The sequence below is a fragment of the Tympanuchus pallidicinctus genome, unplaced genomic scaffold, assembly GCF_026119805.1.
Source record: "Tympanuchus pallidicinctus isolate F22 unplaced genomic scaffold, pur_lepc_1.0 scaffold1, whole genome shotgun sequence".
In the NCBI taxonomy this organism is placed as follows: domain Eukaryota; kingdom Metazoa; phylum Chordata; class Aves; order Galliformes; family Phasianidae; genus Tympanuchus; species Tympanuchus pallidicinctus.
The window spans coordinates 103,087,285-103,231,463 of record NW_026294618.1 but is presented as its reverse complement, the minus strand read 5'-3'; the positions used below and the strand labels follow the sequence as shown (position 1 = coordinate 103,231,463).

General features: G+C 40.8%; 1 protein-coding gene across 1 annotated transcript; it reads left to right on the top strand.

Annotated features, from left to right (window-relative positions):
* Positions 1–50,156: 50,156 nt before the first annotated feature.
* On the top strand, positions 50,157–143,898 carry PCSK2 (proprotein convertase subtilisin/kexin type 2). The gene is made up of 12 exons (XM_052677479.1): positions 50,157–50,648; positions 66,734–66,838; positions 93,218–93,331; positions 94,952–95,060; positions 97,219–97,256; positions 115,994–116,070; positions 122,138–122,226; positions 124,534–124,709; positions 134,560–134,775; positions 136,061–136,161; positions 138,616–138,843; positions 141,623–143,898. Exons 1-12 carry the CDS (start codon positions 50,454–50,456, stop codon positions 142,107–142,109), a joined length of 1,935 nt encoding a protein of 644 aa, XP_052533439.1. The 5' UTR covers positions 50,157–50,453; the 3' UTR covers positions 142,110–143,898.
* The last annotated feature ends 281 nt before the right edge of the window (positions 143,899–144,179 follow it).

Here is a 144,179-nt window from a genome sequence, read left to right as displayed (position 1 = left end):
GGTAAGGAAATTAAGCCACCAAATATTTCCTAATCCAACCAAAGGGAATGATGGTCTGTTTACTTAAAATCTTTCTGATTAAAATCTCATGCCATAAAATGCTTGTTTGTAATGTTCATTGCAACTTGATGGTATGACAATGGTAAAAATTTTTCATGTGTTTCCAGTGTCTTCATATTCAGTTTGGCTAAATTAGCTAAGGTATCTTTTTATCCATCTTAATGATGTTTACATTAGGGACAACCACTAGCATGCACTGGGGGAATTTTGCTCAAAGAGAGCAACCTGCTGTCCAGTGACAGCGCTAGCCGCTTTCTTATTATCTCTTACCCTTTCATATATAATAAAACAGTACTGCATAGATGGAATGAGTCCCCTCACACTGGATTACTTATGTATGCTCCAACTTCGTAGCATCTCTCCTCATTGCCTTGTTGAGGCAAGTTACAGAATATAACTGTCTTGCTTGCATTAAAAAGCCAGTATGGTTAATGCATCTTAATGCAAAGATGTAGAGAATTTATCTGTTACATTAAAATAATGTATAATAATTCAAAATTATTTATGTGAAGTAAAGGAACACAAAGTTCACATATGGCATTGTCCGGAGTGAAAGGAGAGGGTGGTTTGTTTTTGTTGGTTTGCTTTTTCTCCCATCGTTCATATCTGACATTTTTTTGTGAACTCAGAAGCGTTATGGAGCATTTTCTCACTGTTTAACTGGATACAGTTAATCTATGTCATCAGAGCTGAGTTCTTCCATTCCAATTTATGATCTGACCCTCTGCTTCAATTTTAAAGCCTTAAAGGAGTCAGAGCATGTCCCAGTAGCCTATGCATAAACATTAAGGTTGTGTATAGGATACAAACAGAATGATCAGATAAACACCTTACAGATTTAGTTTGGAACAATACAGGATCTCATGGTAATTGATATCTAAAGCTTACATTGTCAAATTATAAAGGCAACAATGGTTAACATTTTGAGATGTACTGAATGCACATGCTCTCATAAAGCTTTGGGGTCATGCAGTCATATAAGCAATGACAGTGCTCTCTACTTCTAAGCAGCAATAGCAGTTGATTTTTAAGTGAAATTTGGAAGTGAAATTCAGGCAGCATGGTATTCCTCAGCTGAAACCAGTTAACTTATTCCAGTGGCGTATAGCAGGGATCTGTCTCCAAGGCTTTGTAATTGCTTTCCATTTCTTGTTAGCCTTTGTTTAATATTCATCTAGGCCACTATTATTAAGAAGCCTGTATTCCTAGCATAACATTTAATTTTCTTATCACTGGACAGGATATAGATTCTGATAGTGGAATAAGATGATCATCTTTTAGGAGATTATGGAATATTGCTTTGCCCCCATATCACCAGGTAGCAGCAGCAGTCTCATGAAATAAGCACTATCTCTCATGACTGAGGTTAATTGAGGAAGACATTTAATTACTTTTTTTCATAGACCAATAGGATAGCTGTGTCTTTTTTTTTTTAAAGCCCATGGTCTGTTTGTTGAATACTTTGGTTCTTTGGTACCAAAGCTGATGAAAACAATTCTTTTCTTTAAATAAAAACATCTATTTTATATATATAAACCAAACTTTTCTGCATCTATTCTACTTGATAAAAGGGGGTGAGCTACAAAATAAATGGAAATGTTTTGATGTTTATATCTTTTTAGAAGAAGTGATTTTGGAGTTCCAGCACAGAGTTGACTTTTACATCCCATATCTTTGTATTTTGTTCCTAGTGCTGGAGAGGTGTTGGGTCTTCTGGGTGTCATTGTTCTAAGTCCTTACAGGTGCCACTTGGTAAAACAACTCTGTAGCTGGTACCTAATGAACTACTGTGACAAAGCTGCTCCTTTCCTGCCACAAACTGAAGAGGGAATTAAGGAAAACACGAGTTTCCAGGCTTAGTAAATCAAGTTGAGAAACCACAGGCTTACTTAGTGGTCCAGGCAGTGATGATTCTAAAGAAAGCTGTCACAATTACCATTAGCAAGTATGAACTCCCAGCACAGCACAAACTGCTGTTAGCATCTTCTATCTGTTCTAATTGCTTGCGTTGCTAAAAGGTCAGACACCTCCTAGGCGGGCTGACTTAAACCAATGTCTGAATTTGATCTACTGGATCTCATGTTGCGTGTCAAATGAGAGCTACAAGAGGTTGTTTGCAAAACTCTGGAGTAACATACACTTTAACTTATGCAGATTTTGCCTTTGAGGATTATTTATAGAGAAGAGTTTAGCAATACAGAGCATAAATAAATAACATAATGATACTAATGATGGAGTTGCTCAGACATTGATTAGAGCTTCATTAAGCAAGATTACTCACTGTGATCTCTGCACTACAAATTAGGTTTTGACAACTTGACCTGTTCTCTATTTTAATGTAGTGAATTAGAAAAATAAATTGCTAAAGCAGAACACACACCAAAAAAAATGTCTAACACTTTCTAAAGTATTTATTTAAAATTATAACAAAAAATCATCCTCATGTCTCTGGTTTATTCAAGATAGGCAAGCTCATGTAAAATATTTTTGAAGGCGAATATTTTAATATGAAAAACTCAAGGAGTCTTTATTTTTCTTCTTTCCCTTTTAATTCCCAAGTCATAAGAAATCTTAGAAACACAGAATCACCAAGGTTGGAGATGACCTCCAAGATCATCCTGTCCAACTGCCCACCTACCATCAAGGTCCCACTTGTCTGTCTCATCCCATGGCCCACTTAGTGGGGTGGGCATGTCCCGTGTCCCTCAGTACAACATCTAAAGGTTTCTTGAACACCTCCAGGGATGGTGACCCCACCACCTCCGTGGGCAGCCTGTGCCACTGCTTCGCTGCTCTTCCTGAAAAGAATTTTTTCCTAATATCCAGACTGAATATCCAGCCTGAAATCTCTCCAAATCACAGTTCTTTTTTACAAAGTCTAGTAGTCAATTCTGGAATTATTTCTAAGGAACTCTGCTTTATAGAGAATTATTTACGAACAGAAACAGAGATGCAGATCTTCTGTAACAGCAAATGCTGTTTCAAAGTGGGATTTGCCAGCATGTGTGATAAATTAACCTCAGAATGAATGCTTTAAACAGAAACCAACACTTGAGCAATGTAGTCCCAGTTTCTAAAACTTATGGTCTGCAATATAATCCAGAAGTACAACCAAAAAGCTGGCATGTGTTAAACAGTGCAGAATCCCAGCAATAACTTCTGTGCTTCTACTAAAACGGATGGAATGTTGGTTGTGTCCGTCTTACATGAGATTCTCTCCATAGGTGGTGTGGAGGAATGAGTTATAAACATCAGGATATGTTACTGTAACTGGACAAGCTTTTTACAGGACTCAGCTTTAAAACATATATATGCCTTTTTGCAAATGATGGGGCTGGTTTTCATATTGAGAAAAATATATCAGATGATGTGTTTTTTTTCACATGATCCAAGTGTCAGCTTCCCTTATAGAGGTCAGTTCCTTAAGGCCTTCATTTTCATGTTAGTCTAAAAAGTTTACTCGAATCATCTTACAAGTAATTAAAAGCTGTTGGATGATATGATTACCATTAACTCCAAAGAGGAGTGCTTAAAATGAATCTTTATTCATTGTATCATTCAGAACTTAATGTTATTCTCTCAAGTTGGAGTCCTAATTTTAACCTACTTTATCTCTCTTATTTATCTCTCTTACTTACCTCTTACTTCCCTATGCTCCCTTTCTCATAAAAAGAAAACCTTTTGGGTTATGCTAACAAAAATTTATACAAGATTCTTCTCCTTCCAAGTAGGATAGATGTTTCTTAACATTTAAACATGAGCTAGATTCCTAGTCTGTTACTGCATAGAAAAAACTATCAATCTTCAATCACATAATTGAATAAATTGTTTGTATGAAATTTGAGAATGATAAGGAAAAAATATGGCATAAGGTAAGAACAGGATCATGAATCTGGATTTTTTTCCACTCCTTTCAATCCTACTTATTAAATTCCTGGCCTTGAATTACTGGTAGAAATTTAACATGATTTTGGTATGTTTAGTTAAATTTGTTTTACAGTAACAGTCTACTGTTAATTGTTTTTCCAGAAAGTAGCCAGAAAAGCCATACTGTGTCTCAGTGACAGTAGATTCACAGAGTCAGTCAAGTGCTGTCACTCTGTGCTGCTCTTTATTTGTAATATTATTTCTGCTTTTCCACTGTACCAGCCCTCAGTATGTCACCTGGGTATCAAATTGTTGCATTAGTAGAAAAACTGCAGTAAGAAATACCAGCACAGATGTGATAAACACCTCTACACAAATTACCCTCAGCATTGATCACTCAGGCTTTGTGAGAAACAGCACACTGCAATGTTTCTGAAATAATCATACTCTGCCTTCAGCTTTTTAAAAATAGCCCCCAAACATGCATAAGCATCAGATGTTGTGAAACAGACCTCCCCTGCTAACTGTTTGCAGTTCTAATTAACAGAGATTTACACAGTCAAGTCACTGGAATGCCTCCTAGCACTATGTGTATTGTTTATAAATGTGTGTTGTCAGATGTATGGATAAACCTTTTTCTCACGTTACCAGCATTTCCTCTTTTTCATCTGCTATGACAGAAGTGGAAGTTTTCATTATTATTGTTATATTCCTTACAACAGACTGAGCCAGAAAGTTCCAGGGCAAATACATCACTTAAGAATAACAGGTGGTCTGCCTGCTTTACAAACACCAGTGGAGAATTTTCAGTCTCAGGATGATGGGCAAACCTTCAGCAAGTTCTTCTTATTACTCTGTCAGTGCTGGAATCCACTGAACACGTAGAGTGGCCTTTTTATCATTCAGCTTCCCTCTTGCAGAAGCATATTTTACAATAATTCAGAGCAACTGTTTTGGTATGTCTGAAGCATACATTTTGGGGTCTGTGCATAGTGTCTAAAGGATGAATAAAAGATACTTGAGTATTTCTTCATTGGGCCTGGCATTGCGACCAGGCAAAATTGCAGAACTGGCAAAATATCTGAACCAGAAACAAGAACAATGGCTGCATCTCAATGCTGGTGGGTTTTCATCATACTTATATTTATTTTACTTTTTATCTACTCTGCATGTTTATGGGAGGATCTTTTTTTTTTTTAGACCCATGGGCTACTTTGGAGTTTGCCCAAGTTTTGAGCTTTTCTTTGCAAGAAACAAATTGAATTTCTTACTCCTCTCTCCAAGAGCTTCATCTTGAAATCAGCGCTGAAGTATTGTGAGATATAAAGTGAAAACCCCAAAGTATGCAGCGACAAGTATTTTATCTAAGTCCTTCCATATTTAAATTAGATTTGTTAACTTTGACCACCTCAGCTTCCCAGAATCCCTAATTTACTTCTGTACTTTTTTGTTCCTCCCTTCCAACCCAAATTCATACTTATTCTATACCACTTCCCCATTCTGTGTTTTCCAGCCTTATGGTTAGATGTACATTCATACATTTCAGTATGTAGGAGGACTCTTCAACTTAACCTGTGTTCCATGAGAAATCTGTCCCTTGTGCTCAGTCTCTGCAATATTGCTAAATTCAAATCTGATCAACTAATGGGTTTTCTGATGCACACAGTGGTGTGAAAGATTTTGGTTAGGGAAGACAAAGCTAGCACAGAAAGCATAATTAACAGCTGTTGAGAGTTTCTCACATCGGTTTATAATGGGCTGCATGAAGTCACCCTGTTCTCTCAAAAGACAGATCATAACATCATGGAATCATAAAATGCTCAAGTTGGGAGCTACTTTATCTATTGCCAACCTCTCTGCACGATTGCCAACAACTAGATTGGGTTACACAGTGCCCCATCCAACTTAATCTTGAATGACTTTAGAGATGGGGCATCCACAGCTTCTTGAGGCAGCCTTTGCCAGTGTCTCACCGCCCTCTGAACAAAGAATGTCTTCCTAATATCTAACCTAAATCTCTCCACTTTTAGTTTAAAGCCATACCCCCTTGTCTTATCATTATCAGACTATGTAAAAAGTTAGTTTCTATCTTATTCATAAGCTCCATTTAAATACTGAAAGGCTTCAATCAGGTCTTCTTTTCCGCTTCTCTTCTGTCTCAGCCTTTCTTCATAGGAGCAGTGCTCCCTCTGATCAGCTTTGTGGCCTTCTGTGGACCTGCTCCAACAGTTCCATATTTTTCCTGTGCTGACTCAGATTTGAACACAGTACTGCATATGGAGCCTCATGAGGACAGAGTAGAAGGAAACAATCCCCTCCTTTGCTCTGCGGCCACCCCTCATTTGAGTGCAGCCCATGGTTTATGTGAGTATGCTTTTCAAGCTTGTCCAGGTCCCTCTGGATGGCATCCCTTCCTTCTGTCAGATCAACTGCACCACTCATCTTGGTGTCATCAGCAAACTTACTGAAGGTGAACTGAGTCCCTCAGTCTATGTCAGATAAAGATGTTGAAGAGCATTGGTCCCAAAAAAGGCATTTGTGGAGCACCACTTGTGTCCAGCCTCCACCTGAATTTAGAACTGGTGACCACAACATTTTGGCTGTGATCATCCAACCGATTCCTTACCCACCATACTGTCCAACCACTGAATCTGTTTCTTTTCAGCTTGGAGATAAAAATGTTGTATAGGGCCATGTTAAAGGCCAAGATGAGCCAAGATCTTTTTATTTTATTCTCTGGCTGTGGAACTGACTGAACATTACAAACGTAGCGCAAGCATACTGTTCTTAGAATAGCACTGCAGAAGCTGTGGATTTGAGGTACCCAAAACTTACATAAAGTGTATGTTTGTTACTCATTCCTTAGCTGTCAGGTGGAAGCTGTCAGTCTCTCTTGTGACGCTGACATACACCTCCTAGAAGGTAGAGTCACACTGCTCAAACTTTCCCTCATGCCTTGTCACTGAACAGCCATCCTGATAAAGGCTTTCAATCACTGTCAGTCAGGCTTGGATTTAGAGGTGAAAATCTCTGCTGTCTATCAATTTATTTTTATAACAATAGCAGCAGGGATGAAATAAGGACCAGCTCTTCTATTTGCCTTTCCCACAGCTTCTTGCACCTCAGCAGCAGTTGATAGAATGTGGACTAACTATTCTCATCCCAGCTCCTCCCTGAAGTGGTGCTGCCCAAGGATGCTCTTCTCACGCTGTTGCTGCTACAGTCAGCCTTAATAGCTATGAATCCCTGACATACCCAGCAAGAGAGACCTTTAATCGTTGAAAGAGTCATCAAGAGGGAAACACTTCACAGCATTCTCTTATTTGAGTCTGAATGTTACTGGTCCAGCAATATTATAGGACTCAGTCTTTGAAAGCCACCTGTAGTTGTTTACCAGCTTGCTTCTACACAGGTCCCCCAGAATTTTATCAAGGGCAAGAAACATCTCCGTCAACAACTAAAGCAGACAGAAGTAGCATTGTACTCCTCCAGCACCTGAAAAACACATATAGGGAGAATAAGCTATTGTTAACCCAGAATTCTTTCAAGTAATAGATTGCATGAATCCTTTCACATCATTCCAGTATTGTATATTTTGTTAAGCTTTTGAGTTTTTTAAGTTGAGATATTATTGTCAGTAAAATGTGGATTTTTTTTTTAAACTCACTTTCTACCTGTGGCTGCATTTTAAAAAGCCTGTAAGCCTAAAACTTGGCCATCACATAACAGGACTTACCTCTAAGAACTGAAATGATACTCATGTTTTGCTTAAAAGCTAATCAAAATTGGAGCAGACAGTGTTTAAAAATGACATTTATTATGACGTTTTGCTAAACAGCAGATGTGTTTTTGCTCAAGCATGTAAATGTCAAGGAGCTGAGCACCTAGCAACCGGTTTGCAAGATATTTTCAGCATGTAGAGAAGGTTCACGAAGCCTTTTGGCAGATGTACATTCCTTCGTGCTCAGTAAGTGTCCCAGTGGCAGCCGTGGGCAGCTGAACTGTCTTCCTCACCTTTTGCTTAATTAATGATCCACCTAGGAAACAACATTGCAGCACTACAGAAGAGGTGTTCTCCAACCAGATGTTTTCTAGCTAGCTGAGGTCTCTGAAACCACTCTAGAGAACTTATGGAGGGAAGGTGGTGAGTTAACAAACTTTTGATACTGAAACCCTATATCATATTATGAGTGAAGAGCTAATGGTCCTTCAGTCCATTCTTCTCTCCAAAGGCAGGGTCTGTGTTCCTCTTGACAAGAGTTTCTTTCTTTAATAAAAATAAACAACAAAAAAAAAACCCACAAAAATTATTTTTTCCTTTGTGTAGATTTAATCCTGATCATTTTGTCTGTATTCTCTGTGGGCATGGAGATCACTGACGGCTGCAAGAGCTGCTGTTGTGATCCAAAGCAAAGGTCTTTTTAACGCAGCAATCTGTTTCCAACAGCAGTCAAAGCCATGCATACATGGTACTGCTATCAGAAAAAAAGCATGGCCAGATGCATTATAGCTCACAGGATTTTCTGAGCCATTTGTGGTTTCTCTAGTCACCAAATTGCAATGGATTGTTCTTCCATTGGTTTGATTTTTCTCTAACTGCAAGTGTTTGTTATCTATTTGAATGCTTTTACATATCATGTCCTTTTCCAGGTGACTGCTCTGTAGGCTGAACATTAATTTAATCTTTTTTCAGAGGTCAAATCTTCTAGAATTCTGGTCATTTTCTAAATGGTCCATGCCTTTTTGATGACATAGTTTCTGTCACTGGTCATATTATATCAATCAAGCATTCACCCATGTTGAATATTAACTTCTTTATGTTCCACTTGCATTTTATTGATCTCATTATTAACACGATGCATTTCTGGGAAGCATCAGAATTTTTCATCAGAAATTTTTGGCTATGGTCTAAACAGGATCTGCAAATTGCTTTTGAAGATACTTCCATTCTTGTTATACTAAATGGCATACAAGGGCAGTCACTCCTCAGATGGCTGTGTTTGAAATCTGTAACCATGGAGAATGCTTATACATCTCCCTCTGCATCTGAGACCCATTCTCATTGAGGTTATTGTTAGCAAGCCCTGACAATACTGGCAGTGGCCTTAACTTATGCTGAAAATGACCTTTTCTTTTGGGTGAAATGTCCCTGAATGTCTGAAATTGATGCTATTCCTTCTAATGTAGAAGGAAGAGCTTGTGCTTTTCCAACCCTCCTGTCAAGTCAGTGGTGGTTTTCTACAGGCGATGTGTCCAACCCAGAAGCATCACTATATGAGCATATTGCAGTGCTGTGGCTATAATAGTAAGGAGGTACTGTACAATAACCTGTCTCCTCCACATTTTCACACTTCTGTATTTCTTTGTGAGAGATGCTTTGTGGGGGGAGACCTCATGACAGCCTACAGCTCCTCACAGGGACCGGAGGAGCAGCGCTGATCTCTGCTCTCTAGTGACAGTGACAGGAGCTGAGGGAATGGCATGGAGTTGTGTCAGAGGAAGATAGTAGAGAAAAGTTCTTCAGCAGCAGGTGCTGGGCATAGAACAGGCTCCCCAGGGCAATGGTCACAGCCCCAAGCTTCCAGAATTCAAGGAGCATTTGGACGATACTCTCAGATATAGGGTTTGAACTTTGGGTTGTCCTTTGTGGAGCTAGGAGTTTGATTTGATGATCTTTGTGGATCTCTTCCAACTCCAGATATTTGATGAATAGATACGCTGGAATTATACGAGGGCTACAGTTGCAAATCATCCTTGCTCATGTATAATGGCCAAGTACATATGAAGGGGAAATTCAAACGACTGCATTTGAAGAAAGGTAGGTCTAGTTAATTCCAAGTGAGCACAAAAATACCTTGGATTTTTTCTCCTTTTGCTAAAAGAACTCTGTTGTTCTTTGCAAGAGAGAAGCACAAAAGGTGATGGCTCTTAGTGGTACTAGGATGGAAGGATGGCATGACCATGGGCTCTGTCCTGGATATTGTTGAGTGTTCTGTCTTTGTCCTTGAGAGTATCTGAAATGTGAATTTGTCGATAAAATTACTCTGATCTGTGAGTGTTTTTTGCTATTAGGACACAGTGTTCAGTATCTCAAAGGGCAGGGACCTCTCTGAATATCTGTGTGACAGAGAAAGCCTTGCATGTGAGCGGAATGCAGTGATGTGAAAACAGGAGGATCCAGATATCCTTCTTCTCAGTGGATGCATAATGTAGTGGTTTGTGGACTGCTGCTTTTTCACAGCTGGCTGGCTTAATACCACATTTTTGCTTAGAGCTGTGAGTAGATTGTCCAGTCACATCTGTCTGAGAGGGATTTTTTAAAAACAAAGCTTGCAACTGTGGAAATTAAGAAAAGTGTTGCTTCCTTTTCAACTCCCTTTATAGCCCTGCCCAAATGAAATCAACAGTTGGAAAACTCAAACTTGATCCCACTTACAACACATTGGCATTGTTCTGATTACTGACAAAATTTTGCTCCTCAGCAAGCTGTAGCATTTTCCTTTCATGCTGCAAATGAATTGGTAGAATGGAGGGTGATAAATACAGCAATTTTGTGGGTCCTACCAGCAAGCATTCTATACTGGCTCTTACAGCCATGCCAGCAGCTGAAAGTCTTTCCTGGAGGACAGAAACTCCTTATCGCTATTCCTTTCAATCCAAATCTTATTAGCTTTCATTTGCAGAGAGGTTGCCCTGACATGGCAAAGATTGTGTGCTGTATTTTTCAGATACTGTTAGTGCACAGCAGCTGAGTTAGCCAATGTATCTTTAATTTCCTTTTGGCATCCAGCCTGAGGGAACATGAAATAAGCAATTTCCTCAGACATAGTATCAGTAGAAAATTCATCTTGTCCCCAGCCTGCTACGTGATCTAAACAGAGGACAGTATGATTCTCAGCTTTGATACTCTGCAACAGAAATTGGAATATCAAATCAGCCTCAGTACTTGGATGGCTGTACTTCCCCATGGGGCATTTCCAGTCATACAATTTATTCCTTATCCTGACCTTTGCTTAGAATTTCCTTATAATGTAGCTATGTTGTTTACAGAGTACTATGTAGTCTACCAAAATTGATCAGATGCTTTATTTCATGTTAAAGAGAGAGAGTCTAGAAAACAAAGCAAAACCAGGGAACATGGTGTTATATATGGGAGTTTTTAGGGTCAGGTCCACCATTATTAATTAAGCTTCTTAGTTTCTAGTCTATATCTTTCTGAAATCACACATTTTCTCTCAACATTTGCTTTATTTACCTTGACTATCAATGAATTTTAGTGGGTTTTTAATCTGATTCCTCAGATTACAATTTCTCTATTCCCAGCTCCTAGCTTGTTCAAAGATCAGTTTTTAAAAACCACCCCTCACCCTCAATTCTTCCTACTATTCTTGTGATGGAATGCTGAGTTTACACCGTGATGCCTGGGGTAGATTGCTGATGATACAAAGCTGGAAGGAGTGGCTGACACACCGGAAGGCTGTGCTGCTGTACAACAAGACCTGGACAGACTAGAGAGTTGGGCACACAGGAGCCTGATGAAGTTCAACAAGAGCAAGTGTGGAGTCTTGCATCTGGTAAGGAATAACTGCATGCACCAACACAGGTTAGGGACTGGAGTGCAGCTGAGGGCCACAAAGCTGATAAAGGGCCTGGAGCATCTCCCTCAGGAGGAAAGGCTGAGAGACCTGGGGCTGTTCAGGCTGGCAAAGAGGTTAAGAGGGGCTTTCACAGCTGTTTAGAAATATATGAAGTAAGGAGTCAAGTTGATGAGGGTGGACTCTTCCAGGTGGCGAGCAGCAATAGAAAAGGGGCAATGGGCAGAAACTGGATCACAGAAAGTTCTGTACTAACACAAGGAAGAACTTCTTTATTGTCAGAGTGACAGAGCACTGGAACAGGCTGCCCAGAGAGGTTGTAGAGTCTCCTTATCTGGAGATATTCAAGATCTGTCTGGATGCCTATCTGTGCAACATGCTGTAGGGAACTGCTTTAGCACAGGGTTTGACTATGATCTCTTGTGATCCCTTCCAGCCCTACAAATCTATGATTCTGTAACATGAACTAGCTGCTATATTGATATATATCCATGGGACAGGCTTAGCTAACCAGAATTTTTGGATAAAATATTGAAGGGGATCTATAAGAATACTAGGGGCCTCTTGCAGGACATTGCTGAACCAGAGCCTCCTCCAGTGAGGTTTGGTGCTCTTCACTTAACCAGATTCAACACAATTATCTGCATTACTTGGAATAATTTGTATCTAGTTCCTACTGCAGGGGAACTGTTGAGTCATGGCCTGAGCCACTGATTGAGCACCTGGGGAAAGAACCCAGCCAGCCTTGGGAGCACAGGTGAAAGCAATTCAGTCTTTTAAGAGAGAGGCTGCACCTCTCTTAGACCTCATTTAAGGGCTGACTGCCATTGGGAAGGATCTCTTTCTGGAGATTTCTCGTTGGTGAAGCTTTCCCCTGTGAACCTGTACTCTTCTGATATGGGTGAGCAATCTTCTTTGCTTTCTTTATAGCACCTTTCTATGGCATTGGTCCTTGTGCCATCACACCTTTGTTGTAACACCTTTCCCACTGTATTGATCTGTACAATTGCTACAGCATGTAAGCTGCAACTGCTTTAAAAAACAAAGAAAAAAACATCGGCACCAACAAGAAAAAAGAAACCCAACCCTTATTGTCTCACATCTTAAAAATGACTGCGTATTTGAAAAATCTTGCTGATGTGGAAGAAGGTGTTACTATTTTATTTGAAGCGTTACTGCATGTTAGACAAGAAGCAGAAGGCTGGAAATGTGTGAAGTGGGACAGCTTTCTCATTTGCAAAGGAAGAAGGTGGCTACAAGACTAGACAGAGCAGTTGGGCAAAATGTCCCATTGTAACTTGGTGTGGAAACTGAAAGGAGAAAAGGACAATCTTTCTGAATTAAATTAAACTATGTTCAGAGCAAGGGTCGTTTCAGGGTTTAGCTAAACAGGGTTAGTGCTTGCTAAGTATTTGTAAGACACTGTAGTTCTTACCTGCCCACTTCTTAGCTGAGCAAACTGTTCTTAGGAGATGTGGGCGTAGCTTAAGCACAAATTTAGACCTTAGATTCAATTAAAGTTGCCATAAAATAAATAGAGACAGGTGGGCAGAAGAATAGCTGAAGAAAAACAAATGCAGTAGTAAATTTTTCACTGCCACTGGGGAACTCAGTGTGTCCTACTGAGGAAATGCTGACCTGACAAGCTTACAGTGTTTAGTGGTGTAGCTGCTGAAGTTTGGGATGCTATCTTCTTATTTAAAGAAAGAAAAAATAAAAATGAATTGTAGGTGCCGGAGCTTTGTGAGACTCGGAGATGTGCTGTATTTGTTGGATAAATGAACAGTACTTTGTTGTCAGGTCTTTAGTAGCCATAATAACACTTACTGTACCAGATAGAGAAGAAGAAAACATTATTCTGCAGTTAGCATTCAGTGGGGTTAGTAGTAATCTGGATCTCAACCATTTTTACTGTGCATATTTATTCATTCTAAGGTAAGACGTTTACTGGATTAAATAAGAATAATTATATTTTTATAATCATTTATTACTTATATCTCTTCACAAAGGAAAGCAAACTATTTCTCCACCCTCTCTGCTCTTTGTTCCTTTGCTTTCTTTATCCTCAAGGTCTTCCATTTTTAACTGATGCTGTTCAGCAGTGTTACGGTTGACCATATATGAAACGTTGTTTTAAAATCCTTTTTCAAGAACTGCTATCTAAAAGTAATCTGATCTAATGTCTGCAGAAGTAAATGGGCCTTGAATAGTTGGCACTTGGTCTGTAGATATTCAAACCATTATTTAAGAGTAATAGCTTAAGATGTCATTAAGAGATATCAGCACTTGATCAAAGCTAATACTGGAGAGCATAAATAGGTGATATATGATTAACATTTCACAATCAAGATGTGGTAGATCTGTTTGTTCAGCAGAGTGCACATGGAAAACAACTATTCCTATTATGAAGGACAAATGTGTATTTTTCAAGGCCTCTGCTGCCCTTCTTCTCTCAGTAGGTCCAACAATAAATGCTTTTGATAGCTAAGAAGAACAGTTAACTGAATATAGTCCAGATCTTTCTGAATGTTACATCTTTTCATCTGTCTGTATCTTAATCTCTACGTAGCCACTGTTCAGTCTAATCTTGCAAACAGTATATGTCTTATAATAACCTATTGGCTATGGAGCTTATTGATTGTTCCAAAATCATAACCAGGTAAGATTTTTACTCCCTTATCCCAAGATACTAATGATAAAATAATCAGTCATATTCCTGAATCCTTCCATGCTGAGGCTTCCGCTGTCCCAGCAGAATGCTAATTGCACGGAGAGGGAAAAGGAGAGAGAAGATAAACTTCAGCTCTTAAAATGAAAAGGGAAAAAAAATGATTTAAAATCTCCAGTGCAATAGTATTTAGGCATATCTCTTCAACTCCACAGGTTTTGACTGAAACATTTCCTTTATCATTTTGTTGAGTTCTAGGAAAATACATGGAGGCTATCAACTTCTCTAGCAGGTTTTTGCATAGTATAGAGATTTCACTGACGAGGCAGCTCTGTCCAGTGCTGTGGTCATTGCAAGACTGTCATAGTGACAGCATCTGTCACCAGCTGTCTACAATTACTGTGCTTTTACATTCTAGCTTAAGCTCATGACTATCTCTTGGAGCCCACTGCAGTGTATCAGAGCAAGTGGATGGATGCACCAAAAAGGCAGAATGATAAGGTAATTAAAATTCAGTTGTCATGTAGTACTTCTGATCCCTAACCTATAAAGCATTTTACAGAGGAGTGTAAGTTTTATTCAGACTGTTTCGCAGTCAAAAGATAGCGATAGAACCCGATCCAACTGCATCCAGGAAGCCAGTGCAAAGCCCTGGTGTAGTGGTAGCTCTTTTGAGACCTTTGTCCTGCTATCCAGGAAAAGCTAATAGAGAAGAACAAGCCTGATGTTATTAAACAGAGCTACAATTCAGCCTTAGCTGCAACTGGCACTTGTGTAAATACTGTAAAGTCTCTTGCTTGAATGAAAGAGGGATAAAAGAAGCATTGCTTCTGATGATCCAGAAGAAAGTCAGTGTGTACACTCTTCTGATCCTAGCCCTTACTGGGACTGTTAGGTGCATGCAGGGTTTAGGCTGAACCTTCTCTACTCCTTTTTCCACCCAGTGATGTATTGCTACAGTTGGTGGCCAATGCCAATAATGTGTGAAGTTCACTGAAAAACAGTCTCCGTGTGTGTGTGTGTGTGTATACACTGTGGCATCCAACACCTAAGGAACTGCAGCAAAAGAACAATGGTTTATGTAGGACCAAGGAGAAGATCCATGCCTTCTTTCCCCATAAAGAATGGGGGTGGAGGGGTGCAGAAAGGAGAGTGGAAAAGAAATTAAAAAGGCTTTGCAAACTTCAGTGATGAACTGGGTAAAGGGAGCCTGGAGAGCAAGAGTATCACGTAGAAGTCCTGAGGAAAAGTTTGTCAGAAGAATAAATGGAGTAGTGTATCTGGAAGGACCTTGGGAAGTTGAGAAAAACAGGCAGATGCTTTAAGTGGTGTCTGTATGCGGAAGCTAAGCCTGCGACGAGGGATTTGACCATGGAGATATTCCCTCATGGTGTTAACAACTTTGGTCCAAGCCAATGAAAAATTGATAGAAAGGATCGAGGAAAAGAGATGATTTGCAAAATTGCAGTATCTCTCATGAAGTGTTAAGAGTGGGTCGGTATGTACAATGGCAGCATCTGTTTTAAGCTAAACAATGAGTAATCTCTTTATAATCAAATGCAGACATATGTATGTTTAAAGCATATTCTAATTTTGTCTATCACTTTATTGAATACAAGCTATATACTCTGTTGTGCACAAGTTTGACAGCTGTAGTAAAACTTGGTTTTATCACTGTCTTGGTTTGTACTGCTTAATGTGGTGAAGAAAGGTTTGGTTTTTTTATTCTGTACGTGAGTTTTCTGAGCAGAACTGACAAGATGTATTGAGCTTAAGCATTAGTACAACAAATATTCTGTGCAAAACATACACAGGAGGGGGGGTGGCTGTTTACAGGGGTGGATAGAGACAGGACAAGGGGGAAATGGTCTTAAACTGAGACGGGGAGGTTTAGGTTAGATATGAGGAGGAAGTTTTTCACACACAGGGTGGTGCTGCACTGGAACAGGCTGCCCAAGGAGGCTGTGGATGCCCCATCCCTGCAGGCATTCAAGGCCAGGCTGGATGTGGCTCTGGGCAGCCTGGTCTGCTGGTTGGCAACCTGCACGTAGCAGGGGGTTGGAACTGGATGAGCATTGTGATCAGTTTCTTTCTAACAACAACAAAAAAATCTGTGATTCTAAGTCATCAATCTAAAAGAAGTTGAAATTTGAGAGTGATGATACAAAAGGGTCGTATCCACGGTATGCTTGCATTAATGCACTTTTATCATCTGTATGGTGGAAAGACTGTAAATAAGACAGTGGACCTACATCATCTCTACCTACACGGGTTAGTTCAGTTCACCACTGCCTGTTCAGAAATGTACACCATCATCTGTTCTGGAATATAGTAATACTCACTGTGGGAATAAGTGATATTTCTTACAAATCTTGTGTGACTTCCATTCAGCTCTTTTCCCTGCAAGATTTTCCCCATGCCACTGGTGTACAATTTTCTTAACAATGCTGATTTTTTTTTTTTTTTTCCACAGCACTGTAATTTTGCTCTGTAAACTCTATAGTTCTCCAGTGTCTTCATGAAAAAAGCCATTTGGCTTTTTAGCAAGGCCTCGCATTGTCGTCTGGTGAATTTACTTTTATTTACTAGGTTATATTTGGCAGACTTGCCATTAACAAGAGCTTCATCTCTGAGGGCTTGTTCTCCTTCTTCTCCCTGGAGTACAGCCATGGGAAGGTCTCCATACACTCTTCAGAATATTTACCTTATTCATTCAGTTTGCAGTAATTCCAGCTAGTATTTGCCTGGAGTGTTTTTAGTTGTATTACTGCTTTTATATTATTTGCTTTCTTTGTCTTTTGTATTTGCCCATGCAGGTTCTCTGATAAAGTTTTTCATTGTCCAGGCTTTCTCTGCTGTTCCCTTATGGCTGTTTCTTCTTTCCTTGTTTGCTGAATCAGAACAGGCCTGCCCAACTGTGGAATAGGAGAAAGTCTGGGCTATCTGCAGTTGCAGAAGAGACAAGTAACATCAGTCTGCTGTTACTGTACTACTAGTAAAAAGTCAGTCTTGAGAAAAAAGAAATGCTTCTCTTGGAGTCTCAGTTCTGTTTGAAAAGTCACATCAAATTCCAGAAAAAAAAAATCAAAGACAGTTGTTTTAACAGTGTGTCACTGTGTCAGGAGATTTTCTTTTTTGAGACATATTTTCCATGTAGGTTTGCTGCAGGGCTTGGTTCCTCATCCTGTGGAACACTGCCTTGAGGTGAATGGTCAATACAATTCATACCTTCAAGGAAGGTAAGAAATTTGGGGTAGTCTGTTTACCTGGATGTTAAGGACTGTGTTTCATGATGTGAGACAGACTCTTAACAGCCAGAGGCCCTTTGTTGGTACGCAATTCTGGATGTACCCATTTAGTATCATAGAATCACCGAGGTTGGAAAAGACCTCCAAGATGATTCAGTCCAACTGCTGCCTGCCACCAATATAAGCAGTCTCTAAGAAGGATGATCCAAATCAAGCTCCCATTCGAGTCCACAGGTCAGATCTTGAGCTGGAGAAATGGATATGTGTCAATGGAGACATCTCTACTTGTCTCAGGGATCTGGATTCAGGTCTTTCTGTCAGTGAGCGTTGAACGGTGTTATAAAATGCATTAAACAACAGTCTCTCATCGGACACTGGAGATGAGTAATACTGCAATATGCAGCCTAACTCAAAGGCAGTTTGAATGAGGCTTTCCCCCTCTGTGACTCGATAATGTTTTCAGAAATGCAGCACAAGAAATGCAGTACGCAAGGAAATGCTGTTCTTACAGCTGTTTTTTAATTGCCATTACAGTAGCTGGCAAAAGGCAAATCTTCAAGAACTGCTGAAGCATGTTTGCAGCTGTAAAGGGAGATAAATAGAAAGGAACTCATTTCATGATTATAGTTTTGGTTTTGCTTCTTTCATACAAATCTTATAGCAGTTCTACAATGCGTATGAACTTGAACACCTGTCTTCATATTTAGTTTAGCTTCTTGTTAGACTGGGAAAGTCTTTTATTAAGGATGGGTTAACTGGAAAGACTGAGATCTTCTGTTTGTTGAGGTTCCACTGTAAAATATCAAAACAATTTTGATGCAAATATCAAAAAGGTTGGTACATTTTATTGAATTCCAGATCACATTCTGTGCTTAAACTTTGGAAAGCAGACAAATGAAATGGAAGCCATTGTAGTTTGCAGCTCTTCTGTGTTAGAGGCTTATATTTTCTTTTCTGGACCTATCCAGAAGTACATCCAGCCTAGTAGTCTCAACCAGTAGCTACATTGGGGGAAAAGTGCTGTATAGAACAGGATGTCCCTACAGTACCTTTCCATATATAATGCTTTCTATCCTTTGGCAACCTCATGAATACTGTTTTCCAGACTGGGAGACTGTGGCTGAACCATCCTGATTAATTCCACCAATGATGAATGAGTCTAATTTCTTCAACCTATTTATAATTTGGCTTCTGCAACGTTCTGTTGTGGAGAGCTCTGGAATTAAACCGTGTATTGAAAGGGGAGGAAAAAAATCTTGTTTGTTTTTCAGCCTGCTGCCAAGTAATTTTGAATCCGAGCACCAGAAATGAGAGCCCTTCAAATCTCTCAAGATTTATTTCATTCTTAGGCTGAATCTGCCACCTTCCCAATGATAAAATTTCACGTATGATTATGAAGAGCAATAAAGGGTTGTGTTTAGTAGTACCAGAAACTAAGTGTAATCTAAAGCTAGGGCCTGCATCCATGCTTTAAACACTGCAACTTTGACACTGCAAGTATTTCTGGTACTGGGAAGAGGGGACCTTGGCTCTGTCATGGAGTTCTTGAGGGAGATGTTTAGAAGGCTGTGTATATGAAAATACTTATGCCAAATGTTAAAAAGCAATTAAAGATTTCTAACCAGTCACACCATTCATTATGCAAGCATCACTGTTTAATTTTACATTATCTTTTCCTATTCCAGTTTTACTTTTCTCCCTCAGAAATACTTGTGGTTTTTTTTTATTTTTAAATCAGGTCTCCCTGTCAGAGAGCTGGTACAGATTCTGTGTGTTTGCCTCTAGGGAACAGTGGCTGATGGTGAAAGAACAAGAGCGTATCTCAGGAAAAATTGCATGCAGGGGGTCAGTAATGTATTTTTTTTGTACACAACCATTTGATTACAGTTGCTTCTGTAATGAGTATAATAAGGCAGAGAACCCAATTAACAATCCAGCAGGAGCAGTGATGGTGGTCATTGTGCACTGCTGGGGTGAACTAATGTTAGGATTTAGTTAGGCTGGAGGCTACTGCACTTACTGAATATTTTTCCCTTGGTGGTGAGCAATGCTGGCTTTATTCCTTTAAATAGAGAAATCAACGTGAAAACTGAAAGAATGACTGAAGGTTGCTAACAGCAGCAGAGGATAGATAGGCTCAATTGAATTTAGTTTTGCTCTGTAGCTACATATCTTTTTTTTTTTTTAACCTAGACTTCAAAAGTCTTTCAGGGATTATTGTAGGAGTAGATGAAAAATGCTACTAATTAAAAATAATAATAATAATCACAGTAACATGAGATGACTTGGTGCTGTTGTTTCTAGATGTCCTTGAAATCAGAAAACTCTGCTAGGGAACAATGTGTTTTGTGAGAATATGTTTTCATATGTATCTGAATTGAGGTCTCAATACAGTCAGTTCACAGAGATGAAGATATCTATAATGTTTCAAAACTGTCAAGAAGAAAACTGATAATCAAGATTGTATGTACTGAACAAGAACTGATTCTTAAGATGCTTTATCTTATTTCAAGAGAGGTGGGCAGGTTTCCATGTGTCTGGAGTGCTTTTCAGCATAAAATAGAGCTGTGTGTTTGGAAGCACTTGTGTTGGTGATCATTTGGAAAGCCCTGCAACACTTTGAAGAAGTATGTAAGTATAGGGCAGCAAGGCGTGCAGGTTTTGAGCTGTCTGTTACTCAGCCAAGATACTTGTTTTACGTCTGCCATACCTGCAGAGTGTACCAACAATCAGCCCAGGGACTTGGGCTGACTTTGGTAGCAGCCCTCTCCCTTTTCTGGCTGGATCCGAGACTCCCAAGTCTGCTCATCCTTTCTGAGTGTTGTGCACATGTTGCTCTTCTGAATTTGCTGACTTTCATGCTGCCAATGTAACCACCCTTCAAGTCTCGGTGCTGCCTGCAGCCACCTTTGGATGCTTTCTGTAGCACTCTGTCTGCTGCTAGCACTGCTGAGATGTGCTCCTTCCAGCTAGCTTCTGGAAAATGGGAGCGCAGCTGTCTCACCCCTTTGGACCATTTCTCCAGCCTCCCTTGCCCTGTGTGTTGGGTTGAAGTGTTCTCTGCCCCTCATCCTCCACCTTTCCCATTAGGTGGCTTGTGCTGTCATCTGGTACCAACATGGCATAACTGTTATCCTTTTCTGTAACATGGCTGGCAGATATCAGTGAGTTTTACAACTTTCTTGCTGGTCGCAGCATTGCCAAGACTATAAATCACAGTTTCAGATTTACAGCACAAAACTGATTATTTCATTGTGTTGAGCTGGATCTTGGTGTTTGTCACAGAGGCAAATCTATGGCTGAGATGATGTTTCCCAAACGACTTTTTGTTTCACCCTCTGTGGGCTATAGGGATTCACATGTTCACAAAGGGAGAAACAAGAAATGTTTGTTTGGACGTACACAGATAATGGCTGGTAGAGAAGGAAAAACTATTTCCCCCATTTCACCATGAGAAAGCAGGCAAGTCCAATCCTTTCCCCCATGCAGAACTGCACAGAAGCCTTGCTGTAGAATCAGGACTAAAACTTCACATAAACAAGGCATTCATCCGTCCTGTGCATCTTCGAGCTTGCTGATTGTGCAGTGGATGTGCCATTATGTTCTCAGACAAAGCCAGAACCTTCTCTGACAAAACTCAGCCCAGTTTTTTCTTAGAAAATGAAGTATTGATGTTCTAAGTGCAAAATATGCGTTTGAAAATACCAGAATAAGGCTGCATGCTCAATTTTGACAATTTGACAAAGTTGTGAACAACTGAAATCAACTATTTATAATGGGAAATGTTAGTGAATTCTAGTTGAAGTAATTGTAAACTAGTATATGGTCCCTTGTAAGAACAATAATAACGGGATTAAACAACTAATTTACAATGGCTTTTTATTATAATAATAGAAAATCCTGGTGGTTTCACAGATTAAATTTGACCTGTGTAGTTTATGCAGGGACTAAACAACCAGACATGGAGATCTCACCTGTTTTTCACATTCATGATTTCTGTTACCTGTAGCAGTGTCTGATGCAACTGCCTTCCATCTCCCTCCACAGGGGCTCTTTCTCTTTGCTGTACCCTGGACATTTCAGTGATGTGAACTTGAGCTTTCTTTAGATAAGTTTTTTTTTTTTTTTTTTTTAGCAGTCACTTTTCCCTTGTCAAGTCCCAAGCACTCTGGCATTCAATCACTTTAGTGTAATTTATTCATGTTTGCCTCAGTTCTCCACAGACAGTTCAAAGATGCCCTCACTAAAGTTCCCATTGCCCTCTGGAATTGTGTCCAGGAAACCTCTGCTCCCATGAGACCTCAGGTATAGCCACGTGCAGCTAAGACACAGATGCTTCTTGCAGTTTCATTGCTAATTGGGAAGCTGCTCTGCTCTGGCTGGCAGTGCTCTCACTCAAGCTGCAGAAATGTTTGTGCTGTCTGTTTTGCTAAATGGCTTTGAAGGCATGGTGTTTAGCAGAGATTTCTCTTCTTCTCTACCAATAAGCAAGCTGCTATTTTCACATAGTGCAGCTCTTCCTTTAGACTGTCACCTTCATCCAGTCAGGTTGTTACAGGACTTTGGAAGAGCTTAAACCCATGTTGGATCCAATCCTTTGTATGTGAGCCCAAAAGAATGAGCTGTGGGTGTCGTTCCTGCAGGGGATTCTGCAGGTTCCCCCAAAGTATATAACTTCATATACACATCAAGGAGTTGCCTTGGAAACAAAACCTCTGAACCTTCAATTAATTTCAGGGGAGCAGAAGGTCGTCTGCCCAGTCAGCAGAGCTGTGTGTCAGGTACTAAAAGTGTGGAGGAGGAGTTGGTAAGGCCAAAGGTGCTTTCGTTTGTAAATATCAAGGAAATAGAAAAGAACGTGGAAAAAGCAAATGATAAGCTTATGCATTGAAGATAATAGCTGAAGTGCTTTGCTTTCATGAGGGAAAAAGTCAGTTTGACCAGGAAGCTACAATGCCTGTACCTGTGTAATCATGCTGTTATCACAGGTGACATTGTTATCAGTGTGGCCATAGGGCCATGCCCTCATGTTCCCGACAGCAAATGTAAGGGAGACATCCTCAGATGCCATCAGCTCAGGGTAGCTCTGAGGAATTAAACTGAAACCAACGATCAGAAAAACTGGACCAGACCTTTGGCTGGTCTAAACAGTGCTGTTCCACAAAATGAGCTAAATCTGCCCCTTGGTTCAGCATGGGAAGAGAAACCCCATTTCTACAAATTGTTTTCCTGCCTTCTAGTGATTGATTTAGTGTATCTGACAGCAAGTGAGATTTAGAGATCAGTCTCTAATTAAACACAGCTGCTTAGAAGCTGAGCATATTGTTACTGCATACAGCAAATACACAGTACAGCCCTGATGGATGGCCTAGGTGCAGGTGGTAGCTCTGCACTGATGAGGCAATGAAGTGGGCATTTCTTCCTTCTTACAACATGGGCTCCTGCTTGAAGACTGCATCTGTATGCAGAGAAGCAGTGATCAAAAGTGGCAATGGCAAGCACGAGTGGGCACTGTGACTGTGTAGTTTGTCCACTGAGATTGAGAGCACTCTGCCACAGTGTGCAGAGCATGAAAAAGCTGTACTCTCTACCATCCTTTTGTAGGTGTTTTTCTGCTTTAGCTTGTACTGCTCTTTAGAGGAGAATCTGTGAGAGTCATTGGGAAGCCATAACTAAGCTGCAATATGTGAACAGGTAAAGTGGTAAACATAGGGGAGAATGGATGTAAGGAGGAGAGTGCTCTGAATGTCTTTTCTAAGCTTGCTGGTGATACCTACCCGACCAGCTGAACTACGTGGGCTAGCATGTTGGTATCACAGTTCAATTACTGGTCTACAAAAGCCAGGTAGCTGATGTGGGCCTCCCTGCCTGGATCAGAGAAATCAGAAAAAATAAGAAGAAAAGAAAGGACAGGCTGACTTGGAAGCATCTGTGCATCATCACACGTATCCTCTTCACGGTCACCAACTTGATATCAAAACACCCCTCTGCTCTTTGGCTCTGGTTCTTGTCTCACTTAACGCACAAAAGTGAGTGTAGTTACCATTTTACCTGGTGCTGTTAATCTGACACCATTTCTCTCCCAAAGGCATTTCCTTCACCATAGTTTCCTGGCTCTCTATATGAACTGCCCAGTATGAAGAGGTTTTGGAAGAGGCCAGCAAAGTGGAACCACCCTAAGAGCATCCACTTCTTAAAAAAGAGTCAACAAATAGGATGTTATTCCCCACCTACTTACTCTGTCACAACTGCATCCTGCGGTTGGTTGGATTTGTTGCATCTGGGCAGAGTATTTTCATTCAAAAATATTTTGCTATGAAACTGACATTTTTGTAGATTGCATTATCCCTGAGGGCTAAATGGGGAGATGAGAAATGATTCTGGTGAAAGAACGGGCAGGGAAGATCTGTCAGTGCTAACTCTTCTACAGGTGACTGCACATTCATTCTCCTGACTGTGTCTCTTGAGTTGACTGTGACATTTAAAATAAAGAACCAGAAAATCCTGACCAAGAATGCTAGGCGTAACTGTAACTTTAGATGCAGTATGAAGCAGATTGGAAGAAGTCAACATGTTAACGTGTTATTCTTGTTTTAGAGCTAATTAAAAGAGAAGAAGATGCACTGCTAGCTCAAAGTCCTGATTTACTGCCCTATCATGCTGTTCTACTTCCCTGCTTTTCGACATAGCCATGATGGGATTAGTACTTTCCCCTTACAGGGAATGTTTTCTAAGGGTATCCTGTGGCCATGAGGATCAGGGAAAGCTCTGCTGGCCTTCAATTCTTCTGAAAGGGAAATGATAAGAGAATCGTAAGATGGAGTTATTTCTCCCACACTGACTTACAGCTGTTTTGTGTAAATCTGTTCAGTTCTTGACTGTTTCTGCATCTCAGAACTATTCTGTCTGTCAGAGTAGGGCATGCATCTTGCTCTACAGCCATGGTGTGATAACTGTCAGATACTGTACACCAAACCCTTCCTGGCATGAGTGAACTGTAGCTTTGAGTAAACTGAAGCTTTGCTTCATTTTAACAGGTCCGGGGCTTTCAGTAGCAGTATGAAAACTGGCATCACAGCTCCAAGAGTCTGTGTAACTTTACTCTGCCAGCTGAGGAGTGAAAAGGAGCCTCAGAATAATTGTGCGCCAGGCTCGCTTAACTGGGGAAAGCAAACCTCTTTGTACAGAGCAGTGCTTCAGATCACCAAGGTTTGTTTGCAATACCACTGCACATCCTCATAATCCAGTTAAGGTTAAGTGGGAGGCATGTAAGAAACATCTTCCTGGACATGATGATTATTTCTAAACCCTTAGCTGCTCTTGTCAGAACAATTGCATTAAGCACCTATTGTACAGAAGAAGGGTCGCTTTCTGCCACTTTGAACTACAGCCAGTGTTGCTGCATTTGGGAGCATGAGGTTTTTGTGCAAGGCCAGCTTGATGTCTCATTATTTCTTTAAGGTTCTGCTTCTGATTTTCCAGATAAATGTACTGAATCCTGATTACAACTTTCTTTCATTTGTAAAAACAAGGAGTGTGAGAGTACAAACATACTGCTTGATTCTCACAAAGCATTATCAGAGTTACTTTATTTCATTGTCAGAAGGCTGTTCCCCCCCTCTTCTCCCAATTTTTAATGAGACAAGCTTATATGGAACAAAATTATACTTAGCTTTTAATTCAACTTGATTGGGGTATCATGAAGATCTTAAGCTTATATATGCAGACAGAACTGGAAGCAAGAATTATCCAGTAGCATTATCTTTTAATGGATGTTTCTATTTTTGTTCTGAATTCATTTGCTTAGAATAATAGCTAAAATCTTATGCAATATCTGGAGAAAGCATCACGGATGGTTCAGTTAGCAGACAAAGGGATAAATAGGTTTAATTTCATGGAAGCTTTGTTAAATGAATTTTGTTTAATGCCAAATCAACATTTGGTTTGTTTTTAGCTAGAAATAATTAAGCAGGATTGATGGCTAGGATGTTACCAGCAGGCTAAAATGAACCCTTGGCAGAATAGATGAGTTCAGGATGAACAAAGAACCAAGGTCACAGTTAAATATCTTGATTATCTCAAGATATCTTGAGATAAGTAGTTACTCATCTTCTAAAGTATCCTGCTTTTCAGAGCTTAATTTTTTTTTAGAGATGGCAGCAAATTAGGCTGAATATTCATGGCTGTAAGGGCAAGTAACTGAAACTCTTTTTTTTTTTTTTTTTTTAATACAGGATGCATCAAAGATTTGTGGTGGTTGTTAAATATGTATACGGTTGGGAACATTGCATTTTTATTGGGTTTCAGTATATTTATGGTCATCTATTTTCTTTTTTTTGCTGCAGATATTCTATAATGTATGAAATTTGGGCATACTTTTATTAGGCTTTGGGCTAAATACTAAGTCTGGGAGCTGTGAGGTAAGATCCTTCCTCTAGTGCTTATGGGTGTGTTTACCTCATCTCATAAAAATAGGTGCTTGATTTCAAGTGCTTTAAGATCTTCAGTTTGGATTTTCATTGGTCAGTTATATTACTTGATGTTCCAAAGATGAGCTTCAAAGATTAATTTCTTTCCATCTCCACACTGAGATCCATTTTTATTGTTTTCTTCAGCTCAGTCTTCAGGTTATTTGATAATGCAGCTGCTGGTATTCTCTCCATGAAACTGTCTTATGAAGCTCAGTGCTACGAGGCCCTGTGCTGGCTGGTTTTATAATAGCAGTTTTCCTCTGAAAATAGCAGCACTCTTATTCTCAGGTTCATAAATGCATGCTATTCAGAGCTTTATACCGTATAGTCATTGGCAAAGGAAAAAACAAAACCAGCGCAGGCAGAGCTCTCCATAGGCAGCAGGTAGAGCTCATTCATAGCATTATATCACTTGGAAATGGAGGCTACTGAAAAATGTTGTATAAGTAGCTGCCATTTCCAAATGTCAGAGAATTCTATGCCCTTAGAGGGACAGAGTGATGCCTAGATCAGGTTAGCTTTAAATTTAATATGGCTTGTTCTCATGGCAGATCCAGGCTTAGAGCTGAGGGAGGAGGAATGGATATTGATTCTGTAAGTTGGTGTGCTATCGATCTTGTTGTATTGTTATTGGTCTGGATAAATTGTTTAATACACACTTGCAAAGTTTTCAGCCTGCGTCTTTTAATGGGTCCTGTTTTTCTTAACAGGCTGATGAATAGCTAGTGAACCAACTGCAATAATTTGGGCATTTGGACCTAAAATGTATCGGCTTGTGTCATGTAACGAAATGAACCAGATTTGAAAGAGAAGTCAGCTTTGTGCAAAGATGTAGAAGAAAGATAAAAAGCTGACATAGGGAGGGGGTTTGAAATGTATGAATAAAAACATGAGATCAGAGGAGGAGATGGAAATTAAATTTCTAAAGTACCCTTCTTAGGTAATCTTTACATGGGTCCTTGCCTGGATGGGGAGCTACGAGATATGGTTTAGTGCTTGTGGTACTAATAGGAATGGGAGGGTGGTTGGACTAGACGATCTTGCAGGTCGTTTCCAACCTTGTGATTCTGTGAGTCCATTGAAAAATTAATTCCTTCCTTCATTAAAACACAGAATCTAAGACCCTTTACTGTGTTGAATAGAAAAACTATTCATATATATTCATATAATCAGCTGGGCGGATTTGAACCTTCCTACCATTTTCTATAGTGCATCATCAAATGTGTCCTATAGGCTTTTTTACCTTTGAAGTACAGTTGTTTTGATGGTGCACGTAACACAGATATGCTTCCAAAAATAACATATTAAATATGTGCCAATTTCTGCCTGCATTAGCAGTCTCAACAAACAGAGAAAATATCAGTGGTGTATATTTCTAGATAGATATAAAGATGTATCTGCATTTCATACACGCTTCTTTCTTGGCCTCAGCATAACAGAGTCCCTTTCTTTAATAATTTACCTCCTTACAAAAGGTTTCCAAGGGATATTAAAGGCAAACTGAGCATAATATTCACCTTCAGTTATCAGTACCAGCAATCAATATTATGTGATATAAAAGCTTGGACAGTGTACTGTTTCCTGAATAGATGTTTTTATTCAGTAAAGAGCTTGGCTGAGCTCTGATTCTCCTTGGAGAATTTCAGAAAAGAGGATTTTAGAATCAGGTTTCTACATTTATTTTGTGCTCACCTGGGGGACTGGAGTTTGCTAGGTGGCCACAATGGGTTACCTCAACAGACGTAAGGAGTTGGTCCACAGCTCCTCTTCATTCCTTCACCTTGCCAACTAATTTCAATTTTAATTACAAATTAAGAAGAAATGAAAAATCCTGCTTTTCAGGATTTGCTGAAATTTGACAGCTGCTCTGAAAGTAATGCCTCCTATTTAATTATTTTTGGTCCATGAAGTCAGAGGCAGATGTTGGTGGGATGGCAGTAGAGGCTGAACCTTCCCACCAATATTCCATTATGTTTCATTGCTGTGTGACAGATGGCAGCAGGGTTATTTCACAGGTGAGCAACTCTTGTGTTTTAAATAAAAGTCCAAATCCCTACTGCTCATTTTGTCAGGTGTGCTTGGCTAACAGAGAATGAAGGGAGCCTACCTGTGGAAAGGCTGTTATCCTGAAGTGTGTTCAGAATGATGCCTCTGACACGAGAGGAGAAGTGACCTGTCAAACAAATGTCACTTTCATAACAAAATATTTATTTATAATATGCTGCTCTTCTCAGTCTTGCTCTGGATCATTGTGCCAAGTACACAAAACATTTCAATATAAAATGACAGGATGGACAAAAGGATAGGAAATCAGAAATAAAATGTCTTTTTGTCTACATGAACAGAGACAGCAGTAAAATCCCATTGTCCTGGATCCTAGTTCCAAGTGCTGCCTTCAGACCAGCTTTCCTGGAATCTGCTTTCTTGAGATAGCCCAGAGGTCATAAATTTCAGATCTTGACTGACTTTTTGCACATCCCCTCTCCTTCCTTGGGACGATCAAGTCCATAAATTAATTGCATCACCTTCCACTGTGGAAAATTGCACGATTTTTCCATGTGCTAACAGTTTCTGCAGCTCCCCAGTTGCCCATTCCTGCCTAATACATATGTCACTGACCCTGGGGCTATTCTGCCCATTCTTACATTCCCTTTAATCATATGTGATTGTGGTGAAGCACACGGCTTTTTGTTCTGTTTTAACTTGGTTATCCTTTGATGCTTGATTCTGATGTTTTGAAGTTACACAGAGACGTCAAATGTTCTGGTGAGTTGGGAAGAGGGCGAGACACAAAATGAAGTGTAACAAACACATTCCTTAGACAGTGGACCTTTTGGTTTCCCTAGCTGAATCTGTAATTCAAGCAGCAAAACAAATTAGTATTTCACTGAGGGCTTCTCTGGTCTGGGGACATATTAACTGTGCACGTCAAAGGAAAACAAGTGTGTTTTCATTGAATGGTAGGTTGCTTGCAGAGCTGACGTTGGAAGCAGGTAATCGAAAGATAAGCACTGAAAAACAGTCATCCTACTCCTAGGAGGAATGTGTAAGGAAATTCAAGCAGTCTTAACCTAAATAGAGTTAGCCATTTTCTGGCTAGCATTTGGTCCTTCAAAAACTGTTACCTTTGGTCTGGTTATGCTACTTGGCAATAAGAGTAACAAATCAGGAATGTGGGCACGTTCACACTCTCCACCATTAGTGGCTGATGAATAAAGTGTCGGGTGAGATTGTGTACTTTGAAAGCAAAATGGGAGAAAACCTTATAAAAGGAGACAGTTCTGCAGGATGAAGACAGCTGCTGAGGGAGTGCAATGCTGTAAATCATTCTTTGTAAAATACTATTTCAGTTAGATGTCTGTGACAGAAAGATTTAGATTTAGATTATAGAATATGAAAACATAGCAGATTTTGGTAATTGGATAAGCACCTATGAGGGGGAAAAAATCTATGAACAGTTGTTTTCTTGTTTATATTGATCTCTTCTTCATCACAAAGCCTAGTGTATTTCCATCACAATTAAACCTTCTATAGCTGTTATTTCCTTGGACTGAGACACAGTGAAACTCATAAACTGTTTTGGCAGTTGGGAGGGATCAAGGAAATATTAATTGTGCTGCAGGGGGAGTCCTGTTAATACAGGAATTTTCTTCTAAAGCTGGATTGACATATCTTTCATGTAAGAATTAGAGCTGACCTGTCTCTTCACACTGTAATGAAACCTCGAGCCGTCTGTAGATTAAATCTACTGAGGGTTGCATGGTCTGAATGGTTTGCTGCATTATTTGCTATGTTATCCTCTTCTCATAGAATTTACTCTTGTAAATTATGCATCATTTACCTAAAAGTACAGCCTTACTAAAATATAAAATAATTACTTCATCTCTTTCCAGATTTTTTTTTTTCCTTGAGCAAACAGTAGTCTTCATTTTCTAGTTAGACTATGTAATGCTTTATTTAATGTTAAAACATTTATTGGGTTCTCCTCAAGTTGGTTGTGTATCCTCGCTTAAACAATTGGTATTTATACAAAAAAACTAACATTATTTTCTTGCTGGTTGGTTGGATCTTTGGGATTATTTTCAGCACATTGTTTATACAGAAAAGTCTCACATCTGCTTGGTACTGCTTTTAATGCATCAGCAATGAGGATAACTGAAAGCATGTACCATTGCCAGGATAACTTCAGAGAGCTGTGACTGACAGCTGAAAGTTGCTGAGCTTATTACCTGGAGCATTAATGCATTGCCAGCTCTTAACCCCACCTTGGTGCTAAACCATGGTATTAATATTTCATAAGATAAACCTCTAATAGCAGAACACTGTGAATACAGATTGAGTAGCACAGAAATGAGAGAAGCTGTCTGGTCAGATCCTCAGCTATCATAAATTGGCCTCATTGGACCATGGTGGTGTGCTGCATTTTGACAGTGTTCCTTTGAGAGCTTCCTACTGGACAGCTGTAGATAAGTGGCTTTCTCAAACTATAGACTACAGAGAAAAATAAAGCAGGAAGTTTCCCCTGTACTGCTGTTTGCAGTGGTAGATAACTGTGGCTGTACCCAATTCTCCAATTGCTCCACTTAGGTTCTGTGTCTTTGTGCCAGCCCTTCCTCTATTCTTTTTCTCTCCAACTCCTGTGACGTAAGTGACCTAGCACAAACTGGCCTCCATAATCATTTGCCACATGATGAGAAGGAATCTTGATCCTGATCTGGCTGCTGACATGACCACAGGCCCAGCTTTAGGGGTCAGTTAACATCTTCTACAGAGCTGCAGCAGCAGACCCAGTTGAGGCTACATGTGTCTAAACCCCTGACCTTCACCAAGAATCTGCCTTGACTTTTCAGCACTTTTAATAGTAGATACACTTTTGATCATCTTTAAATCTGCAACGTGAGCTCAAGTGGCATGATGGGGAGATGCTTCTATATATTAACAAACTAGTTGTGTAATTTTGATTAATTGTAGACACAGTGTCAAATTTTTCTTTACCAAAGAGATTGTGTGCTCTTCATAGGCACCAGCATTGTGCTTTACTTGAGCTCATCCAAGCAGAGAATGAAGAAAAGCTGTGCTAAACTTGTCTGAATCTGACACTAACTCAAACTGCTCTGTCTTATCAGGGCAATGTAACCACTAAAGGGCCACGAAGGCTTACATCTTCTCAGGTGAGATATAATTTGTGTAGGTATAAATCCATTTCACTTAGGAAGAATCAGATGATCCTACCTCTAACTTTTAGAATAAAATTGTTTGCAGTCTTTGGCGCAGGCTAAACAGGAAAGCATCTTTTAATTAAGATTTAGCAGCGAATTTACTGCGATTTACTGCTTTAGAGGTTTGGTCAGCAGTAAACGTAAGCAGTAGAGGAGCAGTAAACTTAATATTTTCTCCCTGCAATTTTCATCTTTTGTAATTGAAATAAACTTGACTAGTGTTTCTTTTTCTGTAGCTGTGAAATAGGCAAGTGGGATTTTTCAGAACATTTAAAAGGACAAAGCCTGTTGCAAGTCACTTGGGCAGATTGTACTGGGAACAATCTAGGTGCTCAGCTCTTCCTGAAAATCAGAGGGTGTGAGGCATGTATCATCAAGTCCAATTCACACAGAACTGGGTGTTTTTTGCTTTCTGCGGCGTGTCTTTAAACCTGCTTCTCCTAATGGAAGACTCCTGGGTCGAGAGAGGGGCGATGTATTACTTGAGGCTGCATCTAGTAAGTGAGTCAGGTACTTAGAATTTAGCCTGTCAGCCTTCTCAGGTGCTCTGTAAAGGGCATGGAGAGTTCTGTGTTGGAGAAGAAACTTGAATTCTAATCCAAACCACGTAATAAGATTTAAAAAGAGGTAACGTGAGTTGTGAATCTGTTCCAGAGTGAGACCAAGAGGTTTAAAGTTGTCCTATGGCACCCTATTCTGGTAGCTATTTTTATTTCATGGTACTGAATGCTCATCTCCTGCTAACCCACTTAGTTGCGTGCATTTTACTGCTCCAGACAAACCTGCATTTTTAAGGTGAAATCAGTTACCAGCTGATTAAGGATGGTGTGCCTGGCAGTTTCTTGCTAATGTGTCTCATTGTGCCCTCCATAAAAATAACAGTTGTGATATAGATTCTGTTTTAAATAAATACCTGCTCTGAGAATGTCAAATATCTCCTGCTGTGTGCAAGGACTCAAATTTTATGGCATCAGACCTTAGTGGCTACCTAAATCGTTCACCTTTTTTTCCTTTGCCCAGTGCTTTGTACTTTCTTCTCTGCCACTTTTGATGTCTTAAACCGTTCTGATATAAACAGTGCTTTAATGGGATGGTTGGTGGTTTGAGCAGTGTCATAAGTAGACTTAGAGTGTATCACTGCCATGTCTTGCTCCATGCTGAAGTCTCCAGCAGTCACAGCTCTCACCCTAACAGTCTTAGTCACAGCCCTGGGCTCTGGGGTCAGCCTTCTTATCTATCGATGGAACCTCTTCTGAAAAATGTTTCTGAAAGCTCTTGAGTGTTAGCTGCACACTGAAGTGCAATGTAGCATTTACAATGATAAGTGCTAGGAATTTTGGAGCCAGAATCAGTGCTAAATTTAATCTCTGTTTCAGATCTCTAAACCCTAAACACTTCTGGTCAACATCAGCCTATGTCCATGGAATGGTTTTTGCTGATTAAATGTAAGACACATTGTGTTTTTGTAAGTCACTCTACTCAGAAGTGCCAGAGGGTGAAAGCAAACAAGCAAACTGTAAGGTGGGAAGATCACTTAGCAATGAGAACACAGTGTGATTCTACATAAAAAGGATTTACCGGCCCACTATGCATCTGTCCATCTCTGCAGATGTACGTGCTCTGTTTTTCAAATTAAAATGCCTGGTCAGACTGCATTAGTTCATAAAGTTTTTTCAGAGAGTAGATAGAAAATTTCTTTTTTCACTGTCACCCTTGGAAAGGATCCCTTGAAAGACAAACTGCTCATGTACCCTAATGCCCTTGGGCCCCTAATTTTAGGAACTATTTGAGATTATAATTATTTTTTTTTCAGATTAACAAGCCAATAAGAACTTAAACTTCCTGTGTAACAATTTTTACAGCTCCAAGTAACTTTTCATTTTTAGGTAATGTTCATGCCAGAATTTTATTTTTCATTCTACTAGTTCTGTTACTAAAAGTAAACCAATTTGCAAACTCTTTAGTTTCCTCTCATGACATCCCTAGGCCAAATATGATGCTATCTCAACCCAAGGGAGAGCCAAGGGATTCGTGCCACTAGCATCTTCAGATACGTCTACTTCCATATTGTCAGTTGCAGATACCCCAGGAAGGATGGGGTCTGTAGCAATGACTCTTAGGGACTTTGCATTGTTTTGGTGGTGTTTGTTTGTTTTGTGAAACAAGGAGGGCTTCTGCTTGAGGAGAACTCTGTGCTTTTCAACCAACGCTGCATTTCAACTGCCATCTTTGAGGAAGTGCCCTTGGATTGTGCACGCTCACACTAATTTCCTACTGTAAAAAACCTGTCAGAAAGAAGAAACTATCTAACAACTATCATCTTTTCACAGCTCTGCAGCTCGGAGGACTGCCACTTTTCTGTCACTTCGCTCAAAAAAAAAAAAAAAAAAAAAAAGCTGTAGTTTCTGTCTGTTTTATGGCTGCTTTCAAAAGCCAGGAGCAAATAAGTGTTGGAGAAATAAAATGGTCTTATGAGTAGTAAATTGGCACCTTCATACCCTAGACAGCAAATGCCAAATTTGCTTTATTTAAGCAGCCCTGCTGGAGAACTCTGGGTATATGTGAAAACACATTTTAAGCCACAGTCTATTTTATAGATGTTTACTAGCAAATGAAAACAGTGTATCACTACAACCTCTTGTGCCTCCATTGCAGCAGTGACGTTTCTGTTGATATCAGTAGGGTTTGTTTTGTGTAGTACGGTTGAACACCTCCTATCCTCCAGGAATGGGGCAGTTTAATTCATTTTAATGAATGGAAGCATCTTCGGCATTTTCATACTACAACAAAGACTGGGTATAATTCAAGTCACCTCTCAGAAGTTTGTGTGGTGAATATAGTAGGCAGATTCAACCTTACTGTGGCTCCAGGGAACTGCAGGATAAATTAGCAACTGTTCACCCAAAAGCTTAGACGTTCACTGTAATGGTGCTGCACTGCAGTCCTTACAGATGTGCAGGATTGCCCTAGCTGATAAATGGCTGCAGTACTGCTTTTTGTATTTAGAACTGGTTGCAAGATGCTATGTCAAATACTGAAATCAATGGATGTGGAGATGAATATTTAGGATATTGCTCAGCTACCAGAAAAGCTAGATACTGCAGGGAAGTGACCTGGAAGGAGGCAGTGGATTTCCTTTTGCTGTAAGAAAGAGAATTACACTTCATTCACATGTCCCCTCAGCTTTCTTTTTCCCACAACAGTTTTTCACTCTATTCTGTTAAGGCTTTGCATGGGTTTTGGCATGATCTCTTGTCTATGCATCTCTTCCATTTTTCATGCTATCTTTCTTTTGCATAGTACTTTTGTTTTCTCCATCTTTAATTTCTTTAGGCCCCCCCCCCCCCCCCCCTTCATGACTCTCTGCATTCCCACTGCCTTGTCTCCTTGCTTTTCCTTTCTCTCCCTTTCATACACTCTTTCTCTTTAGTCCCTTTACCCTTGTTACGCAGGCCCCTACATTTTCCTGGGCAAAGTGCAGTGTCCAGCTGATGGGATGCAATCACTGTGGCCGTATCCAAATGGGAACAGGGCTGCAAGCCTCTTGAGATCTTAAACTATTGCATACTACACGTTCCCTTTGCCTCTGAGGAATAAGAGGACTAGCACATGGATCTTCCTACTCTAACAGATCCAGGTAACACTGCTGTACAGGGCAGCTCAGTTTATTCTTTCTTGAGGCTCCAGGATTGCTGTCCCTTCCTGTGAGACCTTCATGGTGCAGTAAGGACTGAACGGTTGTATTCAGATCAGGGCCTCGTTTAGAAGCATTTAGGTCTCTTATATTGTTTTGTATAGCCGATCAGGTATCAAATACCTGGTACCCAACTAGGTATTCGGGAATTTTGGCTGCAGTGATCCTTAATCTAATGAAGACAGAACTGATAAACCTCATTAGGAATGGTACTGGTGTTAACCTGCCAGAGACACGTGTGCTATATTGTGTGCCTTGGGAGCAAAGGAGTAATGCATTGTGTTGGAAACTGTCTGCCTCTTTCTGTAGTCTAAAGAAATTGGCTGCCATGTTTGGCATCTGCTCAGCCCACAGAACTTAGTTATGCTCTAACATGGGTTTGTAATTTATCCACAAGCCTCCAAGCCCTGCTGACAGACTTTCAGAAGTCTGTAGGCCTTTGATAAAAAGCCTGCTCTTACATCTTTGCCTTTCTTCACCATGTATTTACAGCAGCAGTTGTAACCGTAATGAAGGAAAAATAAGATTTAACAAACTTTTTGCAAGTCTGCAAGGGGAACAAAGGTTCTGTGCAAATTGCTTTATGTGTATTTTTCTTCAAAAAAAGTGCCTTATATGACCCCACTTTTTTATTCTAATTTATTTTAAAAGAAACATTGGTAATAAGAGGTGAGAGTGCTCTACCAGGTTAGTAATGGTAGGCCTTATTACTGAAAGCACTATATCACAGCCTTTTTCATAACCTTAACAAGCTAGACTTAAGACCTACCTTCCAACTATAAACTTCTTTTTTCTTAAAAATGCTTTTCATTTAATGTTTAATCTTTTAATTTTTAGTTTAATCATTCCTCACTGTGATCAATACTCATTCGTTCTTCTAACAATACTGTACCTGCTCTCACATCCTTTCCTTCTCGTGTTTTCCTTGAGATGTATTTTCTGTGATTCTTTAATTCTGTGATTTTTTCAGAATGGCCCTCACTCTTCTGTTGCTTTGCTTTGCTTGGGGGAAAAAAAAAAACACAAACAGCCAGATTTTGCAAATTTGGGGCTGATTCTTTATTCCTATGACTGTCATCACTGTTGTTGCTGTTGTTCTTCTGTTCTTGGTTTTTTTGTTGTTGTTTTGTTGTTGTAATCTGTTTTTTCCTTCCTTCCTGCCTTCCTCTCTCTCTCTGTCTCTCTCTCTGTCTCTTTCTCTGTCTCTGTCTTTTTATACCTGCATCAGTTTCAGTCTTTCTTTAATCTGTCTGACCAGAACTATTCACTTCATTGCAAAGAATTCCCAGTGCAGCCCATCAAATACTTCACTAAAGGGAGACCCTGCTTTTGACTGAAATAGGAGGTAACTAATAATTACCATCACTGTCAGTAGAAAGCTGGTAAATACCTCTGAATTTCAAATACTCTTTAACTTTGCAGAAAATACTGTTTTTAAGACACAGTTTCCTTTAGATATGTCTGAGCAGTTCCCACAATGTTATAATTATGTCTTCTTTCCAGAAGGCATTCTACCTTCTGGATTTTGCCTGATTTTACCTTTTACATTCAATAAGAGAAATCCAGTTCTGACATTTTAGTCAAATCCTCTGAGGTCAAGAAAACTGCAATTAGCTCATGTGCCCATAGCCACAATGCCATCCTTCTCTCCTGCTGCTGTGATATCACAGCTCACTCTTGCTTTGATTTCTTGGTGACCTTTCATTTTAGTGCCCAGCCCTGTTGACAATGTCATGAAGGATATTTCAGAAATAAAAGGAATTGCTTCCTAAGCAGAGAGAAGCCAGACCTTAACCAGGCTGCATGGACAGGGATAAATGGCTAAGAATTATAGGATCATAGAATGGTTTAGGGTGGAAGGAACCTTTAAGATCATCTAGTTCTAACCCCTTGCTATAGGCAGGGATGCTTCACTCTAAACCAGGTTGCTCACAGCCCCCTATCCTGGGCTTGAATGCTTCCAGAGAGGGTATTGAAAGGCCATTATAAGATCTCCTTGGAGCCTTCTCTTCTCCAGGCTGAAGAGCCCCAGCTCTCTCAGCCTGCCCCACAGGGGAGGTGCTCCAGCCCTTTGATCGTCTTCGTGGCCCTCCTCTGGACCTGCTCCAACAGTGCCATGTGCTTCTTGTGTTGGGGGCTCCAGAACTGGATGCAGTACTCTGGGTGGGTTCTCACAAGAGCAGAGCACAGGGGCAGAATTGCCCCCCTCGAGCTGCTGGGCACACTTTTCTTGATGCAGCCCAAGAAACACTTGACCTTCTGGGCTGCAAATGCACTTGCTGGCTCATGGTGTGTCTTTCATCAACTGACATCTCTGAATCCTTCTCCTCAGGGCTGCTCTCAAGCCATGCTTGGCCTATCTGTGTTTGAGATTGCCCCAACCCAGGTGCAGGATATTGCACTTGGACTTCTTGACCTTTATGAGACTGGCATGGGCTCACCTCTCAAGTCTATCCAGATCCCTGTGGATGACATGCCTTCCCTCAAGTGATTTATCCACCACATCCATTTTCTCCAGTTTGGCAACCAAGATGTCATGCAGGACAGTGTCAAATGTTTTGCACAATTCCAGGTACGTGACATCAGTTGCTCTTCCTTTATCCACTGACACTGTGACTCCATCAAAAAAGGCCACCAATTTTATCAGGCATGACTTGCCCTTGGTGTAGCAATGTTGGTTACCATCAATCACCTTGTCATTTTCCACGTGCCTCCTGGCATTCTTGCCTGCCTTCCTTTTTCTCAAAATGCATTCTTGCTGGGCTTGGAGGAGATGGTTCTTGAATACCAACCAGCTTTCTTGGGCCCTTCTTCCCTCCAGGGCTTTCTCCCACATCACTCTGCTAAGCAGTTCCCTGAAGAGCTCAAAGTCTACTCTCCTGAAGTCCAGAGTAGCATGTTTGCTGCTCACCCTCTTAGACACCCTAAGGATTTTCAACTCCAAAATTTCATGCTGAGACTGCCCTTGAGCTTCACATTACTCACCAGCCTCTCCTCATTGTTGAGGACCAGGTCCAGAGTAGCACCTTTTCTCTTGGGTTTCTGTACTGTTCAGAAGAGGAAGTTGTCATCAACATATGCCAGGAGCATCTTCAATTTCTGGTGCATTGCTGTGTTATCACTCCTACAGATATTGAGGTGATTGAAGTCCCCCATGAGGACCATGTTTTGTGAATGTGAAGCTGCTCCTATTTGTTTATGGAGGGCTGGTCTTCCTCATCAGGCAGCCTATAGCAGACCCCCACTATGATGTCTCTTTCCCCTACTATTCCTTTAGCCCTAATTTGTAAGCTCTCTGTCAGCTCCTTATCTATCCTCAGGTGGAGCTCCATGAAATCTAGGTGTTCATTGATGTAAAGGGCAACACCCCCTCCTCTTCTCCCCTGCCTGTCTTTCCTGAAGAATTTACACGCGTCTATTTCTACATTCCAGTTGTGAGAGTCATCCACCACATCTCAGTGATGCCAATGACATCAATGCCCCATAGGCACACACACGCCTGCAGCTCCTGTTTGTTCCCCATGCTCCACACACTGGTGTACAGGCACTTGAACTGGACTCCCACTGAAGCTGATTTACCAGTGAGAGGTCCCTTATCCTGTACCTTCAAGAAATCAATGGCAGACCTAAGAAGGACTTAATGTATGTTTCTTAATGTAGTTTCTAAATGAATGCATTTGAACCACAGAGCTCACCTCCCCTTGCTGAATACATTCTATCTCTGCATTGTGTTTTCTTTTAAAATTCTAGTGTCAGCATACTCATCTGTCATGTATATGTGGGTACATTTATTAAGATGACTAACATATTAATATAAATCGCTATTCATCTTTAAGATTATTAACAGCCTAACCAATTATTCCTCAATGACATAATATGTACACTCAGTCTGTGTCTACACATCAGTGTCAAGCTGCAATAGTCACCTGCTAACCACAGTGGCTGAACATGTGATTTGCAAAATATATGCTAATGAACAGAAGGCAGACAAGAGGAGGACTGTTTTATTAGGACACCACTGCTGGGCCATGCACCTCAGGCTGAGAGCTCAGCACACAGTGCTTCCTGCTCCTACCGACTGCTTCAGAAACTGACTGACCAACATTTCCCAACGAAAGCCAGTGTAAGAGGGGTTCAACGATTTTACCTAACCTGTTTCTACATTGATTCAGTTAAACTGATGAAACTCTTTTTACTGTTTTTTCCTCTTGCTGTGTGTTCAAGGCCATAGTAGGCTAAAGACAACACTTGTCATTAGTGCTAAACTTCTTTCATCCCTATTACTCAAGTGCTTTGCCAGGATGAGTGTTATCCGATTGAACAGCTATGCATACCCAATTACAGACTTGAAGCAATTGCTGGAGAACCTGGTGAATGAGACTCAGGCTGCAGGGGCTCAGATAAGGGGAAAAGTGCCTTGATCAGTACGTGCAAGACTCATTGGTGAGAACTGGAAGATGCCTGAGTGTGTGTTTATCTGACAGCAAGAGGGCATTACAGGAGAGGTGTAAAAGGGAAAAAAAAAACACCTATTTTAAAATAGTTCATGGACTTTTGGAAAATAACTACTTAATATAGAGAGTGCAAAAACTTCTTGTTCTTTTGACTGATTTGGTTTACTCTACTCTACTCTGTCTTTGCTCTGAAATTGTTTTAAAGGACCTAAATGGTCATATATTCCCCCTAAAAAGGAATGATGTAACTGTTACAGATAATTGTATTCCTATTATTAAAACTGTTGGAAATGAGCACTGCTGTTTGTAGAGCTGTCCTGACTTCTTGGCACTGATTTGAGCTCAGGAAAATAGGAAGGATCACTGTGCATACAGTGAAGTTAATTTGTTGGAATGGACAGCAATACAAATAAGCTCATCACAGCAATGAAGTGGACAGAAACATCAAGGCATGGAATGCATTTTATTAAAGGGTCTTTCTTGGACAAGAAGGAAAATCTAGCAGTGGGATTGAGGCTGTAGCTGTTAAGGGTCTCTTGTGCAAGGCTGAATGCCTTCACTTGGCATGTCTTGCAAATGCAAACACGTAAGGATTGTGATTTCTCAGTTGACATCTAAGGTCCACAGCTAAGAACGAGGAGTTCTGGGGCCCAGTCCCTTAACCAGTCCCTTATTTCTTTTCCAGTGATTTCTAAATATGAAGTGTATAAACATGGAATAGCTGCACATCTGGTTAGGGACTGTTTTTATTTCTGTAGTAGTAAACAGAAGAGATGAGGTCTAGAGTTAGAATAAAATCTCTTAACCAGAGAGGTTCACTAGAGTGTTGTACACATTCTGAGCAGCATGGCACCATGTCTGTGAGGCCTGCGTGTGTCACTAACTGTTCAGTACTACCCATTTAGCAGAGCTCCAGAGTCAGCTGTTGAAAGATTTGGAGCAATGCCACCTAGTGATAGAATATAGTCTCTTGAAATAACTGTTCTAATTTTATAGATTTCAAGATTCTTTTTCCTTTATTGCACTTTCCAGCAAATCCACTTGCTAGCATTGAACTTGGACAGCAAAAGGGCTTTGAGGCATACCTTGTGCTCAGCAACAGTTTAGATTTGTGGGTATGGCTCATATGCCACCAGAAGCAGCAGGCAGAACTGACCAGGAGAAGCTGTTTCAGCTCGCTTCTTTTATCTTGTCTTACACCAGTTAGTTGCTAAATGCTGATACCACTATTTAGCAGGAGGACGTACATCTGAATCTGACCATTTTTAGCCTCTGTTGCCTGATAGTAAATTCTTTTTCTTTTTTTCCCAACAGCTGCTTGAGTAACGTGACCATCTGTTCCTTGTTACAATATATATATATATATATCTCATATCTGTATACAATATATATATATATCTCCTTTATTCAGTGCTTAGTGTTATGCAGTTTGTATCAATTGAGTATAGGATGTACTTTGCCCCGCATATCAGCAATAGTCAGGCAGAGGACTCTATACAGAGATACAATGGCATGATTTGATAAGATGCATGATGGTTGCACTGCAAGTAGAATATTGCAGGCTCTTCTTTCCTTTTTACAGTGTTCATTTTTTCTTTGGTCTTCGTATATCTTTTCATTATTTCCTGGGATTTCCTGGTAACAGAAACAGTTATTCAAACTAAACTCAGTTACTGTAACCTTTTAATAGCTAAAATTATTTGGATTGTCCTATATTATGAACTTCCATGAGAAAATTGAACTGATAGGTTTCCCACTCAGATTATTTTTGTCTGTGATACCCTTCATGAAGTTGATGATCCTGGTGCTTTATTTCATCATGCAAACTATTCCTGTGTCTTCAAGGGAGTGCATTTTTAGAGCAGCCTAAGAAGAATGTGAAAAAGAACCTGCTGAAGCAAACTTTTGGGCAAATCAGCAATATACATTTGGGGACCCAGATGCTTTTACTTTTTGATGTTATTAAAATAGATCCAGCAAAACCAGTACCCTATCATATTATCTAGGTGAGGTAAATTTAATATGGAAAATCTGTAGTAAAAACTCCACGTTTTGTTTTCTCCTTTCCCACCAAAAGCCACTTGTTTTGAATTTGAAATTGCTGATTTCAAATGAAGAGTCAGCCTCAATTCTCTGATGTTGTTGTACCCTCTTGTCTAAAGTGAAAATCAAACAGAATATTTGCAGAATCCTAAGTCCTTCCATTGGGTTTTGAACTGTTTGCTCTGCACCCATTGAACACTGACCAGAGTTAAGGGTCACAAAGAATCACCCAATTACTGAGAAGTCTCTTGAACATCTCCCCTTAGCAGGACTGTAGCTCTGGTGGCAAAAAGGCTCTCACTCCTTAAACTCTCCTTAAAAACTTAATTGTTGCTGTTTCAAAATCATTACTGAAGACTCATTATTGAAGACTGCAGGCTACAAGTAAAATTAAGATATAGCCAAGCACCATTTTTTCTCAGTGCCTTAAAGATGAGCTCTTGAGCTCATTTCTTGTGGGATGTGCATTACAGTTATCTCACAGCAGAAGTAATAGCAAATAATGAATTTCTTCATGAAGAGAATGACTTGTCCCCTGGAGCAATCCTAATGTGTTTGTCCTAATTATTTTATTTGCTCTTTTTTTCCCCTCTTTTTGTCTTGCTCTGAAAGAAGTGCCTTTTATCTGTCACCTATATTCTTATTTTGAATCTGTCCAGTGACTTTGTCAGTGAAGTGACTGGGAAACCACAGTACTGCTTAGTACTGTGTATGCTTAGTAACAATATGAATATATAGTCTTCAGAGTGCTTTGGGCATGAACATAACTATGGAAAAGAAGGCATAGGAATAGATATGTTTGATGTAAAAAATTGTTTCTGCTAGGGGAGAATCTTAAAGAGAAGAAAGGCTTTGTCATCCATCTCCCACTCAATTTCAGTAGGCTTATAAATGTCCTGCCTCTTAGAAAACCCTTCATATTTCTTTATTGAAAAGAAAAAAAAAAAAAAAAAGTTTATTCTTCTTGTCTACAGTGCAGTGGAACCTTAGACTGGAATTAGGTTTTACTGTGCAAGCAGTCTCAGTAATTACTATATGAGGTACCAACGAGTGGAAAGGAAACATTCAAGTTTTCCATTTTCCCTGTGCCTTTCCCATTGCTAACCTATCTCCTCTGTGCTCCGGCCTCTTGGAAGCAGCTCCTTGTGCCACATGATGGGAGGCAAAACACGGGGCTGCTGGGTGATGGCAGCCTGCACTCAGTGCCACCGTGCTGGGAATAACCCTCCCACAGCCCAAGCCGATATCTGCAGAAGAATGAAGAATGTATGCAGCATCCTCTGATCTCTGTGTCCCAGCTGTTATCCTCTGGCATCATCCCAGCTTCAAAACCTCCAGGCCAGGAGTGTGAGGGAGCTACTGATTGCCAGGAGAAAGCTTTTATCACCTGGCCTGAAAAGGTGACAGCTGAATGTGATAAAATCTAAAGGTAGCCATGCAGGGATCCTGTAGGAAGTGAATCATGACGGGTAAATAGCTGTTAACTATTATTTTGGCAAGATGCTTTAAGCTATTTGGGATTTTTTCTTTTTCTTTTTTTTCTTTTTTTTTTTTTTAGGGGGATGATTAAGACTTTTTCATGGTGACATGAAGGAAGAACTGCTGGTCTGCAGCCTTCTCAAGGGAGGGGGATGAACTGTAGGCGTATGAAATTGGGGCAATAAAGAGCACAGATGAGTTCATTTCAGTCTCATATCAAGCTACTTAGCTCTGGCAGTATTTGGCAGCTGAATTATGAGAAAAGTGATCCAGGAAGCTCAACAGATATGGTGGAGGTGTTTGTTTTTCTGCCTTTGTCTCTATTTTTCAGTGGGGTGGGAGGCTTTAACTTGAAATAGAATATACAGAATTTGTCTAAGTTCCATCATAAGGACAGCTATACAGCTAAGTCTTCTAATAGTCTTCTTATTATAAATATTATAAATGTCTTCTTATTTTCCTGTCAACATGAGAACAAAGTTAATGAAAGAGTTCAATTTACCCTTTAGAAACTTGGAATCTCAAAGATAAAACAACAACAACAAAAAAACAACAACCAACCCTATCTGTATATATGGTGCCACGTCTGTAATTTATGGAAATAACTTTAATTCTGCCCACATAAGAGCTTTCAGCTCAGATGGGAGCATCTTTTTTTCATTTCCAGTCTTGCCTTTACGAGTTAGTTTGTGATCATAACTCCTTTTTAGCACTTGAGTTAAGAAAAGAAAAACACACAAAACCACAGCTTTCCTAATTAGTTTTTGTTCTCGCTTGGAAACAAAGCCCCAAATTTTAGTAGATGGAAATTAAAAGCAAGGTTCCGAAAACATATCTTTGTTTCAACAGATGATTGCTAACTAATAAATGAAAATTATTAAGCATACTATGGGAGCATAACATATTTTAATGAATTAAATGAATTAAATCTAAAATGAAATGGACAACAGTAAAACCAAAATTTTTCAACATTATTTAATTAAGAATCAAGCGTCTGGTTTTTACCAACAAAATTGTCATGGCAACTGTCAACACTGCCTCTGGGTTTTAGTTGTAACGAACTGCTGTTTTGTCCACGTTTCAGCCAGTCAGCAGCCACGCGTTTACACGTTAGTGCTCCAACAAAGTGCTGAAGAGCTGGTTATCAGATGTGCCACACTTGTGTCACAGAATGGCCTGGGTTGCAAAGGAGCACAATGCTCATCCAGTTCCAACCCCCTGCTCTGTGCAGGGTCACCAACCAGCAGCCCAGGCTGCCCAGAGCCACATCCAACCTGGCCTTGAATGCCTGCAGGGATGAAGCATCCACAACCTCCTTGGGCAACCTGTGCCAGTGCCTCACCACCCTCTGGGTGACATCCCCCATTCCTCTCTATCAAATGGATGAACAATTACAAGGGCACAGAAAGCTGGATGAACTGCAGTTACCTCCCTCTCTACCTGCCTTCCTGGAGCCATTCTGTAAAGCACTTGGGACACCGTTGGGATCTGTCCAAGGCAGATCTCTTGCCCTAAATTGACACATCTGGCAATTTTCCTTTCTCCCAGTCATTCCCACTGTTCAGAGATCTTGTTTACCTTTACTTTCTTCTGCCCTTTTCCCTTAAGTCTGCTGGTTTGTTTGTTTCTTTGCTTGTTTTTCCAAGCCTTGCTTAGGAGCTTTCTTTCACCACTGTTATCACCTAAAATGTCACTGAAACCATCTGCTTCAAGCTGGCTTTGCTGAGCAACAGTAGCTCTCTAACATTGTTTGCACAGACATCCTTTCCAGACAGACTCCGTCTTCAGCAGAGAACTCAGTAGCATAAAACCCAAACAAGCCTGGTAAACCTGACAAACGCATCCCTTTAATATAAATGGACCACATATTTTCATTACTTTTAGTACCTCTCTGCCATGGCTGCCTGAGCTGAACATTTGTCTATCAGGATATTAAGCAGTGGCTAAGAGTCAGATTCAGGAAACGACTTCAGCACATGGGTAATCATATTCCCATTTAGTAAACAGACACACACGTTGTAGTACCAGGGAAATCCGTGAGGCTTTCAGCACATGCCTAAATTTAAGCATACTCAAATGCTCAGTTAAACTATTTTCTTCCAAGGACTTTATTGTTCTGTTTTGTGAATGTGAATTTTACACATAAGCTATTTCTCTCTGTCTTTTTTCGAATTGCAGACTTGTAAAGTAAGCATGGGAGATTGCTTTCACTGCTTATCTCAATGCCATTCACCTTCTGCCTGTCAGACACCATGTTATGCAGCAGCCCTTCTGTTGCTCCTTACACCTAGACATAATAAATAAAATAAAAACTGATTGGGAAGGAAATTATGCCTCTCTTTGCTCAGCCCACAAACCCTGCAATCAATGTATTCTGAAAACCACTTCTGATAGTCTTCTACTATTTGCATTATCATGTCATTAATTTAGTAGAATTATTATAATTCTGGTCTACTCTGGTGCTTGGCAGTAAAAATTTAAATAGAAAAACATGTGTTGTGAGGATTATGCCTGCAACTTGAAGTCTAACTAATTAGAAAGTGTGGACGAGGCTTCTGGTGTCCTTTAAGTTTGCAATGTCCATGCAGTCCCATGCAGTGATGGCATGAAACATTTCAACTCTGTTCTTCATTTCTGTGTCTGGTAGCTGCCAACCCTTCTGGGTACACTTAACTTACATAGAAAGTGGTGCCTGCTGTAGCTTTCTCTCTCCAATAAACTCATTTAACATAAAGTATATAAATCAGAAGCTATTTGAATGCAAATGATACTGTCATCATTAATGTGTTTATAACAGTAATATTCCTATAGCATAAAACAATGAAAAGGTTCAGATGGGTATTTTGAAATAGGGCAGAAGATCTTGAAATTGCCTAAGATAGCTGTATCCCAAGCTCTTTAACCTAGAGCCTTGCCACAAAACTGTGTTTTCCTCAGCATCATCATGTTGCAATCTTTTTACTGTTGTGCTTGAATGGCCCAGATGTGTTTTCTGAAAACCCACTGTAAGGCAGCCATGACTGATTTGGCAGTCAGCCCAACATGGAGCAGTAGTGGCTGTGCTCTCCCTCAACTCATTTACTGTAGTCTGCTTTGCTTTCCTCATCTTGATGCTGCTCAGTATCAAAATAAACCAGTGTAAAGCCTGCTCTTAAAGGCTGTCATGGGATGATCTGCAGGAAGGCTGATGCACAGTCATCATACCTTTAAGATATTTGTGCAGGAATCTTTCTAAGTGACTTTAATCCTGTAGTTGAAGTGGGCCAACTCACAGCAGTAGGTCAAAGGGAAGTTTCTGGTGGCATTTACTGGATTCTCTTTATGGTGTGCATTCAGTTACACAGATCCTCGATTGTTTTGGATATACAGAGAAAGTAGGGCTCTACTTGCTTTTCTTCAGATACACCTACTTGTTCCCTGTCTTAGTAACTTCTAAACAAGACTGTCAAGCAATACTCCTGCCCTCCAAGCCATGTTTTTCTTTTTGTAAACTGTGCATCCAATTTTTTCCTTTCAAATCTCTCCTCGTCTTTTTAGCCTCATTTATGTTTCTCCAAATGCAGGCATTATCCATAAGCCTGCTTCAGAATCCAGTTATAGCCTGGTTATACGCTTAGTTCACAGCTTCACAAGGATAGGTTTAAGGGAGAATAAAACTTGTGCAAAAGGATGCTCATGTGATTCACTCATAGTACATGAAATTGTGTCCATCTCTTCAGAATGCTGCTGCTCACATACCTGCTGGGATGACCAACTGAAGATGTAAGCAATATTAATCTTGTGCTTAGGACTCAGTTTGACTTCCGCAGTGAGGAAACGAGTTCTTCCAACTTCTTACCTTTTGGTCTTTTTGGCATGGCACTACCCTGTGCAGTTCCCAATAAGAGAAATACTTATCATGTTAGTACTTTGATGACCTCACACTGAAAGCCAACTACTTGTAAAATAGTCACGATGATATGATTTAAGGGTTACTTAGAGATGTAGCCAGCTACCCATTTGGGACCTAGAATTGTTAAACTAATGTTATATCACTTTTTAAATCACTTTTGTAGTTTTAACTGGTAAAACTAGTGGTGTTATTTGTTAGCTTTCTGTAAGATAAGCCAAGATGTATGGGGAAGCTTTGTCTCTCTTACTGGATGAACTGATGTAGTTGGAAAAACAATATGCAGGTTTTTTGATCCATCATATCTGCTACATTGGTTGTACCTGGGAGACATTTGATATTGCATGACGCTGATGAGTAAATTGGATACAAAGTCAAAATGGCATTTCTGAAGCAGACTAAAACATGATTAAATGCAAAGTATAATTACGAAGTGGGAATCATTGTTGAAGGTGATTTGTTTCTGGAGATATTCCAGAGGACTGGGGCCAAGAAATGATCTTTGTAAGACCTTGCTAATTCCAGTACATCAATGTACTGATAAAGTTTGTAGGTTAGAGAAGGAAGTCATAAACAATAAAAGAGAGGAGTGCTGACTGATCTGATCTGGGTTGTTTGGAAAGCTCCATGCTTTCCAAAGTAAATTTCCATAGTACATTTCCAAAGTAAATTTGGAAATTTGGAAAGTAGATTTTACTTTCCAAAATACATTTCCATAGTAAATTACATCTATTTCAATAAAGTAGAGTAACGTGTACATGGGAACAAAGATCATCAGCCATACTGTATGTAATAACAGCAGTCCTGAAAAAGGTTTGAGGTAGATGAGAAATGTATAAGTTGGCTTGGGGTGGTCTGCTAAACAACTGGGATTCTCAGTGCGGAGGAGACTGAACAGACACCCTGGTTGATGAAATACTGGGTATCCACTAAGAAAAGGAGAGTGATATAACATCCATTTAGCACTGGCCTGACCTGAAATATCTGGAGCTGAAATATCTGGAGCAGTTATAGTTCACAAATCGAGGAGATTAAATAGGAATTGTTGAAAGGCTGCTTCACTGAAAGAAATTGAAGGAGTGCTACCCATGTGTCTTTATCTTCACTACCTTGAAGTTACTATTAGGGGAGGAGAAATTTGGTAAAATTTCAGCTTGTCAGCACACAAATTCATAATAAAACCACTATCCAGTAGTCAATGCAGGACCAATCAGTATTCTAAAGAAGAGGCAGAGTTACAGGTTTTTCTGCAAATGACTGTAAGCAATCACTATAACTTCTCCACAGTGGCTGTAATGGAGCAGTCTTGATTTTTAACTCAAATCTATCACACCAAGTAGAAATAAAAAGGACTATGGACTAGAAGCAAAAATGGATACATGTAAGTTCTACAGCTTACATAAAGCACCGGGTTAGAAATCCCAGTGGTGCTGTCTGCTATAAACTTCGACTCAGAGAGACATATTGGAACTGACTTTTCCTAGTGCTATTCAGATCTGACTTTTTAACTCAATCTTTCATAATTTTTTTTTTCCCCACTCTTTTCTGTAAGCATAATTGGAACCATCCAAGCTCAGCAGCATGAGGTTTACAAGCTAGAACCAGCTGGCTCCATCTCTTCATCAGTGTAATGTCCCAGCCCTATATGTTCTTTGGTAGCACTGACTTGCAGAACAGCAGTGTCAGCTGGCAGCAAGGGATGAGAGAAGATCTGTGACTAAGTCAGACTGCTTGCCCAGATCTGTGATGTGGCCCTAGTTTCCAAATGAGCAGGATCTTGTCTTGCTGGTTTGATGGAGCCAGGAGGGCTGCTCCATTGCCTTTGTTATTGGTTCCTCCTTCTTTGAGTTGGTAACAAAATGGATGCATAGCAAGCAAAAGAAGAGTGACTAGGAGGAAGAAAGTCTTACATATATTCTCACATATAGGAAATTTTATAGTGGAGAAAATCCCACTTGGCTGCTTCTGTTTTAATTTCCCTCAGCTTCTCATCCTGAGGAACAGCTGTGAGTGGAAACCAGAGGGGCCTCCATTGGCTGGTGAGATATTGCCAGCAGCTGTTACTGATCTGAGAGCCTCACAGCCCCTGAGTCACCTGGAAACAAATCAAACTGCAGGGTCTGCTTTAATGCTGGGAGAGATGTTGTGAGGAGAGGTATTGCTGAATATTGATGAAAGCAAGCACCTTGGCTTAAAGAAATATCATATAAAGTTGTTTTAATAACTGTGTACGCTAAGAACAAGCATCTAAAATCAGGATTCTATTGATGTAGTGTCTTAATGAGGTTGCAAAGATGTTCTCCTTCTTTATTGTGCCATTTCTCATATTTTACCTTTCCCCAGTGTTTGATTTTTTTTTCCCCAACACCAGGCTTTCATTTACAGCACTTCTGTTGATTTAAAAGGGCTTTGGATCAGGCTCCGAGTTACCATTTCCCTTCTGTTTGAAGAGGGATTTTCTTCTACCCAGAGGAAGGAAATCAATAATTTGTCATGGCAAACTAACACTCATTTGGAACCACAATCACATGGTGAGCTTTTCTGTCGTTTTCTAAAGCTTTGGAGGTTAATGGAAGAAGAGTCTTCCTTGTGATCTTTGTTTTCTTTTGTTTTCCCCAGTTGATTTAGGTACTGTACTCCACTGGACCATTTGTAGAATGGATTGTGGTAAAATTTATCACGATTTGTTTTAAAGGCAGTGCTGCCTTACTGTGCTTTCTGTGTCCTAGGTTGTTCCCAGGGCTCCATTCAGGGATCAGTCTGAGGATTAACTCTTTTTTTTGCGTGACAAATTAACAAACATAGTCGTAGGAACAGGTTATCGTATACCTTGATTGAACAGTGAATACTCTGTACTATTCATTTCCACTAGGAGTTTTGAACAGGGTAGATTTCTATTCAGCAGAGCTCCATTCCCCTTAGGGCACAGCCACCTCTCTGAAATCCCCCCAGCACACCGACCCCATCCCAGGCTGTCTGCACAGGTGCAATCCTGCTGTTGCTTTCCTTGCATCTCGCATAGAGCTTGTTGTTCAAGCCCAGAGCCCCGCACTCGGTGCTCCTAGCGTTGTGGGGGCCCCGGACCCAGAGTTTTTCCCCTGAATGCTTCTCTGTGCATCGGTTTGTGCCAGAAGGGGCACGGGCACCCCGTGCTGGAACAGGGTGCACCTGCCGCTCATCGGGCTGGCTACGGGAGCCAGGTGCTGGCACCGGACCGCGCAAATTGCCGACAGCTGCCCAGGTGCGTTCTGCTGAAGCATTCGACCCCCAGCCTTACAGCTGCTGGCAGTCAGAACCCGCTAAGCGGGACAACCCCCCGCCGAGGGAGGCAGAGCTGGGGCTTGGGGTGGGGCTGCCGGGATGCTGAGCGAGGTTGGCTCCGGGGGGGCACTGCGGGCTATGCGATCGCCAGCCGCGGGCGGGGGGGAGCGGGGCGATCCTGCCCGGCCGTGATTGGCAGCGCGGCGGTGTCCCCTCCCGGCTGGTGCTTCCCCTCTGCCGGCTCCGCGTTGAGGAGGGGCCGGGGCTGCAGCGCCGGCAACGCGCACACCGCCGCGCCCTGAGCAGCCCCTGCAGCCCGGCCGCTCCCGCCGCTTTCCTTAGCCTGGGAATTTTTTTTTTCTTTTTTTTTTTTGGTTGTTATTTGTTTCCTTCCCCCTTCCCCCCACCTCGCATACTCCCCTCTTGCATCTTTTGGCTGCTTCCCCATCTCGCCCGCCCGGCGCCCTCCCCGCGGGCTGCCTCGGCGGGCGCTCAGCGCGGGGCCATGCCGGTGGGGCCGGCGCTGCTGCTGCGAGGCGCCTTCGTCGTCCTCCTCCTCCTCGTCCTGCTGCTGCTCTCCCTCGGCTCCCCGGCCCGGGCAGCCGTCTACACCAACCAGTTCTTGGTGGAGCTGCACGGCGGGGACCAGGCGGAGGCCGAGCGGGTGGCGGCTGATCACGGCTTCGGAGGGGTACGCAAGGTAAGGGCTGCCCGGAGCCGCTGGGAGCGGGGATGGAGAACGGCCGCGTCCTACAGCCGCACGGCTTCGGGAGTCCGCTTCCCGCAGCCGCTGCACGGCAGTCTCCCGGGAGGGCGATCTGCTCGGACTGGGAGGTGAGGAGTTTCCCACATGCTGGGTAGCTCGGCGGCGTCTTTGGACTTCGCTACGTAAACATCCTCCAATTGAGCTCCCATCCTGCGGGGCTCGGGAGCGGTGTGGGGCAGAGCGCAGCGGCGGCCGGGCCGCCCGAGAGCTTCCTGAGCACGGTTGGAATTGAAAACTGCTCCGAGCGCTGAAAATAATTAAAGCTGTATCTCCATGGAGAAGCTCGCACACGATTTAAATGGCAGATTTCTTAGGGATTTTGACACTTAAGTTTGAGAGGCTGGCAGCTTCCTTCGTGTCCCTGTTATTCTCGTGGAGAAATAGGACATTGTCAGGGCAGAGAATCCACTTATATTAAGCATGGTATGCAATCAGTGCTCATCACAATTTGATGTAAGTTGGGAAACTTCGAGTTCCATTGGAGGCTGTTTTCTCTCCTCAGGTCCTAGAAAGTCCTCGGTAGCTTTTGTGTCAAGGAGTCCCTGCCCAGCTCCTGGTGAGCCTTGCTGTGCTAGAAATCTCTAACACTGCAATAGTAATCAGAGCTCTAAACAGTTTAGTGTACAATCAGTGGGTCTAATACAGTGTACTGGTCGGGATGATTCCTGGCAGTACTTGGTTGGAGGGGTGTGGAGGGAAATAGAGCTCTGTGAGCATTATTTGGGTTTTTTCTTTTCCTGGTAGTTATGCAATGAGATCCTGATCTGACTTCCAAGGAAGTGAATGGAAATTGCGTGCTGAACTTGAATAAGTGAAATGATTTAATCCCCTGGGATACCTGTGTGTCTGTCCTATGAAGTGAGACTCACTTCCTCAGGCTGCCTTGACTCCAGTGGGGGCTTGTTACAGAAATGAGAACAGTGTTGCTTTGAACACCACCACTGCCTGCTGCTGATAAGATGCTTTTGTTTTGGGCTTGTCCTGGTGGTGGTGGGGCTGCTCTCCTGCTGCCTTTGGGACAGGAGCTGTTATAAGGATTTGGTCATGTTACCTGAAACTTTGTAAATAGTGTTGTTTGGTCAACGGTTTTCCCTTGTTATTGCTCTCTGCCTGCACTCCTTCCTTCATATTCTATCCTATCCTGGGGGTACCTGTCTGATAAGGCCTCAGGAGGAGGGAAGGGTACCTTGCTGCGGAGCTGAATTTCTTTTTACCTTAGCTAGATGCTTACAAATGCTGCTGTGACCATGTTGGGAAGAGATGGGGAGGGGGGAGAGGGAGGGGGAAACGACTGTAGAATGAAGAGCAGCAGCTTCTGTTACAGTTGTCTTCCCAGGGCTTGTTAAGATGCATACTGATTCCACATGGAAACTGTTTTTTTAGCTCGTCTTGGCAAGAACTGGAGGGAGATCCCCCAGGTATGTGGGAGGAGAGGATTTGCTTTCCTGTGCCTATCTCAGGGATGCTGTGTCCCTTGGATGTTGGAGTCCCATGGAACAAAGCCTTGCAGAGCTGTGGTGGTTTCTGTGTGTGCTCACAGCGAGGAGGAGGTGGCAGAGGCTCTTGTACTGTGCACGTGCTGTCCCAAGAGGTTTTCAGGTTACATCATCCTAGTCCTTGAAAAGCTAGAAAGCCTCCCACCCTGTGCCTACAAATCTGAGAGAAAATACCGCCCTGCTCTCTGCAAGGCAGAGATTTTAGGGAGCGGGAGGAGTTCCTAGAGTTTGGCACTTGGCTGAGGATAATCCATCAGAGCCTGATGGCAATCTGCAGGGGAAATCTGAACGGGGAGACAGGTGGGTGTCAGTAAAAGCGTGTGCCATCTACACAAGTGTCTCTCCAGTACTGCTGGATAGAAGAGCCTCCTGATCTGTTTTGCTCTCATTGGGCTTATCTAGCATCTCAGTTTATAGTCTGCAGGCCTCACTTTAACAGTAATAACAGCAGTGCAAAAAGTTAAACGCGGACGTGTGTGAGCATACAAACAGAGCTGGGAGTGATAAACTCTTTGGGGGAAAGCACCATCTATAGAACGTGCTGTCTACATTCTTGGAAAATTAGGAAAAAATTATGCAAGAAGAAATGATTTTTCCATGCTTCACATGTACTGTTTGGACAATACACTGCATTATTTATTTAAACTAAATCCAGTTACCCTTACCAATACTGAGGAAATACTGCTGTCTGAAAGCGGTCACCTTTGTTTCAGTGCAGGTATTTTCCTGGCAGTAGTAAAGGGCAGGTACAGCTTTTTTTTTTTTCTGGAAGGATTTAAGATGTGTAGAAGAGGGATTGCTTTTATACTTGTTATATATCACAGACGTGTGTTCCCATGTCTTTGCGGGAGCTGATTTTTAAATTACATATTTTTAGTGCTCACGGCTTTTCCCTGATAACACACAAACTGTGCACAAGTGCATATTGTGGTAATTTAACAACAAACTTCTGCAGGAATGCGAAGGAGAACATTGCCTTGAAGATTAATGTCATGAACAGTGTGCTGTGCTTTCTAATTGATTCCTTGGCCGTGTTCCCTGCCATCATTCCAATGCTTCTGCAAGACTACAGGTGGGCTAAAATATGTGCTTTAAACGTGGTGCACATGTAATTATTTCAGGAGAGCTCGGTGCTCACATAAACAGCTGCCTGATTTAGATTTCGGGCCCTAACATGAGGCAGAGTCTCAAGAATGCTGACCAATTTTCTTTAACTTTTCCTGAATTGACCTCAAATATGGACTTCTGCAAATATAATTGTGTTGATTTTTTTTTTAATGCTTACAGTTTTGCAGTCCGTTTGTGTGTACTTCTGTATATTCCCTATGAAACAAATGCCGTGATAAAGCATGTTCTTATTTAAAATGCTTATGCCATCTTCAAGCAAACAGGAGTCAGGAGGCAACCCCCTAATAGCTACATCATGTTAAATTGTGAGAACTATGAAAGGAACAACTTCCTTTTTTCTGTTTGCCTTCTGGCACCTTAGCACCAGAATGCATTTCTTAATGCGGGCTGAAAAAAGCTGCTTTTTGATCTTGTACTGCAGTTCTTATTCCTTTTTACCAAGGGGAGCTGAAAGAAACATTTGGATAGGTCTCATAACTGGAGATCAGAGCTCAGGTATCTCTTCCATTTCACCAGCAATGCTGAGGCAGATACAATCTACAAAATGCCACATATCTAAATATTCTGCTGCTTGTAGCACTGAGGTGAGAGGTTTTATAACAGTTGGTGTTGAGTGGCCTCAGATTTCAGAACATGGGGAATCTTATGTCACCCAAAGTGACTTTCTGCTTTCAGTTTTTTGCTTAGGAGACTGCTAGTTTAGGACCAAGCTTTATGGAGCTGCCTGTGACTTTATGGATGAAACGATGGGAGCTCATGTGTACTTACACGGTGCAGACACCATTTTGCCTAAAGCAAAACTTACCCACAAATAAGCCAGAATTCTTACTTGGGCAGCCCAATTTGTCTGCATCTAATGTGGAAGCAGATGATGCAGCAATGGAACATCCCATGCAAAGGAGAGTCAGGGAGCCTGTCCTCCCTGTATGAGTCCATTGGAGTCTGAAGACTTGATGTCAAGTCTCAGACTGCAGTATTTCCATGCACTAATATGTTTAATAATTAATTAGCTTTGCATTTTATGTTGGCCTAGAGGGAAGGGTGTTTGTTTGCACAAAGTAATCCTTCATTGTAGAAACAGAAAAAGCCTTTCTAGAACTGGAAGGTACAGTGTTACTAAGGAAATGTACAAAGAAACTAGGACAAGCAGAAACTTCTTGCAAATACTAATTGTGCAGCTACCAAGATTTCAGTAGGTTTCACCATAAAAGAAAGTGCTTCAGTTTTCGAGAGTGAATCTGAGCTGATGTGTTCAAGTTAAGGGGAAAAAACAATTAACTGCTAGGGAAAGTTTGATCCTGCTGTGGTAAGATGTGCTGCTGGGGGATGATGGATAGCTCATTTTTCCAGAAAGACCTTGAAGAAAGTAATTTTGGAGATGTGGAAAGAGCAGCCACCAGGGTCTGGACCCGCATCAGTTCCATGCCTGCAGAATGCTGGCAGTGCATTGCCAGGCTCTGGCTGGGAAGTCCCATCGGCTCCTGTTTACACCCTAGAGAAGTGTTAGAGGAATTAATTCAGTTATACTGTGGCAGCAGGGAGTTTGCCTCATATGTGAAACAATATAATCCTTTCAAAATGGTGCTTTTTTGTTGTTGCTGTTACATTCTATTTGGCATTCCAACTTGGACATAAGAGCAGCAACAGTAGTGAACACTTCAGCTGGCTAACTGAGCACACCAGGTCCCATGTTAGTTCAATGCACTTGCTCAGACATGTGAAAGCTGGACTCTATCCACATAAAGAAAACAAATGCTCATGCATATCCCTCAGCCAGTGTCTGCTGAGCTCCTTCTCTATCAGAGACCCAAACTGGCTGCTTGCTGGCGATGAGTGTTCTGTTTGAGGTGTAAAATAATTACCTTGTCAGCTTTCTGTAGCATCTATTCTTTGAATGCAAAACAAGGTCAGACTCCCCTGCTACGGATCCCTGCTGTAATTGCTCTATTACTGTTTTCAATACATGGTGTAGTTCTCTTTCCTGGCAAGACATGCAAGTTAAACCTTACTTTTACAGATAAGTTTTATTTACTGTGTTACAGCTCAAATGAAAAATCGTTTGCTTGTAAAGCTGCTTGTGTTTTTATTTATTCCATACAGCCTGAACTCAATGGCAAAATTGCTCATGTGACAAAGAACCAGGAAATGCCCCATCAGACTTTTTTCACTTTTTTTCTTCAAGCTGCAGCCCAACTCAGGACATGCAGTGATTTCTTTACATTATAATTAGTTTTACCAGTGTCAAGGAGAAAAATAGAGAAAATGCACAAAGAAGTGACCAGCATTTCCAGATACTGTGCTCACACCAGAACAACAAGGTACGCTGAGGTCTAGTTTGAGCCTTTGCCTGATTAAAAACTTGTGCAGCAGTGTGTTGCAAGGCACCAGGGATGGCTTGCAGCTCCAGGGTCTGAGGGCCTTAAACTGCTAAGGAGCATCAGTTCCTGAAGCCTAGATGCAGCTGGGTGCCTCCTGCTGCTTGCTCCCTTTCATCCTCAGGCAAGGAGAGCAGCTCTGGCAGTTCCTAGCTGCCCCCAGTCCTGAGCTAGCCTGCTGGGGCTGCATGCAGCATTGCATGCAGTGACTTCAGCTCCCCGGATTATTTATCTCCATGATGGTACATGGAGATCTCAGTGCCATGCATGTAAGGTTCGTGTTCTGTGCCAAGAGAGACAGGCTTGGTATACAGAAATAACCCCTTTGCTTTAAGTCTGCCACTGGGCTATTTCAGACCTGTGCTGTGAATTTATAGCTATTTTAATATTGGTGCTAGATAAACGAAGACCATTAGCATGGTGTCACTGCCTGTGAATATACCACCCTGCTGGCAGCCTAGCATCTCCTACCTTTTGCCCACACAGCTTTCCTTTGTGACTTTCAGACTGCTTCTGGATGCTACATTGTATGGGTATATTAACTGCCTGTATGCACTGAAGCTTTGTGATCCAAAAGCAGTGGCTCAGTCTGGGACTCTGGTGCTGTAATTCCTCTGAACAGGTTTTCCAGATGTTGAGAGCAGTCTGGCTGTTCCCCTAAGAAGCAGTGTGGGTATCTGTGGCTTTTACTTATGCTTAAGTCAAATCTGTCCCCAGTCCCAAATCTGTGCAGCAAAAGGATATCTGCTTTTGTAAAAGAACCCTGTTTTGGATGGCTGTTGTTTGGTATCAGAGCAGATGGACAGATCTTACTGCCATGTGACAACCAGAACCAGATGGTTTCAGTTACTCTGCATGAGGTAGAACATTTTGTTTCCAACTTGGGAGTTCACATCCATACCAAACCTCTAGACCAAAATAAATTGTCAGTGCTCTCCCAGCTCAGAGTGCTTCCATGTGAGAACTCAAGGAGACCCCTGGTATTCATTTGTTAGCAGGTAAATGGTCCTGGAGACTGACCGTGCTGCTAGGCTGGGTGCCTTCAAGAAGCATGGAGATAACTGTAGGATTCCTGAATTTATTAGATGTTATCTTTTAGAAGAGCCAACTTGTGTGAAGGTGGAGGATAGCTTTGTGTCTTCCTCTCAAAATGTGCAGGCAATAAGATATAATACCCCATCCATCTTAGAAGACTGTTTTAACAATACTAATGTGGTTAAAATGGGAAAGCAAACCCAACTGCAAAGCTGTTATCATCAATGTAGGAGTGCTAACGTGTTCAATAAATGCCAGATCAGAGCAATAACAGCACAAATTTCATTTAAACTAGAACTTTTACTAGTAAGCCTGTGCTGATTTAAAAATAAATAAAATATATCAGACTTCCTGGAACAGTTACAATGGTAACACTTGAGGTGGCAGTTAAGTGGAAGTTTGCATGCAATCCTTTTCTTCATCCATGTATGGAATTATTCCAGTTAAAATGAATCTGTACGACTCAAGTGTCAAATGCTCGTAATCAAACACTTACAAAGAAGCTGCTGAAATATATGTGGGATTTATTTGGTAGATAGTTTCAATCAGTGAGTTCTGAGACATGAGCGTGTTCATGGAAAATTCTGCGAGCTGGAAATCAAGCCAAAATGATTAAGTGAAAGATAAATTGTGCCAGCTCTTGTTAAAATAATAGAGCAAGCAAGCCATCTTCTGCAGGTCTGGTTTTAGGACAAGTGGCTAATTTCTGTGAGGGCTGCAGTAATCAATGGCTGGACTGTACGGATGTGAAGTTACCTTTGCCACGCAGTGCTGTCCTAGTCAACAGAAAGTTCAGTTCCTCTTTATTTCAGCTTTTCAAATAATGAATAGGTCAGGTTTCTACAGGATGCTGGCTGCATCCACAGGATGGTGGCTATAAATATTGCAGTGAGCAGCCTGGTGCTTCCATCTATCACTTGGCCTCTGGTGGGAGGATGCCAAACTGCTTGACTCTTTGTCAAAGATGGGATTTCTCCAAGAAACCTGAAGTAATGTGGTGCATTGGTCTTGCTGTAAATCAATGCGAGCTCTGTGTTTAACTCTTGTAAGTTCATTGAAATGCTCCTGGGCTGTGCTTTGGGACAGAGTGAGCTGTGTGAAATTCTGCACAACCACCTTGTGCTGTTCTGCATGATGAAACCTGATGTGGCCATGAAGTTATAACAGTCACTCTGAGTCTGGTTGGAGTGAGCTCTGGCTGTATTTTCAAGTAGTGTGAGCTTATACCTGGAATTAGGGAGTACAAGCTAGCTCAGTCTTACTGCTTATATACAGGGTTGTAAACAGCTCAGGTGGACGGCAGTATTGCTACTTTAGTCACTCAAGAAATGAACAGGGACGTAATGTTCTTCGTCATGTATTATCTATCTTCTCAAACAATACCTTTGTGTAAATGTTACATCCTTAATTTCTTTGTCCACAGAAAGCAAATGGAAAGAGTGACCTCAGTGTTTGCATCAAACCAGTCAGCAAAAGTGCATTACCAGTGCTCATGAGTGAGTTAGATTATTTGCTTACCTGATGAGTAAAAGGTACTGTGTCACACCTGGCTTCTCCTAGAGTGTGCAATGAGATTGTGAAAACTGAGACCCAACAACTTTGTATGTACTAATGATAAAACAGAGAAACAGGCCCTGTTATCAGGGATGCACTCAATATCAAACTAGAGCTGGGCGGATGAAACTCTTAAATAAGTAGTTTTAAAAAAAGGGGAGGGGAGGAGTGATCAGGAGAGGATGGGGTATCGTGTATGCTTTCTTGATGAGAGTATCCTCCTTTCTGCCTATTCTTCCTTTATGAAACACAGGTGAAATGAATTGGTACAAGTCTGAAATAGCTCTGTAGCTGAACGCTGCATTCAGTGTTCATTGTGCAGAGCTGAGTACAGCTGAAGCTTCTGCCTAAGGCTTCCAGCTACATCCGAGATGTGGTGAATTAGCTATAACCTTTACTTGTCCCCATGGGGACCTTGTGCTTTCCCATGTCAGTTAATCTAAAAAATGTATGTCAGTGAAATTTAGCAACTTAGAAGTCACTCTGAATCAACTGTTATGCATAATTGTCATTTCTGAGTTTGGGTGGAGAAGTGTGACAAATTGGGGCCTGAACATACTTGCAGGCTAGAGGGGAAAAAAAAAAAGGTAATGATGAAAATCAGTTGTTTGCACTGGTTAAATGATGGTTGTGAGTCTGGGTACCATCTGAAGATTGATCTTTACAGCATTTCAGTCTATTGATTTTCGCATTACCATTTAGACCCTGAAACTTTACAGGTGACTGTACTTCTAGTTGTAAGACCTTTCCATTTCTCATGCAATTCAGATATAGTTCAGAATGAAGTCTAGACAGAACTGATACAGATTGTTTTCTCTTTTCTTTCTGATGGGATTAAAATACTCAATTTCCTTATAAAATACCTTTTTTTCCCTTCTAACTGAAGACATTTTATCCACATTAAATATATTGGTAGAGAAACCAATATTCCAAGCTCCAAAAACTGAAGCATGCTTAAGTAATTAATTAAAAACCTATATTTTTCCATGCCTAACTGATGTAATAAAGAAAGATCAGCACATACTGGGTTGACCACAATTTCTGTCAGCAGTAAACGTTTGTCATCCATCAGTTTGTAGCAACAAATAGTAAGAAGACATTTCATAGTTGACTGAAAGGTCAGCGGGGAAGGGAAAGAGCTGGTGATACAATTTGCTTTCCTTTCTCATCATTATTGCTAGCATCTGGGCAGATTTTGTTTATCTTTTATTTACCATCTAACACAGAGCTCTTGAACCCACTCACAGCTGTTAGCCTCCATTGTGAAGTGAGGATCGTACAGGACATACCGGAGCTGAGATGAGTTGTCTCCAGTTCATGACGATGCGAGTAATGGACCCATTCATCTCTGACATGGTCTTCTATTAATATGGACAAATGTCCATGACTTTCTGCTACCACAGTCAAGCAGCTTCACAAAAGCAAGGAAAACAGCAATGCTCTGAAATGTTACTTTTCCTTGGCTCCACTGAAAATGTTTTCTCGAAGCTTCCTTGCACTGCTCTTTTCAAACCAAGTATTTTGTCTCTTTTTTTTCTTTTTTTTTTTTTTTTCTTAAATGGGGCAGTTTTGTTTTTAACTACTGCCCATCAGCTTTTCTCCCAAACAGCATCTATTTTTCTCCAGAAATTGAGGTTTTTTTTCTGGGACCTGCCAGACTTGTTTCTATTGCTAAATCATACTGAACTTCCTTGAGAAGAACTTTCAATCCATCAGCTATTGCTTGACAGCCTGGCACTAAATAGACACGGAGAATAAAGGGTTTGTAAAGAAAGAGTTACAAGCCTTTCTTAAGTGTTGGGGAAGGCCAGCATCTTTACATTAGTACGGTTCACCTTTTTTGTGCTTTCTTGAATAGTTCTTGTCAGTAGCCAGCTTATTTTGGTTCGAGCTGCTTTTATAGCTGTATTTCCTTAGAGTTTGAGTTCATGACTTTGCTTTTAGGCACTACATTAGCGGAGCACTTGCGCACACTTGTCCTACACACTTTACTGTGTGGACATTGATTTTAAACATAGTGCTGAATAACGCTTTGCTGAAATTCAGAGTGTCCTTGAGTAGCTGTCTGAACCCCTCTCCATCCCTGACATGCAGATACCAGTTATTTTTAGCAGGGTTAAGCTATATCTTAATGCCGTGTTTCAAATGTAACAAACTTTATTTCAAGTGTTTTATCTTCATATTCTTAGAGCTGATGTCACAGTGGACCTTGGAGGAACAATGGGAGTCTATCTTTTTAGTTACGTCCTTAAAAGGATAGAGAATTGTGTTGTAGATCAGAAGAGAGGGAAAACAACTCGTTAGTACTAATTGCTGTCAATACTGATCGACCTTTGTTAGAAATAAATTGTGATCACTGAAATGTGCAGACTATAACTAAATTTATTATAATTTGAATTTTCTCTATAGCACGCTGATAGATTTGTCATGTATTATTTAATCATTAAAATATTTACCAAATTTCAGTTTTTAAAGAGATACCTGATATATACATATAGATTTACCCACTAATATGTATTGACAATGGCACTTAGCATTTTATAGTTTCAATAGTGCTGTGCAGACATTAATTACATGAATTCTATCAATAAATAAAAATAGGTAAACAAGTACTTATTAGACTATGCTATTTTACATGCAACTGAAACAAGAATATTAACAGCTGTAATTGCCTAAGCTTCTCCTAGCATTGGTAGAAACAGGGATTGCCCAGCATCTCAGAGCACTTGCCAGGGCTAAGCTGCAAGAAGTATTTAATCTATAATTGAAAATCATGACCTGCGGGTCTTAGTTTTGGTTCTGTCCTACAAGTGCCGCCATGGGGGCGAGGGGAAGAGTCAAGAGGGAATAGCAAAATTAAATGCTCCTAGACAGGGTAATAGTGGTGGGGAGGATATTTAAGGTGTGAAAAATTTCACAAAATATTACCATCTTGGGAGATGCTTTGAAAACACAGAAGGGCCTTGAAAGAGCAGCAAGAGACCCAGAAGCACCTGGTTTCTCCAGTTAGGAGATAATTGTGAATAGCATTAGTCTTGTTAGCCTTTAGTTGTAAAATATAAAAATAGCAGATCCACTCCTGGGGCACCAGCTTTTTTTTTTCCCCCATCTTCTTAAAGTGTTAACTGTCATGTGCTAAATGAACTAATTAGTTAACCTGCTCAGATTCTGACCAGTTTTCTGTCTGTGAAGTAATCTGTAACGCACAGCTGAGCTACTAGCAGGACCAAGTTAAGAAAGTTAAGTTTAGGGGCAGATACTTCTCCGAAGAATGTCTGGAGTCTAATTTCTGTTTGCTTTTTTGGATATGAGTTTTTTGTTTAGTTTTTGCTTGTTTTGTTGGTGCTCTTTTCCTCATAGGATCCTCAGCATCCTATGAGACATAATGATGATTACTGAGCCTTCACTTGAGGCTTTCAATACAACAGTAACAATCACCAACTCCAGGTAACGATGATCTGGATCAATCCATAGAGTCCAATGTAATTGCTGGTGCATAAGCAAGAACATTCATCTCTAAATCTGAGAACTGTCCTGCTTTGGCTGTATTCAGCAGTGCACGTGACAGAATCAATAATGTGTTCTGTGGTTACCGAGGAGTAACAGATAAAACTCTAAAATGCACAGATCCATTCATCTAAAGTAAAATGTCTCTTTTAAAAGCCTGAAATGGCATGTACAAACTGATAAAACTCGCAGCAAATCCACAACCTTGTTGCTGATGACTTACACGACTGTTGCAGGCTTTCAGGATAAAGCTCTTCAGCAACAAACTTAAGTGATGTGAGCACAATAAAACGTAAAAGCTTCTGAATTCATCAGTAGAAGAAATGCTGAACTGTGTGAATCTCAGCTGACTTTACAGGGTTCATGTTGTGTATAATGGATGTTTTAATGAGATTTACATTTTGGAGGTGTTAAAGCTGTGGCTAACACCTCCACCTGCCAAATTTGCCAAGCTAAATAGGCTTAAGTTTGATTATTACTTGGATGGAGACAACTAACACGTACGGTGTGAAGGGGGCCAGGAAGACCAAATCAGAGCATTGAACCATTCAGTCCTGGAGCCTGGTTGCTGTTTGGAGCTTGTGCAGATTCTACCTGAGCTCCTTTTGCTGAGGCTTTTGAATAATTATAATGAACTAATGAGAAAGCGTGAAATCCTTGCCTGGGGCCTTGGGCACGCTGTGGACTGAGTTTCACATTGAGCAACCTCTGGCAAAGCTATAGCCCTCTGTGCTATTCCACACTTCTCCACCACCATCTGAATTAATCCTTTCTTATTTGTACTTTGTTCTGTTTTATTTCTACGCATCGAGCTGCCTGAGTTTCTAGCTGGCTCTACTTGTATGTGGTCCTCGTCGCTATAGCGAGTGAGTGCCTTTGACTTCAGATTTGGCTCCCATCTGTATATTTAAAAGTAAAACGATTTCTAATGCTAATCAGGGTGAGGGAAAATGAGAGAGAGAGTTTTAAAAATTCATATTGAATATTTATAAGCATCCTCGGTGCATTTGGGGAAGCTGGGATGAAAAGGTTTCTAAAAGGTTTCTAATTTCTGCTGCGAGGCACTTCGTTGTGCTTCAGCTGTAATGGCAACTGAAGGAGCAGGGCCTGAGGGGCTGTGAAGGCTCCAAACACATTTTCTTGTGCCAGGTCTGGGTTGTATAATTACTGAGCAGTAATGGGATGAAAACTCACCTGTGGAGATTTATGGCTCCTTTTAAAGGCAGGAGCTGTGCTAAGGCTATGTTGAGGAGAGATTATGTTAGTATGTTTTATTTATTTTAATTGAGGGCAGGTGTTGTTTTTTTTTTTTTAATTTCCTTAGAGCAGATCAAAGGTTTCTTCAGCACCAGTCTTGGTTTGTACCCTATGTACCAGTCCCATCTTTGTGCAGGCAAGAAGCCCCAAAGAAGATCTTTGCCATCTTCTCTAGATAAGGAATTTCAGTCAGTCTTAATGACAGATCCATTTATGGTGATTTCAGTGGCAATCAAGAAGGGTAACTGTTTAAAAGAAAAACAAAAACAAAAAACACAACAGCTTTTGCTTTTTTTAAATTATTTTACTCTACAGAAGTTGTTGCAGACTGTTGTCTCCGCTGCAGACTAGGAAAAGGAGCCATAGCAATAGGTTCAAGTAATCTGTTATTCACTGTTTTAGAGTAATGTGGTATCGGGGAAGAATCGCTGGAAATGAGACACGAAACCCAGCAGAGTATTTCAGGGATGCTGTGTTAAAGGATGCAGCAGGACAGGCTGCATGTGAAGCTCAGGCAGAGAAAACTCCTTAAAACAAGACAGAGCTATTCAGTCTGTTCTTGCTTCCTGTTTGTGCCATAATTTGCTTGTAAGATGCATGGGAAATAGAGCCCTGAAGCAAGTCAGTGCCATTTGATGGGAAAGATAAGCCTGGGAACCAAGGCTCCTCTTTGGGTTTGCATTGCATTTGTCATTTCTTAAATCTAGAGACAGGTTGTGAGAACTGGACCTCACTGTGTCGAGGTGAAATAGTGATCTATCTGATGGCTTTATTCAATATTTTGTGAGTCTGTAATGTTGGTGTTTATTGGTGCTTTATAGCACATTTGCTGCAAACATAAACTCCTGGCTAGATTGTACCTTTTATCCCCACCAGTGTGTCTCTCCAAGGTGGCTCAGATGCTGCTGGTTTAGATAAGGGGCAGAGCTGCAGTTCAGTCTTTCTGTGGCTTCTTTTCTTCAAACCCTGCACTGCTGTGCAGCTGGTCTTCATGTCTCACGTTTTTGGACAGACAAAATTAGATCTGATGCTGCTATGCATTGTCCAACACAGAACTGACAAGGAAATAAAGTTGGACCTTCCCTGTCAAGCAGACAAAGCGGGATGGACATCCACTCCAAGGGAGCTGCTGGCTACCCTGACCTGGACAAGTGCCTGTGAGGAAGACGATATCCTATGACTGCTTTTTCTTCTTGGAGCAGATCTGCTTCTGGAAGCTCAATGTGCTGTGCTTTTTGTTTCCCTTTTGTCCCTTCCACAATTGTGTGGTACTACCCCTGTGCCCCCATTAGGAGCAGTTGTTCGCTGACAGGCTGTAGCAGAGTTCATGAGCCCAGAAGCAATGCAAGCAGGGTGGAATCCTAGCTGCCTATTTACAGCCCCTTTTCTTGAGGGCTGCATCTAGGACAGCACCAAGTAAATTTCCTGCATGGGAAAGACTGCATATGAAAGGGGAGTGCAGGAAGGCTGTGGGCCATGAGTTTATCTTATTTTTATTTCAGTACTAATTGCACCTGTATTGCTCTTTTGCAGCAGTAATCTGATAAAAGCAGAGATCCCAGCCATTTCCCTTTCTAGATAAGCCTCTTCCATTTAAAGAGTTATTTTCTTTCCTCCACTTAGTTGAACACCAAAATTTCAAAAGTAATTTTCTGGTCCTCATTCTTTTCTAGAAGGAGGTTAAGTACTTCATCAAGGCAGTTGCAAAGCTAAAGCAAAGGTTGGCACAGATTGATGGATGAGGGCTCGCTCTCCTTGCCGTGTTCAATTAGTGATTCTGTTTTTGCTCGTGTCTTTTTCACCAGTAATTTCATACAAGTTAATACATTACATAATTCCTGAGTTTCTCAGTCTGCCTTATTTATACATCAAGGCAATATTAGGCCTTGTTTTTTTACTAGTTTTTTATTGCCCTTAATAATCCTTCTTACTTTAATTTTCAAGTGCTTGCCAGTAATTACAATCTTATATAATTGCTAGTTTTTGTGTGAGGGCAGGAAACTTTGTTTCTTTCTTACAGAAGGAGCCACAAGATCGAGTGAATTATTCACCCATGTTTTGTGCACAGTCTGCTGCTGAAATAGGATTCTACTCCAATTCAGTTCCAGCTTACAGTGAACTTATTATGGAGTAAGCTACTGCTGGTGGATCTTCAGGGCTTGCGGTGCATGTGAGCCCTTTGGTTTTCATTTCACATCGTTACATGCAGTGTTTATGTGGTCATACTGAGCTCCTACGCAGAACTGAGCTCCCAGAGAACCTAATGGCAGGAAAAGCAACCCAGTTGTCAGGTACCAGCATCCTGGTCTTTGGAGTTCTGGAGTCAGTCACAGGAGTGTGTCAAACATGAAGCACTTGAGTGGCTTCAGGGATTTCACTGCAAAAACCCTCATCGATGCATGCACTGTCTTAAGCGCTTTGCTGGCATCTGACTTTTCCTGCCTTCCTGTAGTTTAAAGATTTCCTGAAGAGTTTAGATTTTCTGCACGTTGCTATTTCTGTTGTTATTCACAACTCATGGTGTTTGATCATGCCATGTTTCAGTTATTGCCCCCTTTCTGAACAGAATTGGAGCTTTAAGAGGCATAGCTATGTGGGTAGATGGGAGGACTTCTGTGGCTACTGCTGTGAGCTTTTTGTAGTCTTGTTTCTCCTTCAAATACAGTTGTGTTGTTCTTCACGTGTGTATGAAGCTGATACAAGATATTCTGGTTATTTGCCCAGAAAAGCTCTCCAGACAGAGCTGAGATTCAGCTCTAAGGGTCCACGATGATTTTGATGAAATCTGCTTAACCTGAAGTTAGAAGGAGGTCCTTGTAGCAGAACAGAATGCTTTGATTTTTTTTTCTTAAAGTTCCTTTGCGTTACTGTATCACACACAGTGGGATTTTAAAAGTAAAAATGGAATTTTTTCATTTCATTGACACAGACTGCTTGAAATAGCATAAAAAGAAGACTTTGCAGGAGAAAAGAAGTTAGGTCTCAGTCATTTTTGTAGTGTGATCAAATTTTAAACTGTCAGAATTCCCTGAGAAACTTGCATTCCCATGCTACTCCACGCAAATTCCAAAATACATTTGCAGAACTGCGACAGATACTGTGGTAAATGTAATGAAACAGGGAATAATGTCGTAGTAGGAAAACTGTATCCATGAACTGCATGTACCTGTATACAGGTATGGAGTCTCATTTATGATAACAGGATCCTGCTGCCCTTATTCATCCCAGGATTTGGCAATTGTGGCATTGCCTCTGATGCATTCTAATGACTTGGAAAGGTACTTGTGTAACAGCTTACTGGTGGAGGATCGTTTGTGGTAGTTTCAAATCATTTTGCAGTTTATTTTGTTCTTTTACTGCATCTTTTTCAGGAAGCAAGGGATTGCCTTTCAGAATATTAGTGCTGATAACCTTAAGCTTAAGCCAAAAATAGTATGAAGTGTGCATACAAGCCATACATGGTAAAACTGCAGCAAATAACCTTAATGCTGCTGGCACACCTTTCAAAAGTAACTTGGAACTGATGTTCTCAAGAGTGATTTGGGCACTGTGGTGTAACTCCTCACAAGTCTTGTTTTGTTGGCACCTGAGTTGCCTCACAGGTAAAGTCTTCCATGGCATCCTTATTAGTGGCTGATAACTCTGTGTGTTTCTCTCTTTTCCTCAGCTCCCTTTTCTAGATACTGGTTACTACTTCTATCACAATGGCATTGCCAAGGCCAGAAGAAGACGAAGTCTTCACCATAAGCTTCATCTGGAAAAGGATTCCAGGGTAAGTGTATCTACATTATTTGCACCTGACAAGTTGTTGTATTTTATTTTTTGAAGTCCACAAGCTGGCAATAGCTTGTATTTTTTTTTTCTTTTTTTTTTTTCTTTTTTTTTTTTGTTTTTGTCTGAGTTGCTACACCAGAATAACACTGGACTGGAGTGGGGCCAGTGGCACAAAAAGTGCATTGGCTGCCCAAGTAAAGTAGATAAGCCTGAAGAGTGATATCATGACAGCAAATAGATTAATTTTTAATCCTTCAGTAGGCTTTAAACTTTCTGTGCTGCAAGCAAAAAAAGAGGAGAGAATAATTTTATCCAGAGAATTTTATTGCCAGTTATTATATGTTATTGGAACACTTAAGAAAATGAAGAAATGAATAGAGGGGAAAAAAAAGGTTGCGTAAGATTGTAATTGTTGTGACACCACAGGAGTCAAGATCTGATGAATTCCCAACTTAGTTTTCCCACTTTTGCAGGAGTTTCAAGTGGTTCTTGACCAATGTGCAACAGGGATGCGTGTGGCCAGTCCTGAGTCTGCTGGTGCTCACTGCAGCCTCAGCCTCAAGCTGAGCACTCCTGTACTTGTTCCAGACTGGCCATTTAATGTGCTATCTCAGACTCAAATGTGTCTAAGAAAGTATTTGAAAGAGCTTAAATGAGTCTATTTTCTCTTTCAGAAATACTTTCTTTTGCAGTCTTCCAATATTTGTAGTCTCTAGATTCTCAGTTGGTTTCTGTCGTGTGCAATGAAATCTCATTTTTGCTGTTATCTCCACCCAGTCTGATTAATGTTTATAAGTATCTAAAGGGAAGTGGAAAGCAAATGGATGAGGTCATGCTCTTGCTGTGTAGCAATAGAACAAGAAGTAATGGCCTAAGACAGAACTTAGGAAGTTCCATACAAACATGCAGAAGTTCTTTATGATAAGAGTGACAGAGCACTGGAGCAGGCTGCCCAGAGAGGTGGTGGAGTCTCCTTCCATGGAGATACTCAAGGCCCACACCTGCCTGTGTGACCTGTTGTAGGGAACTGCTTTAGCAGGGGGGTGGACTCGATGATCTCTTGAGGTCCCTTCCAACCCCTGCAATTCTGTGATTCTGTAATTCTTATTGATGCTGCGTACCAAAGATTTGCTCTCCTTGGTTTCAGTGAATAAAGCCCCATATTACAATAATTAGGACTATTTCCTCTGTGAGGAAAAGAATGGTCCTGGGTGTGCCTCAGCCGTGTGGGTTGCACTGAGATGGAAGTGGAATAGAGGCACTATTTCGTTTCCATAAGTAGTAGGACAGTTTCTCATCCAGCCCTGTTAAGTAGTCTGAGTTCTGATGGTACCATATAGGTCAGTTGGTTTTTATAATAGAGTTGGAGAGCACTTAAAATCGTTACTTTTATTTTCCTTCTTTCTTTTGCATGTGGAACTTGGGGAAATCATTAAAATTCTTGTCATCTTTGTGCGTAAGTGGAAACATCAGTTGTGTTGACAGTTCTTAATTTCAAACTCCAAAAATAATTTCTGAGTTTAACGGCAGTTTTCTGGACCATTTATACTCAATTTTGTTTAGCAACAGATGTCAGCACTGTCATGGTTAATCTGTTAACGCATGAAGCCAAAAATAAAATGTTCCTGTTACTGGGCTAGCGAGGAAGCAAACTGACTGCTTCCACCACACAGCTTTCCAAATCTCTTGGGAACGACTACAGCAAACGTTGTAGATGCTTAGCCCTACCCAAATTCTGTGACATAGTGGGCTGCAGTTGTTCTGTATACTTTTCACTTCTAAAGAGATTACAATTCCTCACTAATCTTAATTATTAGTTGAAAAACAGCACAGATGTTCACTCAATTAATTAATGTTCTTTAATCAAGGAAGTCCCTTGAGGAACCATGTCAGTTTTTCAAGAGTCTGGAGAGATAGATGGCAGAGCACTATGCAAACAGGTTACTGCATCATCTTCAGGCTCTGTCTTTTAAAATGCTTCAAAAAGCTTTTATGCATAAAATTTACTGTGTTTTACCAAAGTAATTTGGAGATATGCTAAGCATACAGAGCCATCCCATGATAAAAGTCATTGCTTTCCAGAGGGCAGGAATGGAATGTTATTAAGATAACTTCAAATATTTATTCAGAGGACCAGCCTCAAATATGATTAATTTGACATTATTTTATAGAACAGTGTCACTGAGGCCTGAAGCAGTACTGGCAGCAGGTGAAGGCACGTATAATAGTGTCATGTGTTGTGCTGTTGAACTGTTTACGGGAACAATGCAGGTTCATGAAAGCACTGTGCCTTTGGTTTCCTCTCAGGGATTCTCACTCAGGATGGCAAACGCCAGAGTGAGCCGAACTATTTCAAATGGAGGCTGTTATGCTCTTGAAAGTAGAGTCTGTGACATACAGAGAACCTTCTAGGAGAGATTGGTTTGGAAACCCCTCTTTTGTAATCAGTTGCAAATTTCCACAATTTCCAGGTGTGCCTGTACTTTGTTATTTTCCTCATGTACCATTGAGGCCAAATAGATTTTGGAAAGCAAACAAACAAAAGGCCTCTAATATTTTTCTATGTTAAAACTGAGCTTTTAATGACACGAGGCATAGCAGAAAGATAACCAGTACTCACCGTGAGAAATTGCATTTTCATCTGCCTTTGTTTATTAATAATTTCAGCTTTAATTTGTCAGACCAAAAGATTAGCCATTAATATTGGTTTGCTTTGGGAAACTTCACTTAAGGACCTGCTGTTCTTTGAAGGCTTCAAGCAGTGGGATGGTCCTTGCAGTGATCTGCAGTCATAGGCAACTGGGAAGTAGAAACAGCAGGGTGACAGCAGGGGATAATGGCCAAGAGTGACATAAAGCCCAGGAGGAGCCAGAGTAGGATGGGACCAGCCATCAGTATGAAGGTGAGGACAGAGTGATTGGGGCAGGCTGAAGCAGGAGCCCTTTCCTTCTCCACCATAGCTAAGAGAAAGCCATGGGATTTCCTTCATTTTAATTTTCAAAACAGATTTGGATTGTTGGATCCTATAGAGAACCTAAGATGGATTTTTAATACATGATTTGAAAAGTGACCACAAAAATAAATGGAAAGAAAAAATATACAGTCCTTAGTTACCTTTTGGAGCTATTTGTGTTTTTGCTGTTGTTGGATATTTTCTGTTAGTAAATAATCTTCCACTGAAGGAGCAAGAGTTGAAACACAGTTTGTTCTAAGATTATTTTGCTTTCTTTCAAGTTTTAGATAAAACTGTTTTCCTCCCACACAGTTTCTTCTGTCAGACAGCTGCCAAGATTAATTCCAGTCCAGAAAGAGGCTTTAATGTACAGAGCAGAGCCACTTACTGATATCTATATGTGAGTGCATCTGTTTTGGTGTTAGGGGAGTAAATACATATGCGTGGAGGCGGGAGGAGGTGAAAAGGGAATCTTCCACTGAGAATGAGTTTGACACTTAGCTGATGAGTTCTTTGGTTATAAACATCTCAGTGATGGCAATTGTTAAGTTTTCTAAAAAGGATTAGAATGGGGAACTCTGCTGATGCGTGTGGTGGTACAGCAGTCTGGCGAGGGCAGGTGCACAGCTTCAAGATGTCAGCCTTATGTGCCCAGAGCTGCCAGTTCTGTCGTGAGACAAGGGAAGAGAAGGACGCTACAAATGCAGAACATCTGTGCTTTTAGCAAAGCAAATCACTATTGTCTCTACTCTTCCTCACCTCAGATACCTCTCATGCCCCTTAATGTGACTGGCTTTTGATTGGACCCTTGCCTCAGGTGCAATTACAGTAACTTTGGGTGTTGCTCTGGGCTTTACCTTCGCCAACCTCATCAACCTTTGTCAGTTCTCTCATCATCTTGCCATCTTTTAACTTACTTTCCTTTCTTTGGTTTTCAGCATGCAGGGACATGTGGTCTGAGCCCCTGTCTCCCTTGCTATCCCACCACTTGCAGTGTGAAGGCAGAAGTGCCTTCACACAGTCACCTTGGACTGGAGGAAAGAAGGCTGGCAACTTGGGGAGAGCTACTGCTGCTTAGCAGGCAGCAGCCCTCAGCAGTGGCTGTGTAGCCTCTGTAAGCCAATTTTCTGTACCCTTTCTGGCAGCTTTAATGAGAGGCTTGAGATAAGCTAAGGAGGGAGCTTTTTATCCTACTTCCTTTGCCAGCAGATCTGCTTCTTTGTAGAAGTAAAAATGTTCCCAGTGAGATTAGAAGAAGCCATTTTTCCCAAGTTCTCCAGCCAGTGTAGAGCAAGGTGACCTGGGGCCTCAGGGGCCAAGAGCCATTGGTCTGTATCTTTCCTTGTGGGTTTGGTCAGATCTCTATAACTGCTGATGAAGATTTAACCTGTTTCGCCAGCCTTCTGTACTGGTGACAGGCAGTTCTGTTCCTGAAACATAGCAACAGGCATATTTTTGTTATTTCTGTGAAAATGGCAGAATTTGACATCCTCAGTCTTGCTCCATACCCCGCATCTTGATTTCCTAACTTCCAGTCCAGTGATCGTCATTTTCTTTCCCTGCTAAGCTTCAGATCAAAGCTCAGGTTTCCTGAGGTGCTTTGTCTTTCTGAGAAGAAAGCTGGCTCGCTCCCAGAAGCAGAGAAGCAGCCATACCAAAATCCATCCCATAGAATGGTGGAGTTTTGCTCTACTACACAATGTGCCTAGGCTGGCATGCTGGTAGGATTACACCTGAGACAAGTTTGGAGTAGCCATCAGTTTTATGAGATTGTTGGGCAGTATTACACAAATACTGGTGTTATCCTTTTGGAAGGAAATGGAACATTAAGTAATAAAAGCTCTGTTTAAGTACCTGTAATAAATATTGAACAGCCAAGGAAAACTCATTAGAGGAAATGTCTTCTTTCCAATGCTGAAACAAAATGAGCCACCCTCAAACCTGCACGCTATTTGTTAAAACTGCATTGCTAGTTTGATCACCGAACAAGAACTGGAGACACTTCTGTCATAAATCATTCTAAAAAAAAAAAGTATATGGTGTAGAAAACAAACAGCATCTTCCAGGAGTGGGTCACTGTCTTATTTGCGGAGTAAGATGTCTTGCACTTTATCCAATGTTTGTGAGGAAGGGTTTCCACAGATCTCTGTGATTGTTTTTTGAGAACTCTCTCTGAGGGGATCCTATCTCTAGCTGTCCCTGGTCTCTGTAAGCTCTGTATGTGCCCAAGGAGAGGTTGGTGAAAATAGGCAGCAGAAAGCCCTGCCCAGCTGTTTGGCGCAGCTGACCGACAGTGCCTCCAGCTTCAAAGCGCGTAGCTGCTCTTTAATTGAGATATCACAACTATTGCATAGGAGTCAGCTTCTATAATAAGAATAAAAAAGAACTCTGATATAAAAGTAATGAGGCCTCGAGTCACTCAGGTGCTTTATCTGTCACTTAGGTTGAAGGGAAACATGCTGAGCAGGTGCTGAAGGATTTCTTGGTTTCCAAGCTTGATTTCCTGATACTATGTGCTGTGTTGCTGGCTTGTTTACTTAGACTGTGTATTGTACTGTAAAGTAAAATATCACAGCACTACAGAGCGTAGAAAATCAAGTATTTTGAGCAATTTGCTAGTGGAGAGAATGCTGTTATATCCAGCAGAATGTAAAAGCTAGGCTGAATTGATCAGTTACTTTGTGACTAGAAATACAACTGGGGGGAAGCAAAAAGCAATCCAGCAATATCAGCATTTATGAATGCTGGAAATCTTGTATAGCTACATTGTCTATAAAAGGACCATTAGCTCCACATAATAAAATAACAAGCTATCAAAATGACATTGAAGTCAAATGTATGTGGTTTTTATGGAAATGCCATATAACTAAAATTACAGGGCAAGCTAGAACGTTAGAAAACAAGTAAATGGATGTGCTGCAAGGTAATTGACTGTGAAGAGAATGCACTATGCAGATCCACGTGGAGTCTTCTGAAGATAAATACAGCAATGCAGTGCCATCCTGGGGCTGTGGTTTGAGGGAAGGTTGGGCAGCACCCATCGTGGGCTGCAACACTGCATTGCCTCCAGTCACGTCATTTTCATGGCTCAAGGTGCTTGGGATAAGGTCAGGGAAGGGCACTAGGATGGAGTTTATTCCCCAAAAATATTTGTAGCTATGTGAAAGTACAGTAATTTCGTGAATAACTGTTGAGACAGCTGACCTCATTCAGCCTCTGCTCTGCTGCCTGTAAATTGCTGAGTTGGCATTAGTTGCATCTCTGCTTTATTGTTGAGTTCTGTTCTCTTGACAGCAGCCTCGTGCTCCAGTCTTCCTCTGCATTTTCTGTCTACCTCTTGTTTCCTGTCTTGAGAAGAGTCTGTGTTGCAGAGCAGGCATTGCCTCTGTTATTTACTGTGCAATTTGCTCTTTGATGTGCTCTATTTAATATTACCATGCGAGCAGTGGCCATGGTGAGAATATATGCCCTGTGCTGGTGGGATGAAGGCAGAAACTGTAGGGTGCAAAAGCATGCTGTCTCCCTTCTCAAGTTCATAGAATCACAGAATGGCCTGGGTTGAAAAGGAGCACAGCGCTCATCCAGTTCCAACCCCCTGCTATATGCAGGGTCACCAGCCAGCAGCCCAGGCTGCCCAGAGCCACATCCAGCCTGGGCTTGAATGCCTGCAAGGGATGAGGCATCCACAACCTCCTTGGGCAACCTGTTCCAGTGTTTGAGTTATGGCAGGACACAGCCTGCCACATTCAAACCCATCTTCAGCGTTAGCTTTGCCTTAAGTTTAGAAAATTGCTGTATTGTTCACTTATACATTCTTGGTTTAAAGATGAATTTGTTCTGTGCTAAAAGAACTTCCCTGGAAACAGTGCAAAGCATTTCAGTATCTATTTTCTTTAGGCAAATCCCTAAGTAAAAAAAAAAAATGAGGTATAGTGGTGTGTGGAAAGTTGTATTTGAGTTAAACCCTTTAAAAAGATTGGAAATGCACTGGTTGGCATGTATATTGGGAAGTCTATAGAGTTAATTGAAATCATTGTACCATTGACTGTATAGGATGCCCACATATTTTAGACTACGCCATGGTAGAGTTAGAACAGAACAAAATGGATTTTGAACAGTTCATTTTGATTGTTTCTTGACTGTTAAAGCACTTGGGTTTTTGATGTGAAGAACCATTTACTTTACAAGACACTGGCAATAAATACAAGGCAGTACAGGTAAGGTTGTACTGTTAAATCAAAAGCAGCATGAGGTTGGAACACTTTTTGGCTTGTTATGGTTTTCTAGGGTATTTGAGTATGCCAGGATTTGCATCATAGGGCTGTGACATTTAGAAAACAATAGTAAAAAAAAAAAAGCAAAAAAACAAAAAGCACCAACAAATCACCACCTCTTTATTATGAGACTTGAGCTACAAGATGCAATGGCAGAAGTTATTTCACGAAGTATTAGGTAGTACATCCACTCATGCCATTTAATATGCTTTACTGTTGTTTAAAATTTGATGAGTATTTCCTCTGTGAACAGTATTTCAGCCTACTGGTTTTTTGCAATCTGTTCCAAAACACCACTGCTTACAAGCGTACCATGTTTCCAGATCTTGAATGTGTGTGTGTGTGTGCAGTATCCCAGGCATAATATTAATTTATTTTGCCACAAACTCAATAGCCCAGGAGCCACCAAGGAGTTATAAATACATCTGTGAAATCACTGCCTGTATGCATGATGCATTCCGTGAATACAAAGAGGAGTTTATAAAGGTCAGGGAAAGTTGATTGCAGTATTTGGAGATAGAATGGAGATGAAATAAAGGCTTGAATTGAAATTGTTTCTGAAGAATTTTCTGCAGCAATGATTTGATGCTGCATTAGAACATGGCTTCTCAGTAAAATGATGCCTCTAACATCTGAGAATAGCCAGTAGTAATTAGAATGCAAATACACGCGTCGTGGGGGTGATGGAGTTGAATAATGCTTCCTGGCCTTCTGAACTTCCATCCTGTGAGGCAGAACAAGATTGGGTAGAATAAAACATCGTGGAAGGACTAATAAATACTGTTGCCATCTCCATCCCTTAGTTGCATAATATCAGCTCTACGCTGTCACAAATGGACTCTGCTCAATATTGCAACTTTGCTTATGCTATATTAAAGAACATCTGAATGGACATGTTTTTATCAAGATGCTGCTTCATGTTCTGCATTGATACGCATCTACTGTCTGAGTGCTGAGAGAAGTACACTTATTTTGCATACGGGCTTAATATCTTGTAAATAGTCTGTCTCCATTCATTTAATCTTCATTGATTCCAACCATTATTCTTTCATACTGAGGAATATGCAGTAATGGGTCCACAAGACTTGCAAACTTGAAGTCTTCACAGAAGATCCAGAATTGCCAGATGTAATTGTTTCTTTTATGCTCCTGGTCTTTCAGCAATATCACTAAGCTGATTACTGCTTGACTCTGGCTTATGTAACACTGCAGTGCTCCTCTGAACATTAATAGCTGGTTCTCTTCTTCCTCATCCACCCTGCACACACTCTCTTTTTTCTTTGGATGAAGTCCAGATGCATTGGTTGCATCCTTATCAAAAAGAAAAGTAAGAGAAGCCACTGTGGCTAGAAGATGCCTTGTGAAAGCTGAGGCAGACTGATTCACTGCATTTGTTCCTGTCTAAGTTGGCTTTGTCATGTGGCAAATACGACAAGCTCTGTCTCAATCCCATCTTATGTGTTACTCCGCTGATTTCCTTGGTGCCCAGCCAGCTTTCCCCTGTGCTGCTCCTGGATCACTGGGCTGCTGTTGTCCTGCCTTTGGTTCTACCCTAGTTGTGGTTGCTGTGCCTGGGAGCATTTTCTCCCAGGAGAAATGAGGAGCTCTTAGCTCCAACTGGCAGCTGCTATCCCAGCCCCTCTGCTTGCTGAAGCTATGTTGTACTCAGTGTACACTGGGCATCTTAAAAATGTGAAATGCCTTTTATAAGTACTGTTATTATGGCTTTCTTCAACTCAAAACAGGCTGAACTCTTCTTGTAGCAGCCAGGCCCTCACGTTTCATGGATCTGAGACTGCAGGGGCAAAAACGACCTTTAACAGTTTGGAGTACGTTTCTTATTCTCCTAGGGCAGTGGATGCTACCATAATTGAACACTGCTTTCTTTATTTTCTTTTATGGACAGAGATGCTATCCTGGGAAAATTTTCACTGGAATCCATTTTATTTCTTTTGCAACGTGAGCTTTTCTTGGAATAATCCCCTTGACTGCTGTAAGAGAGTTTCTGTTTGGGCTATGTATTTTCTGAAAAGAGAAAGGGAAACCTTCGTGTTTCCCCTTTTTATCTTTATTTCTAGACCTAACTATATTCATATCTTGTAAATCTCAAGGATCTTTTCCTATATTGTGTGAGGCATAAGAAAGGCTTGTGATTTGTTTTTTGTAGGGCAATCAGTGAACCGAAATTATAATTATTTTCCTAAAGGAAAAAAAAATATTTTGAAGCTTCAAATGTTTTATTTCTGATAGCTCAAGAAAAAGTAATAGAAAGAGGACCCAATCTTTCATTCTTGAAATGATGATTTGAGGCAATTTATTGAACCAAATGTTTTCATGTATTATAAAACAAAAAGTTTAGGTTTTGTTTCAACATTTCCAATTGGAACATTTGTATGATTTTGTTTCACAATCACTTTTATTTTCCTCAGCTTCATTATTTCCTTCAAAATAAAACATCCTATTTCCAGACATCCAACAGGTCCGATTTTCCGTGGTGATGGGAAAAGTAACATTTAATGTGAAGACAAGTGAATAGTAAGGGAGAGTCTCTGAAACAAGGGTCTGATTATTGTTCTGGATTACAGTTGTCTTCTGCTCATAGAAATTGACAGCTCATCTCCATCTAAAGAGGAAACCTTTTCTGCGTGGAGCAGCTTACCTTAGAGAGGAAGGATGTTTGTGTTTTGTTTAATTGCAGAGGTGGCATGTGAAGGTCTCTGTGCAATTTGCAGTTTAGTTATGAGATGTTTCTGCTTTTGCATGTCAGCATAAATACAGGAGAAAATTTGAATATGTGAAAGAAATGCAAATTCCAGATTAAGATTGGAAGGCATGAAGAAGAACATTGCTTTAAGGTCCATGAGTCCAAAGGAAGTCTGCTTGTGTCAATCACGCCATGATTTGGGGTGCTGAGTGTTTCTGCACAGGGAAAGGACATCTCCCAGTGAGGACAGCTGGGAATGTTACTTGCCAGACATATTCTCCCGTTGTGCCTTTTGGATTAGTGTGGTGCTTAAAGAGTGTGTGCACCTGAAGCAGTGAATATTTCAGTCTAAACCAGAAAGTCCAATAAGTCTTTCTAAACACTCTCTATCTGCCTAAAAATAAATAACAATGAGGAGAGGACTGATTTTGTGATTTTAATACGTGCAGATCTCACACTGCAGTGATCTGTCTGTCCATCTGAAATAGCTTGTGATATTCTATGGTATGTAATGAATTATCTTTAACTATGTATTTCAAAACATGTTTCAAATGTGGAGTATGCCTGTTTAAAAAATGCTGGCAATAAACAGAGGGAATTTTCAAGTTTCCGAAAGGATATATAGCAGAGAAGAGTGAAAATAGGAGTAGGTTCCAGATGCCCAATCTGATGCAAGAAGGGGAAAAAAAAACACAACAAGAAGTTGGATTATGGCCATTTCTGGTATTCAGTGGTTTTAACAGTACCTGGGCAATGAGGAACCTGAGATGAGAACAGAGGGGAGAAAATAAAAACAAGAGATTAGCGCAGATCCTCTGAAGCCCAGAAGACTTAGACAAACGACAGTAACCTTAAACTGTAATTACTGTTGTCATTTAGTGTTTCCACATGCATGATCTGGAGGCTCAAGGGAAATTACTGTGCTAGAGGCTATCTAAGCGTAAAATAATAACAGAATTGCATGGAGGCATTTGTCCCTGGGTATATTATGGCACTAGTGGTCCTGCCTCTGCTCCTACCCTTGCTTCCCTATGGCTTACTGCAGCTTTTCCCAGGGCTGTGCCTCTTCATCCTGAGTAGCAACAACAGATGGAGAAAGAACATTTACTTCTCTAGCATTAATAGAGCGTTGAGTAAGAGGTCTTTGTGCTCAGGAGATTCTAACCTGAACAACATTTTCCTTATTTATTTCTTTGGTGTACAATAAGTGTTTTGTTTTGTTTTTTTAATTATAGATTATGCACAATTTATATGACTGAACGTGCTGCAATTTATCCATATATAATATCTAAGTGCAGCATTTCTCAGAATGTAAAAGCCAGTCCCCCAAGCCCTGGCGTTCTCAGATAGACCTATTTTAGACTCCCCAAATTACTGTTGATCAGCGGGGAAAAGAGTGGTTTTTCAGGGAGATGTGTCAGCAATGTCTCAGCAATTAGGGTTGTGTAGGTGTAGCACAGGTATTATTATAATACTTGCTTGTGGAATTGAAAGATCTCTGGAATCTCTGCAAGGAGAAATCTGGCCCCAGCTGCCAGGAGCATCAGTGTAATGCTAGGACAAGGCATCTTCAAAGTACAGCACTGCCTCCAGGCCAATGTTCTGTCTCCATTGAGCGTATTGCTCTTAGATGGAGCTGTGCAATGAAATGATAAATAGTTTTCATCTCCTTTAGGAGATCATTTGAAGCCTGTTATACTGTGTTTTGTCCAATTAAAACAGCAGCCATTTACCTGATCTGACTAGTGACTTTGGTGAATGATTTCCTGCAGATTTGTGCTTTTTTTTTTTAATATCACTTTCTGAGTTGGAGAGAGAGGGGGCATAAAATGAAAGGAATAGGAGAGGGGCTTAATCTCAGTTCTACTTATACTTTTGGTCCCAAGTGTTGGCAGTAGAAAAGGAATTTTTTTCTTTGGTATATTTTCCACAAGAACTTCAGGTAACAAATGCTTTAGTGGACAGGACTGTAGCTTTCCAGAACTCTGTGCACGTAGCAGATGTCAAGAAGAGACAAACAAAATAGCCATCTCCTTCCTTCATACCTGACCAAATCACAACTTCCAAGCCATTTTATGAGTCCATTACATACTTGTATAAGATACGAAGAGCTTCTGCCTCCTTCTTCCTTCCTACCTCAAAGTTTCCTGTGCTGTGAGTTGTGACAAAAAGAGAAATTGCTTTGGAGTTTTCAACACCTATAGACACCTGCAGAGGAAGAAAGTACCTGACTTAAACAGGAGGGAGGAGAAGCACAGGAACAACACATGCCTCAAGAGGGGATCAAACTGGACTTTTCACAGTGCTTATGTGTTGAGTGTGCACAGGCACTTATGCTGAGCCCACAACCTCCCAGCGGGACATGCTGGAGAGGAACTACTTACAAAGCCACCTCCTGGTTACTGAGGGTTCATTTGTACAGCAGCAGTGCACATACACAAGGAAGCGTCCAGGCTTCGTCCAAGTGCTGCTGCTGCTTGCAGTGCTGCTGCTGCTTGCAGTGCTGCTGCTGCTTGCAGTGCTGCTGCTGCTTGCAGTGCTGCTGCTGCTTGCAGTGCTGCTGCTGCTTGCAGTGCTGCTGCTGCTTGCAGTGCTGCTGCTGCTTGCAGTGCTGCTGCTGCTTGCAGCAGTGCTGTGTGTACCAATTCACCAGACTCTGCACACTGCTCTCAGCACTTCGCTCTCTCATTCCCCCTCAATAATTCAGCAACTTTTCTTTACCAGGTTCTGTTGTGATCTGTTTACTTCTTTGGAAATAGACGTGCTCCCTTGAAGCAGAGAATCATAATTTGTCCTCACGAGTTCAGCCCAGCACGATTGAACCTGAGTTGAACTGGAGAGAGGCTCAGGAGAATGGCATTAAATGTAAGAGGTAGACATTACTCCAATTCACAGCAGTGAAAAGCTGCAATTCACTGAACTGAATGGAGTGAGTCTGTATTTACCCATGGGCAAGAAGAGATGGAGCCTGGGTCTTCACACTTCTGGAGTACTGAATGTCAGCCCAGAAGCTAATAACAAATACGCACTGTTCTACTACAGCGGTTTCACCTGATGTTTTTAGGTATTCCTGCCTTCTCTGTCCTCACTGCTTGTTCCTCCAACACCGTTCCCACCTCTTGAAGGAACAGCTGTTGTTGGGGAAAGAATCTGACTGTGTTTTAAATATACCATGCAAAGAAAATGATTCCAAGCTAGATCATTTCTCTGATCTCATCAGCTGTTTAGACCAGGGGTGGCACAAGGTGAGGTAAAAAAAGAGGGAATAACTTAAACTGGGTTAAACCCTTGATAAAAAGGAAGTGATCTTAATTTTTCAGTCCTGAAAAGGACTTATTTTCTTATTTTCTTCTATTTTTTGTTAAGTGTTCCTTGTTTTGCAGGCTACTGTTGTTACCATCAGACTCATAAAATGGTGTTTTAAGCCAAGTCTTTGGCAATTTAAATCCTTAAGTCTTTCTGTTTTTCTGGCAGTGCTTCACTAACAGTTTTCACTTTGTTGTGGTCATTTATAGGTACAGCTCACCTCTCTTTTAAAGGAAAAGACATCATGTCTGATGCCATTGTGTTGACAACATCTTGTATAATCTGTGATTCTGTATGTTAGCACTGGATGTTTTACATTTCTCTAAGACTACAGGATATGGAAGTGTCTGTTCAGTCTGTCACAAAGATGATCATTCTGCTCTAGTAGCTTATTTTCCCCAAACTCCCTTTCATTTCTCCTTGAGGTACTGTTGCTCTCAAATTGCTTCTTCGGTGCTTGCCACACCACAGGTTAATGTTGGCTATTTGGAACTAGGAAGAATCCATAAAGGTGCATGCAGCAGGCACTGTTGGCATTAACTAGAGATTCATTACTTTTTTTATCAAAGAAATGTAATTTCATCCAGGAGGCTTTTGCATTCATTTTTTATTGTGTGGAATTGTAATATGAAGTAGGTCTCAAAGTTTGGATGCAAAGAGCAATCTTTGCAGTTCTTCAGAAGTGTGAAGACCCAGGCTCCATCTCTTCTTGCCCAAGGGTAAATACAGATTCACTCCATTCAGTTCAGTGAATTTCAGCTCATTTTCTCATCGTGTGCTGTGTGAAGCCTGAGCAAATAGGAAGAGTAAAAACTATGTAATGAGGGTAGTAGTTTACAGGACTCTATGGAAATCGGTGGTGATAGGAAGAAGTGTATTTAGAGTTTAGATTTTCTTGGTTCCTTGGGGTCCAGCCTCTTTCCAATGGAAAAGTTCCTATAAATACCGATGCAAATTATGTGTATGCTCTGGGAGGAAAATATGCTCCAAAGCCTAATTATTTTATGCTAATAACTAAATTGCAAAGATACTTCCTTGTCCCTGGCCAAAAAAAATATGGAAGCAGTTCAAAGATTTTGGAGCAGCATGATCATTTTAGCACTTCATTTAAACCAGCCTGCTCTATGGTCCAGTGGGAACAAGGGAAAATACTGGCACCGAAATCCACAGTAGTGCACATGTAAGTGCAATTAATAATGAGTTTTGTAGTCTTTGGGGTCTACTTTTCAGTGCTGCAGGCAATGGATAAGCAGGGGCACCTGTGACATAACCTGAACCAGCTGAACGTCCTGGTCCCATGAAGTCTAACCAGAACTCCTTTGGTTCTAAGATACTTGAAAATGATTTTAATTGTGCAGATGTGCTTTGCAAAGAGGTCTGAGCAGCAGCTGGTAGAACAGGCTGCTGGAGATCATGGACACGTATGTAAAAAGCTTCTCAGCTACAGGCTTTTCAAGAAAACCCATAGGGAACATTCTAGTGCCCTATTTCTGTAAAGATCTATGGCAGAAAGATTCTGGAAAGAAATGGGAAATTCCTCCTAATTGAGATCTGCCTGCATTGGTTGTGCTCCCTTCCACACCAGGGAGCTAAGCAGCTGCACTCTCTGCAAGCTCCCTGATGGAAACTGAAGGAAAACATTCAAGGATTAAAATAAAGGATTCTGACACACAGAGTGTCATGACAACCATCAAGGTTAGTCCTTTGAAAGTATCAAGTTAAAAACCTGTTAGGGTAAAAGCTAGAATTAAAGGACATGGATTGTTTCTTTTCCTTCTGCAAACCAATCCCTTATTTCCCAGGTTTTCCTATCTTTCCTCTTGATACAGAAATTGTTCTGTGGAAACCCTTCTGTTTCGGTGCTTCTGTTGTGGCAGATGGCCTGGCACTGGCAGCTATACACTGCTAACCTGATACTGTGCAGCAGCGATGCACAAACCTCTGCTGATTTTATTAACGTGCTTTGTGACAGGGATCCATCAGCCTCTGAATCTAGGAGCTGAGGAAGTGCATTTGCAACCTTTACAGTATACAGCCCCATCAGTGCAATTTCCAGTTACTTCCCAGTGGGCTGGGAAAGGAATGCAAGGGAGCAAAATCCTTCGTCTGTTCTGTCCAGAGTATTTACGGTAACACAACAAAGAGGTAGCTGTGCTATACCCAGCCACTCTGCTGCTGGCTGCAAGAGCAGATACATGACTAGGAGCAGCAGCGTAATTGTGGCTTCCCTCTGTCATAAGATTGGCTTCTGTTTTGTCTCTGGTTTCTAAATATGATGTTTACTGAGAGGAGACATTGTGCAGCCTATCTAATTCCCACCAGGCAGCACTTCAGGAAGAGCAGTGTTCTGTGATTGCATATCTCATCACCATTGAGATAGCAACAGATCTCTGAAGGTGTTAAAAATGGACAAGAAAGACTCACCAATATATCACTACTGCTTTGTGAACCTTGAAGTATTGCAGGTTTGAAATATTAGAACAAAATTAGGGTGTTTTTGGTTTTTTTTGGCAGCTGTGCTGTATCGCTCCAGGAAGGCACCTTTGTAAAAATAAGCTTTGTTTTTTTGTTTTTTTTTTTGTGTTTTTTTTTGTTTTTATTAAGGTTAAAAGGATTTTCTGCAAATGTCCTTCCCACCTGGCTGGGCAGCAATCATTGCTACCAAGTTGTTGTGGTCCAGTGGGGATGGTGACTCCACCACCTCCGTGGGCAGCCTGTTTCAATACCTCACCATTCTTTCTGAGAAGAAATTATTCCTAATATCCAATCTGAACCTCACCTGGGGCAACTTAAGGTCATTAACTCTCATCCTGTTGCTGGGAACAGAGGAAGACCCCCACCTGACCACAACTTCCTTTTAGGTCACTGTAGAGAGTGATGAGCTCTCCCCTGAGCCTTCACTTCTCCGGACTGAACAGCCCCAGTTCCCTCAGATGCTTACCATAAGACTTGTGCTCCAGAGCCTTCATGGCTTTGTTGCCCTTCTTTGAGTATGTTCTTGGGCCTCAATGTCTTTGTGCTCTTTTTGAACTCAGGATTGAAAACTCCTGTATTCTACATGATTGAACCAACCTTTTCTTCGTTTTTATCTCATGGCTCCAGATTCTGAGGAGCCACAACTAGTTTAAGTTACTTTTAATCCAGACTTAAAGCAAATTGATTTTGGCCTGGTTCATGCGCTGTGCACAGGACAACAGCACTGACATTAGTTAACCTTTCTTTACTCCTAGTGCCATGAGGCAGTTTTACTCTGGGAACCTGCCCTTTAGCTGAGATTCTGGTGATGCTTTTGTATGATAACTTTTCACCACCACTGGGTGCAGCAGGGCCAATCTACTTGGAAGTGCCATGAGCATCAGAGGAATCTGAAGTTAACTTCTCTAAGCCCGATGGCATGAGAGAACTGCAGGCAGCTCTCAACACTGTTACCACATCTGAATACGGTCAGTGAGCTCTGGGGGCAGCTGTACCAAAATGTGTATTTTTTAACGTGATCAGAATCCATTTAGAAGAGATTTATATGTAGAAAGCAAAATGATTACATAAATCACAGAGCAACATGTAATTCTTCAACAAGTGTGACAATATGGCATGTTTACTGCTGACGTGAGAAAGGGATAATCCATGCCAGTAATTCCGTGACAGAAGTGTGTACTGTATTTTTCCAGGCAGATGTTTCAAGGCAGATGATGAGCTGTTAGGTACAATTTGTGTGGGAAGCGGACTGTGGAGAATGAAGCGGCAATATTGAATTATGATACGGCTCAGAAGCCAGAGTTTAAGTGCAGATCTAGGTATCAGTTTGGAGATAAGGAGGATCTGTTTTCAGTATGAGCTACTGACTTGCTTTAAGGTCTCGTTCTCTTCTGACTTGATTTCCATAAGATGCAGGCAGATGGCAGGGCTCCATATGGAGTACACTTAATGTCTGTAAAGCAACTTGGCATCTTTAGAAAGAAAATGCGTGACGTTAGAAGTAGAGCTGCTACAAATGATGCTTTATGACTGGAAATGTGTTTGGGCATTACAACAGAAATTCGCATATTTACAAGAAGTGTCTTCTCCCTAAGGATGGGTCAAGGGTATGCTTCAGCAAAGGGAGTAATTTTATCTGACAGTTGACTCTTCCCATATGGACCAAACTGAACAGGTTTTTCTCTAGTGATATTTTCTCCCTGTCCCCTCTTATCTGGAGGCTTGTTTCATGAAGTAAATGAACTTAAAATCAACAAAATTAGAGGAATCTCTAGCCTTGGAGCAGTTCTCTTCCCTTGGGATGGATCAGATAGCATATTCATTGCTTGTATGGGAGCAGCAACCATATTAATAGAATCTTCAAAGAGGAAGTGATACAGAGGTGGGCTCTGTAGTATTTCTGTCTGTGTAGGACCTATGAACTATTGTGGAGCAGGAAGAAAAGTCCTCTCATGGAGGAGTGCCCAGGATTTTAAGAAACAGACCAAAGCAATAAATGATGAAATGATGGCAGAGAGAGAATTATTAAATTAGAAGATCCAGCGAGCACCATTCTTCTTTGTACTGCACAACTGTATCCTAAAACCACTCCCAGTGCCAAGTGGTCTGCAGTCTTAAAAATGAGCTACACCTGATTTCCATTTAAATTACAATCGTTTTGTGCCACAGAGAGTGCAAATATAACTTAAATGTACTTCGGGTCTCCTGTATCAGCTGGTGGCCTTAGTAATAAAAGAGAATAACTCCCTGAAAGATATTTTACTGCTGAGGAGGAAGAACAAGGTGTCTTTTTTCAAACATGATGTTTTTAGAAAGGTTTATTTGCAGTAATTGGCCAAGGGTTGTAAGGGAAGAGGGAGCTGCTATTTGCAGCCCCTAATCTGGCAGCTAAGAAGGGAGAGTGTGCAGTCAATAAAGTGCCCTACGTGCACGGGGCCTAATTATTTTCTCTGTCACCAGACATGCTGTTGTTTACACCTGCACAGAGATGTGGTTCCTCTGATTGATTTGTGTGGCTTGATGTAAATGCTGAGACTGCAAAGTAGTAAAAGATGCCCACATGCTGCTGATAAAATGTCCCTGTTGTTTGCGCTCTGACCCACTGGTGAGACTCACAAATGCAGTTGCATCCCATCTCCAGGGAATTTCATTCTCACAGTGATCTTGATTTTGTAACTGGGATAGCTGTCCTGCTGTCTTGCAAAGAGATGTTGTTCAAAATACACCATAAAGTGTAATGGCACCTTCTCTGGGTAGAATAACAAGCTGTTTTTCATTCCTTTGGAAACACCTTAGGATTTCAGAAATGCTTCTGCTCTGATTTTGTTGTGGTTTTTTTTTTTTTTTTAAGCACTGAAAAAAATGGAAATAAGGACAGCATTCCTGGAATAGTCAGCATCTGTGATAGTGCAATTCTAGATGTGACCCTCATGCCAAATTGAAGAGAGAGCAGAGACATGAATCAGTTTGCTTGCTCCTGAAAGCTGCACGCTGGATATCTTGATATTCAGGGCATTTTCTCAGTCTCACTGTTCCTTCATAAATTCTACTCTGAGAAAAAATTGCCATCTAAAAAGGCACAATCCTATGAAAATTTCAGTTTTACCAAATTGGCATTTTCCTCCATGGGCCCTTCTATACTCAGCTTTCATTTTACACTGCAGCCTAAACAATTCACTTGCATTTCAAAGTAGAATCTAGAGGAGCACTATTGATTTCTTAGTTGAGCTGGTTGAATATGATCCAAAGCCTCCTCTTACACATTGATTCCTTGTCTCTTTACTCACTGCTTCCTGAATGTCACTGAACTGTGAGAGACCTGCTAAATGGACAAAAATATTGATTTCTTTTCCCTTTCTTTTATTTTTGAAAGCTCCTTATTTACCAAGCACTGAACTAGTATCGGAAAAATGAAAGGTCACAAAGTAAGGCAGAAGCAAGTCAGTTCTGGCATTACTTTATTTTTATTTTACATGAACTTGGTTGATACGTGAGTTCTTTACATTATGTTTCTGTCAAAAAAGGTTGATTGCCTGAGTGGAACCTTTGAGCTGAGGCTGTTTACTTTCGTGTCTTACTGTTGTCTGATGGATGCTGAACTTCTGTAGTAGTTTCCTAAATGGCCAGACCTCTGATGTTATGATTTTTCAGTGAGAAGTTAAAGACCAGCCTCAGCTATGCTACATTTTACTGTGCAAGACACAGCAAGTCTCTGCAAGAAACAGCCTTTCTCCAAAGAGTTCAACAGTAGTAATATTTTACCCTTGTTTTATTTTACTGGGAGCATGACATTTTTTCAATATCGTGTCCAGAGAGTGGAGACAAAAGTTCAAAAGGCACAAGCTGAAGCCAGGGAAAACTGAGATGATGTCTCAAGAGGGATGGCTGGAGGCAGTCTCAGTGTCCAGAAGGCTTGAAATCTGCTGATGGTCTACATAAAGTTAGAAGTGTTTGAGCAGTCACGTGGGGCTTATTAGAGAAAGTGGAAAACTATGGCTGGTACAGAACATCCAAGTTTAATAAGCAGAAAAATCAGCAGCACCTTGATATTCAGTGACACTATTTCAGCTAGTAACCTTTCTTTAAAGGAAGCAAGATATACAAGTACTAAACAAGAACAATGGAACAAAGAGAAACGAGAAAGATGGCCACATTTTGTAGTGAATGTGAGGTTTGCTAGAAGTCGAAGAAATTCTTGTGCTTCTATACTAGTCACTGAATAGACATTATTAAATTTATGAAACAAAGCAGTAATACAGGAATTTTAATGGAAGAAGATAGATTTTTACTTTCATGAAATCATTCAAATCAACAACAATTTTATTCCTGTGTCTTTTGCTTCAAAATCGCAGGTACATTTGTGCTGATAAAATTTGTTTGATACTTTGTCCTTCCACAACTGCTTTATCTTTGTTGTAGCTGTTCTGATTGCACCAACCAGGGTGGGACAGGATAGCTGGAGAAAAGAATCCTTGTACAGAAAACTCCCCATTGACTGATGAAGGTGGAGAAGGCACTTGGAGACTCCTACATGAATAACAGAGACACCTATGGTTACCAAAAGGGATTTGTTCCTAAGTATGGAGAGATTTGTGAGAATCTTTGAAGTAATTAGCTTGCTTGAGAGAGAGTGGTTGTCATTTAGTTAGTAAATAATGGGTGATTAGTGACACACCCAAGCTCCCTGACATCCCTTCTTACTCTTTCTTCTGGGCTTTCTTCTGGGCTTCAAAATAGGCTCAGAAGATTTAAAATCAAAATATCAAAGTAAATGGCATCTATTTTGTGCATGTGGACAAAATCTCCTAGCCTTACCCACCTCAGATTATTAATTATTATTAATTCAACAGCAGATGTCAGGAATCTAACTATAAATAGAATCATAGATGAATCATAAATGAATATAGGGAAGAACGGTAGAATGGGGGAAGAACCCAGCTGCCAGCTTAAGTGAATTTCTGGTGCCAGGTAGAACAGCTCTTAAATCAGGCCGTACTTTCCTTCCAGTTACCTCCTCTTGACTTGCACAAACTTGATTGCTGATAGTACTTCTGGAGGCACTTGTACAAGCTGTAATTAGCTGGAGATGGTCCCTCTTTTCTTTGGGAGAAGTTTGAGAAGATTGATAATTTCGTAGAAGAGAAGCTGCTATATTGGAAAGAAAAATGGCTACATTAACTAGCTATGCTTGGAGACCAATCTCTTGTTATTACTGGGAGGAAATAATTGTTTTTTTCGTGGACTGGGGGCAGCTATTTAAAATGCTGGGGGGAACATCTCTCCTTGTGATGATGTAGAAGATGGGAAAAGATTGCTGAAGATTTGTTTTCAAATATCTGCTTTTAGTGTTTGACTGATATTTTGGGTATTTACGTTCACAGGAATATATATCGACCTGGAAATGGCAGCAGGAACATTTTGCTATTGGTGCTCTGTACTTTTCTCTTAATAATTTGCAGGCATTTTCACTGCCAGGTGTAAAGTGTAATTTGAAGAAAAATGCTGTGTTTTCTAAGCTGAGAATGGCTGAAGTCCTGTCCCTGTATTGGAGCTCTGGTACTGCTGCCTTGTCCTCCGGTGCGCCTTGAGCCACGTCCGGCTCCTGTAACTGTATGTCAGAGCTTAACTTCCCATTGCCAACTGGAGAATCAACCATTAGGTTGAAAAGTGAAGTGCGTGTCGTATGGCGTCAGGCTCTGCTTCTGAGAATTGTCTCTATTTGTCAGGAAGCCAAGTCCTTGAAAGAACGGTTGATTGAGAATGGGTAACACACCATAACCTGGGAGCAGTACGTAGTCACATACACTCCCAGGGAAGCCCCTGCCAACATTTAAAAGTCATTTGGTTTTCTTTGATTCATCTGACTTCGGCTGCGGTTCAAGGAACGCTAGGTCTGTACTCTCTTTTCTCTAGTGAGGATGGTCAAAGTTATTCCTTCTACTTTGCAGTGGAAACTAAACTTCATTACTTTGGGGCTTTAGGAAAAATGTACAAGAATGTGAAATGGGTATTCTTCACATTCCTGAGCTGCTTCTCAGCAAACTGCTGCTGGACAGTGTGAGTGTAATGAGCAATGAGAGTGTTTGAGAGTTTACCCTGTGAATGGAATCAGTATTTCCCTCTCTTTACATGGATGGAGTGGATAGTAAAATTAAATGTTTTCATCTGTGTTTACTTAGAAATCAGAGATGAATAATAGACAACATTTGGAGACTGGGATCAGAGAGAGAATGACATTTGTGGCTAAGACCCTGACAAGGTGTTGTAGGTGTTTCATATCCCATTCTCGTTCCTTTTTGAAGGCTATCAGGTGTGAGGATCTCACAGACTCACTTGAACTTTTCTGTCTCCATCTTTTGTTGTCACAATTTGTGTTTAATAGCAGCAGTCAGGACAGCTCTCCAGTAGACAGAAACACTTTGCTGGTTGATGCCTTCAGGTATGTGGACATGCTCTTCCAAGCCACCTTCATGAGAGGCTGCTCCTCTGCACAATTTGTAGGACTTAAGACTAACCATTGGCTTAACTTCTTAAGAAATGTGGAGAAATGGCTTTCAACTTCTTTCTTCGCCTTCAGCAGCAGACCTACTTTGAACTCAGTCTTCAGAGAGAAAAGATCCACAGTTTCTTTGGGTTGATCATCTTACTGCTGTGTTGTTTTTTTTTAAAGCCATGCAAGTCATGCTTACTAGATGTCATCACTAGGACTGTCTTTTTCCACTGGAATTTAGCCTAAATTCTCCTGTTGTCACGTTCTTATTTCTTGAGGTTGGGGGTTGTGTGTACTGTTCCACTTTTTATACCCACTGGTATAATTCAGTAAATCTGTCATTTATGCTCAATATAACGGAGTCATTTAACTGCAAGAACTCAACAGTATAATTAACCCTGTTTCTTCAAAACGAGGAGCTGATTGTCTTGGCATTCATAGGAGCATAGAGCACAGTTAGAGTGCTGTGGTTGCTGGCCTTCCCGGAGCAGTATCGCAGACAATCGATTATTTTGTTAATTTGTTCTGCATCAGTATCCTGCTCTTTTATTATCATCCAAGTGGCTTTATGCACCATGCATAAGTACAAGTATATTAAAAATCAATACCTGAGCCTCTTTCCCATCATCCATGGACTGCACCTTCTTTGATGCATGACCTTCTTTTTCTGATAATAACACACCTACTAACTTTAACATGATCTAGCCACATGCTAATAAAATACACGCTCACTTCTTAATCGTCTATCATAATGAAGAAGAAATAAATGTATTAAGAATGAAATAAATAAAAGCTATTATTGCTGACAAGTCCAAATTTGAGACAGTGAAAAACAGGCTCATTTTGAAAGGAAGTCTTGTTCCTCCACTAATTTCTAATAAGTGTCATGCTTAACAGGCTCAAAGCCTTTAGAGATGCTATTATCAAAAGTCTGTCTTACAAACACTGCTTTTCCTTCTTCAGTTCGAGAAATAAGTATTTAGAAGATGGCATGAGAATGCATTATGGATTTCTTTGGATTTCTGAACATGGAAAAAAATACTTTTATTATACTTTTATTTTATACTGTGTCTATTATAAGATCAGAATGTTCTTCAATGATATTCTGCCTTTCCACATGCAAAAATGTGATCCCAAGTTCTCTCTTGTATGCATTTTTAAAGCTTACTACCTGCAGGAAGATACTTAACGCATTTATGTTACAGATATCATAGGGAAGCCTGGAAGAAGAAATCCTTCAGATAGAAGCAAAGTAAGATGTGGTTCCTCTTCAGATCTGGACTAGATCAAGGACAAGTTTACAGCTGACGAAAAATACTATTTTTCTGGTAGATGTACCTTATTGGCAAGAGGACAAGTTTTCACTCCCATCAGCTATCTGCTAATTGGCAGTTCTCTGCTGAAATCATTGGATTGGAATTACATCAAGGATAAATTTACTCCACCTGGGATTTTATTTTTTTTTTTGAATGTATGGATGTTTTCTGATCTTAGGGTAGCATTTTCATCAGGCAAATTTGTTCTTCTTGTGCAGGTAAAATTCTTGCACAAGGCAACTGAATGAGGCAATTTGTAGCTTCTGTGATGGGGAAGGTGCCAAGGCTTTACCCAAACCTTTCAATTTATTTCATGGCAAGAAAGCCTGGTCTGTTTCAAATGTGACTCTGCAAGTTGCTATCATTACTGAACTTAATGAGAAAAACCTTGTTGCTGTAGGGTTTAGGAGTCTTCAGACATTCTGAAATAGTTACTCCTTGAATGGCAGTATCTTGCATGCCTCGTGTCCATGTAAAATAGCGTGTTAAGAGTGGTTTTAGTTCAGAGAGAGTTATACATCCTTTTCACATATATTTCCACCTCTCAGGGAATTACAATATCGTGTAATGTAATATAATAAAAGATACCAATTATATTTTATTGTACAGATATAACAAATCAGGGAAATGAGGTGATCCTGAAGAGTGAAGTCAGTCTGTGCTGTTTCTGCAAATTGCTCCTCACTTTCTTCAGCTTGTCTTAAAGAAAAGCCAGGGCTCCAAAACACTGCTTTTTAATTAGTGGAATTCTTTTTGTACTAAATCCTAATTCAGTGCCTTAATGCAGCAGGTCCTACAGAGCCAGCAAGCCTGCGTGGGCGCATAAATGCATGAATCTTTCTCTCTGGCATCCCTCTAACTGAGAGTTGGCTTCTGTTCATAATTATTTCATGTGGTGACAGCTTGGGGTTTGCAATTGCAAGCATGGAGGCAGGGGTGGTAACGGAGTAAGGGATAATGACAGGTGATTGCTCTGTTGTCTCCATGGCATCACTGAGCCTTATCTTAGAGGTATCAAACAGTGTGCTTATACCTTTCTTTATACGGGTACCTGGCACCACAAAGTACAACTGGTGTGGTTCCTACTCAGTCACTGTCTTCTTTTCAGCTTACTTTGCATTAGTTTTTCACGTTCTTTTCCATCTGCTTTGGTTTTAATGAATTTGAAATGAAAGCATCTACCAGTGCAATATTTTATCACTTTGTTCCTCTAGTTAAGGAATTGGAATTCATAAAAGTAAGTTTTTAGAAACACTGATACTGCCTCTTCAGGACAGATCAGTTCTTTCTGATATCCTCTTTCTGAGTGCGTCACATATGCCTCATCCTGCTCACTATGAACTGGCATTAAGCTCTCAAGGTTATAATGAGGCAATGTAGCTGTGAGGAAAATAGCTTTTAGCCCCAGTCAGTTGGATCCCAGTTTCATCTTGGTCACAGGCATCTCGCTGAGCCCTGTCCTTTGAGGCTCCTGCTTTAATTAACGGAGATGGAAGGACACCTCCAAGAATGACTCAACTCCTCTAAGGTCTAATTTGGCCTTTGGAGGAATTTCTCCTTTGTTGAATTCTATCTGACACTACATGAGTTACTGTGACACATCAGGTTATACATCTTCTTAATCAGAAATGCTGAAGCCACGCTTGTAGAAATGGCTACTTAAGTTATGAGATTTCTTTAATAACCATGGATTGTTTTGGCATTGTGGTGGTGGTGGTGGTGTTTTCTTTTAAAGAAAATGCCTAAGAAAATCTTAGTTTCTTTGCGGCCTTGTTTCTGCATCTCAAAGTTTACTCAATGTAAACTTGTAAAAATGTAAAAAATTAAATTAAAAATTAAAAATGTAGTTTTAAGCTTTCCTCTTTGATTAAAAGGGATGAATATATATATAAATGAAATATTTGGACTATTATGCAATCTTGGTTCTGTCTGTTAGGCTGAATGTTATCACATATCATAATGATGATTAGAACCATTCAGTGGTGTCCTTTTATATTTTTGCAAATAAGGTGATTATGATCTGACATTTGTAGTTTCTGCCTCCAAAGGTTCTTGTGTGTCTAACTTTTCTTGTTTTTTATAGTGCATAGGAACATAGTGTTTTTTTGTTTGTTTGTTTATAAAGAAAAGGATCTCAAACTGTGGCAGCTTGTTTTGCACAGCCAGTATTCTCACATCTTACACTGCCAGCTTGGTCCATTTAGTGGCCATTTTGCCTTCTAGCTTTTCTTGCCAATGCATTTATTTATCACTTATTAATAACAAAGATAATCCCTGAAAGTGCATCTCTCTGTAAGATGTGTTTCCAGGAACTTCAGGAGTACAATGAGAACACATAGCCCCATACTTTTCTCCCAGCAAATCTAATCTCCCAGCTATCTAATACTCTGAAAATGCCCTAGAGAAAAGTCTGAAGAAAAGTGTGACTGAGGCCTCATTTTATCACATGCAGCTTGGAATATTCATACTTGGAATTAGTTACATAATTTTTTCATCTAATAATGATGTTTTGATTCTGATGGCTCAGAGGAAGAAAAGTATGGCAAGAAGGTCTGTGTCAATGATATGAGTAGGGTCTCTTTCTTGCACAAATCCTCTATTATCTAAAATGCATTTCTCCAGCTAGGGCATTTTTGAGAGTCTCTTCTCTCCACAGCCATCTTCCCCAGAATTACATTATTCCTTGAGCTCCTTCTGCAAATTTTGACAGAAATCTGCCCCAGGTTGCTAGTGAGTGATGCAGACACAATTAATGTGATTTCAGAACCCTTATCTCTCCTGGAGAGAAAGGAAACAAAGCCAAAAACATCTTTATGGTGAAGAACATTCAGCTAAAGATGTAAAAATTAATCCTTCCAGGTCAAGAAGGCTGTGCAGCAGGAAGGCTTCAGCAGAAGAAAGCGAGGATATAGGGACATCAATGACATTGACATCAACATGAATGATCCTTTATTTACGAAGCAGTGGTACTTGGTAAGTTCTGAAAGAAAATCACAGTAAGCTTGACTAAGTAATTGGCATTCAGATTACTTTGTGCTGGTACAATGTCTTGCAAGAGTTCTCTCCAATTATCTTATAAGAATTTGGGAATGAATCCAAGGCTCTGTTGTGTTGTTTTTTTTTTAACTGAACCTCTTTTTATGCTGGAAAGACCCAGCAAATTTCAGGAGCTAGATTTCATTTCAGTCGATGGAAAGATCCTCAGAAGGCTTGAAAGAGAACTGTACTGGTGTCCTGTGGGCATTCCTGGTGTGCTGATGTGACCCCTAAAACTGCATGTGAATCATATCTTTGATTGAGCTGTTGCTAGGTAAAACAGTTACTGAATTGTAACAAAAAGTTCTAGTATACTTGCTAGAAAAAAAAAAAATGAGGTTTTTCTTTTCTTTTGCAAATCTGAATAGTGCTTAATTGATTTTCTTCAGTCAAAAGCAGAATTTTGGCTTTAAGCCGATGTCAAAATAAATTAATATTTTACTGAATTGTTTCATTTTTAATCATATTTTACAGAGAGAAGTTTTTAGTCTTGAAGGAAATTTTTCTGCATAAAAGTAACTAAGAAAGATGTCCTTCTATTAAAACTTTGATAAAGTATTTTTCCTCAATTTTAACACCGTGACAAATGTAGAATTTTGTAAATATGGTATCATCTTGTTCACTTAAGTTGACTCTTTCTGTTAAAGAATAGTATTTCTCAATCTCTTTCCTTCTAATGCATTTCCTATGTTTTGTGAATCTGTCAGATATGTCTGTTGTTGTTTTTTTTTTCCCCAAGACAAGAGTTGCCAGATGAATGAGGGTGTGTAAGCATGTCTGAGACTTTACCCTTGGTGAAATGGTGAACTAAAATGTGGATCGATTCACTTCGTTGTTGTACTTCAATCAATCAAAATATCACAGTGATGACAATAACCATTTTTAAAAATCAAGCTATACTTTTAGATTTTAGATTACGAAGTGCACAGAAGTGCAATTTGAAATGAGAAATGGTATCTGACATAAAGTTGAATAGTTCTGTGTCTGGAATAGCAAAATATTCTGTGCAACGTGGAACTTGAGAGAATTGTGAATGAGATTGGTAAGCACAACTTCTGTCTGAAGGCAGGGGATTGCCCTTAGGAGTCATACCCACACAGAGACCCATAAAGTCCAATTAGCGATCCTTCCTGCTCAAAGCAGACCCAACTTTTTAATCCAAAAAGTCTTCTGATATTAAAACCAGTGGGACTGGATTTCAGTAGCTCCCTGCTTTCAGTAAAAACTGTTACCATTACCTGCTCATAAAGAGTCCTCTGTAGTATCTACTGGTGCAACTTTTGCTAGCTTAACCACTACACTGATACACTTGAGGAGAAAAATATTCCTTTGCCTTGAAAAGATTCAGAGTTCAACCAAGTCTTATAAACCACAAAAAAGTGAATTTACCACTGCAACTCTTTTTTAAAACTTAAGGCAGTAGATAAGCTTACAGAGAGACTAATACTCCAAAGCAGATGGGATTTATTTTCTATACCAAATATGCATGCAAAGACATAAAGACAGAATCGGTGTCTGTGAGGTAAAAAGAACTGTTCTTCTTCACTGATCTATTAGATTAACACTGGTCAAGCAGATGGGACGCCTGGACTTGATCTTAACGTAGCTGAGGCGTGGGAGCTGGGATACACAGGGAAAGGAGTTACCATAGGAATTATGGATGATGGTAAGTGAGGACTGCCTGCTATTTTAATATTTTTAAGTAGCTTTTTCCATGCAATCAAAGTCAAAAAAGATTAAAAAGTAATAATGAATTGCTTATAGTGCTGAGACTACCAGTCTTCAGGGAAAATACATTATGAAGTCTCCAGTAGGGACAGAGAAGCACAGATATCCAAAGCAGTCATAGTGGTATGCAATTATCAAACAGCAGTTTTCGAGGGCACATTATAATGACCATAAAACCAAAGGAAAGACTCCCCTTGACTTCTGTAGGTACTGACTAGGGGACTTAATTGCCTTGCAAAAAGTACTTACAGAAACATTTTCTGGGTTGCATTATTCTCAAAGTCATACTTCTACAGCTGCAATAATTAAACACTTTCATGCTGAATGTCAATAAAGACCTGCATATTAAATATATTACTAATTTGAGGCTAAGTTCAAGGAAGATGAACATAACAGGTGTAGCTGAAGTCACAGCAGCTGTTAAGACTAGATGTTGAATATTTTGCTTTTAGGATGGCTGAATAATGTTAAAAATAAATAAAGAGGCTGGATCCACGTATGTTTTCTGGGATTAGCTGACACGGGTCCTCATTCATTTCTGTTTTTAGTTTGCTCATCCCTAAGACAAAGATTTCAAGGAAATCAGACAGTAGATTCAGACATATTGATATTGATGTCATGAGAAATCACATTTTTACTATTCGCACAGAGGCAGGAATTTGCTTTCAGAATAACTGGACGTGATTAGGACATGGAGTTGACAACAAACTGATGAAGCTTAAAGTCAAAGAAAGCTGTTGAGAAGTGTTAGTCCATCAGATGTAGCTTTTAGAGAAGGGAGTAATTTGATCTGTATTCAGTTCCAGTAAGTATGGAATGGAGCTCTTGCATGAAATGATTCTTCACTGAGTCCTCTGTTGCCCAAATCCCTTCTGAATTAACAAGGGTCTCCACAGATGCAAGGATCCCTTCTTGCAAATCTAGTGCTAAGGACCCTACATAATGGAAAGTAATATTTTCATCAGGATGATCACAATAATATGCCATTATACTTGCAGATATAATTAAGCACATAGTAAAATGCAGGGGCATTAGTTGGAAGCATAGGGCAGGGTAATGTTCAAAGCAAAACATGAAATCGGTGGCCATTTCTTTGTACATTTTAACTGGATATTTTATAGGTTGATTTATTTCATCTGAGTGTAGATCTGCCACTTCTGTTGTTCCATCCATGGGGATTTGTGTATTTATCAGCTTTGAAAATAATTATTGCATGTGCATATTCCACACCACTGCCTTGTTCCAGGGTTCAGCAAACTGCTGAGGTGTGGAGCCTCCATTTTAAACTCATGCTTTGTGAAATATCAGGGTTACTATTTTCTGTGCATCTCCTTGATCCTTTGGATATGGTATTCTTTTTTTCTTCTGAGCTGCAACCTAAGTATCTGGTTTGCTTAGAATTCCAGAGATCTGAGAGTTCCTTCTGGCATTTTCAGTGCTTGTAGTGTTAAGCACAAACCAGATGAGCTCCAGTGGACATTTAGCTTGTTTGGGATTTCTGTTTTGTGTCAGCTTTTTGAAGCCATGTATGGGAATGCTGAGAATCTAAGTGTCTCAACATTGTATCTCATGAAGCCCAGATCTCAGACTGCAACCTATGCTCGGATATTTGCTACAACAGTCTAATCCACATTTTCCCTCTACTTAGGTTACTATTATCAGTGGTTAAAAAATCCATTTTTGTGTGCTCTACTGATCTAGTGTTCACTGATGTTCACAGATTTGGTACACTTTGCTGTATGTGGCAGCTCTTTGTATATAGATACACTGTGATTTAAGCTAGTCTTACTAAACAGATATGATGCAATTGACAAAGCAGGCCAATAAATGTCATCACCAAGCTCGCTTTCTCAATTTGCACCTGAATTTTGGCACAAATGATTGACATCTCCTAGCTGGGGCTGCATCAGAAGTGATGTCCCAGTTTATAAATCAATACATAAAAACTGAAATTTCATTTCTATCAATGGCATTATTCACCATGATTGTTTTCCTACAGCTGCAAGGGAGTTTAGTTTCTTGTTTTCTGTGATGATTAGAAAATATTTTTGGAACTCTTAACCTTCAGTTTGTTTTCTCTCATTATTTTATTGCAGGAATTGATTATCTGCATCCTGATCTTGCCTCTAATTATGTAAGTACATGCTGACCTTTTCTGTAAAATGTGAATTTTCTTATTGTTATTGCCCTTCTTTGTTACAAAATTGTGAGCAGTGAAGAGACTAACAGTACGGCTGAACTGCTGATCTTAGTGATGATACATTTCATATTGAAATAAGCAGACTAAAAATGGGGCTGCCTGTGCAAGGAATGAAAAGGTTGACAAGGCTTTTTATAAAGGAATGACAGTGCTTGGGCACATTAAATAAGCTGCAGTTTGCAGTATTGGATTTGGGACAGAAATGAGTAACCTGGGAATTGGCTTTAAATCCTGCTATTAAGATGCAGAGCACACCTGTCACTTGGAAGGCCGTGGAGCTGTGGGCTGTTGCAAGGCTGCTATTGTTCACCATGGCTCAAGCATGCATTAGCTTTTGAAACCTCCAGGAACAGCTTAATTCCTTTATAACAGGTGATTTGGTCTGGTGCTCCAAAGCATGCACAGGGCAGATTGTGTATTATCAGCACACGCAGTGTCAACTGACTGTTCCTCATACATACCTCAGGCTTACTTTTAGACTTGCAGCTTTTAATCTTTCTTAATTCTTCCAGACTCTTCCCAGCCCCTCGTGTTCACTAGCACTCGTGTCCCCAGGTGTCTAGAAGGGTTCCCAGCACCCTCAGGCTGCTTTTGTGGTGTGAAGGTTTCACGCTGTGTTTAAGGCAGTGAGGGTGAAAAGCTGTGGCTCTTTGCCTGATGAGTTGTAGTGTCTCAGCTTTAGGTCTTACTCCTTTACTGCAGTCAGCAGCTTTCTTTCAGTAACCCAGACTTCTTCAGTTGAGCAATGTGGTTTGGTTTTCAACTGCAGTTAAATGAAAAGAACAAAAGCAATTGGAAATTTTGGTAAAATGACCCATTCAGAAAGAATAGCTCCAAAATTAGAAAGAGTAGGGCAATTACTTTTATATATTAGCTGTTACAACTTGGAAAGTAAAAGACAACACACAGGATGAAAACCTGTTCCTTGTATTAAACAGCTAATGGTGGAGAATATATGGGTAGAGACTTTGGGCAAAGGATTTGGGAAATAGCTGACTGGAGAGGTGAAGTGCAAGATAACCTGTTTCACTTGTTATGAACTGGCTTAATAACTCAATAGGAGCTAATTAAACCTTCTGCCCTAACTGCAAAACCCTCACCCAAGAGGAATAACTCAGTAGGATGTTTCACTAAGTTTGTATGAATTAAAAATGTTATTAGAAGATAGCCTTTGTCATCACAGGAATTGTTCTCAGCATGAGTGCTTTTAGCATACGATCTAGGGCCAGAACGTGCTTTTTGCTCACTTACTTGCTTTTGCAGCAGCAGGCATGAACAAAGCACAAGAGAATACCCTGTTTCTAAAATAATCGTGTTTTGAATAAACAAGATACAACTGTGTACCTGTATCTGATCTAATGCAAAGTAGGAACATTTCTGTTGTTAGCAGTGAACCTAGGATCATGCCCAGAAACTAAAAATAGATTTTTTAGTAATACAGTGTTTTGTCTTTCAATTCTGAAAATGTTCTCTGTCTGATGGATAAATACTCATCAGGCTTAGCAAAAGTGAGTGCTTAGAGTGGCAATAGTGAGTATTTTAGTATCTAATGGAAAATAGAGTAGAGAATATCATGACAATGAAGATATCATGCTAGAAGTCAGAAAGCAGTGGAGCTGGAGATAGACAAAGAACTATTGGGCTGAAACAGAAGACAAGCTGATTGGGAAAGGAGAAAACAGATTTTTAGCGGTAGGCGTGGAAGACTTGTGAAGAAATTGATCTTGAAGAGAGAATCTTAAAAATGCTGTGTAGGAATGGCTTTATTTAAACGCAGATTGATCTGGTTGTGAAGCAGTAATCAGGCTGTTGAGGGATGAACAGCAGTGCTAAGTGCTGGGTTCGGCCTGGCTTGGACAGGGCAGGTCAATAGCCAGGCATAGAGGAGAAGGCTGAAGAACGAGGGGTTGATCTGACAAATAACCATTAAGGAGCAGCAGAAACTCCATCTGAAAGATCACAGACTTATAGTAATTACAAACCCAATGCTTTTAATGTAGAAATATGAAAACAGGGGCTGAATATGCCAGAGGATGCTGCCAGAAAAAGTGCTGATAAATTAGCGCATTATGTGCAGGGTAAGCAGGGAGGGATGCTGGCACCTCCTTGCAGGGATGGCTGCAGTAGCTGTGTCTGAGAGGTGGCTGCTGAAGGGCAAGGTCAAGTCCTGCTCCCGCTGCTAAATTTTCCATCTCCTCACTCACTGAAGCACAGCACAGCGGTTGCAGGCCTCAGTTCACCCCTGCTTTACCTCTCCTTCTCTCTCAGCACGGCTGCACATGCCTCTGAGTCCTAGGAGACCCTGCTCTGATAGCTTCTGCTGCATCTTAGAGGCCACAAGGGCATTATTTCCCTGTAGGTAGTAATTTGGGCATGAACTGAAGACAAGAATTTAACTCCAACCTGGAGGAAAGATTAGTTTAGACCTGGAAAGGCAATGAAGTCAGTCTCTTAGGAATGGATCTTTAATTCTCTTCAACAATTGCAGTCACCCTTGCACAGTTCCTGTACCACATGTTTAGCATTTCATGGCATTTACACTTTGGGACAGCTTTCTTTTATGCTGCACTGCTTATGTTTAGGAAATTAAAAGTTTGTTTTTCAAGTGCACAAATGCTTGCATATCACAGCAATATCTGTTCATTTTCTTGAAAAACTGGGAACAATTAGAAAGTTTCTCAAAAGTGATGCTTTCAGCACGTTAGCATTGTTCAAATACAAAACCTTGGCTTCCATTGAATGGTTTCGGTTGGCTTTTACATTTTGAATTGCTGTTTTATTTTGCTTGACCACGTTAGCGGAGGTTTAGCACTAAGATATAATGAGGATCAGAGAGGAGAAAGAGCTCTCTAAAAGAAAAACAAACCATTTTGTATTTTTTTTTCCTTAATTTCAATGATATGTGATCTGTCTCTGTCTTGCAAGGCACTCACACAATCTCACTTTTTCAGTATCACATAGTCCATGTGTATTCAACCTTTTGGCTTGCTTGGCCTGCACTGAGTGAAGGGGGATTGTTTGGGCCACATATAAAATATATGATATAGCTAATGTATATAAGTAGCAAAACATTTTATTTTTAAATGTTTTTTATTATAACAAAAGAGAACAACAAAACCAGAAACCAGTGTGATTTGTGACCCTGTCTTTATGACAGACTCATCAGGCTGGTTCAATGGCAGTGGCTGCAGTTCTCAGTGAGCTCTCAGGTGTTCGTTAGAGATTTTTGATGACATTTTACTGTTTGTGTGCTTCATCCTGGAGAACAGTTGTCCACAGAAGTACATACTGCCAAAAAGTAGTGACAGGAATAAGGCAGACTGTGAACAGAACAGTATTTCTGTCTGCTAAGATATATTTTACAGAAGTCTGGTATACAGATGCAATCAGATTTTTGAGTTGAATGTCTGATTGCAACTCGAACCACTGCATTTGAAAGGTTGCAGGTAATCTATTTGCGTCAACTGAAAATGGAATCCCAAATACACCAAAAAATTGGTGATTTTTTTTTTTTCCCGAAATCTTGAAAACTATTCTCAAATTCCTTTATCAAAACAGAAAGCACGGCTGCATTTTTTTTTTTTGCTGTTCACAGGACTGTGTTTAGCCAGTATAAGAAAATGCACACAGTTATTTGCCATTTGTCAGCACTGCACAGCACCTTCCCTGTGCCCCGGTTTTAGCCCAAGGCCGGGCTGGGCCAGGTCACTCAGTGGGGCAGGATGGGCTGGGCTGGGACACGTGTGCTGTGTGGTCATGGGTTGGACATGCCTGAGTTAGTGTAAAAGATTACTCTTATGCATATGAAACTTTCTAATTAGGATTGATTTATGTCATGGATATCTTTTCTTTTAGAAAGTCTGATATGTCAAAGTTGGTTTTGTCCCAAATTGGAGTGCAGAATTGACGTTGCAGCCACAAAAATGGGATGGGGGAATGAGGAAATGTATTGTTTCAATAATTTTGTTCAAGATATATTTTACGTTTCCCAGAGTTAAATATTTCATTGCTTTTCCTACAACAGCCCAAGAAACCTCATAACTCAAATAGGTAACATCTAGTCTTTGCATGTGAATGAAATACATTCTCCATTTGTATCCAGCTCACTCCAACCAAACCCCAAATGCTCTTTTTAGCTGGCCAAGAGAATTATGAACCTTTATTCCTTCCCGACAGCCTTCCTATAGACATGAAAAGTCTTCTCACAGTCTGGATGGACTGCTCCCCCTGTACCCCACTCAGCAAGCTGCAGTCCAGGCACTTGCTCCTCTGGGTTTTGGGGGTTATTTGCAAAGCTGGAATTTTCCATTCTGCACTGTGAATGCAGAGACTCATTGTCAAAGGATCGATATTTTCCTCCATGCCTTGGAAACCCTGCAGAGGTTCAGCCTTCAGGAAATTATTTTTTTTCCCCACAAAGAGAACCCTTCATTATGAACTGATAATTAAAAAGCTGAAGCCTAATGCACTCCGTGCTTTTCTTTCAACTCAGACTGTGCTTACAAAGCCAGCAATTTTCAAGACTTCTCTGAGATACAGCATCTGAGTGAGAAAGAGAAGGAAAGTAACAAGGGCTGCATATTAGATGTGTCTAGTAAAAGAGGAGAAGCAGCAGTGGAGGTTGTGCAGTACAAACTTCAGAACATTCTTTTAAAGAAAAGCCTAAGGGAGCAAGCAGATTTGTTGTGCCATGAGCAGAAATATGAACTGATCTCTCCCTCACATGAGTTTGTATTCTGTAACTCTCACACTTGTCTCGTGTCTGCTGCTGAAGGTCAGTGTAGCTGCATTATCCCATTTACAGCAGCAGGGAGCTGATCATCTCGTGTAAGCAGATTTATCCCTGATTAGCAGTGGTGAACAAAATCAGAGTCCCACCAAGGCACTCAGACCAGGAGTAAAAAATTTCTGGTTTCAATGCCTGAACTCTGCCTGAAGCTAAAAGCTTTTTTTTTAAAAAAAAAAGATAAATGAAGGGAGTAAGGAAGAGGGCATGTCTAACATCTGTTATTGAAGAACAAGAAGTGACTGAGCAGAAAACTATTTAAAAAGTATTATACCTGTAAAATGGGAATCATGCAGCCGTTCTCAGTGATCAGTAGTAATATGATATGTTCAGGTAAGGTGACTTCCTGTCTTTTCTTCCCTATGGACTCCAACTGACTACAGCTCAAGAGGCAAAGCAATCTCTCAACTTTTGGGGCCTTATCACCAGCAGTTGTGCTAACAGGTCCCCCTGTCCTGCCAAGAGGCACACAGAATACTTTTAGGATAATTATAAGCAGAGAAGCAGGGAAATGTTCTTCTGTTATGACCTGCAATTTCCATTGTTTACTAGAGGAACATATGCATTGCTGAATAATTTTTACAGCCAGAAGAGAAATAAGTAGTGCAGGCAATAAATTATACACTGTGGTATCTGCAGTAAAGTTAGCTATGGCATAAAGGATCTTTTTTCTTAGCCTCCCTTGCATGCAAAGGGAGGCTGTATGTCAGTGATGATTTAGCACTGTAAATCATCAGCATCTGCCCTAAAATTCCTCAGCCTAGTGGTGAGATTTTGTAAGTTGACAGGGCTCCATTGACAGCTACTGAAGCATGCTACTATGACCCTGCTGATCTACTTCACTGAAATCCCAACTGATACAATGCCTGAGTCAAACAGAATTCACTTGTAAGTGGTGGCAAGAAAAACTTTGCCCTTCTAAGACAAAAACTTGGAGGAAACTGTCTGAAAACCCTGCCTGGCATCAGTGAGTGATTTGAGTTTGCTTGAGGAGATCTGGTACGGAGAGAACTTCAAAAGAGCCTGTCACAGTTGCACAGTTGCAGCTCCTACTGCATTTCAAAGGTTTATTGAGTGCATACACTATTAATGTCAATAAAGCTTTATTGCTAATACATCAAAGGTATTTTATGGGCAAACTCTACACCCTGGTCATTATTGCTAGTACCTATTTTTAATTGCAATGTTGAAGTAACATTACCATATCAAAAGATAAAGAACAAACTGTTTCAGATAGTTCAATACATTGCTAATTGGATTTTAGATTCCTTCCTTCCCCCCTTCCCCCCCCTTCTCCCCCCTTCCCCCCCCTTCTCTTCCCCCCCTTCCATACCCCCCCTTCCCTTCCCTTCCCTTCCCTTCCCTTCCCTTCCCTTCCCTTCCCTTCCCTTCCCTTCCCTTCCCTTCCCTTCCCTTCCCTTCCCTTCCCTTCCCTTCCCTTCCCTTCCCTTCCCTTCCCTTCCCTTCCCTTCCCTTCCCTTCCCTTCCCTTCCCTTCCCTTCCCTTCCCTTCCCTTCCCTTCCCTTCCCTTCCCTTCCCTTCCCTTCCCTTCCCTTCCCTTCCCTTCCCTTCCCTTCCCTTCCCTTCCCTTCCCTTCCCTTCCCTTCCCTTCCCTTCCCTTCCCTTCCCTTCCCTTCCCTTCCCTTCCCTTCCCTTCCCTTTTTTAAATGTATTGCTGTGGGGTTGGGTATTTTGCGAATAGATTTTCCAAAATAAATGCTAGCATATCAATTACAAATTATCCACCAAAATCTGGGATTAATTGCATCCTTCTGCTAAAACTTTGCAAATTCTGCACGCTGTGATAGATGTTTTTAAAGTAGATTGTGGCAGAATTTTCATCAAGAAATTGTTGAGTGATAAAATGAAACCTCTCTTTAGCCAGGCTAAAAGAATGCAGGCTGGCTGATGCGTTAGCAACAGAAACTGATGGCCTTCTGTCAGCTGTTTATGTTGCTCAGATGACTTCTAGCAGCTAGGAAGCTGGTTTTCAGTCTTTGGAAGATGGTCGTTACGGACATGCAAGACGCTGAGGTTTCATTGGGATGAATTAGAATTTAGTGGGAAGGGAATGAAGATCTCTGTGTCAGACTTGGCAGGTTTTCTTCTATTACTCTGTGCAGGATCAGCTTCTGGACTCATCTCTGTTCTGGGCAACCTGTTTTTTTTCTCTGAACATATGGAAAGCTGAAAAAGAGCTGATGCCTCCTCTCATAAGATCAGCCAGGCAAAAGGGGTGCTTTGCATACTTGGAAGGGCTGAGTTTACCACGTACAGAAAATGCTTAATGTCATGTAATACATAATGAAGCCCCTCCAACAGTCCTTTCCTCCTCTCCTTGCTCCCAGCAGCACCTGCTTTTACAGGTACGTGTTACACTGGAGCTGACGTGCTGCAGCTTAAGATGACTGCACAGTTCCTCTTCTCTATCTTATAGCTACCTAAAATAGTCACAGCTGCGGGGAGAGAGAAGGCACAGTGCTGTGTAAGGGAGACATCAGTGTCTTCTTACTTCATGAAAAATAAGAATGTTTTGTAACCAAAGATGTTAGCAAAACCTTATAGCTTTCAACTCAATTAAAAATGGAAGAGCTGAAAGAATTTAAAACTATTTCTCCTCCAGATCATTAAGTGTGGCCACGAGCCATAGAAAGAGGCTTTTGCTGCAGAGGAGGCAGTAACTTGTGAAGGAGGCACAACTGCCTTAGCAAGAGACAGCTTGTGTCACACACAGAGCTGTTTTCATAGCTGAAAACAGGATTGCTCATGTCAAAAGATGTTATGATAATGCATTTGCCAAAGTCCGTTGGGGGAGATCTAGACTCCAAATACTTGGCTCTTTCCAAGTGCACTGTGTTCAGCTGAAGTTGGCACTGTTCCATGGATGTGGACCTCTTCAGGCCAACTAATCTATGCTGGCTATAAAATATCCTCAAAGTACAATTCTTCCAGAATCAGAATGATTCATGTATGGTAGCTGCACTTACCTGAGATTATTTCCAAACAGTGAACGCTGCAAAAAGTTTTCGGCTTTCTGCTGCATTATAACCACCTGAAAAGGATATTTGTCATATTAAATGCATGCTTCATGTGCAAGCAACGTGACGTGGTGCCAAAGATACTCATTTTGCAAGCTAAGGACCACACATTGTCCGCAGCAGTTATTTTTCCCTGTAATCCATGTATTTAATTAATCAACCGCACACCGAGAAAGTGTAAGGTGGCTAATCACTTTAATCATTAAGCTCTGGTATTAGTTTTCACTTAAGGCATCGTTCAAGGAAAATAAATTAGGGCTTGAAATGAGAAATGTGCAGAGGTGGAAAAGCAGATAAGGACATTTCTTCATCTGACAGGCACTTTTAAAATTGGCTTGTGCCTCTCTCTTGAGTTCTCCAAGAAAGTTTTTTTGAAATGACTTTCTTCTTTTATCTAGACAAGGCAAGTAGAGGAAAGTTATCAGTTCTCACTGTTTGCTAAGAAGGGATCTGGTACTGTTCTGTTTTGGTTCTATATTACATTCTTTTCTGGAGACTGTTTAGCTTTTGGAACTGGCCAGAAATCTTGCAATAGAACAATATTGAGCTTTTTATAAACTGTAAGTGTCCATGGGGTAATACAAATAAAATATTTCAATTTTGGATCGATTCAACTTTAAATATTTGTCTGCTGGAACTTTCTGAATTAAATCAGCAGCAACAAAATGCCACTGTAGTTTATGGTCTGCTTAGGGAGGACAGGTTCAAATGCAGATTTTCCTGGAGGCAGTGCGTACCATGTAATACTAAACTAAAGTCCAGTAAAATTAAGTAAGGAGCTTCTAATTCCCCAAAGAGAAAATAGCACATTTTTAATTGAAAAAAGCCAAACATATTTTTGCAGTTTTTTGCATTTGGAAGTTCCTGTTTTTTGTGAAAATCGTAACTTTAACTGCTCATGCTGTTTAAGACACTGCTGATGTTGAAATCCCTGAATATCGTTCAGCATTGAAATGGAACTTCATTAAACTTCATGTTGTAGTTACGTTTTGTCTACTTAAGGTCTTAGCAGAGAAGTCTAAATTAGACGGCGTTTGTGGAGAATGCTTATCCCTCAGAAAGCTTTGTAAAAAATTGATAGGTGACAAGGATGGACTTTCAGACCTAGTGTTGACTTGGCAAAAAGGACTCAAACCCTCTGTTTATTAGTGGGCGTGCTAATGACATGCAAAAAGGAGATTTTGGTGGAGTCCCTTGGGTAAGCCTCCAGTAGAGAAAAGCAGGAAGGCACAAAGAACCTGCTATCTTGTGCAAACAAATGCTAGCCTAAATACAGTAGAGAAAGATGCAAAAGGACTCCAATACTTAAACAGTTAACTTAAACAGTTAACTTAAAAAGTTATTTTGGTTCATCTGAAATTAGTTCATTTTTTTCTGTTTGGCACTTCATCTAGATGTAGCTACTTGCTTTGCATTGCTTAACACTGTTGTATGCATTCGTGTGTTCTGTATATAATAGTTCTTCTCTTGGTAGATGAACTAGTGTGGTATGTAGGTTGTTAAGATATTTTTGAATGTCTGCCCAATTTCACATTGCTTTGATTTAAAAATAATGTACTTTCTGTTGCACTCCCAACAGAAGCAGTAAGAATAATGAGCCTTTCTTAGAGAGGAACAAAATAGCAGTGCACAGTGTCTGATAAAATGTTGGTCTCATTGAAGTCACCAGTAGCCCTTCCATTAAGTCCAGGGCAATCAGAAATTTGGCAGACTGTACAAACAGCAGGTTTATTGGATTTATTCTACTGCGTATTGCTTTTTTCAGTCATCACAAGAGACAGGCTTCATAGCTTCATCAGAGCAAATAAGGATCCCAAAAGCTGTGGAAACATGACCAAGCAGGATAACGTCTTTCACTACAGGACAGGAGCTTGTATTTGATGAAGCTTCTGCTTCTTCCCATTCTGTGTAGCAACTGTGTGAAAGTTAAACAGCTGAGTCACACATTCCCCCTACTCTTTGCTCTTAAACTTTGAAATGAAAGTTCTTTGGAACTGTGGTCTGCATTTTGTTAAAGGCCTCTCTTTGAATATGTACAAAAAAGAGTACAAAAATCTGTGCTATGTTTAAGGACTTTATAATTTCAATGCTAGTGTATGTTTTAACAATTGTTACCTACTGGGAGAAACAAGATCACTTTGATTCAGTGAGAGGCACTTAGTTGAAAAATTAGTCAAAAGCGATACCGTGTCTGACTGATGTAATTGTGAATCTCTCATTGTCAGCTAATGATGTCTAGGACATCTCTTAAATTGACGCATCCAATAAATTGCTGTGAAAACATCAGCTGTTAATCAAACAGAATAATTTAAGAGAAGAGTCTGGAATGATATGTACTGTTTAAAAGCATAAACAGAGGCACAGTACACAGTACATGTAGACTTACACAAGATTGTTCTGCAATCTCACTTTATCTCCCTGAAATTTTGGATCTAGCTGTTCAATGGTTTCCCTGTCTCTCACATAGAATAAACAAAGAAACTATTTTTAATTAATAGAAAAGCATATAAACTAGTCCATTAAAGTCCCTGAGAACCCAGCATGACTTGACAGATTTTAGTGATAGGAATACTCTCTTGCAATGTGCTCAACCTATGCTAATGAGGTCAGCATGCAATTGGAATAAAAGAGTAGATCTTCAAGACCTTGTAACTCCAAGGCATGTAAATCAGCTTCTATTTGCTTCTGTGATGAAATAAATGTACATAATGGCTTGCATTATGTTTTCTAAGTCTCTTCTCTGAACTGTTCACCTCCTTTTGATCCACTTACAATGTCACTTTTTTTGTGTCCTTTTGTCATCATCCGTACTCATGCAATTTAGGTGAAACTGCTTCAGTGCTTGTTAACAGTTGGTTCTTCTCTTGTCAGCTAAGAAACCTTTCAGAACAAGGAGAAACCATTCACTTTACTGTCTTGCCCGTTCTTACTTTCAGTGCTCTTGTGTAACAAGGGTAGCTCTCCCAGTCCTCCTGTTCCTCTCCACAAACACCATCAACTGGATCTGTCTGTTGTCATTACCTCACCAAACCATCTAAGCCACTTGATTTCCATCTTCTGCAAAGGTGCACTTTGCCTGTCTTTTACAAGCACAATTAGTGTGACTGGTTTTAAGTGTCCAGCCTCAACAGTCTGCCAGTTTTGTTTTATGAGTGCTATTACAACCATATGACCAGTATTCGTGCACTTTGCTGGAAGCATTGCTGATAACTGATCAGTTTTTACTGACTCTGACTGCAGTGCCTCTATGATTATGGAGGGGCATGTTTCCATGCAGCTGCAGGGCAGCGTTTGCTCTGCCAGCACAAGCAGCTTCTCTTTGCCCTGTCATGCTTCAGAACTGTTCTTGACTTACTGCTGAACACTGCAAAAACTGAGCTACAGATTTTCTTCCACATTGCAGAAACATGTCCCTTATCCACCACGTGGCACTTAAGAATGAGGCCTTTGTGTTGGATGTGATCCAAATCCTGCCTGTGGTATTATGGTAGGAAAGCCTGTGACTGGTTTTGGTAGGCTTTGAATTGAGTCCATTGAGAGGAGGGAGAGAGAGCTTAGCTCCCTTTCCTTCCAGCTCATCCCTGACAGAGGCTGAATGTGCTGGCTGCTATGACAGCTCTGCAAACACAACCTTTACTGCAGCTTAGCACCCAACATGATATTGGTGTACCAAGTGTGTGTTCACAGTATTTTTCAGTATGATTCATTTTGCTCTTTATATTTGCTAACATCATGAAATGGTCCAAGGGCTTCTCTGGTTCTGGCTACTCAGAAACCATGTTACCCTTGCCCTGAGTTAAAGAAATCAAAGAGTTCATTTCATAAGCTGAAGACTTATAGCTTTAAATTTGCCACTTGCCCTGGAACTCATTACCTGTAATTGATTTATTAATCGTCTTCAGTAATGTGCCTACCTATGAACATTCAGTGACTCTTCAGTAAGTTTGAGGCATGTCTCAGAGATTTTTGGCATCTGCTCTGAAATTTAAGCAGTGCTTGGCTGAGTAGAAATGTCTCATTTTTTCTAAATTAACTTGCTTTGAGGAGCTCTCATTCTAAGTAATGAACAGTTTTGGTGCACTTCAGGTTTCTTCCACATCATCCTGAAAAGTGTGGAGGAAGAATCAAAACTGTGCTCCATTCTTAAAAATTAAGGAAAAAAAAGTTCAACTTAATTTTTCTCTAAGATTCTGTGATTATTTTTTGTTTGTTTTCTGTCTTGTTTGACTGTATACCTCTGAGCCAAGCAACAGCAAAAAGTAGCCACAGTGAGCTAGACTGCATGTAGCTGAATGCATCTGGCCTTCCATTTGGTTTACTATACTGGGAAAACACTCAGCAGTCTTGATAGTTAAGAATGGAATGGATTATTTCTTCTATTATTTGAAGACTGAAAAACTTTGTTGTCCTTAGATTGATCTGTTTCACTGCTTTACTTACTACATAGGTGCTTTTTCCCCATGTGAAATAGTTAATGAGTTAATTTTAGCTGCAAGCTTTACTTTGAGGATGATTGCATGCCAAAAAGTGCCAGCTGGCAATGTAACTCATCTGGGTTTTCTGATTCATTTATTTTTTTGATCTGCAGGGGAAGCAGAACAGAAATTAGTAAAAAAATAAGATAAGTGGTAAATAAGAGGTAGTGCCAAGTGAGATGAAGAGAAGCTGATCAGTTACTTGATGAAGGAAATCTGTCTAAAGAAAGATTGCAGTTTAAGGTATCTTGTTAAGCTATTTTTCATCATAACTGTTACTTTAAAAATAATACTACTTAACCACAGATAGATATAAATATTAACGCAAGCCCCATTTCTTTTTCAGTTGCATGGGGCTTTTTTTGTTGGTTGGTTTGTTCTGTTTTTTAAAACATAAGATGTGTCAGATTTTCTGCTTTGCAAAATAAGAAGCAATATTGCAGGTGACACAGTAAACATGTCTTCCATACATTTTGACAACTGGATTATTAGAAGTGGTGACATCTGTTACCCCAAATGCCTTTACTCTTATAAAATGAGCATTAGCCAAATGTTGATAATAGTCAGCTTTTAGTCTTTTGGCTGTAATTTACCTAGTATTTTACCTAAACCTAAAATGTTGAGTCTTAAGAGAATTGAGGTAAGAGATTTTTCAGTTGTAACTTCAAATCTGTCCAGTTAAAGGAAGAGTTCTTGGCCTCATCTGCTGTGTGCAGCAGGTTTGCTTTGTGTTGTGAAATCACGTTGTGATGTGCTATGTACTTGCTCACTTTGGGGACAAGCAGAACCTCTAATGAATACCTGAATCCAGAATGCTAGGATGGTTTATGGGCACCTTGGGTAGTATTCAGGACCTGGCATGCTTCTCCATCTGTTTCAAATGAGATTTGTATTTATTTTTCTGTGACTGCTTTGAAAAGGAGGATGGTAGAAAAGTGTGCTGCTGTCTTATAAATTATTCAAGATATGACTGAGTATTCCTCCTTTTATAATATACCTGTAAGAACTGGGTAAAAAGCTTATGTCTCTGGAGGGAGATGAAAGTACACTCTGACAGCAAATTCACTTTTTGTGGTTAATATACTCGAATACAACCCATTTGTGGATGTATTCTTGATGTTAAAAAGGTCCTGAATTCAGCTCTGGATTTGCTGGATAAAAGTATGGACGTGTAAATTAGCTCATGGAAAAGCAAAGCTGCTTAAGAATTTGCAGATTTTTTTTTTTTCTGAACAAAACAAAATAAAAAATCCAACCAAGATCTAGAACAGCATAGTTCCCATGGCGGAGGAAGATGGCTACTGTATGACTACTGACTCAGCAGCTGTGACTCTTTTTCATTAATGACCTTTAAGCTTTATGGCATTCCTCCTAGGCAAAATATCACGTTGCCTCCTTTTCTTTGCCTCATAGGAAGCGTTTCTATTTTCTTAAGCTTGAGTCTACAAAACTGAATTTCATTTCCCACTGTATGACATGCAGTGTTATTTTAATACAGTTTGTCAGAGGTCATACGTTGTAATTTGAGCTCAGGAGTTTGCTCCCTCTTTGGATGAGTAAAGAATTCAAACAAGTAAAAGGTAGCACACTGTGACAGATCTACAAGGAATTGCAGTTTCTTGAAGAGGGTAAGGCAAATGCCATTTGTGTTAAAGATGTTTCTTTTATTTTAAATCTCTGGGCTAAATACATCAGTGCTTTAACATCATTAATAGAATCAGATTGTGGCCAGTAGACATTTCTCTTTAATTGTTTGTTTCATGGACTTTCATGTAAGCATAGGCAAATTTCATGAGTTAAGGAGGAAAAGAGAATTATATGTGAATTACTCTTTAGAGGCTTGTAAAGCTATATAAAAATTTATGGGCTTGCTGCATTACTCAAGGTACATAATTTTATTACAGATCTGAGCAACACATGGGACAATTGATTTACTGTTTTTGTTGTATTATACAGAATGAATGTTTTACAGAGAAGATGGCACTGCATATATTTTTAAAAGTACAGGGCAATTCTTGGGTAGGCAAAGCTTATTTTTAAGGAAAGCTGAATTTTATACCCAGGTAAAAGTCATCAATTTGTATCCTAGTATATAAACTATTACTTAGTAAATGATTGAAAGAATCTCATCATCATTTTTTGTCAGCATCTTACTTGGGATAAAGATGCAGAAAACTAGATAGCAAAAGTAGAGATATGCCTTAAAATACAAGATAATCGCTCTCTTTCATAGCAAAACAGCCATTCTCTGTTATACAGCAGAAATTATTTACATGTAATTATGTATTGATGAATGTCAGGTTCAAATCTTTTTACAATAAGGAACTGGTATTGATTGAACACAGGGGGTAAGATTGATCTTGTTGTAATGCCACGCTTCAGGACTCGTCCAGGTCTAGACTCCAGCCTAAAACTGACAGTCCTGAGTTGCTTCCTGAATCTGATCATTCCACTGATGGTCGAAAGACTGAGCAACTACATCAGATACTGACAACCAAATATCAGACAGGCAAATCAAGTCTAAGAGAAATACCTACTGGTAGGACGTTAAAATTGAAAAACCAAATTACATGAGTTGAAAGGCAGTATATTTTTATTTCACTGTGCTGCTGCAGATCTTCACATGCACTGCTTTTCATTGCCATCTCATCTCTGAGTTAGTGATAAACAGTCTCTTGCTGCCTGCTGGAAGGGCCAGCCTGTGGATGAGAACGGCAGGTCACAGATTTTAGCGTTCACTTCCCAGAACACAAGATGATTCATTTTGGCTACCAACTGTGCTGTAGGGGTTGGGGGGGGGAATGGGGAAGGAAAAATAAAATATGTTCTAGCTTAGATATTTGAGAATTTGATCTTTAAATTAGGAACTTGAAGCAGTCCATTTGTACTCGTCAGTGCTGTTTCATTTCCAGTTCCACAGCTTTCATAGCGTGGGCAGAATGTTCGCTTATGAAGATGAAACTTGCTGTCTTTTTCCAAAGACCTTAATGAAGATAAATCTTGCTTGCAGTCAGCAGTTGTTTTCTTTCCAAGAACTCTTCTTAATTTTGCACTTTGTCGATGGTTCCTGCTAAATTAGATATCTTTTTCCTCCGAGTGCAGCTATCCAAAATCAAGTGAGTAAAAACTGGAAGATTTGGAAGAGCGTTGTGCAACCTGGTTTGTAGCCTGCCTAAAGCAACCTTTCCATAGTCTGGCTGTTGGTTACATGGGACACAGAGCAAAGCTTCAGTCTGCTGCAGAGTGGGCTGAATCATTTGTGGAATCCATTTTCCCATCACCATTCTAGACACAAGTGGTATGTCTGCACAGCTAGAAGGATTTTTCCATCTATAATTCTCTGCACAAGGAAATTAACAGAGTCAGGAGTGGTTGATAGCTTTCATGATGCGCTTGAATGTCTCATGTTTTCCTGAAAAAATCAGCCTCAGCAGCCCTCCTGTCAACTCAGATCCCATGTCAGTACAACTGTGTTCCTTCCCTATGAGAAAAAAACCTGAGCTGACTCACAACTGAGTTTCAATTCTCATCCATACGATGAAGTGAAACCAGAAGTTCTAACTGAGTAAGGAATTGGCTATATGTTGGATTACATTTAGTACCCAGTTAGCTCATAGCTATGTGAAAAAGATCTGAAATCACTGGAAATAAGCTCAGTTATCTGTAGTCTGCATTATTTCCAGGCCATGTCTAGTCCAAGGCAGCAATATAAGGAAGTTTATTTAATTTGTGATTGGAATTCATTTATCTCCAAAGGTTTCCAAGTCTAGACTGACAGAGTAGATTTTGTCTTCTAATTAAATTGCTCAGAGAGTCATCATTTCTGTTTTAATTTTACCATAAGATGCATTTTTCCACCTTGTTCTGCTAGGAGTAGATACTGCACTTGTGTACAATCAATGAATATACAGGTGATATAGTATATCCAGGAGTTTGGCTGAGGTCTAGGAGAGGTGCAGCCAGGCTCCACCCCTTCCTGCAGCACAGGTGAATTGCCTGCACCTGTGCTTTGTGGCTGACTCATTGCTCACCTCAGGTGATTAATTAGAGGTTCAGGCCATGATTCAGCAGCCCCATACAACTTGTTAATAAAGAACAGGACTGTTGACACGTTCATTTGTTTTTATTGATGCTCATTTCTTCTTATGTGTGGGATGAGACTTGGTCCCTTGTGCAAATCCTTATTGCAACTCCTCTGGACGTTGCAGAATCCAAATCTCCTCTGTATCACTGAGATAGGCTATATGTGCCACAAGGTTTTTCATAGAATCATAGAATGGCCTGGGTTGAAAAGGACCACAGTGATCATCTAGTTTCAACCCCTCTGCTATGTGCTGGGTCACCAACCATCAGACCAGGCTGCCCAGAGCTTTTATCACACAGGACCCTAGTTGTGGTACATCACCCATCTCTTGTGTGAGTTGCCATATCTCACAGAACGATTTGGGTTACTCATGAAATTCCTGCAATAGTAGAAAGAGTCTCCAGCAACAGCCAGCCAGGAGTGGGTGCTGGAGGAGCAGCACAGCCACCAGGCCAGAGGCCGTCAGGTGCCTACATGGTTGTGGCATCCTGGCTTCCAGTGTTTGCAGTTTTCTGGACTACTGGAGAAGGAGGAAGCACAGCATCTAATGCTCCTTCCAGATTCATTTTCTATTAATTTGCCTAACCTCTTTTTTTTCAGGCTTTTGACCTCTGTATTGCTGGGGGCCAATGAATTTTGTAACTCATTATATGCTCTGTGGAAAAGCAATTCTTGCTGTTTTCTGCTGCTTCTCTATCTTCCCTCTGGTAATTTCTGTGGATTCCTGCTAGTTCTTGCATTATGAGAAGTAGTAAATAACTCCCTGTCCACCTTCTCTGTGCTATTTGTGATTTATAGACAACTGTCAAGTTCCCCTTTTTCCCCGGCTGAAAAGTCATATTCTATTTACTCTTTGCTCATACAGATCCATGCCATTCAAAGTGCTGTATAAGCAACTGTGATAATTAAAAGAGGTAAATTAAACATGCACCTGGGCACAGAGGCTCAGAAGCACTGAGAACCTGTGGCTACAGCTGAAATTATTAACAGGCATCTTAAGGCTGAAAATCATGGCCTAAGTTTAGAGATACTGAGAGATCAGTAAAGATACTTATAAAGGTATTTGGCTATATCTGAGCTGGAGAACAGCACTGAACCATGTGGCTGGCATTCTGCAAGCCTGGACTCCATTAAAATACTGCAGAATATTTATTGTCCATATTGAATATAAAGAACCAAGCTCTCTGGAATGATGACCCAAAAACTCATTGGACAGTAACCAGAAAGATACTTCAATTTGCCCTCCAAGGGTCAAGGACAATGTTGTCTCTGTTTCATTCTGGCACAAGAGTTTTTGGGAGCTGGTGATTTTGAATCTAAAATCCAAAGTCTTTGGTGCTACTAATGGACTGCCTATTCCTGCACCCCTTGAGCTGAGAATTTGCTGAAAAGGAATGTTTTTAGGAGCAAAGCTATTCAGACTCAAATTATCTTCAATAGCATGCTCAGCCAAATCTTAAAAAGAATGTAAGTACATTAATTAAGAATTAACATAATTCTACTCCTTGTGTATGGTGTTTATTAAAATATAAACTCTATGATCATACAGTTGTGAGGAAGCTTCTAAATATTTTTAAAGGCTTAATTTTCAGTCACCCTTAATTTATTTCTTTTCATTGAGAGAGAAGAAAGAAGATGCACTTGACTTTCTGAAACTCTCCAGTTGCTTCTCAAATATAGCATCAAAAAGTTGCTGAGTGTCCTCAGCTCTGCTGATGGGGCAAAATCATGAGTGGTTTAGACTGTGTAAAAAGGAGAGGCTGGGATGGAATTCTCAGAAGGGTCCGACAGCCACATTTAATAAAGCTGTTCAAACAACTGAAGGATCAAGAAAATACACAGAGAGAATTTTGACACGTATGTCCTGAACATTAATACAGTTTTCACGTTAGAATTTTGAGAAAAATTTCATAGCCATACTATTTTTCTTAGTAAGAAGGAAGACCCCAAGTGTGTGGCCATTTCTAATACTGATTGGGAAATGTTGTTTAATCTTTGTCCTGCCATACTAAGTAGCCTAATAGCTCATGAAAATGTTGGCGGGGTGATCAAATTAAGCTGAAACAGGACCTAAATCCTCTAATAAAGCACTTTTGGGAGTGGTGTTGAGCGTACAAAATGGTGTTTGCTGAAACATAAGCGGAATTTCACAGAGAAGGAATGACATCTTCTTTTCCAGGGGAGAAAAAAGAACCTATTACCTAATGAGATTTTCTGTGGGTATGTGTGTCCTGCTTCACCTAGCATGTCTGCTTTCCTGTGCATTCACTGAGCTTTGTGTTTTGCAGAATGCCCAAGCTAGCTACGATTTCAGCAGTAATGATCCCTACCCTTACCCCCGCTATACAGATGACTGGTTCAACAGGTAAGTGGGTTTCGAGTGGCTTGCTGTTCACTTCTGTTTGCATAGGAAATTAAAAGCATTTGCTAAGACTTGTGGAAGACTTTCTGCTAGATTCTGTGCTGGCCAAAATGGTAGCTTCAATCTCACTACAGTTTATAAAATTGGATGTTACTTCTGACTTCATTTTTTAGATCATCTCTAGATAATGTCATTTCATAGATGGTTTAAAGATGGTTCACTGTAGTATTCAAATGAAGATGCTGCTTCAAAAGAGTATATATTTAAATTGCTTTTATGGGTGATAGCCACATAAAATTTTCTGTCATCTATCCTATGACAATATAATAAGCCAGCTCTGTAAGTTTAATATAATTCTGATGGGTTTCCTATCTACTGCATCCAATGCTGTATGACTGCTGTTTAATTTTTAAGAGAGTAAGCTGGAAGAAGAAATTTTATGCAGATTGGAGCCTGACAGAAAAAAGCTTTGGGGTGGGAAGAAATGATATTTTCTCTTGATTGTAAACTAAGGAGGCTGAAAAGCAGCGTGGTGTAGAATGACCAGCTTAAAAACAATTAAGTCTTACATAAGTTCTGAATCATCTGTCTTTTCAATGCAATTTAAGGACTGTGATGGAGTAGCATTTCAGGCTAGGAATTGAAGTCCTTGTACACTAGCTGGAAACCTGCTCTGTTGTGTTTTAAGCTTGGAATCAACAGCACAGCTGTTTGTTGCTTAGTTTCTCTTAACACATGATTGCCCAACACTCACTTTTCCTTCTTCAGCTCTTCAGCCACATTTTCCCCAGGGTCTCGGGTTGGTTCTGGCTTAGATTTGTAAAACTTGTTTCAGAGTATTTCCAAGAAAGTTTGCAAAGGTCTTCTGGATATAAGTATAATTGATGTCATCAGAGTTTATATAGCAGCAGCAGCAGTGAGGATTTGGAAACTCAGAGCAGTATTGGGGCTCAGTCATAGTACTTACAGAAATACTTTAGGCCTATTTGATGTGGTTTTCATCTCTTAGTACAGCTGTATGAATGGCCTCTGAGTTTTGGATGTGCAGGTCTTCATTTTGCTTTGTTGGCTTCTATTTTTAAAGAAATCAGTGTTACTTCAGTCAGGTAGCACAAGAAAGATTTGGGGCAGCTGTGCTTCCACCTCAGACACAGGCTTCTTGGAACGGATCAAACAGATTTAGGAGCTGCCATGTCCTCGATTACCTCTTTCATAGACCGGCTATTTTTCAGCCGAACTGAGATGCCAATGATATTTCTCCTTTATTTCAGGAAAGGATATCTGACACTTTTAAACTAGCATGAATCCAATTAGTGGATGGAAAGTCAGAGAAAGAGTGGGGCTCTAATTTGTGAAGGTCTACTGCCTTTCTTGCTTTATTTAAGAGAAGGATCTTTGTAGAAGGATGTTGTGGAGCGGCACAGAGGAAAATTAAATTTAGCTTTAGTGGATAATGGTTGATTGTGTCATTTTCAGCATAGAACTTCATAAAACTATGTGTGCTCTGCCAAGCCCCATTAACACCAGTTGTGCTGCTATCAAATATTTTATAGTAGGGCACAATTTACAGTCCTCACGTGTTCAGCAAGGTAGCACCAGAGGTAGAGGTACCTCCTGAATTCTCTTAGGGAAGCCTTGAGCATCCTAGATGTGGCAGGGTCCCTGGCCTCAGGGCTTCTGGCTGAATTTGGGCACACAAGGGAAGAATTGAGAGTACGAAGTATGGTTATCTGCACCCTGATCTGTAAATATTGAGAATGGCATTCTGCTTGGATGCTTCAGCTGGAAGAGAGATATTCAGGAGGGGAAAAGTAGCAATTGTTTTGCTGAATTTCTTCTTGATTAATTTTTCCAGAAAAATAGTACCTTCTTTGTCATGAACCATGAGATCTCTTTGGTGGAATAGGTGATTTTCTGCCTTGCAAGGTAAATCATGGAGCAACACATCAATTAAGCAGCCATTTCTTGCCAGCACAATCCAGGAACTCCTCAACTTGTACCCAGTTGTTCAGGAGTAGTTGTAGCTATGTTTTTCTCTGCATATTTCTATACTGTGTTGTTAATTATGTTGATGTGCCCACCCATAAGCTATTGCCATAACTCCTTACTCCTCAATTATTATTACCTGGTGCTTACAACTGCCTGCCTGTGACAGTCCATGCAAGTGTGTAACTGCACAGGTGCTTCTGGATAGACTACAGTTACACAAGAAAACATTCAAAACAACCTACAATAAAGACTCCATTTTGCTCAGTTTGCAGTAAGTTCTGTATCACCCGTTGAATTTTATGCATGCAGGAGATCAGTCTCAAAATAGGATAATATCCCTTTTTCCATAACGAATATGTTTCTCTGTAAGCAATTCAAGAATAAGAACCAGAAGGCTGTTTTTTAGAAAGATGAACCAAGGGGCTTTTGTGAGCTGCCAGCTGCATGTGCAAAGTGTCATTAGTCTTTAAGAAAAAAAGGAAGAGGTTTTTGCATGGAGTATTTCATTAATTCCAGCTGCTCTGCTTATAGGCACAGATTCTACTTTGTTCTTTGTAAGGTTGCTGGAGGCACTCTGGCCTTTATTGAGAGCTACTGGCTCTCTGTGAAATCAAGCAGAGTGGGTTTTAGAGGGGGACAACTCGGTGCTGTGGGCAGGAAGCTGCAGGCAGGCAGTTGGGTTGCTGTTAGGGCAGAGGCACACAGATGGTTGGGCACTAGAGTTACTTATTGCCATCCTTACTGCACTGTCTGCTTGACTGTGCTCAGACCCATGGCTTGGGGACTACAGAGGTCACCATTTTGGGATGGGGAATGCCGAGTGCACAAACCTGAACCAAGCCCAGTTCCCAAAAGCAGAGGCAGCCCCTAGAGCTCAGAGTGGCTTTTTAGCACCCGTTTTAGGAACTGGCAGTGATTTTAACACCTAATCCTGCATAACGTTTGGGATGTGGTAGGTACCATGTTGCATGGTGCAGAGGTATCTGTGGGAGTCAGGAGTAGCTTGGCCTTTCTGTAAGCTCTCTCTTTTCATGTTGTGGGCATGCACAAGGCCCTCCATCTTAGAGCACTGAGATCACAGCTTTCTGTCAGGATAAAAATAACTATTTCCACTGCTATAGCTTCTTATTCAGTATATTCTCTCAGATGAGAGTTTGCTGTTACTCTGTCTTGGAAATCCATGTTCTCGAATATTGCCTGTCTTGGAAATCCATATTCTTCAGAGGCTTAAAAAAAAAAAAAAAAAAAGGGGGGGGGGGCTGTTATTTATTATGTATTCTAGCAGAACCCCACCGAGTCTCCCTTTGGTTTCCAGACAGTGCTCATTAACAGAGCAAAAACACCTGCTCCCCTCTTCATTTTTTTTTTTTTCCAATCAATACACTGCAAACAATGCACTAATTGAGAATTCTTATATCCAACAGCTCATTCTGTCTGCAGCATTTCTTGTAAAGGAAGAAAGAGCCACAGCATTACTGCAGGTTCTTTGCACACTCAGATGCAGGTGGAGGGGCGCCTTCCACAAGTAGATCCCCCCCTATGCTATGCTCTCCCAGTGCTCAGAGGCTGAGAGCATCATGCAGATGAAAAGGCGAGAGCATTTGCCCTACAAAAATGTTCCTTTGAGCTCTCCATATTTGACTGCTGCCCACTGCAAGCACCTGAGGTGGTTGGGACAGGCAGCTCATCCCCACTGTTGAGCCTGTAGCTCAGCATAGCCCTTCTTACAGACACTTGGCATCAGGAAGGCAGAATTTTGTCCTTTGCTGTTTGCTGATGTATTTCAAAGCCGGAAAAAAACAACCTCCCCTGAAAACTGGAGCCACCTCTTCTCAAAAACATCTAAATAGAAGAGACTGCCAATGGGGTTGGCAGTGGGCTTCAGAAATAGAAATGGTTTCCAAAATCAAGGAGTCAAATTTTGATAACTAGTTCAGATAGGCAAAGCTGTTTCCCAGTCCACCATAATTTTTCATGTGTGTTCATATAAAATGCTTGCATTTATACAGTGTTCACTGAAAAAGCTGCTCTATGTGCTAACATCCACTTTGCCTTTGATGTATCTCATTCGTAGATGAAAATATTCTCGAATGTGTTTTATCCCCATGTTTTAAAGACTGGAATGTAGCAAAGAGATGAACATTAGAGAAGGAAGCTGTGATCTGTGCCCATGAGACAGGTCACTTCGTAGAAACCGCAATGGATTTATCAATGATACATGAACAGCAAATAGGCCTAAATTAGAAAAGTCTGCTATTTGCCATTAATAATTCAACCAAATGCATTTGCAGTAGCTCACGTGTGACTTATTTTTTCCCCTCCATTCAGCAGCACATTACCTTAACCCTGAGCTGCTGGAGCAGGGCTACTGGCAGCCTTCATCATTTGGGCCAGTGTGGAGGGGAAAAAGGGGAGAGGACCTTCCAACAGTCCTCCTATTTTTTCTCTCTTTGAGACAGAGTCCACCTGACGATGCCACCCATATTATTTAAATTTTTTTGCACCCCAGCCTCAGTCAAGGCAATTTTTTAACAAAGCCGTTTATTCCAGTTTGTGGCTTGTAGCTGTCCACAGGCCACCAGATAACGAATGCCTAGCAACGGTGTGCTTCCTCACAGCTCCTTGAACAAGGGCACGAGGGAAAACCTGCTTGGTTGTTGAAAGAAATTTCTCCAGCAGCTGAAGAAGTCCTCACCACTCGCCTCTCTACCCCTTTTTAAAAGGAACTTGCCTGCAATCTTTTGTGATCACAGCACTGTGTGCATTTGAGAGCAGTCATTTTCTTTCTGGAGGCTACCTTGAAAAATACCCTCTTCTGAGTGAGGCAATAAAAAGAATGTGTTCCTTCTCGCCCCTTGATTAATTTTACGCTCACCTTTGCCAGAGGTGCTTAAAAAGGACAGAGAGAGAAAAAAGATGATTAAAACAAAACAATCCTGCTGCCCCTGAGGATGGTTTGTCTGGGACTCTCCACAGCCTCTAGAAGACAGCACTGCTAATTGCACGAGTCCTTAGCATGCTGCAGGAGCAATGCCAGCTGGAACACGGAGTGGGTGGATGTGAGTGGTGGAAAAGATTGATATCGATGCATCTCAAAGGAACCAAACTGACAGCTGCATAGGTTTCGCTTGTTTCTCTGCTATATCTGCTATTTGTTTTAAAATGAGATTATATTGCCCTTCTCTATCTTCTCTGCGGTTTAATTTCTGTGGTGAATTAAGAGGAAGAAAAACGATCTGCGATCTGCCTTCTTGTAAGCCTGCCTCGCAGCCACCAACAGCAGCAGGGTCTGTGCTAAGAGCTGTAAAGCACTTCAGAGACACCGAGTGTTCTTGAAATGCTGCGCGTCAGGCTGAGCCTGGACCTCGGTGTCAGAGCAGGAGCATCTCACATTCAAGCTGACTGCAGGCTATCTGGGCACTGACAGCTGCAGCTCTGTGCCAGCTTGTGGCTCTCCTGACAGCTGGACACTGGAAGGGTTGGATGCCCTTGGTCACAGCTCTGCTGCCAAGGAATGTGCTGGTCCTTGTGGTTCTCTTCTGCTACTCCAGCTTGATGCTGCACCAACTCTTTCTGTAGCATTCCTTGTGGGCAGTGGTAGGTATCTGATAGGTGTTTGAGGAGAAAAACGTATTCATGGGGCTCAAAGTAATAGGCGTCACGTGGTCTGGTTGCAAAAATGCAGGAATTGGTGCTGATTTTAGTTTTACACTGTTGTTTCCAGGAATGGTTCTGCTGCCTAGTAGCTGGTCACAAGGCAGAAGCTGTTTGACAGCCAGAGTTGGAATGGGCTGAATAACTTCACAGCTAAATGAAGCACAGGTCTCTGTGTTAACCTCAGAGCAAGCATCATTCATGCCGCAGAGGGGAAACTGATTATTTGCTGCTTCAGGATGGAATGAACTCATCCAAGTATCCTAGTGCAGCATTCAAGTTTGCCATGGGTTTTCCTCTGAAGGGCTGGGTCCTGACTGCAGTGAGGCAAAGACAGGACCAGGGTGATGCTCCTTTGTCCAGCATGTGCAGAGTGACCGCTGCATTAGCTGAGGTTAATGTGGTGTCTCTGTTTTCTCCTCTGCAGCCACGGGACTCGATGTGCAGGAGAGGTGTCTGCAGCTGCCAACAACAACATCTGTGGTGTGGGAGTCGCCTACAACTCCAAGGTGGCAGGTACAGTACCAAGCCTAGCAGTCCTGACAGCACTGTGCTTCATGCAGCACTGTTCTGCAGGAACAGGGAGCATAGCCCAGCCCAGGACTGCAGGCTGGCACTGGGCCATGTGTTTATTACTTCTCACACTAGCTGTGGAGAGTCTCTGCTGCCTTCACTGAGGGCCCTATATAGCTTCTTCAATGACACTGCAAAGGAACAGCTCTCTTCCTCCTTTTGTTAACCTCTGTATTATCATTTTCAGTGCTCCTTCCCTGCGTCATGGCAGAATCGTTTGTGGCAAATCTTATTTTTCAGGAGAGAAGGTGCAAATTCCTGCTGCACTTGGAACCTGTACTTGAAAATGCAAATCCTATGCTGCTTGTATGCTTTAGGCTTTCAGAGTGCAGGCCCTGCAGTGCTGTAAATCTCTGCAGTTGTTGCTTTCCTCCCTTCTAATGAAGAATGTGGAGTGGTAAGAACAGATGCCCAGAGCAGACTGGCTGGTGCTTAGCACTCAACATTCTCTCCTCAGGTGTGCTGGATATTTTTACTTTGAGGTAGCTTTTTTTCTGCCCTGATGGACTGAGTACAGAGATTGGAGCTGAGCTCTTGAACAGGATATGTCAGTTGAGTTTGATCCTAAAGAAATCCATTTTCCTCACTGTATGGTTGCTCCACAACGTCAGGAAGGGAGTAGCAAGTGGAGATGGGTGCTTAGGAATTACATTTAATTCCCCAGCACATACTAGAAAACTCCATCATAAATGCACCCGTTGCTTCCTCTGCTTGGCCTGGTTCACTGCTGACACAGAGGAGTAAGGGAAGGCCACATTTTGCCTGCCACCTGCACATTCCAAAGCAGGACCTCCAGGACACCAAGCTATATGTGCTAAGCAGTTACCCCCATAAATACCCCGCTTAGGAATTAGTAACTGGCCAAGGAGGTCTGGTGCTTGCCTTTCTCCACCAGTAATGACGATGTGTCTTCCGAGGATGCAACGTTTCATGAAATGTGCATTCTGGCAATCACTTTTAGAGGACTGTGAATTGAGGCATAGGAATTTAACAGCACCTCATATTTATTTGTAGTATAATCTACTGCATCAAACTGGTTGTTTAAAGATTGAAAGCTGAAGGCCTTTTCTGAAGACAAACAGCCTGCCAGATTTGCCTGCTCTGTAGCAAGATCCCCAGTGATTTGGGGGAATGGTGCTTTCGTATATGAGGACACTGTGCTCCTGCAGCACCACCGCGTGGTCAGTGGAAAATTAATAGGAGCTGGTAGTCCACATCTGACGTGATTCAAAGGTGTGTTTGCAGGTTGGATTAGAAGTTGGTAAGCAAGGATGTGGGGAATTGTGTGCTTTGTTTCTTTTACCTCTTTCTTTGTTTTTTTCCCCTCGGATCAAACCAGATGGCTTGGCTCTGTCTGTTGTCCCTCATTTCCCTAGGATCAGTCATCAATTCTGTGGTTTCAGTGCAGACCTGCATTTTACAAGCACATCATGGGTTTTCTCAGTCACTGAGGTTCAGTGTAGAAACTTTGTAGTTTCTAGCCTAAATTAGCAGGTCAGGAATATCCAGCTTGGGTCAGTTTTACAAATACCACTCTTTCCAGCCTTTTTTTGGCCTATGGATTTTGTATTGCATACAGTGAAAGCACTGGCTTCCAAATCAAGCTCCCACTGCCATTAACACTGGTTGGCTCTGTGGTGCTGACTTCTGCCACATCTCTGTCCTGAAGCTGTTTGGAAAAACACAAAACTTCAACTCAAGGCCATAATGAGATCTGAAATGTGTCCCTGGCTGCTCAGGTCTCATCCAAAGGCCCAGAGGTTGGCTGTCAGCAGCACTGTCCTGCATAGGGGAGTATGATAGATGCAAGGGCTTGGACTGCCTCTGTCCTACACTCTGCCTTGCTTTGGGACAGTGCTCTGAGGTTTTATAAAGTTGACACATCCTTGGATCGTATCATTGAAACTCTGACTCAATTCCTATATAAAAAATGTGATCTACATACTTTCAGTATTTCATTACTATAAAATGCTGAGATTTCTTAACAGGAATGTTTTTCAAGTGTTTTTGAATAGCAGATGAATGATGCTATGTACTTAGAAAGCAGTGAAGTGTTTTTTCTTTCTGGGTCACACCACATTGCTATGGCTGGGTGTGTATGTGCTTGCATCCTGCTGGGAGGTAAGCACACCCTGATGCAAAGTGTATGGTGAGTGCAGAACTGCTGAGTGACCAAAACTGCCAGCGGGTCTGGGGGAGTTACTCAGGTGCTGCTAGGTGATACCATGTGTATGCTGATTAAATCCACAGGTATTCGGATGCTTGACCAGCCATTTATGACAGACATTATTGAGGCGTCCTCTATCAGTCACATGCCTCAGGTCATAGATATCTACAGTGCCAGCTGGGGACCAACTGATAACGGAAAGACTGTGGATGGGCCTAGAGAGCTAACACTACAAGCGATGGCAGACGGTGTGAACAAGGTAACAATCCTATTAAATAACTGAGGTATTGGGTCAGGGGGATATGTACACACTTGCAGTAATACCAGGAGTTTAAGCATATGTGATAGGCGCTGCAGAACACAGTGCAGTTATGTAAATTGTCTCAGCTTTCAGTGGGTTCCATTGATGTTCTCTCTGCAATATCTTGGCTTTCTTTTTTTAATCATGTTGTCTCAAGATACTGTGCTCTCTTGCACAGAGCTGTTTTCATCTCTGTTCAGCTTACATAGGCTTTTTATATGCCATCACAGTCAAAATTGAAAAGCCTGATCACATCCTGGCTCCAGAACCCTGTAAATGTTCCCTAACTTAAAAGATGCTAGCTATACTACTGATGTCACATTGTCTTTTTTGATGTGCTGCCAGTTTAATTGTCATTTTGAATTTATTGTGTCTTTAAGGTCACTTGCATGGTCTTTATTACAGCTGTAATTGTACCACCACTGTCTGTGGAGTAATAGTCTCCAATACCAGATCCCTCCTTGTTTTATTTCTATCCTTTCACTTCTTTCAAAGACACTCACTATCATCCTTTAATCTGTAAAACTGTACTTTATTAATAAATTCAGGTAAAATGTGTACCACAGCTCAGAGAGAAAACAATCTGGTTCAAAACAAACATTATATGGTTCCATCTCCTCTTTGGTGTCATGCAGATGCTACTCGTGGTGCTGCAGGGAATAAGGCTACTCCTCCTGTTGACTGTAGATGGGTTTCTATGAGATTATTAGAAATTGCTTAGAACATCTGGGGTAGTTTTGTGTGGGAGCTCTGCAACTGCTCATTTTCCATCCAAATTCTTTCTTCCTCTTGTGCCAGTTTCACCCATTCTTCATCACCACCTCTCTGTGAACAATCAGTTTACCATGTTTTGTGTCATGGGAATTAAATCTATTGCTGTGATACATGGTAAAGCATCCAAAGCTTTCTCAAAACTGCAGTCTCTAATGTTTTACCTATAATGGATGAATTATGGACATCTTCATGCTCTTACACACAAATTTGGAAACATGGGGATCAGGTAAGCAAATTCCATCCCACTGTAAGAGTCAGAGATCGCCTCATGAAACTGAATGTGTACAACTCTATGACAACACACATCCCAGGATCTCCCATGCATCCTCATAAAGACTTTCCTGATCCCCTTAGATACTTCTGTTTTGGGGAGAATCCTTCTTCAGTCTGTAGCACAGCTGTATTTTTAGCAGCACCCTGATGTGCTATTGGATACTTGATTTTTCTTCCATTAATGTTGGATGGAGCAGAGATAACCTCCCATTCCAATTTTTTGTTGTTCTACTTCCATGCAAAACTAGTCAAGAAGTAACAGAAAAGGCATGAGTAACCCAGGAAAGGTAATGCAAACTAATCTAAAAGAAGGCATTTAACCCTTCCAGGAGAAGCAGGTTTTACTTTGAAAGGTTTGTTGTGTTGAGTTGTTGTTTTTTTATTTGTTTCACTTGTTTTCTTTTTTCCCAGGTTAATATTTAAAAGAGCTTTCAGTCAACTTGCTGTTGTGTCCCCATGTCCTCTATTTTGTGGAGTTATGCTGACATTACACCTTTCTAAATGCTTAAAAAGAGATAAGAGATTTTTCTTCTCTGTTGTATTGTCTGGTCACATAACTTTTTAATGCCCTCCCCTTAAATGTGTTGTCAGTCTCATTAAGAAATGATTTACAGTATGAGGGTGAGGAAGGATCTGGGATCTCTTAGATCTCTTAGGCTGCTTGCTAAGGAGAGAGAAGGGTGCTGGTGAGGTGCTTTCTGGGAAAGATAGCTCTCATACCGTATCAGAAGGCATGAAATGAACAGAAGAGCTCAAATTAGGAAACAGCTCTGTCAAACAACCACTGTGGAGTTGGAGGGCAGAAGGAATAGTATTGGATTGTACCTGAGAAAGATACTGTTGTCTAGGAACAATTACACTTAATTTTATAGTGGCAGTATCCTAGATATCTCCTGGCAATACATGCACGAAAGAAGAGATAGCTCCCCTCTAGATAACTCCCTTTGCATTTTGGCATAGCTTTATCTATCCTAATTATGTTCATTACATTTCCTGTCACAGAAAGGTTTGGGGATATAATTTGTTCTGATTTCTTTTCATGGAGAGACAGATTTCCCAAAGGCATTTCATCATTTCTGTGGATGCTGGGAACTCTCCATGGTGCTTTGAAAAACCCACCACAGGCTTCCCTGCATGTAAGGGAAGATTAACAAGCTTTTGATATGATACCATTCTACCTATCTTAGGTCTACAATCTACACACAAAATTCTCTACTGAGTGTACGAATGTAAACCTCACTTTTCAGAATATATATATATATATTTTCAAACAACACTTCCTATTAAAGAGAAAAGTAGCATATTTTACAAACTGAGACAAATAAATGCAGGAACGCTTTTTCTCAGTCTAGGGCTGATTCTCACCAGAGTGATGGTTCATAAATTAGTGATGAAGCTGAAATATTGGCAGGGAGGAAGCAGCATGCTAAGAATAAAAATGTGTTGTTGAACTAAAAGCAATACTTTCAAATATCCTGGAAGGAAATGGAAGATCTCTTGCACAGAGCAAGATTAATATCCTTGCCTCTAAGGCAATAAACTAAGAAGAAATTGGGAATGAGATTAAATTCTTAAAGGGAATATGCAGTTAACTGAACTGAAAAACACTGGTAACGTTTGCTTTGTTGCTGCCATACTTGGGAATTTATCTCAAGGAGAGATGTGAGTTTCATTCTTACCCAGACTCCATTCTGGTGTCTTGTCTTTGGCATCCTCCTTCCAAACCTGCTGGGATGCCTGTTGCAAGCACTTGCCTGACAACTCTAACATGATGATAACACTTCTAGTTTGTGTGTCTGGATGTGTGGTTTGAAGCCATGCATTCATAACCAAGTGTAATACATGTAATCAGAAAGTAGTTAGCTGTTGTTTGTTGCTAGGCCACAATTCACTCGCTTTTCATACAATCTGCTCTTCACTGTCTTATCGGAGGACTTTTGTTTAGGGGCAGTAGTCAGCAGTGTGACTGGGTCACTGAATAGTGGCTGTTGCATTGCAAAGATGTATGAGCTCACTGCTGAATTAGCAGGCACTTGAGGGTAGAGGTTGAAGTAGTTTTGTACACAAATATCCCTGAGCTGCAAGGCATCTTATACTGGCTGCTCACTGTGACAGGCAACTGTGCTAGACTGTGCCTGAGTCAGATGTTCTGCAATGGGCTAAGGGACAAATGTGATTCTGTCTGGTGAATGTGCTCTGTTGCTCCTTCTTTAAACACAGTTGCCAGGAGCTGTAATGGATTTATTTAATGAAATGTTACTGTCTGGCTTCTAGGCATCATCTGTGGACAGCAGCATATTGTGGCATATAGGGAGAAAAGAGTCATATTTCTTTACAGCCTCAGTAAGTCACCGACCTAACATTGCTCTGGATGTCCTGAAATACCTTACCCCTGTACCAACCAGCCTTCTCATATGCTCAGTTGCATTGCCCCTAATGTATTGCATGTTTACAGATACATTTTTTCAGTGAGCTATAGAGGGTGGTTATTCCAGGTGCAGAGCTACAAACTAAAACGCAGAAACTGCCATGGTAGTTTTGGGAATAAATAGCCCAGTGTTGAGTAACAGCTGTGTCATGGCTGAGAGGAACTTTCATTTCAGAGAAGGGGTGTGAGCCTGTAGTAGCATTCTGTAAAAGATACGGCTGGACAGAGCAATGCTGTGTGATTTATGTATCCCTCGTGTGAGCTGTGCTTACCTATTTTGGGGGCTATACAACTTGGAGGGACAGGTGGTTTCCCAGTGGTAGCACAACTCTCTTAGTTATGTATCTTTTATTCGCTGGTACCTTTCAATCAGGATTATGTCATCAGACATCTTAAACTGTAAGGTAAGAAAAAAGTAACTAGCTCAAGAACTATTCCACCCACGCTTTACGGATATAACCCATCTTTAATGCAATATCCAGTAAACATCTCTTACTTGCTGTTTTATGAGCTCAATATTTCCAGCTTCAGCAATTGGAATTTAAGGCAGATATTAAAAAAAAAAAACAAAGAGTAATCTAGTCTCTATCTATTGCATTTTTATGATATAGGCTTTTGTATTAGTGAGTTGCAAGGAGTTGCTCATGGACTGAATTAATTTCTTGAGACTTTGCCAGCTCATCCAGGATATATAAGACATGATCCATTCATGCCTGTGTTGGTGAAAATGTTGCTTCCATAATATGGTTCTACCTAAGAAAATGCTATACAAGTGCAAATTGCCAAGGGAGCAATACTAAGAATTTATAGTCTCATCATGGCTCTGTAATTGGGCTCAGTAGTAGAAGAAGAAAGGATAGCATGGAAAATGAAATATTTCTCATTTGCCTACATCCAAGGCCCAGTACGTTGCATTCTTGCTGTTTGAAATATGCTGAGTTTGGTACATCATTAATGTATATGCAACTACATCTAACATTGTTCTGTGGGCTCAGTTGCCAAGTGAGGATAGGGAAATTATTTTATGACCTTGCCTTCTGATTACTTCATTTCTAAGGAAGCCTTACAAGCTTCTTTGTAACTCTGGAGTCCTTTACTATCATATTGCTATTGTGTCTAGAATATGCATTGCAATTACAAGTCTTGTCTTACGTATTTAAGCTAAAATCAAACCAAATTACAATCCCACATGAGTATATTGTATGTCAGCTTTTCTGATGTTTACCCATTTGGCTGAGTGGGATACTTTCAGGCTTCAGTAAAGCAGCATGAACAGCTTTTCTAACCTAGTGATGGGATGCACACCCCATCACCATGAACAAGTTCCAGATTTGGAGATCAGTCTGTGAGCATCTACTTTCTTGCCACAGCTCAGGGAATGAATACACATATCTGGGGGACAGGACAGGTGTAAATCCCAAATCTCATTGGTTTCTGTTGTGATATCTGCTGCTTTGGGCATGCCTTGGTCAGCTGAAGACCTTGGCTATTGTAAGGCTTGTGCTCCACCTGATCCTGCGACAACGTTAAATATTGCCCTTCACAAAGATTCAGATGACTGTCACATAAGGAGTAGAAAACTGCTGTACTGCAGTAGCTTGGACCAGCATGGAGCAATGGGATTGATTTTTTTACAGATGTTACCAATATCAGAATTGTATCTGCAGAATTGTTGGGCTATAGTAATGTGTTATCACTTGTGATGTGCAGCTCAGGATCCAACAAAAAGAAATTGCTAGTTTAGGCTGAGCCAGAACATTTCAATTGATGGATTTTGCTTATTTTGTACTGATCATCAAGTTCTTTTCTTTTGTAAAATGGATCAAATTTATGTTGGAGAGTAAATTTGGAAGGGAAAGAAGAAATGTTTGATTTTGAGCAGGCGGAATTATTTTATTTTTAAATAGAAGCTTTTCTCTTGGCATTTTCCAAGCTCCCTTCCTGCTGAGGTGAACCATAATTGAAAGCTGATGCTGCTTCTTTTCACCAAAACTGTATTTTTCCACTCATTTCTCTTGGCTAACAGAAGCCCATCTCGTTTCAACAATAATTTAGGCATAGAAAATAGCTCAAGCACTATTTTTAGTGAAAGGAAGTATTAACAATTGCACAGTTAATTGGGGATTGTTGGAGGGGAGTTCAGTATTCTTCTGTGACCTAATAAAGACTGGAGTAAGTTATATAAAGCATTTTGTTAGGGTTTGACAATTCCAGGGCTCATTCTTTGAGAATCTCATAAAGGAATCTCATGTACTTGGGTGATTATGACTTGATCCAAATTGCTTTAGAAATCTGCTAGGAGGAACCAGTCAGCCAGCTAGCAAAGTCAATAAGGTCTCAATGGGCTGCTAGCTGGCAGCGTGTCAGAGATGCAGGAGAACACAGGCAGGCTCCAGAAAACCCTGGCAGTGCAAAAATAAAAACAGCAACAGCTTGGCGATGCCAAGGTCTTGCTGATTCCAGCTGGCTTAAACCACACAGCTGGGCTACTTGCACAAGGCAGAGGTGGGGAGAGCTCCTCGATGGCCGGAGAGCCCAGCCCAATACATCCACCAGGTCCCAACAGCAGGCAGATGGTGCTGCAGCTCTTCCACATCCTTCCTTGCCTTGGGGTTCCCCAGCTGGGGAACATGATGGAAATTTCCAGTGCTGCAAAGCTCCTCCAGGCAGAGCAGCGTGTTCTGGATGCTCCATGCCCTGGGCTGCAAACCACAGTTTGCAGGATAATTCGCAAATGTTACTGAAGGATGCAATTCTTAATTACAAAACATGTAAGGGTTTCCAAATAATTCAGTGCCAAAAGTTCTAATGATGCTTTTGAAAGAGAAACAAGGACTGTTTAAGGAGGAAATAAGTGGAAAATAATAAAGAATGGTAACTGGCCAAGTCCTATCCAAAAGTTGCTAAGACCAATGGCAGAGACTTGAAAAAGCTGTAGAATTCTTTTGCCTTTCCTGGAAAAACAGCTCATGTGTTATCATAGCAGGCACAAAAATTGCTACTAAACTATACAGAAGGTGCTGTGAGACACTTCTCTTTTTTTCCTCAGAAGAAATGCAGAATTACTATGGTGTCATGCAAAAAAAAAAAAAAAAAAAAAAAGTGCAAAGCTACCAGAGACAGGCTGTAAAGACTGTGATGTTCCTTCCATCCACCTTTAGCAACCATGATGGCTGGGCTGGAATGAGCAACTTACAGGAGCTAAAGCAGAGGCTGAGCTGTTTAGGGGCCCAGCTGTTACAGGAACACCTGACAGTCTTTACGAGAAGAGCCAGGGGAAGCAGAAGGAGATTTATTTGCCAATACCACCAGCTTTTATCTGGAAAGTGTGATCCAGGAATGAAAGCTTAGAGGAATGCTGGCTTAGGCACTAGCCCAGCAAGCATGATGTATGAACACAATAAAAAACTGAAAAAGAGTTCACCTTAAGTTACCTAAAATGGATTAGACTGCAGTTCCCTGCCTGCTCACTTTTGCAAGGTTGTTCAGTAAAGGAATTTTCCTGGGATTATGGTCTTTAGAATTTGAGAAAATGGATAATAAAACTTCTCTGGGATATTTTTTGCCAGTAGCACAACATCTCACAAAGAGCACTGGAAATAGAAAACCTGCTGTTTCTGCCAAGAAAACTTCTCAGTAGCTGTCTGTGACTTTCTGAGCATATAGCCTTGCTCAGGATTTCATTCGGATTAGTGTGATTTGAGAGGTGAGACTCTTTTAGGCTGCTCCTCAATGCACTGAGATCCATTTTCAGCTGTGAGTGCGAGTTGTGGCTTCAGGTGGCTCAGAAGTGTGAGTGACAAGCTCTGTACTGCTTTTGGGGAAAATGAACAGATTTCAACAGGATTGTGGAGAAAAGATACTCTTTAAAATGTACCTTCTTGTCTTGCAGTCTTCACTCTTATTTCTTGATCTTCCTTCAGGCTCCCTCTGGTGTTTCTAGTGCCTATTACTAGCATCTTGTCCAATCTTGTTTTTGTCCTTAATTTACAGCAGTCTAAGTTGAGTGATAACACTGAAATTGTTGAGGTTCATAAAAGTTGAGATGTAAAAGGAGCTTTCAGTTGGCTTTAAGTATGATGCTTGGTTGACCCCAGTGAGATTTTTCTGGTTTACACAAATACCATCCAGGGAATTGAAAATTAACTTCCTTTGAAGCCATACATTTCTGCATGGTACTTGGAGTAATGCCTGAGGACAGTCAATGAGCAGTTTGTATGTGCAAACCCGCCCTAAGAATCATTGCAAATATTGCACTAGGGCTGCTATCAGCTTTTTCCCTTTCAAGTCCTGGCTGAAAGGGAAATGCAATAGAAATTAGAGTATTAAAAGGTAATTAAAAAAAAAAAACAAAACAACCAAACAAACCAGCATAAAACACCATTACGCCACACTTGTGGATGCAGCTCTCATAGAAGTGATATCCTTTGACTGTTCTCCAAATAGACAGTGATGGCATTATACCTGCCCTCACTAGCACTTAGCAGGCTTACTACACCCACAAACCCATCCCCAAATTTCAGTTCCATTGTGGATGCCACCTGAACCCACCAGCAATCTGTTATACCTGTTTTCTGCCATCCACCACAAATCCCATCTGTGGGGTGTGCTGCTTTGCAGCAATTCCCGCTTTTGGCAGCACGGAGCCATTTGCCATGCAGGGCAAAGTCTGCTTCCCGACACTGTATGAATGCTAACTGCCTGGCACCAGACTGTTTTCCTGAATTTGTCACATGAAAATTGAGCGTTTCATCTCTCTTCAGAATGGCTAGAAGGAAAGGCTTGTTTAAGATCAGTCCCGGACATGCCAAACATCCTGTTCCTGGCACTAGCAGCGTGTCTTCTGGGGATGGGCGGTGCTCTAGCTGTCATTGAGGCTGTCCAAAAGGCACAGATGGTGACACGATGGTGTGATGGTGCATGTGGGCAGGACAGCAAGCTTGTGATGTAGTCTGGGAACTGAGTCCAAAGCCCAGGTAGCAGCAGTCTAGCACAAGCTCATTATTTTGATTTTATGTATTTTTGCCACAGCATCCTCTTCCTTTAAAACTAAAATGATTGATCTCAGATCTTGGTAGGAGTTCTCAGACTGATTTCAGGACGCTTATTTCATAGTCATCATCTTAATTATGAAAATCTCTGTCCTGAGGTGTTACGTACCCCAGTGGCAGCAGACCTGCTGTGCAATTCAGTGGATTATAATGTAACCCTCTAAGATGCTTGAAATAATGAGGTTGCTCTGTTCAGTGAGGTATGATGAAAAATAGAAGCTACTGCTGAGAGTTCAGATTTTATCTACATTATTTGCAGAAAAGGTTCTTATTAAAATATCATTGCAAGTTGCTTTGTTTGCATATGCTTTAATTTCCATTTTTTGCTGGACAATGAAAAGACCAGAAGATATTTTTTCTCATCTTCTACCCAGTGCACACACAAACAGGCCTTGTACCCTGGTGATGCTGCTGGAAGTAAACACTGGACATTAGACTACACAGAGAGAAATTTTGGCTGTGCTGCTATCAGTGGGAGATCTGTGCTTGGTTTCACTGGCATTGATCTTCCTCCAAGCATCAAGGCTCTGAGGTCTTACCTTCTTCCAGTCTTAGGATGGCATGAGAAGACGGAGTGGAGTTGATCCCTTCCCACTCCTTGCTTACCTGAAATGGGAGAGAGGATACAAATTTTTTTAACAGGAAGGTCATAGCTTCAGTATCTCCCATTCATCTCTGGACTTTGCAGTGTTTTTGGTAGACCGTCTTTCTGTAGATGATACATTTGATTTCTTTTTTTCTGCTTGGTCATAGAAGCTGACTTGCCAAAAAAAAACAACAACAAAAACCAAACAGCTCTGTGTCAGTGATACTTAAGAGAAAATCTATTGAGAGTATTGAGAGGAAAAAGGTGCCGGCTATACAGATTTTGTAGTCCTTGTCCAAACCTAATTAGATCTTACAAAGCCAGTGTCTGAGATGACCTATATTGCTTATAAAAGAACACCTTCGTTAAAGCATTTAGACCTTGACATAAGCACTAATGAATCTATAAAATGTCTCAGCATATGGCACAGAAACCTTCAGGGCATCAAACAAAGCAGGAGATAAATGGAAACGCTCCGTGTGCATGAAGCTGCAAAGTTGGCTGTGGCTGCCAGTTAACCAATTTTAATAACCTGCAGAAGCCCATTTTATTTCAGCTTACAGCTGGCGTTTATTTTGTTTGGACCAGTTTTCTCCTTTAGAGACGTTTAGTTTCACAACTACGTGTGCTGTTGAGCAAAGGTGCTGTTTTCTATTTGCAGTTTAATCCAGGAGGGCCAACTTTCCCTTTTCACAGGGCCGGGGAGGAAAAGGAAGCATCTACGTCTGGGCCTCTGGAGATGGGGGCAGCTATGATGACTGCAACTGTGACGGTTATGCATCAAGTATGTGGACAATCTCCATCAATTCTGCAATAAATGATGGACGGACTGCTCTGTATGATGAAAGCTGCTCTTCAACCCTAGCCTCCACATTCAGTAATGGGAGGAAGAGAAATCCGGAGGCTGGCGTGGTGAGTCCAGATATTATTGTGGTGTTGCTGCTGTCTTTTTGCACTCCCACGACCCGTTACAACTCTGACTGCTTTGGAGCTCCAGATGGTCCTTTGTTGAGATGGATATTTTCTCGTCTGCAGCATGTGATTGTGCCAAGGCTGTCAGCTGAGGAGATGTGGAATTAACATTGAGAACAGCAGTGATCTTCCATATCTTAGAGATTCATATATTTCATGCTTTCCTTTATCAGAAACCAGATTTAGAAGTTCAATTGCCCTCTTTCCAGAGGACAATTTGACAAAAGGCTTCTGTTTAAAGCTTAAAAAAAAGGGTTTGATATCTGAAATCATCCTTAATTGTTCTGGCAGAGCAGTCACGAATCAGATTTCTGCATTACTAGGAGCTGAACAGGGCAAACAGACATTCAGTTGCCTTAGAGGAAATGTGGATGTTCAGATTACCCTCAGAGATACAGTCAAGCATTGAGAGCACTGTGGAGCACCATACTCAAGTCCTTTACAGGACCATACTTACTAGTGAAAAATATGTGCTTTATGTTCGAGTCTAACTGGGATTCCCTTCCACTATACTGATACTGCTCTTCAGCACCTCCAGACTAGCCAGGATGTAGTCTGATTCACAGAAGGGAAAACTGTGGTGTAGTAACTCAAGGTCTGCCCTTCCCAAAAACCATTATACATTTTTCTTAACTCTATCTCAAGCTCCAAAGACTTTATTCATTTTAGGTAGCATCCTAAATGCCTGTGTGCAATAGCAGATAGAAAAATACTGCTTTCTGTCTTGATGTCAGCATTGTGCTGGTATCAGCTAAAGTGATACCTTTGTAATTATTGCCATAAAATGCACTTCTAAAGTTTTCCTTAGGTCTGCATGGAAGTCTGCAGCCAGTCTTGGCTTTGGAGTTGTATAAGCCTTAGAAATCTCAGTACTGTTAACAATTCTAGTTTCCAACACTCATGACAACCATAATGAAACTTAAGGCGAAACTTAAGTTTGGTTAAACTTTGCTTATAGGAAATAACTGATACCTGTTTAAGTTTGAGACCTAAGTGGTAGTGAAAGTTGTTTTCCTACATCGTAACCTATTCTTGCATTCCTACCTTCTGTAACTATGTCCCCCAATACTTTAAATTCATACACAGTTCCAAAGAAGACAGATTCTCTGAACAAATGTACAATTATTCTGAAGTGCAAAACTCCACTCTCTATATTGTTCTACATCTGCAGCTGCAAGGAAAATGGAATAACTCAATTCATTAATTAAATCTAATATCATTGCAGGCTACAACAGACTTGTATGGCAACTGCACCCTGCGTCACTCAGGAACGTCTGCAGCTGCCCCTGAAGCAGCAGGAGTGTTCGCCTTGGCCCTGGAGGCTAAGTATGCTGTTAAGGCATTCCTTGTGAGCTCGGAGAGGAGTGGGCCTGGGCTTTGTTTAATGTTTATCGTATGAACATGGCTGCTGGATTAAGCAGGATGAGCAGCTGATGCGCTATTGGATACAGTAGAGACATGGCTGGTGACTTACAGGGCGACCTGTGGTCTTCCCCAAGCCACAGGCAGATACATTTTGATTGAATTGCTCTCTGTGTGTCCTGTACATCCAGGGGTTTGTCTTCCCAGCACTATTTGAGGGAGAGGTTACTTCATTTCTCCACGTATTTAGTGGGGAGCACCCAGCTTACAAAAGCAAAATAATGAATCTGTAGTATCAGATGGGAGTTCATCTTGTCCCACAGACTGTTCACAGTGGAAAATATATAGCAGAGTGAGTAAGAGGCAGGGATTAACAGTGATCTTTCATGTAAGCAGCCTGGGCAATCAGTTGCTTGGGGAGGGAGCGATCAGCCTATCCCTTTTAACAGCCGCAGGCAGAGCTCGAATTTGTCTGACTCTTTTTAAGCTTGTCAGTGATTTGGCATCTGCATCATCCAGTGTCAATCAATTCCACAGTAATAATATTTGTTGGCAGTGGTGTGGGATGCTTCTTTTGTCCTTCCTTATCCCATGGCTGGTAATCTGCTTTTGTGCTATATAATTGCTGTGTTATGTGGAAGAACAAATATCCAGTGTCTGTTTACCTTCTTCATGCTATTTATAACATTGGAGACCTCTAGTATATCTTGCCTCATTATCTTCTTTTCTAATGACTAGGAAAAGTTTTCCTTACAATAATCTACACCATCTCTTTCCTTTGTGTTGAACTGTTTTATGAAATGGAAAAGCATTTGCTCAGCTATACAGCTTCAGTTGCTGTAATCTCAGCATGAACTGAACACTATGTACATAGTTCTCTCTGACAGTATGTGGAAGAATGAAGATTTAGCAGAGGAGACAAAATTTATATCACCAGTGGAGCAGTGATTATTGTGCTCAGAGCACAACTTGGGCCAGTTCTCATTTTTCAGATTTTATGTGTGTCAAACAAACATGCCAAGTATCTTAACTTTGGACGATCAATCCTTCCACTATCAGATTTGTTCAGTGGGACAGCCACAATGTAATAAATTAATATGGCCATACAAATAAGGATTTAATGAATTTTCTGACCACTGCATGTTTAACTTGGACTACTGTCCTAATTTCTCAGTAATAATGATCATTACTCTTTATCTGGGCTGCCCATGAAGTGGGTAATAAATCTTATCAAACTGTTGTGAGTAGAAATTAAGACTAATCCCCCTGGTCTGCAGCTGGTTCTCTAGCCTTTGCTGAGAAGGAAAGAAAGAAAGAACTGTCTGTGTCTCCTACCACTCTGGCTGTCATAAACTTCTGTTGTATTGTGCAGAATTTTCCTGGTTGAGTAACACTTGCCTTCACAGGAATGGCTAGCAATTTCCCATGCTGGCTGCTCTTGCCTGCAGTGTGTCTCTCAGCTTGTGTACATCTGACATGTCTCTGAAAACAAACTAATCTGGGAGATGGGAAGTTCCATTTTAGAAAGTTTTGCAAGTGATCTTTGGTGTTCTGTATCTCATGTCACCTTGAAAAAATGAAAGCAATTAGTTATTCTGGTGTACACTCAGCATGCATGCATGCATTACTTAGGGCACAGAAAGCTGAAAAACAGAACGTTTTCGGTTGATGATTTGAATCAGACATATTATAATGCTGAAAGAGTTCATCATAAAACAAATGGAATAGCTTCAGCTATGTAGAATTAAAACGTCAGTTCTGAATCTTCCAGAATAATAACTTATAAGTGCCCTTTCTATCATCATAATCACTGCAAAGCTAGGAGGACAAGAGCTGATGATGAAAAATGATCACAAAATCTAGACAAATGTTCCTTTAGTGCATCCATTTGTGCTAGCAGATCTTGGGTGATAAAGCTCTATAGTAACTTACAGTGCAAACCTGCAGCCACCCACAGCTCATATATCCACATTTGCAGTCTGCTGAAATGACCGAGACCTTGATTGTTAGAGCTCACCAGCTCTATCTGAGCAGAGCTTCTCTGGATGAACCGTGGGAGGTCCATGGAAAAAGCAGGTGGAGCAGGCAAGGAAAAGAGAGTGAGATCTAAGACAAGGGTTTCACAAAGTTGTCCATAATTTTTTTTTTTTTTTTTTTTTTTGCATTGTTTTCGGGATCTGGTATATTATCCTACTCATTCCCAGTAGATAGTAGATAGTTCAAGTCTAGTTGAAAGCAGTTGCTTTCAGAAACTATTCTTGCTCCCTTGAAATCAACAGAAGCTTTTTACTGGTATGTGCATAGATTCAATTTCTGTGAGATTCACAGAAGCAAATTTCAGCAAAGGACTTAAGTTATTTTATTTAATATCTCTGGGAAAAGACTGTACTGTTTGTTTTCCCTGTTACTTTTCCACAGCTTGGATCTGACCTGGAGAGACATGCAGCATCTGACAGTTCTCACCTCCAAAAGGAACCAGCTTCATGATGAAGTTCATCGGTGGCGTAGGAATGGTGTTGGGCTGGAGTTCAATCATTTGTTTGGCTATGGTGTCCTAGATGCAGGAGCAATGGTTAAGATGGCAAAAGACTGGAAGACCGTTCCCGAGAGATTCCACTGTGTTGGGGGGTCAATACAGGAACCTGAGTAAGTCCAGTACATGTGTTTTGTTTTTTTAGTCATTGAAGAGATCACAGGCATGCAAATACCTTGACAAAGAGCTCAATAACCAGAGAAACATAATGAACACATAATAAACATCAGTAGTGTCAATAGCAGCATCCATTTCTCATAAGTGCTTACTGGTATGTTTACACCAAAGTTTGTGTGAATAAAGAGCTTGTGCATGAGTGAAAACCTGGGAGGCTGGCCCCATAAATTGCCCAAATTGCTGCCGCATGAAATACTTCTTAGCCAAGTCCTGCTGACCTATTTTAGCAGGCAGATTTATCTTCAGAAGAAACAGTCATCTATAGGTAGCAGACATTCAGTTTGAATGTTACAGCATTTAATTGTGTTTGGCTTGTTCTTCAAGTCACTAATTGCAGGCAGGCTAGGTTGTCAAATTATTTTCTGATTACCTTTGCGTGCTAAAGTGAATGAGTCAACAAGTGAATTAATACTACTTGACTACAACAGCTATCATTCAATTCAATTATTGAAAAATTGACCTAATGATGGCCAATTTATGTCTTGAAACACTTGAAATCTGACATTTCGGTGCCATTTCTGAAAGCATCATTATTCTAACATAAGAAGAAATTAATCCAATATGCTTCCCTTGTAGATAGCTCTGCCAAGCAAAGACTGAGTTTGCTCCCATCGTCCAGATGGGTTTGTATTTGATTATGAAATTTCTACTGCACTTCCACTTGTTTTTCCAGTTTGATCATGCAGCAGCAGCAGCATTTGCTGTATGTATATATAGACATATAGAACACATATATTTGTATATCTATTTTCCCTATATACTTAGGTAGATAGTGATGGCACAGGGGTGTGTACCACAGCAGCATTGCCCATTAGCAGAAACAGGGCACCATATTTTGGTGCTGATAGAGAAGACTCACACTGTGAGGTCCTGCCTCATTCACTGCCAGAGATGTAAGCATGGCAAAGCATTCTAAGTAGGTATCAGATGATAACAAATCAGATTGCTTTGAGGCTGGTGCTTCCCATGCAGAGAAATTTCAAGCAGATAGCAACCGTGAGATGATGTTCTTCACTTCCAGCTGCCATATAGTGCATTTTCTTTGTGCTGAGGAACACAAAATGCATCTCGAGGGAATCAGACTGAGGTGTTCAAATACTTTAGCTATATAATATTTATGTTATACCTATAGCTTCTGCAGTAGCACATCCTGAAAATTCAGAATGCTACATTTTTAGACCGTTTAAGGTAAGTGAATGCCTTGAGGATCTGGGCACAAATGTGTATTTACTCTGCAAGTAGTCCCAAGAAATCAACCTTTTAGGAGAGGAGGACAGAGACAGGCCTGAGCTGGTATTAGTGATGTGCTGAACAATACTTAGAGACTGTCTCAGTCTGAGACGAGACTTAGTCTGAGACTTAGAGCTTGTCTCAGGAAGAGATTTCCTGAAAGTCAGGAAACACTTGAATGAAACGCTTTCACTGCTCTCTGAAGAAGGCACTATTTCAGTAGCAAAGGGAATCTCTCCTATGAACAAAGGCTGAGTGAACTGGGTCTGTTCAGCCTTGAGAAAAGAAGACTGAGAGGGGACCTGATCCAGGCCTATAAATATCTAAGGTGTGGGGGGGCAGAATGGCGAGGCCAGACTGTTTTCAGTGGTGAGTGGAGACAGGACAAGGGGAAACGGCTGGAAACTGCAGCATAGGAAGTTCTGCACAAACGTGCGCAAGAACTTCTTTACAGTGAGGTGACGGAGCACTGGAACAGGCTGCCCAGGGAGGTGGTGGAGTCTCCTTCTCTGGAGATGTTCAAGACCTGCCTGGATGCCGACCTGTGCGACCTGCTGTAGGGAACCTGCTTTGGCAGGGGGGTTGGACTCGATGATCTCTGGAGGTCCCTTCCAACCCCTACAATTCTGTGATTCTGTGATTCTGTTGGATTTGCACTCTCATTTCTTTTCAAGAGAAGGCATTCCACTTACACAGTGCAGTCAGTGCCCCTTGAAAGAGGCACACTTCCATATTTCACTGCAAAACCAAGGTCCTGAGCAGGACTGCGAGTGCTGGGTGCTGTGTGCCACCTGCTTTGCACAGGGCCAGTGTAAATACTTCCCCAGGTTTCCTCAGCTGTGTGGGGTGCAACAGCAGTGTGAGTGCATGCGTGTTTGGCAGCTCAGCAAACAAGTGTGCTTCCTTCCTGAGCATCCTGTTCGGGATCTGCTCGAGGCCAATAATTTTCTTGGAAGCATACTTTTCAAGTGAGCTGAAATGAGGTTCAACATTTGCATTGGTTTCCGAATCACAGCAAGGATACAGACTTGAATACTGCTGCACTGAATTTTTGTGCAAGTGGCTCCAGAGTGGTTTGCTGCTGTCTTTTGAGGTGGCTGACACAACCAACTACTCATGGCTCTTTAACTGAAAACACATTATTATGCAAATACCCAATAATAGCAGTGAGAAGTAGAGGCAGCTATTAAGTAAATGTTAATGTTTCTTAAATAGCAGTTATGCACTTCTTAATAGTATTCTTTCTCTCATTGTGTAGGTGTACATTTCATAATGTATTTTCAAATTAGGGTTTTACTATCATTTTCTAAAAAGAGAATGTTTTATTTCTGGTTAGGTTTGCAGCTATTATTTCCTTACCTTTTCATATATTAATGAGGCAAACAGTACAGGTTTTTCTCTAGGGCATCAATAAATAATGGTTTTAGAATAAGCCATCGTGCTGTAAATATCCTTTTAATTTGCTTAATTATCTTTTGACTGCAGAAAGATACCACCAAGTGGCAAGTTAGTCCTCACACTTACAACTGATGCTTGTGAGGGGAAGGAGAATTTTGTCCGTTACCTTGAACACGTCCAAGCAGTTATAACTGTGAATTCAACTCGGCGAGGAGACCTCAACATCAACATGACCTCGCCAATGGGAACGAAGTCCATCCTACTGAGCCGACGTCCAAGGGATGATGACTCCAAGGTGGGTTTTGACAAATGGCCTTTCATGACCACGCACACCTGGGGAGAAGACCCCCGAGGCACCTGGGTTCTAGAGATTGGGTTTATTGGCGGTGTGCCACAGCGGGGTGTGCTGAAGGAGTGGACACTGATGCTGCACGGGACCCAGAGCGCACCATACATAGACCAAATAGTAAAAGATTATCAGTCCAAACTGGCCATGTCCAAGAAGGAAGAGCTGGAAGAAGAATTAGATGAAGCAGTGGAGAGAAGCCTGAAGAGTATACTGAGCAAGAACTAGAGCTGTTCTGCATGAGTGTCTTTCCTTTCCCGGATCCTTCTGTTCACCTTTCTGCTATCCAAACCTCTGTGTTAGACATATAACAATGATCGTCTCTGTAGCCAAATTATCACTTTCTTGATTTTAAAGTCTTGTATATTGTCAATAATTATTTTAATCACCACCAAAGCAATCATTTTTTTACTCTAAACCACAAATATATTGTCCCCCACCAAATAACTATGTACAGTTTGTGACTGTAAATGATTTTTCTTTTGTGTCATACAAATAGGTAATACCTGTAAACATGCCAATAGCTATTCCCTTCATATTTTTGTGGTATCTGTTGTTTGTATTTAAAAAAAAACAGAAACAAAAACAAAAAAAGTGAATTTTAATATTGGCTGTTGATGATAATGGGTGCATTTTAAAAAATTATTGTGAAAGAGGGAATTTACAAAGAGGTTGGCTGGAGAGGTCTTTGGATGTCTAACAGCTCCTTTTGAATCATGGGCTTCTGTGGGAACTTCCCCACTGAGTTCAACCAAAATAGCACTAGACCCTAGAAAAAGAGATGATCTAGAGATGAAAAATTTTCAGTCCAATTTTTGGAAACCGGTTTTAGAGTTTTCTTTAGTATAAACACATAGACAGTATACACATTAGCACTTCAGCCACAGAATGGTTCTGCAACAAGCATGCAATTGGGAAGGCAAGGCAATGCTAGGGCCAGGTGATAAAGGGAAGTGCATTGCAAACAGTCAGGGCATTCTAGAAGCACAAATTTCAGAGTGGGTTGTTTTTTGTTATTATTATGTTGTTAATTTAGATCAGCTTACCATCTTACAGTGGTATGAGTAGGTAGGGAATGATCTGTAAGGTTTCTTGCAACCTGTGTGCCAAAGTGCATCTGTCCTCCTCTATACTTAATGCTCTATACTACAGCAGCAGAAGATGCAGCCATCTCAGCATTTCCAATCTCAGACCCCTGTTTTCTGGGGTTTTCAGCCTGGCTGTCAGCAAATTGCTGTGGGAAATAAGAAAAACGCAGCTTGAGTCCCCAAACCATTTTAATTCAAATTTCACTTTTAAAAATAGAGATTTGTTATTTTTGTGTTATACAAATATATTTAAGGAGAAAAATATGCCTATGTAATTTATGTGTAATGCAACGTTGGCCTTCTTCGGAAAATAAAATATAGTGCATTTGGGAAGATTTGTCAGTAATTCTTGCTTTTGGTGTCAGTCCCACCTTCAGCTTTCACACGTCTCACCTGCCTTGGGGTCTGCTCTGGCTGTTGCCACATCACGCTCCCCTCTGTGTGGACTCAAGGTAACAACCACTACAGGTTCTCAAGTGTGAGAGCCCAAACTGAACGTTTGAGAAATAAAGGGTCTTGATTCTGCAAGTACTGCACTCACAGTAACAGCAGCAGACCTACTGAAGCATTGATGTAAAGCAGGTGCTTAAGATGTCGGAAGGATCCAACATCCACTGCTTAGACATTCACTGCTTTGGCAGTGACTGGTTTCAGAGTTTTATTATGTATTTTTAATATACAGAGTATTCATCTAAATTGTTTTACTAAGAATCTTCCTGGTTAATCAGGTGTGCAGTGACAGAAACATAGTAAGCAAATAAATATTTATCTAATAAATTAAAAATGTAACCCAAAGGTTATATGGTGCATACGTTTCACTTCAAAATGTATAATTCCTTGTTACTTCAAGTGAATATCCATCTTCTATCCTTCCATCAGGCCTGTTCTTTCCTTTCCAAATACAAATGCAAAATAAAGAGCTAAATCTACTCGCAGTCTTTGTGAATTACATTGTAAGCCCCAGACAAGCAGCCTCATGCTGTTCAGAGGTTCTGCACTACATGCAGAGACAGTAGGGTCATATTTGGATAACACAGGTGTCAGAAGGACAAGAACCAGCCCCTGTGTGGTTTCTGTTTTTAAAGCACTCTTTGTTATTCGTTCTGATACATTACAGTGTCAGCTGTGTTTAACCTGCAGATTTAAGAATTAAGCCAAGGACAAGACAGGCCTGCTTCAAACCATGACTGTGAAGCATAACCCAAAAGGC

What these genes read in the sequence shown, in the direction of transcription:
- PCSK2 (XM_052677479.1), top strand. Translation starts at nt 50,454, where the DNA reads ATGCCGGTGGGGCCGGCGCTGCTGCTGCGAGGCGCCTTCGTCGTCCTC. An exon ending in ATCTGGAAAAGGATTCCAGG is followed by an intron (nt 66,839 to 93,217) that starts GTAAGTGTATCT and finishes TAATCCTTCCAG; the next exon opens with GTCAAGAAGGCTGTGCAGCA. An exon ending in CATAGGAATTATGGATGATG is followed by an intron (nt 95,061 to 97,218) that starts GTAAGTGAGGAC and finishes ATTTTATTGCAG; the next exon opens with GAATTGATTATCTGCATCCT.